Below are 108,805 nucleotides of genomic sequence, written 5' to 3'. Positions count from 1 at the left end.
GACCCACTTTCACATGGAGAGAAATTCAAGAGGCAAAGAGAAGAGTCAACTGTTAAATGTGATGCTTTCTGGTCTAATCTTAGATTTCATTTCAGCATTAAAGAGAAAAGTCTGTTGGTATGTCTCCACAAACAGACAAAAATATTATGAATCAACGTTGACATTAGCAGGAAATGACACATGTAATTAGTAAAGATTTTAAATTGAGAACAAGTGGGATCATAAACATACAGTACTCATTGTATTCATTAACATCTTAAAGGGGAAGTGCATTGCAAGTTAAGAAATGCTATAAATGTTCTAGTGTTTAGTATTTGCTTATATTTAACACTCGTCCACATTCAAATAAACAACAAAGACAGAAAAAAATATATCAGTAATTTGTATTCCTTAGAGCACATGTGTCAAACTCAGGGCCTGGGGGCCAAATCCGGCCCGCCATGGCTTTTAATGTATACAGCCATGTATACAGCCAGATCATCAATGTGGAAAGATGTTTGATATATTAATGTTAAGAAGCCTTTATCGAATCCTGAAACAGCTATTCATTCACATTTTGGCCGTTTGTGGTTTTATCAATACATTTGGGGACAACCAGCCCTTTGAGATTATTCATGATCATGATATGGCCTAAAATAAAAATGAGCTCGACATCCCTGCTTCAGAGGTCGTCTGTGGAGGACATGGGTCCTCTGAGATCTCATTGTCTAGCAGTCTGACCCTACTCGGGTTGAAGCATTTTATCAGCATTTTCTCATTCCTAATTACTCAATTAAACCGTGTTGAAGTAGAAACATCTCTCAAAGTTGCAGGATCTGGGCCCTTGAGAACCAGAGTTTACCACGTGTGACCTAGAATGAGCTGGTGAGAAATAAGTCAGTCAATGTGTTTATGAAGCACATTTAGGACCCCAGATGGAGCGAAGTGGATGGATGGATGGCAAACTGTAGAAATGACAGAGACTGACTCTTTTTCCACTGTAGTTTTTAACTTGTGTGCAGGTTAAGAACTGTAGTGGGAGGAGACACAGAATAGCCCTGAGTATCAGAAATAACCTAAGAATCAATGTTGCATAACTGCATTGAGTAGAAGCTGACAAATATGACACTTTGTTGTTTTAAGGCGTTGTATTAAATGCCTTGTTTTGTTGGCATTTAAAACAAGTGTTACATTGTACAATTTATTTAGACATTTCTTAAATGTAATTGGTAGGGGATCAGTATAATACAATATCATCTGCATACAAGTGAACAATAGCACAGAAAACATCATAATAGAAGAGGTACAAGGTCTGAACTTCCTCAGTCACACTAAGACAGTCAAAAGTTATCCATTCCACCTGGAGCATTGCCTGAGTTTTAAACGCATGGATGGTGCCATTCGGATAAATGAAAATGTGAAGCAAAAGTCAAGAAACAGTGTCCTTGTTAACACAACAAAATCAGTTTGATCACATACTTCTGAAGAGTTCATCAAAGGGCATTATGGTGGCAGCTTGGACTTGCTGACATGGTTTTAGTTTGGGCGGCGGTGGCACGTAATTGTGCAATAAGGAATCTATTTCCTTCCTGCCACAAACTGAGATCTCTGGAAAATGTGTCTCTTCTTTTTCCAAATTTTATAAATGCACTAATAGGTTCCACCAACATAGAAAGTGCTTGCATCCGCAGCCAAGAGGACCTTCTTTTTCATTTAACAAGATCCAGAATGTTTGTAGTTTAGTTTCAGTGTCGTGGTACACAAAATAATAGGGTGTTCCTTGGTGGGTACAAACCCATGAAATTGAACCACTTCTACTTGTCAACACTGTTCTTTTTTCATTGGGTCGTATTCAGGTTTCCATTTCAGACTTGCTGTATTTCAAAACTGCACCATCACTCTGTATGTATAATCAGCTCAGAATGGATGCACAGAGGCTATATTTGGTAGTCAAAACAAACTAAAAGAACCCTATTCAGCATTTCAGCTGAAAGCAAAACTGACCCCTCCCATTACAACTATATTCATAACAACAACCGCCTGCGTTTCAGCCTCCACAATCTCAACACACCCGTGCCCTCTTTTACTCAAATCGAGGGGGAAAAAGATGGATCTAATCCAGGCCGTCTTTAAGTGCTATGGGCGGCTTTGTTAAATTGGGTTTGGAGGCATTAACTGGTATCATCTGGGATCATAGGGACAGGGAGGGAAGCACATTCCCAGTGCTTTTTTAAGACTTGTGGGTGTAAAGACAAATCAAAGCATTCCAGGCCCATTGAGCTATAAATAGAGCCAGAGGAGGGTGTGTGTTCATGCTTTGCGATGCCTTTGTGAAGGGCTTGTCTGCTAAAATCCAGTGTTTACACAGAGCAATAAGACTGTGTAGTAAACAATTCGTTTGCAGCGGCTTGTTCGTTATTTGGTGTCATTCCACATCTCTCTTCAGCGGTTTCTGTTATGTCAAAACATCTTTCTGCGTCTATGCAGGCTGCGTTGAGGGGGCGTTTGGATCATAAATGTGTTCAAACACGTTCCTCTCATTTGGTCCTCCTACCAGGGCTTCCCTGACCCCAGCTGACCCCGTGTTTGATGGCAACCACCTTTTCAAAACTTTTGAGAATTGCATTTAAGATCAATAACTCCAGTGTCTTTCAGAAAGGAACACAAATGATTTTAATAAAGCAGTTGAATCTTGGAAGGATATTAAGTACCCAAATTGGATTTTATTCTCTTTTTTTCTTTAATTCACATAGTGTCATATTACACACACATCTGCCTCTAATATTTGGACAGACGTGTCTAACCCTTTGTAGGCATCAACAAGGTCCTGGCATAACACAGTCAGTGTTAAGTCACAATCAGTATATATAAATCAGTTTATATGTTTCCAATTTGTAGCTAAACAAACCCTCAGCAGGATCCACCGCCATGTCTTACAGCTGTTACCGTGTCTTGACCTCTTCAGTCATTGTTTTTTTCTCTTTCGGCAGGTTTAGAGGCAGACTTCAACAGTGTTGACTGTTTCCTTTATGTTAATTTACCTCCTTTACTCTGGTCAGGTCAAGATGAGCTGAGGATTAAAAATGTTTTAGGATTTTTTCAGTGAAAACGGTGGAAGCCTTTGTTTTTAGCAACGTTTCCAGGCCATAATGTGCACTGGCTGTTGTGACAGTGGGTGGTGCGATGTGAAGCAGCTTCACCATAATCTGCCTCTCTTTTTTACGCTGTTCTACTGAAAACCTGACGTATGATGTTTCCAAGCTGGAAAAATAGATTCCCCTCTTAAAGTGCTGGAGATAAAATGCACCAAGATTGCGATAATTAGACTAAATATGCTACAAAACAGTCGTAATCTGCTTTTATTTGAAGTTTGAAAACCATATGCATGTAAAAGAGAAAGTAAATTGCAGAAATCACTTTGACTTCAACCAGACTGAAGGCAATGAACCACCCAGGGCTGCATAGCTGTCCTCAATACGAGGAAAAAAACAACAACAAAAAAACTGAATTTTGATGTTAGAGGGCAGCTCTGTTGACCCTGGAGTGACATTCTTATTTTCATGGACTGATTTACTTCTGTAGCGTCTGTTATTGATAAAAACATGCATTTCATCAGTGGAAGAAAGGGAAGCAAAGAGGACAGTCTGTAGTACTAATAAAAACAGGACATATTTTGAGTGCATTGAAAAAAGAGGAGATTTTATGGCTGCAAATCAAACTGAACCTCAATCCTCTCCTGGCTAAAAAAGCAATGCAAGCATCAGCACTTTTCTTTCCAACCACTTCTTCCAACAAATCATAAGTTTAATAGAGAGACTTTCTATTAACATAAAGGAAAATAAGATATTAATCGTATTTTATAGTTCATAGTAAATTTAAAAAATGCACAGCCTAAGTGTAGAAGATGATTCAGACCAAGTCTCTTGGCACCGGTGCCTCCCTCCTCTGGTGAGAGAAAGCCAAACATCCAGCCTCCTTGTTCTGCTCCATCTGTAACTCACACCTCATCACAAAATGAAGTGGAATCAGATTAAAAGGAGCACAAGAACTGTTATTGACATGGTGTCAGCTCAAACTCGGCTGCGGGATGCAATCATTGTGGAGAAGTTCAGAAATGAAACATTTTCTAACATCCTTCACATAGCATGCTTCTGGCCTTATGATCTATGCCTTTGAAATATGCTGTTCTTTTTTCTAGACTCAACTGAATCTAAACTGAGGTGGAATGATTGCAACTGTAAAGGTTTTTAGAAAAAACTTTGAATTTATTGTGGATTTTCTTGAATCCACACATGTATCACAAATTTTTGGTGTAATGTTCCTTAGTAAGAAGAACCTCAAACAGCTTCAGTAGTTCTAGCTGGATGGTTGAAAGCTCAGCTCTCTTTTTCACCACAACCGTCATGCCAATCCACCTATGAAACCCCTGCTCCATTTTTCTCTCACTCGTGAGCAAGACCTCAACTAGTTAAAGTATGCTGTGAAGTTACCAGGTTTACTCATGGTTACCAATGGTAGGTAAATAGATCTCGGTGAGATAAAAAAACAAAAAACAAAACACATTCAAGCATCTTAAGCATTCGCTACAAGGTTCAGGTGAATGTAGAAATTTCTTACTAGAAATTCATTGTTTCAAATAAAGTGTCCAAAGTGCGGGCTGGGGGCCATTCTAGGCCCCTGGATTGGCATTTATTTTTGTGGCCTTGAACTGCAATTCAAGATTAGTACAGATTTGTTTTGCCAAGTTCACACGTGGTTTATGCAGATGGAGGCTTTTTTATTCTTAATGAGGATAAAATTATTGCAAATAAATTGAAATTAATTGCACAGACTGGCGACCTGTCCAGGGCGAACCCCGCCTCTCGCAGGGGTAACGGTAGCTGGAGATGGGCACTAGCACCCCTCCAGACCCCATTAGGGACAAGGGTGTTAGAAAATGGATGGATGGATGGAAATTGAAAATAATCAGGGTTTCTACTTTCTTCTTGAATTCATTGCAAAAGAGAATCTACTCAGAAGCAGATTCTGGAGCTCCCAAATCAGCCTGTAATGAATGAATGAACAAATACAGCAAGACACAGTTTCAAATAAAGACTAGAACAGATCCTGGTCTAACTGCTTAGAATAGACTAAATGTAGATTTTTTTTTGTTATTTTTCCATAATTGGCTTTCTTTTATTAATGTAATCAAGCCCAATCATTCTTAAGTTTGGGATGTACAACAATTTACATACCCCCTCCCTGTAAAACAATTGAAAGCTTTATTATATTTAACTTAAATAGTGCATGCTTAGTTTATTGCAAGTAAAAAAAAAATAAAAAAATCCGATAACTCCTACAATTTAGTGTTTTGAATTGTGAAAAGTATTACAGTTTTTAGGCTCATTTTTTAGTTCTTAGCGACTTGATGATTTTGGCTCAGGTGACAAAAAGTTTGGACACCCCAGAAATAAATCATTACAAAGCCTTAAAAATATATACAACTTTTGAAATAATTCATTTCCATCTGTCTCACAATGATGAGCTACTTCGACTTGGTTCATTACAAGTCGAATATTAACCTGAATAACGATATATCGTTTTACTTAAATATGATTTACATAAATAATTGAAAAATAAAAAAATAAAATATAAAAAGATAAAATTGTCCACAAAAACAGCAAGAAAAAACCCACATTTATTAGTGATCACAATAATGACATCAGCACATTTCAGTTTTTTTTGTTTTTGTTCCGTTCCCTTGAGTACAATCAACAAATTTAAATAAAACATAAGCTTTGCATGTACAAGCAAACCATTTTTAGCATCATTAATGCTTTAAACTTTAACATGAAAATATTCCAGAGAAGTTAAAAATATGCAAACAGATTAAAGAATTCATGTTTTAGTACAAATAATAAAAAAAATCCAGTCCTACATAGCAAAAAAAAAAGACTCAAGACGGCACAGTTTGTACAAAGTTTCATGCTTAGTTCCCCCTTTTTTTAAACACGCAAAATAAATACATGATAAACGATGTGTGGCCATGTTACTGATAGGTGGGAAATATTTACAGTTCATCACAACATAAGTGAAATGAATCTGAGGTGCTTCGCATCACATTAGTTTCTGTTAAAGTGCAGTATTAGTGATTTACTTTTTTTTTTACTTGATCCCTTTTGTTAATTCACAGATGTTAAAGTAGATGAACTGCAAAAACAAAATCCTACGAAGCATTTTTGTGCATTTTCTAGTGTAAAAACCTTGACACTTGAAATAAGACAAAACTAACTTAGAAGTAGATTTTCAGCAAAATATATGAGCCTGCCAAGTCAATAATTCCTTAATATTGATGAAATAATTACTAGTTCCACTGGAAGATTATTTCACCTATAACACCATGTTCTAAGTGAAATAATCTTCCAGTGGAACTAGTATTTTTCATCAATATTAAGGAATTGATGACGTAAAACATGCGCATATCTTGCTGAAAGGTTACTAGCAAGTTAGTTTTGTTTATTTCAAGTGTTCTAAAGTATTTGCACTAGAAACCAGAGAAAAAAAATGATTGGTGGGATTTTGTGTTTTTGCAGTGTGGGACCCCCAAGGACAGCAACTCAGTCACTGGGGTATATTTTCAGCTATGGCTTTGAGTCATCATGCAGGGCTGAGTGCGCGGCCGCAGTCGACCCGCCACATCAGAGGTTGTGTGGCCCTCCGCCAGGCTGCACGTCGGCGGAGAGGTTTGCCGGCGTTCGGACCACTCTCCACAAACACCAAGTCACGGTCCAAACAAAGACGGCGGGACGGATTTAACATCAGACTCCAGAGGTCGTGCTAAAAAAGGAGGCAATGCCACCCCCGTCGTGCTGAGCTGTAGCTTTGGGGGTGACGCATCAGGGAATACACAAATTTAATCACGTCTCAGTTTAGCAAAGCCCATGTTGTAAAACCATTTCACTTTTAGACGTTTAAACCTTGAATTACGAGTTGCTGTTTGAGGAGAACGTGAATCAACTCCTGAGAGAAATCTACGTCAATCTCACTTTTTCTCTAAATAAGTAGGTGTGTTGCTTAGGCAGGAATTCGGAGCCAGATGCCAACTTTTCTTGCTCCTTTCCTGGTCACATTATGAAATAGAATGGGTCCTGTTTAGCTTTCATTTGTCTTGTGGCGTGTGGATGTTTCTATTTTTGTCCTGAGGGCATTTTAAATGCAAAATTGATCACTGATAATAAATATGTTTCATAAAACTGGTTGAATCAGGTCAGTTTAATCTTACTGCAGGAGCTTACCACACAGCGAACCCCATCAATCAGCCATGCATCAAACACACAGAGCAATTAACACTGCTTTATCACTCTCAGTAAACTATTTGTCCCATCAAAGAGTTTTTCAGAATTTAAAAAGGAATTAATGTGTCTTTGGATCCCTGGTAGAGGTGAAGATTTGGGATTCCTCTTTTCAGGAAACGTGGCCAGAGAGTTTGTTCTATTTTTTTATTTTTTTAGGAGGTCAACTTGGAGTAACTGGGTGGAGAGAAGCGTCTGCGCAGGTACTTGAGGATGTACAGAGGCAGACAGCTGACCAGCGTGATGGCGGTCACCTTCCACAGGAACGACACCGTGGTGATGAAGTATACGTCTGTCACAGAGGAAGAGTCAAAGTTAAGTTGATGAAGAGCACAAGCCAGCAATTCTGAGTGGTAAAGATTTCATCAATCCTCATGAAACACTAAAAGTTTACATTACACCTTTTCTTTATGTTAAAACATAAAGGTAAGTATCGGGGTTTCTTCGACACTGTGTTCCAAATTATTATGCAAATTAGATTTAAGTGTCATAAAGGTTAAATTTTTTGTTGTGCTATTAAATTTATAGATGGTATTGTGTGTCAGGGCTCTTTGAATCACTATAATTAATTTCAGAGAGCTGGGTTGATTAGTTTGTCTGGTGAGCTCAACTAAAAGAAATCTACTTAAGAAGGATGTTCCACATTATTAAGCAGGCCACAGGTTTCAAGCAATATGGGAAAGAGAAAGGATCTCTCTGCTGATGAAAATCATCAGATAGTGTAGTGCCGTATGACAAGATATGAAAACATTAGATATTTAACGAAAACTGAAGCGTTATCGTACTGTGAAGAGATTTGTGGCTGATTCAGAACAAAGATGGGTTTGTACAGATAAAGGCAGAATGAGGAAGGTTTCTGTTAGACAAATTCATCGGATTTGTAAAATTATGTAAAAAATGTTCAGCTTTTTCACATAAAGCTGAAATTAAAAACCTGGAGAGCTGCTTAAGAAAGCAGCTGTTAAAATGCCCTTACAAAGCAGCAAACAGGTATTTGAAGCTGCTGGTGCCTCTGGAACCTCAAGGTGGAGGATCCTCCAGAGGCTTGCAGTGCATGAAGCTACTATTGGGTCCCTAACCAGAGCTCACAAGCAGAAACGGTCTCAGTGGGCCCAGCTGTACATGAAGATTCATTTTCAAACAGACTTGTTCACTGATGACTGCTGTGCAACCCTGGATGGTCCAGATGGACGCAGTAGTGGATTGGTGGTGGATGGCCACCACATCCCAACACAGCTGTGACGTCAGCAAGGAGCTGGTGGAGTCATGCTGTGGGCCGAAATCATGGAGAGAGAATCATTGGTCGGCCCCTTCAGAGTCCCTGAAGGTGTGAAAATGACCTCAGCAAAGTAAATGGACTTTCTGACTGATCACTTTCTTTCATGGTTCAAAAAGAAGAGCTGCACCTTCCATAGCAAAATCATCTTCATCATGACAATGCACCATCTCATGCTGCAAGGAATATACTGTGTCATTGGCTGCTATGGGCATAAAAGGGGAGAAACTCATGATGTGGTCACCATCCTCCTCTGACCTCTGACCTCAACCCTATTGAAAACCTATGGAGTTTCCTCAAGCAGAAGATCTGAGGGTGGAATGCAGTTCATATCAAAACAGCAGCTCTGGGAAGATATTCTGACATCCTGAAAAGGAATTCAAGCAGAAACTTTCCACAAACTCACAAGTTCAATGGATGCAAGAATTGTGCAGGTGATATCAAAGAAGGTCCTATGTTAACATGTAACTCGGTCTGTTAAGATGTTTTTGATTGAAATAGCTTTTGATTTTAGTTCATGTGACCACTTAATGCTGCACATTCACAGAATGACCGTTTGCAGTTCTTTATAATCCATAAAATGAAAATCTGCTGTGCATAATAATTTGGAACAGTGCATTTTGAGTTTTTTATTTTTGAAAAAAATACTGTTCTCATGGGGAGCTTTAAGTAAAATTTGATTTATACTGTAATAGTTCATGACTTGAAAATTATACTGACCATCATTTGCATTGACCATTTAAGAAAATCTGAGAAAATATCACTTGCGTAATAATTTGGAATACAGTGTAGTGTATTACAAGCCTGGCGGGTCACCAGGCTTTATTTGGCCCCCCACCCGGCTAAAATTGTTTGCTTATCAGGTAGGTTGAGGATGTTCCTTAACAGTGATAGAAAAACAAGGGCTTAAGAGTCTCTTTGGTAACACAGTTGGAAGCACAATGGAAACCATGGTATGATCAGTATGTGAACACGTAGGGAGGCCGAGGTTTTATTCACCTCTATTTATCGTTCTATACGCCAACAACTTCAGCAAATAAAGTGAAAGATGAAAATAGTTTGGACTATTTAATTAGGATGAAATTAAATAGAAAAAAATCAGAAAAAAGGCAACTCTAAACAAATAGGTTTTTAGCTTTGATTTAAAGGACTCAGCAATTTAGCATTTTCTCCATTATCACATTTTAGTAAAAGTTGTTCTTTGCACTCTGACCTCTCTGTCCCCATTTTCTGTCTGAACTGCTGTAAATAAAGACCACTAGTGCTTTAAAAAAATTCTGGAAAATATTAATAGCCCACTTTAAATAATAAGTTTCTCTGATTTTACTTTTTATAGGTATATGTTTGAGTAAAATGAACATTGCGCTTTTATTCTATGAACTACTGACAACAGGTTTCTGAAATTCCAAGCATAGATTTTGCACTTATTTGCAGGAAATGAGAAATGGTCAAAATAATGAAAAAGATGCAGTGCTTTCTCAAATAATGCAAGAGAACAAGGTCATTTTGATTTAGAAACAGCAATACTCTTCCTGAGTTCTAACTCAGAAAGTTTTCAGAAATATTTGGTGGAATAATCATGAGGTTTTCAATGGGTTTCAGTAGCATTTTCTGTAGAAAAACATCCCTTAAATGCATGACATATGTTTTGAACTGTGAATAATTAAGACCAATTAATAAAAAAGTAAAAATGAGTAGACAGACCCAGCATGTGTTGTACAGTAATTTACATTTACCACACGGTAAGGTTCACTTTACACAAGCTGATCACATTAAAAGGCCTAAAAGCAAACTAACAAAATGACGTCTGGTAACGTGTTTAGGTTACAAATAAGTAATGTAAGAATAGTTAGTCCACACTAAGCTCTGGTATGTTACGCATTTTGCCTCACTGACATTAACTAGGGCAATGAGGGTTTCAACACATAATTATCTCAAGACGTGCGCAACATTTACTGCTGAGCATGTTTATAATTAACTAACAATAACTTCTTGTCTTTATTATTTTTCCTTGGAATCTCCCAGAGTGGGAACGACATTGACCCAGACAGCTTAATATGCAGGGAAGGGAAAGAAATATTGGAAAAAGCTCAGTTAAAATGTATAAACTGCACATGCAACAAAACAGCATCTAAAGTCTATTTCAGTCTGACTTGAAGAGGGAAGAAAACAGAGAAGAAAAAAAGCCCAAAAAGGGTAAACTTGACCACATGCCAGTCATGCTCCTCAGTGGTCGAGATTGCAGGCTGAAAATGGAACTCCACGCCTCACATAAAGCTGAAAATAAAAACCTGGAGAGCTTTTGGTCAGGGCATTCACTATTACAGGACGCTTAATATGGGAAAAAAGCAAAACTGGATTATTTTGTCGTGGCCAGTGTAAATTGATGCTTAACAGTTTGGCAACAAAAAAGAAAATGGAGAGAGATTATTCCCAAAAATACATATATGTAAAGGGTCATTTTGCTTCTGCAAATATTTTTCTTTTAAACTGATCACGAATGCATTTATATAGCATTTATTTCAAAACACAGCTCAAAGGAAACCAACCAAACTGGTGGCATTTCCTCTTTGATGTTACAGAATGCCTGAGACACACCAGGTCATATTGTCAATACATTCACCTCTAGACCTGCTAATTCCACAGTTTACTGCACACAGGAGACACATTAAAAACCAAGCCCTCCCCCCTCATAACGCTGCATGCTGACGTCCTATTTCAAGGCCGGCCAAAGCAAAAAAACACAATTCAGTCTGCAGTGAAATTATATTAGGCTTTTGTTTTGTTTTCTGGAACACAACGATCCATCTGTAAAGTAGCTGAAATCAGGAGCGATGAGGACATTACTCACCTATGAATTCGTGCAGGAACACGAGTGAAGCAATGTAGCACGCCAAACTCAGGAGCTCGCCGACTATCATGAGCCAGTGCCACGTCTGAATGGTCAGGGCCACCATCAGCAACTCGGTCAGAATCAGGGAGGTGAAGGAAATGGCGACAATGTGGACAAACTCGGACTCGAAGAGCAGCATGGCTCCGTACATGATGATGCTCCCTGTGGACGAGAACAGTACAGTATAAATAAAATGATGCTTTTGCTTTCTACGTTCTGGGGATGCTGCTGCTTAATTTCCTACTCACTAAAAAGTAGGAAAAGGTGGGATGCATTAATACTAAAAATTTAAATATGGGCCGATTTACAAATCTATTACGGCTGATAACCGATATTTACCACTTAAACGTTTTATCACCTTTGGCAAAAAAACCCGGCAAGTACCAGATGGCAATGAGATCAAAATAAATATCAGTTGTTCATATCAACCCAGCTTTATTTATCTAACCAATACCAATATGTTAAAAAAAAACATGACTAATGTCAACTGATATCAATGTTAGTGCCAATATATTTTGCATTTTGCTTTTATAAAATTATGTTCCCGTCTATAGCAGAGCTTTCTGATTGGCAGACAGCAGTCCAGATCAAGCTGTACTGAATAATCTTCTGGAGCAAAAGCAGTTTTTAGGTTCCTGAACATTGATGTTAAAAAATATCCAACAGCAGAAAGTCAGATTTAGATAAAGTTTCTTAATTACATATGAGGTAGAGGTCAGCAGAAGGTCTGACATTTTTACCTAATATGCGTTATGTAATCAGATTTTATTTACATATAAAAACAATGTCTACATTAGCAAATTGGTTTTGTAAAAGCGCTAGTATGACATTTTAAAATATGTAAAACATGCCCAGCAGGAAAAGAATGGGGAAAACAAATATGCATTTATAATTTATTCTTTGCTGGTAGCCAACAAGCTACTTTAAAAATCAAAACACAAATGTGGCTGATTTTTTTTCTTCTGATATTCACTTTGTTCTATTCAAGCAATTGTAATATTTAATTCAAAATGCATAGCTCCAGTTCACTGAAAAAAAAGAAAAAGACAATTTCTTCCCTCATTTTCAAATATATGCTTGAGGGTATTCTGTACGTTGGAAAAACACAGGAGACAAAGTGAAAGCAACACACGCAGCAATGATTTGCAAACAAGATAAGCCCACTGCTAAAAAGGGAAACTCCTGTTTTGTTAGAAATGGATAAAAAGTTTCAGGGTGTAGCTCATTATGCGACGGTAAACAGCTTTTCATGGCCAACGGTGCGTGTCGGAAACTTCCCTCTGCTTTCAAAGTGTGTGGGCTGTTAAAGAGTGATGTGTGATTAAGGTAGAGCGATGCAGCCGTCTGGTAGGAACATCCTCAGCCTACCTGAACTTCAACATTTTCTACTATCTGATGTTTTTAAAACACCAAAAACCAACTGCATAAATATACAGGCACATACTCCAAGAAACCTTCCACATTTATATCATAAATTAAAATTATTCTCATCAAGATTCTGTTAGAGTAACAAAACTACAGAAAAAGGGATATTATATACGGCTTTCATTTCATAAAATTTAAAACCTGAAAACTGCTGCATGCCAATGTGTTCATCCCTGTTTACTCTGATAGCCCTAAATAAATTCACAGCAAACAACTTTATTGAGAAGTCACCTTATGGAGTCAAAGTGTGTACTTTTACTCTCCAAAGAGCCATTTTTGGCCTTAGTCCAGCTAAATAGAACTTGTTTTTAGTCACAAATGTTACCTGACCTATTGTATAAAAAAAAAAACCCAAAAAACTGATTCGGTTTTTTCTACGATAAGTTGATAGTAGTGGAAGATGTAAAGAAAAAATCTGTTTTCAAGAAAATCACAAAAAAGAGAAAAAAATATATTATTGGTACTTTTAGTGTTAGTCTTTTATGTAAATTAAATTAAATTACTAATTAAAAACAGCAAAAAACTGTATCATATCATTGGACTTTCCACAATGACTCCAAAGCAATTTGGTTAAAAATTGATAACCAGATGTTATCAATAACCAAATGTTTGAAACAAAGAGTCACTGCTTGCAAATATTAATATTAATATTTACTAAAATATCCTTATTTTATTTCAGTCTGTAGTCCCATGTTTCAATCATGTTAAGTTTTTCGGATTGTCTCATTGCCGAAACATGCACCAGAAATAGATGTCTCTTGCCCAGTGAGAAAGAAACCCCAAGAACAGAGAAAGTTGTAGAAAAGTTTAAAGCGACGTTAAATTCTAAAACAAAACTCTACTCTGAACATCTCACTCAGCTCTGTTTGAGCCGTCTATGAGAGTAGGGCACAACCGCAAACTAGGGAGGAGCATTTATTGCTTTGTTTATTGTCACTGAGAAAATAAAATTATTGTAATAAAACCCCCAATACTGACAGTTTGATTCGGATTATTACCTTTGTTGTTCAACTATTGCTTTTTCACTGTTGGTTCCATTAGGGAATGGATAAACATCATTTCCTTTTGAAAACATGCTTGTGTATTAATTTGTGCTACAATTATACACACTGATGTACTTAAGTTTATTAATGGGTAAGTTTCATTGCTGGACCAATATTGGTGTCTGTGTTGGCAGTGACAGATATGTTACCACAAAGACTGCAAGGATATTTTAATCACATCGTCACTTTTATTGTGGCAAAATTCTCATTTCATATATTGGAGATCTCTACAGGGAACCCAGTGGTGGAAAGTAACTAGTTACATTTACCCACGTTACTGTAGTTAAGTACAACTTGTCTGTACTTTGCCTTTTCTTCAAGTTGTTTATAAAACCTGAATTTTTACTTCAGTTTGATTGAAGTATTTCACTCAGTTACATCTGAAATCATATCAGTTAATGAATAAAAATACAAAAAAAAAAAAAAATCATTACTCATTTGGATTGGTTAGCATAAAGAAAAAAAAGGTGACTAAGTAAATTTTACTTTAATGAGGTATTTCTTACCTTTCTTTGAGTAACTTTCCTTGTATTTAAGTAAAATGCTTGTCAAAGGAACTGTACTTTTACTCGAGTACATTATTTTTATACTCTTTCCACATTTGAGCAAACCTACCAAGACAGAGCCAGCCTCCGCTAAACCATGAGTCAAACTCAAAGCACGTATTCATGTGTTAGAATGGTCCAGTCAAAGTACAGACTGAAATCAAATCAAGAATCAGTAGCAACGCTTAAATATTGATGTGCAACACTGGTAGAGATGCACTACAAAAGACAATGGATCTTGTAGTTGTAATTTGAGATGCACCAATCCGATATCAATATCAGTACCATATCGTATCAGTCCATCCTAAACTTCAGATATCTTTATTGTATCGTAAATTAAATAAAAAAAGTGGATCAGTGCATTGCTAGTAGTAGTGTGACAAAATGTAAAAAACTTCATTGAGGATTTTCATAGAAAATCAAGCCATCAAACTATTAAATCTTACCTTGATATATACTTATAAGGACCCAAATTAGAAAAGTCTTGAAAGACAGCGGTCGGCCCTGTGGAAGTAAAAAAAAGAAGAAAAAGCGTATTTCTCTTTTGTTTCTGTGTCACCAACAATACGAAGTTGCATAGCAACACTTGAAGTGTTATTCATCAATACCTTCAACAGATCTTTATACAACTCTGGGTAAAGCATGGCAACCTCTGACTTAACATCCTTATCCAAAACCAGGGAAAAGACGGGGAACATGGTGTAGATGGTGGAGTAACTGCAACAGAAGATTTACGAAACATGTATCATAATTTCACTTTTTCCTCTTCTCCAATTTCCTTTTGGGTTTAAAAAAGAGGAAATTCCTGGGAACAAAGTCAGTCAAATATTCTGTTAATAAGTCATCAGTACTCCGAGAGCTTGTGTCTCACCCAATAATCAGAAATCCCTGGTACAGCGGGACTGAAGCAAAGTAGAAAACAGAGGAGAAAACAGCCTGCAGAAACAGAGAAAAAGCAGAAAACAAATACTCAGTTGTATTCCTTTTTATTTTACTTAATGTTTGCTAAACGGCAGTGAGTTGGGAACAGGAATGTGAGAAAATTTCCTGAGTTATTTTTAACATACAAATGAAAAGAAATGTGTTTCATAACATTTAGACAGCTTTGTAAAAACTAAATCAGATGGGAGCAATGAGCATTCAGAAGCAGGTGTATACATTTTATACCTCACCCCACCACAGCTGCAGGGAACTAATAAACACTAACCGATTCAAGCCTCTCAGTTAAACTTGGGAGATGAATGATTCCAGTACCGAGCTGCCAACCAAACATTCAGCTTCCATCTGTGGTCATTTTTAATCTGAGGGAGGTGGAGAAAAGCCTCCTAAAAGCCATAAAGTGCATGGTCCAGTGAGTCATGGGATGTCCCTCCAGATTGGGGGCTGAGTTTGGACTGGGACATGGGAATGCTGTCTCAGAAGGGCACTACTGCCTGCGTCCTCTGAGTCATCATCCACCCCACCTTCCCATGACAAGCCCAGAGACATTTGCCTGTCTGTCTGTAGGTATGCAGATTTATTTTTGGACAGACAAGATTTCTATTTACACGTCTTGCAAAGGCCGACGCTCCATCTGAACAACCACAAACTTTATTGTCTTCTATTGAGATTATATGTGTCAAGGCCAAGCAGGCAATTTTGAATCAGAAGAAAAATCATACTTTGTTTTTTATATTTACAAACAGAAATCTAAAAAGTCTGGTATGCATTTGTATTCTTCTGCTGCCTCCAAACCAGGTTTACTTCCAGCATTGGAAATGGTCACTTGCTCAACTAGGTCGGTTACAAAACAAACACTTGCCATTACCAGCTCGGTGTGGGTGATATGGACTTACGGTTTTATCACGATATTTTGTGATACTACTGTGATAATGATAAAAATAACTTTAAGAACTATTTATATATTACTTTTTTAAAGGTATGTATGGCTGTTTCTGCATTGCATAACAATCATAACCCGTTTAGGACACCAGTCACATAAAATAGTGTGATTTGTATCACTGAAAAGTACACATTTAATCATATTTTCAAATGTATTTATATTTATTTATACACTTTTATTGAACAGTGGAGAAAATAGTAAAACTAACAGTCCCAAAAATACAATTTTAGGGTTTTTTATGCATTAATTGGAATTTATTGTGACAACAATAAACCAAAATTGTATTGTGAAAAGAAAATGATACAATAAATGCCCACCACTATATCAGCCTGTAAAAACTGTTACTCCACAAATAATTTTTCTGCATGGCAGTCTACTGGCACTTTTTAGGAATACTCGTCTGTTAAACATCTTCCTTTGCAATCACTGTTAAGTGTTTACTATTTTGTAAATTGTTGTGTCTGTATGTCTGCAGTGTATATTTATATGATGTGATGTTGGATATCTTTGTGTTTTTTCCATGTTCTGCAAATTGAGATCTGTTTTTTTTCATCTTTTCCTGTTTAAAAATGTAAAGAAATAAATAAATTGCACCATAGTAAGCTCTATCCATCTTCCTAAGAATTTCATCAGCTTTCCTGTACCTGCTGAGAAAATCAGTCCCCTCTCTGCCAATAATAAGTTTGACCATGTGGATGAAAAAGTCCAAAATGAAACACAATGTTTTCTCCCACTACAAAAGCACAAAATCTTACCAAGTACTTTTGGTCCACTTTCTAGTGCAAATATCTTAGCACACTTGAAATAAGACAAAACTAACTTTTAAGTAACTTCTCAGCAAGTTATAGGAGCTTGTTCTAAGTCAATCATTTCTTAATATTGGTTAAAAAAATAGTACTACTTCCACTTGTATATGTGAAATAATCTGCCAGTGAAACTAGAAGTTTTGTTTTTCTTAACCTATATTAAGGAATTGTTAACTTAAAACAAGCTCCTATATCTTGCTGAAAAGTTAGTTCTGAGTTATTTCAAGTGTATTAAGATATTTGCACTAGAAACTAAACCAAAAATACTCTGTAAGATTTTGTGTTTTTGCAGTGTATTGTTTCACATGTAGGGTAAACAGTTCAGTTTGGTCCCATTTGGCTGGAGCAGCTTCCTTCACATGTTAATGTACCCACTACATGGTCTGTAAAACTGTAAATGGGACCCATTATGACTTTATGGAGTGGTAAGTGGCTGTTTTTAAAATGGAGACCAGAAGAAACCTGTACTTTATTATTTCCATTTCACAAATAAGCACTTCTGTTCGTTAACCACAATAAATCAAATCCCAAAAAATAAATTAGAGTGAAATTTGTGGTTCTAAAGTAAAAAAATTCAAGGGATTGCATAATTTTTTCCAACCCATTGTATTCAGAGGTTAAAATGTTTTCTAGAATCCTCAGAAAAAGAACGAAAATGTTTCAATGTTTCAGCGCTACCTGCATGGTGCTGATGCACAAGCTTCTGTGGATGACAAACTGGCTGAGGGCAGCGGATCGCTTGTAGCTGTTCCGACCGTGGACCATGAGGAGTCGACCCAAATGTTTGAACTGAGTCACAGAGAAGTCGGCGGCCAGAGAGGCTTGCTTTCCTTCCTGCAGAGAACACGAAGAGTTAAACCCAGAGTTTAGATCGGGCCTAAAAAATCCAGCCTGATAGACACGGTGTCTGAGCCAATTCTGAACCGACCAATTAACTTTAATTACAGGCCCGAGCCTGAAGTAAACCTGATATAATTTAGTTACAACTTTACTGGTGTCATTTTCAGACCATAATTTGAGTAAGCAGTGTAACTTCTCTCATTTTTGGCTTTTGTTTAATGTCTTCCCGCTCGACCTTGTTGCTTGTTGTAACCGCAGGGTGAGTCAATTCCAAATCACCTGGGATGCAGTACGTTATGCTTGTTACAGTATCATTAACTTCTGTACCCTACTTACTTTCTTCTATTGATCTATTATACTCTTCCATTTAGACTATAACAAGTAAGCTGCAATATGTAACTTTCAGAAAAAACATTTTTCTTTTTCATATTTGTTCAAACTGTCTATGTCATGACAGTATACATAGTATTTGGATCCTTAACCTAACCACAGATAATCTGGTTGTTTCTAACTAGAAAAAAAACAATCAGAGCCAGTAGGAGGGTCTTGGCGCAGTCAATCACCCTTTGTGTGCTGCCTTGCTCTCTGCTGCACTGCATCTTCCTGATAGCAGAGACTCTCATGAATGCTAGGCTAGTTAGCAGGGGCACCAATGCACAAGGTTGAATGACAGCATTAAGACCCTCCTCCTGGCTTTGATTGGCTATTTTTGGTAGGAGCGGTACATTTCTTCAGACAGTAATAATAGACCAGGGACGAGATGGAGTAGTTTGATCTTTTCACAGGCTATCCATTTCATATTGCACTGTCACAACATGGACACAGTTTTAACAAATATGTAAAAAATAATTTTTTATAAAAGTTATATTCTGCTTCTTTAATCAAACTTTACATCATTCATTCTCGTTTGATTTTCTCTGTGCTGTATGAGCTGCAGGCTTATTAAACACACCACAAAAGCCTAACCCCAACCCAACCATCAGCAAGCAAAAAATTCTGGTTTGGGCCATAAAACTAATCTGTAACACAGCCAATATAACTGAACTTCAATATAGTCACAGCAGAAGTTAGGAAACACAATCATCAGGATTAAAATAAATAAAAAACGCCTTGAATATCACAACATCTAATTCTAATATCTGTAAACACTAAAACCTGATGCTTTGTTAAAAGCAGCATGTGCTTCTGTCATTTTGTAAGGATGCTGTTTGATTTTGCAATGATTATTCCTTAATGATCATTGCAATTAATTTTTGAACACAAGTTCTGCTTAGAGTTTCCATCCATAGCGGATGCAGGGTCACGATCAACGAAAACTCTGGAAGAGGCTGCCGAGAGACTCCCCATAACACTAAAACCTTCCTGTCATCTTCACTTCCTCTTCTTGGACAATAGATCCTCATAAAGGGAATAATCTGTGTGTAAGTTCGGCCTCAACTCTCTGGATGTGGGAGATATCTTTACAGGAAGCGCGATATCTGTCGGTGCGTCACGTCGATGCGAGGCGACGAGATGGACAGAGTCTTACTTTTCCCTCCACTCCCACGCCACAGTCGGCTTCCTGGATCATGCTGACATCATTTCCTCCGTCCCCTGGGAGCGAACAAAAGTCATGGATTCACATCACTCACCAGAACCAACCAAGACATGCCCTTAATCTCAATTTAGCTGGATTACAAGATGGCAGAAATAAAATAAATGCAAAAAAACTCCACAAATGCGGTTTTGCAATTGTTAGAAGTGATGTGAGCAGTTTGTGGTTGAGACATTTGAGGTCTTGAGGTTGACAGAGATAGACTGGATGGGATCGTTATTACTCACCCACTGCACAGGTGAGTTTGCCTGTTCGCTCTTGCAGCAGCCGGACTATCTGCGCCTTCTGAGTAGGGGTGCATCGGCAGCAAACCACAGCGGGACACTGACACGCAAGCTCCATGAACTCATACTCGTAATATTTCAGACAAACCTGCCAAAGGAAGAAAAAAAAAAAGCGGACAGGTGAGCACCTCAAGCCACCACATTTAACTGATCTGGGCTGTGGCTCTCGGATGCCTTTACCCAAGTTACAGTTAAACTCCAGCTGCGGTTTAGAAAGTGTCTATAACCACGGAGGCCACATCCAGAAAGGCTTCAGTGGATGTGATATTATCACGTATCACACTGAAAACATGTCACAGTTTCATAAAGGCAGATAAGACAGTGGGATGTGAATTAGACAGGCGAGAGCCAGCTTACTTCGAGCGAGTCCCCCGATATCACCAGAGCGCAGTCATGTTTTCTCCTGAAAGCGTTGAGCTCCAGGTGGGCTTCCCCTCTTGTCGTCACCTGTGGCAAGGCCAACCACATTTATAAATTAACGCATATGTATATGTCCTCACACACACAACGCACAGACAATGCGCAAAAGAGGAAACCTAACAGAGATGGCAATCTGTGAGCCTTTGTCTGCTCGGTGTTTATCAGGCAGAAGAACGGCAGCACCTGCAGTGTATGGAAATGCCGGAAAAACTTAATAACTGACTTAGAAATTCTGCAACAAAACCTGATAGATGCAACATAAAAAAATAATATATCAAAAAGTATCAAAATGTTAAACATAGCAGAATCCCTTGTCGTGAGCAGGAATGCCAGCTGAAACAAGCCATCATAACAGATCTACTTCTACCACACAGTCTGTCTACTTCAATCTTACCAAGCATTTTTTCTCTAGTTCCTAGTGCAAATATCTTAGTACACTTGAAATGTGACCTAGCTAACTTAAAAATAACTTTTCAGGAGATACAGTAACTTGTTTTAAGTAGATAATTCCTTATTATTGGTGGATAGGTACTGGTTCCACGTTCCATGAAATCATTTGTAGGTGAAACTAGTACTTTTTAAAATCAATATTAAGGAATTATTGACTTAAAACAAGTTTGTGTATCTTGCTGAAAAGTTACTTGTATGTTAGTTTTGTCTTATTTCAAGAATACCAAGATATTTGCTCTAGAAACTGCACAAAAATGCATGGCACGACATTGTTTTTGAAGTGAAAAGTACATTATTAAGGCACATATGTATAAGTTATAGATACAATTTCATAATTTATAAGCTTAGAAGCGATCCATGTCCAGAAGTGGGATGTATGTCTAGAATATATTAATGAGAGACAACATACCAGGGCCTGAAAACAAAGGTTTGCCATTTAATGTGTGCAACATTTGACTTCTGCTTTTAAAAGTAAGTAAAAAAATTGGGAAGAGAAAGTATGCTATATGATAAATTCCTAAACCAACTTTGAATATAAACTCCAAAAGTGCAGCAGAAACAAGGCATGGCATTAATCTGTCAGCAGGAGCCCTGCTCTGGCATGAACATCCTTCAACTGCTGACTATTCATACGTCAATCCAGATTGGGCCATTGGTGGCCACCAGGAAGCCAATCCAGATGCATGTGTTGCAGGCCCAGTCAGCACTCCCCCATCCACTGGGACTGAGGTTTTCAACTTGTGCCAGCCATTGTTATTCTCTTCCAGTAACCACAGTTGTACGCAAGCTGTAACCTTCCCACATGGCAGGCGCTCCTTCTACTCTGGCACTGCTCCAGAGGGGAAGGCAGAAAGGGGGTCTATCAAAGCTGCCCGAGAGCCTGAAATCTGCAAAACAAATTAGGAAGTGAACCCTTTGCATGTTCCCTCTGGGAGTGGTCCAGCTGGTTTCTCCTTTCTGCTTGAGGGAAGGCCTGTTTGTTCTCTGTGACAGTGGTTTTTGGATGCTTTCACTGGTGGGAGGTGATTTATTCAGCTGTGGATGCTGGCTCTAGCTCCATGCAGTGCTGCATGGGGCTCTTTGACCACTAGCTAAACTGTGTTGGTCAGAGGGAGTGGACAATGATTGGATGACGAGCGTTTAAAGAAGCTGTCAAAGCTGTCCTGACAGGAACCGCATCGCAATGTTGCTGCATATGCACTTAAGGCTGCGTCCTTGTCATGCACTTACTTGTCTGAAGATGTGGATGTCCTGGTTGCGGGTGATCAAGTGGGCATTCTTAGCGGTGCATGTGGCAGTTTCCAACTTGTCTCCTGTCAGCATCCAAACCTGATTAGAAACCAGAAGAAACCACATCTGAGGAAACCTGATGGTTGAACAGATCACATAATAATCACTGATACGATTAGATAAATACAAACTACAGAATAGGATCAAAATATATATATTATATAGCTTAAATTCATTATAGCTACAGCAAAAAGTGACAAAGTCAGAATTTTTTGTTATCTAAGTTAAGTGTGTTTCAAAAAATCCGACTACTGAAATTGAAGTCAGTTCCTCCAGTTTTTCGCCATTCCCTGATTGCAGAAGTTCATGCACAAATAAATAGATGCTCACATTTTTTCATGCTAATGCATAATTGTGCGTTTATCGCAAATTTGCCGCAAAATCTGTAAAAAATCTTGGCTTTAAGTGTGTTACACTGAGAGGTGTGGTGTGGAAGAAAAAACTCCTCAAAGTTGGCTGTAGCATAAACAAAGGTGGTTTATTAGGCCTCCTTTAGCACAGCATGGCTCACAGACAAGACAAAATGACATCTTCTCAAGCTTTCTTCCCCCCCTTTTGGCTCAGCCAACAGTCCTCTTATATACTGTTGTCCCCACCTTCTCAATTAACTGCCCAGCCAATCAAAGTCCGGCAAACATGGGCCTTTCTATAAAAGAGCTGGGTTTGAGGCGGGCCTCCTCTTTGGTAGGTTCCAAGATGGCCGCTACAAGGACACACCCAAAAGGTAACAAACATTTCACAAACAAAAGGATCACATACACATTCTAGAATTTAAATGTTACAGAAAAATATTATTGCTTCTTAACATTTACTCACTTCTTCCCCCTCTGGTTTACAAAACTCAGGTAAACGAGAAAGGTAGTCAGCAATAAGATTTTTCTTACCTGGACAATGCTGTATGGTGAACTGGTATGGCTGAAGGGCGAGGCACCAACGTAATATACGGGCATTCTGATGCTGCTTGGAATGCATCCACTTCAGAGGTCTGTGATCAGTTTGCAGAGTAAACTCCCTTCCTAGGAGATAATATTTTAAAGAGTCCAAAGCCCACTTTATTGCAAGTCCTTCCTTTTCTACTGTGGAGTACTTTTTCTCCCGGTCAAAAAGCTTTTTACTTAAGAAAAGGACAGGTTTCTCTTCACCAGCTTCTCCCTGAGCTAGCACTGCTCCAAGACCAACATTTGAAGCGTCCACTTGAACAATAAACGGCTTGGAAAAGTTAGGACTCTGTAAAACAGGAGCTTGACAAATCAGTTTCTTTAAAGATTGAAATGCATGTTCACAGTCCTCCTTCCACATAATTTTAGAAGTAGACTTTTTTGTCAACTCAGTCAGAGGGGCTGCCAAAGTTGAAAAATGGGGTATAAATCTTCTATACCACCCAACTAAGCCCAAAAATGATCTCACTTGCTTCTTTGTTTGAGGTCTGGGAATTGTTTGAATGGCTCTTATTTTTTCAAGTTGTGGCTTTATCTGTCCATGGCCAACAAGGTAGCCCAGATATTTTACTTCTTCTTGTGCCCATGCACACTTGTTCACATTCAGAGTGAGACCAGCATTCTGGATCCTTGCCATTACCACCTTTAGATGTTGTAGATGATTCTCCCAAGTTTCACTGTAGATCACAACATCATCCAGGTAGGCGGCAGCAAACGTGGAACAGTCACTAAGAATAATGTCCATCAACCTTTGAAAGGTAGCTGGTGCTCCATGAAGACCAAATGGTAGAACCGTGTAATGAAATAAACCCATTCCTGGAATCTGAAAGGCTGTGTATTCCTTACAGGATGGATCTAAAGGCACTTGCCAGTAACCCTTACATAAATCTAATGTTGTGATGTATTTGGCTTTCCCCAGTCTTTCCAGTAGCTCGTCAATGCGTGGCATGGGATAAGAATCAAAACAGGAAATGCTGTTTAACTTTCTTAAGTCAGAACAAAAACGTAGTTGATTTGAGTCTTTTTTAGGAACCAACACAATGGGATTTGACCACTCACTTCTTGATGGCTCTATAACTCCCATTTCCAGCATCATCTGGACCTCTTTTTTCAGTGGATCCATCATTCTTTCTGGAATCCGGTAAGGCTTAAGACGAACAGGTGTTGTATCTTTCAAAGTTATTTTGTGTGTTATAATTTCAGTCCGCCCAGGTACATCTGCAAACAGGGATGGAAAAGACTGTTTAATCTCACCCAGCTGTTGCCACTGATCAGGAGTCAGATGCTTAGGAGCCTTTTCAGATTTGGTCAATTCTCTGCATGGACTCATTTCAGCTTCCCCATCTTTCAACACAGCACTATCTTCTGGCTGAACATCTTGTACCATCAGGATCTGCTTCACATCCATTTCTGGAACATTTCTTTCATGATACTCCTTTAATAGATTTACATGAAGCAGTTGCTTTGACTTTTGTTTTTCTGGACAGATAATTTCATAAGTCACTGGTCCTGCTCTTCTAACCACAGTGTAGGGTCCTTGCCATTTAGCAAGCAACTTACTTGGCCCACTGGGCAAGAGTACTAAGACTTTCTGGCCCGTCTTCAGCTCTCTTTCACGGGCACGTCTGTCGTACCATACCTTTTGCTTATGTTGAGCCTTCTCCATATGATCTTTAACTTGTTCTCTGTACTTTTCCAGGTTGTCTCTCATCTGAAGTATGTAGGAGATGATGTTTGTTGGTGAAGCCGCTTCACTGGACCCTGATGCCACTCCAGCCACCCAGTTCTCCTTCAGCATATCCAAAGGGCCTCTAACCTGTCTTCCATAAAGCAACTCAAAAGGAGAAAAACCAGTTGAGGCTTGTGGTACTTCTCTGTAAGCAAACAAAAGGAAAGGCAACCATTTATCCCAGTTTTTGCCAGCATCATCAATAAACTTTCTCAACATTTGCTTTAATGTACCATTAAATCGTTCTACCAAACCATCAGTTTCTGGATGGTATGGAGTAGTACGAATACCTTTTACACCCAGTTGATCATAAAGAGTTTTCATCACTTGTGACATGAAATTGGTACCCTGATCTGTCAGAATCTCCTTTGGGATACCAACTCTGGAGAAAAGGTCCACTAAACACCGAACAATGTGTTTAACCTGCAGAGAACGTAATGGATAAACATCTGGATATCTGGTTGCATAATCACAGATGACTAATGCATATTTATAGCCATTACTGCTCTTAGGTAAAGGACCTATGATATCCATGGCGATTCTCTCGTAAGGAACACTCATTATAGGTAATGTCTGCAACTGGGCACGGTCTGAAACTTTAGTAGGGGCCACCAACTGACAGTCATGACATGTTTTGCAGTATTCAACTACATCTTTATATAATCCTGGCCAATAAAAACGTTGGGCAACACGATTATAAGTTTTTGCCTGTCCTAAGTGCCCTGACCATGGTATAGTGTGACCCAAATGCAGAATTACTGAACGGTATTCTTTTGGCACAACAAGTCTGGGTTCATCAATGTCTGCTAGATACAAAAGTTTATCCCTTATAATGAAAGGCTCTCCTGCTAAACTTTTAAACTCAGCAGCACTCTCTTTTCCACCATCTTTATGTGCTTTATTAAAGAGAGGTTTCAAAGATGGATCGTTTTCTTGTCTCTCTTTAAAGTTATTAGGAATTTTCCACTGGAAATCAATACATGGAGTTAATGGCAATGCAGGTTCAGGGTGTTTTGACCTGCTTTTGTTCCTATTTTTCTCCTGTCTACGCTGTCGTTTTGATTTCCTGATTTTATTTCCTACTTCATACAGATCATCATCTACATCTGGCAGAGGTTCTAAACCCTTTTTCATGGAACGTGTGGTGACAGCACAGGAATAAGCCACCGAGTTTTCTTGAACCAAACTGTCTAGGATTGGTAAATCTTCTCCTAGGATAACATCATATGCTAACTGATTCAAAACTCCAACAGTCAACATAAAAACATGTCCTTTAACATTAATAGTGACATCAGCAGTTGGATACTCTTTCTGACATCCATGAACACAAGTAATGTTTACCGGTTTGTTAAAGTTAGGCAGTACATTACTCAACAAAGATGATTTCACCAGAGTTTGTGAGCTACCTGTGTCTGCAAGAGCTTTTACAGCTTTGCCATTTATCACCACATCAACTACATGTTTATGTGGAATCACGTCATCAGAAAGTTCATAATTATGTTCTTTGGAAGGTACCACACATAACTCTACTGACTTACTTTTTCTTAATGGACATAAAGAAGCTTTGTGACCAGGCTGCTGACAATAGTAACAAATGAGACCATACTTTAGTCCAGACTGTGTATACTTCTTACCACCCCTCTTGTCCAAATTGTCAGCATTAGTTGCACCTGGAGGTTTTACCTCCATAGACCTTGGTCTCTCAGTCTCTCTTGACTTAAAAGGTTCTCTGTGAGCAGCCAGGTAACGTTCAGCCAGGTCTGCCGCTTCTTCTCCAGTCTTTGGATTGTTCTCCTTCACCCATGTGCGGACGTCTGGTTGAAGCACACGAAGATACTGCTCCAAAATGATTGTTTCCCCAATCTCTTCTTTACTCCGACTGTCAGGCCGCATCCATCGCCTGTAGAGTCCCTTTATCCGACCATAGGTTTCACGTACACTCTCTCCCACTGGAACACTGATGCTTCGAAACCGGAATCTGTAGGTCTCTTCTGTTACATTAAACTTAGACAACACAGCAGCTTTAATAGCGTCATAAGAGTCAGACTGGTCCTCATCCATTCCAGCATATGCCTCAAGGGCTTTTCCAGTCAATAATGTGACCACTCTAGCAGCCCAATCAGCTGGTTGCCATCCCCATGTTTTAGCAATGCGTTCAAAACGTATGAAAAAACTTTCAGGATCCTCACCCTCCTTAAAGTCAGGTATTCTCGGATCACCTCCACGGGTTGGTTCCACTCTTTGTGCTGGAGCTCCTTGTGCTATATGCCGCTGGGGCTGAGATGGAGAATGAGGTTCAGCTTGGTAATCAGAGGCTCCTTGGACTTCCTCTGTTGCAGACAGCTGAGACAGTGTCCTAGTCTCTCGCTTTGGGAAAGCTGCTTCTGTAGAAATGCCAGTCTCGATAGACAGCTCATGTTCAGCATAAACATCACTTCGCAGTTTTGGCATGTTACTGCGCAACTGTTTAATCTGATCAAACAGTATTGCTTCTGTACGTTTAGAACGTCGCATAAATTCTCTTATTTCATCAAAGATGTCAGATTCAGAATGTTCTTTACTCACAGCACCAACTGTAGTCTGCTTAGGCCGCACAACCGGTTCAAAAATGTCTTCACCAGCCATGGCTCCTTCAGGTAATGAATCCGGCTCTGCTGGTCCTCCGCTTTGTCCTTCTTCCATCTCAGAAAGGGGCTTTTCTTTGTCCCACGAGTTCTTCCACGTCCTACTCCTCTCATTTAGCCTGTCGTCTTCCTTCATTCACAGGCGTAAACCATCCCACTTCTGACACCACTGTTACACTGAGAGGTGTGGTGTGGAAGAAAAAACTCCTCAAAGTTGGCTGTAGCATAAACAAAGGTGGTTTATTAGGCCTCCTTTAGCACAGCATGGCTCACAGACAAGACAAAATGACATCTTCTCAAGCTTTCTTCCCCCCCTTTTGGCTCAGCCAACAGTCCTCTTATATACTGTTGTCCCCACCTTCTCAATTAACTGCCCAGCCAATCAAAGTCCGGCAAACATGGGCCTTTCTATAAAAGAGCTGGGTTTGAGGCGGGCCTCCTCTTTGGTAGGTTCCAAGATGGCCGCTACAAGGACACACCCAAAAGGTAACAAACATTTCACAAACAAAAGGATCACATACACATTCTAGAATTTAAATGTTACAGAAAAATATTATTGCTTCTTAACAAAGTGACTGTTAACTCCCATCTGCAGGTAGCGGTATTTCTTACTTCTATTATACTGCTGCCTCTGCCTTACTTGATGTCAAATTTATAATCTGTGACTGATATTATCTAAAGGACAAAAATGCTTTTGTGTCCAATCAGTCTTTTTATTCTTTTCATCTTTTTTCCTCTCTATGTAGAATTTGGAAGGGGTTTAAAGAAGAAAAAAGATTGCAAAATTCCTTGCAAATATTTCTAAAATAACCCCACAAATCAGTGAAAAAAAATTAAAAAATTTTAATTACAAAAAGATTGCAAAATCTTAAAGTGACTGATAAGAAAATAAGCATTAATTATGCTTTATTCATATGACAAAGAACTATTTAGATAATCCAGTTCAAGTATGCTGAACTTGTAATTTAGATGCTAGCGTAATATTTAAAATCAGAATTAAACCTGGATAAGCAACATTCAGTTTTTATACTCCTCTAATCTATTCTGGAACAAACTTCTATAAAACTGCAAAACTGCTGAAACCCTGAGTTTCTCAAGGAAAAAACTCCCTTTGTTTAGAGCTGCTTTTGTTCCATTTATAATATTAGTTGAAAGGATTTTAATTTTAGTCTGTAGTACGACTTTGCGTTCCTTTATTATGTCATTAATATTTTTATTTTCATCGTGTAAAGCACTGCGAATTGTCTTCTTGCTGTGTTTCAAAAATACATTTGCTTTGAATTCATTGAAATAATTAAAACTAATGGTAAAAACAATATAATTCAACTCACTGAAAATTTATGGAGGCAACCAGTTAAAATGCAAATCAAATGTCTGCTTCTCTACTTTTCATGGCGATGCTTTAATACCACTGTAAGCTGAAAAGCCCCACACACCCTGATGCCTGCGTTGCGGAGGATCTCCAGGGTGGGTCTGACGTCGGCCTGGAGCTGGTCCTCCACCCCGGTCAGACACAACAACTCCATCTCCATCTCCAGGCTCTCGATCACCGTGGCTACTTTCAGGGAGCGGTCATGAACACTGAGTTTGGCCTGGACGTACCGCGCCTGGGGAGAAGCACAAACAATGGAGCTATCACAAGTGGGTGGATCTAAAAACACAAACAAAAAAAAAAAAGTGTGATTCATTGCAAGCAGTGAGAAGAGCATAATATTGTTAAAGACAAAGAAAAGGAAGAGGAAATGTTAGTCTGCAACAAAAAGGGTTCAAAAGAATGAAGAGAAAAATAAACTATCACCATGACGACAGATAACTTAGTCAGGTGTTTTGACATTATACATATGTAGAGAATGCAAGATAATTGATGTCTTTACTTAGTCTATACAAAAAAATTATACTTTGAAGATTGAGCTATTTTGATTTTCCCACACTGACAAACAACTTTGCACAGCAAAGTTTCAGACACACACATACCCACACTTTGCCACCTCCCTCCCTTGCAGGGAACCACCTCAACAACCTTGGCTGAGAAACAAAACAGTAGCTGTTACTATAAGTTAAAAACACTACTATCATTGTAAGTGTGTTTGGAGAGGAGCCACTGGGACCCTCTTTAGTTTTGCCAATGAGGCGGAGAAACAGGAAAAGTCAGGAGATGTCGATAAGCTTTGATGCTATCAGCATCACAGACCAGCAGGAAAAAAAAGAACAAACCTGTATTTGATGTTTGAGAGAGAATTAAAAAGAAGAGTAATGCTCCTGTTTCTGTAAGAGCAAACATGCCAGATATACAAAGGGAAGGAAAAGGACGCATGGTTGGATGGGTGGACAAATAGACGGCCGAACGATTGAACAAAAAGATGATGGATGGATGGATGGACAGATAGACGGATGGACAAAAAAATTTGATGAATGGATAGATGGCTTGAATGGAGCGACAGACAGACAAAGGGAAGGCTGGATAGATGGACATAGGATGGACGGATGAGTAGATGGACAGACAAAGGAATGGATGGACAGATAAAGTGATGGATGATAAACAGACAAATGGATGATGAATGAAGAAAGGAATAGACAAATCCATGGATGGATGGAACAACAAAGTGATAGATGGTTGACTGAATGTAGTGCAAAGTGCTTTGGAGTCCTCTGACTTGATAAAATGCTTTACAAGTACAGGCTGTCTACCATTTAAATGTAGTAGGGAATTAATTCCATACATGAATCTGATCCAGATTTAGAGAATCCTTTAATAAAATGTCAAACTTTTCCAGACAGAACAGGAACCCCACTATTATGTGTGTGTGCAAACTGACTCTCTGGTGGGGAAGGAGCCGGAGCTAGTGCATGAGGTCGAGAGGTTCCGGCTAGAAATAGTCGGTCTCACCTCGACGCACGGCTCTGGTACCAGTCTCCTTGAGAGGGGCTGGACATACTTCCACTCTGGAGTTGCCCAAGGTGAGAGGCGTCGGGCAGGAGTGGGCATACTTGTTGCTCCCCATCTCGGCGCCTGTACGTTGGGGTTTACCCCGGTGAACGAGAGGGTGGCATCCCTCCGCCTACGGGTGGGGGGACGGGTTCTGACTGTCGTTTGTGCTTACGGGCCGAACGACAGTTCAGATTACCCACCCTTTTTGGAGTCCTTAGAGGGGGCACTGGAGAGTGCTCCTCCTGGGGACTCCCTTGTTCTGCTGGGGGACTTCAACGCTCACGTGGGCAATGACAGTGAGACCTGGAGGGGCGTGGTTGGGAGGAACGGCCCGCCCGACCTGAACTCGAGCGGTGTTCTGTTGCTGGACTTCTGTGCTCGCCATGGATTGTCCATAACGAACACCATGTTCAAGCATAAGGGTGTCCATATGTGCACTTGGCACCAGGACACCCTAGGCCGCAGTTCGATGATCGACTTTGTCATCGTTTCATCGGATCTGCGGCCGTATGTCTTGGACACTCGGGTGAAGAGAGGTGCGGAGCTGTCCACTGACCACTACCTGGTGGTGAGTTGGCCCCGGTGGTGGGGGAGGAAGCCGGTCAGACCTGGCAGGCCCAAACGTGTTGTGAGGGTCTGCTGGGAACGTCTGGCGGAATCCCCTGTGAGACGGAGCTTTAACTCCCATCTCCGGCAAAACTTCGAACACGTCCCGGGGGAGGTGGGGGACATGGAGTCTGAGTGGACCGTGTTCCGTGCCTCCATTGTCGAGGCGGCCGATCGGAGCTGTGGCCGCAAGGTTGTCGGTGCCTGTCGCGGCGGCAACCCTCGAACCCGCTGATGGACACCTTCGGTGAGGGATGCCGTCAGGCTGAAGAAGGAGTCCTATCGGGCCTTTTTGGCCTGTGGGACTCCGGAAGCAGCTGATGGGTACCGGCGGGCGAAGCGGCATGCGGCTCGGGCGGTTGCTGAGGCAAAAACTCGGGCGTGGGAGGAGTTTGGAGAGGCCATGGAGAAAGACTTCCGTACGGCTTCGAGGCGATTCTGGTCCACCATCCGGCGTCTCAGGGGGGGGAAACGGTGCAGCACCAACACTGTTTATAGTGGGGATGGTGTGCTGCTGACCTCTACTCGGGACGTTGTGGGCCGGTGGGCAGAGTACTTCGAAGACCTCCTCAATCCCACCAACATGCCTTCCACTGAGGAAGCGGAGCCTGGGGACTCTGGGTTGGGCTCTCCAATCTCTGGGGGCGAGGTCGCCGAGGTGGTTAAAAAGCTCCTCGGTGGCAAGGCCCCGGGGGTGGATGAGATCCGCCCGGAGTTCCTTAAGGCTCTGGATGTTGTAGGGTTGTGTTGGTTGACGCGACTCTGCAATGTCGCATGGACATCGGGGGCAGTTCCCCTGGATTGGCAGACTGGGGTGGTGGTCCCCCAGTTCAAAAAGGGGGACCGGAGGGTGTGCTCCAATTATAGAGGGGTCACACTCTTAAGCCTCCCTGGCAAGGTCTATTCAGGGGTCCTGGAGAGGAGGATCCGTCGGATAGTCGAACCTCGGATTCAGGAAGAGCAGTGTGGTTTTCGTCCTGGTCGTGGAACGCTGGACCAGCTCTACACCCTCGGCAGGGTCCTGGAGGGTGCATGGGAGTTCGCCCAACCAGTCTACATGTGTTTTGTGGACTTGGAGAAGGCGTTCGACCGTGTCCCTCGGGGAGCCCTGTGGGGGGTTCTCCGGGAGTATGGGGTACCGGGCCCTTTGATACGGGCTGTCAGGTCCCTGTATGACCGGTGTCAGAGTCTGGTCCGCATTGCCGGCAGTAAGTCGGGCTCGTTTCTGGTGAGAGTTGGACTCCGCCAGGGCTGCCGTTTGTCACCGATTCTGTTCATCACTTTCATGGACAGAATTTCTAGGCGCAGCCAAGGTGTTGAGGGGATCCGATTTGGTGGCCTTAGGATCTCATCTCTGCTTTTCGCAGACGATGTGGTCCTTCTGGCTTCATCAGATCGTGATCTGCAGCTCTCGCTGGAGCGGTTCGCAGCCGAGTGTGAAGCGGCCGGGATGGGGATCAGTGCCTCCAAATCCGAGGCCATGGTCTTGAGCCGGAAAAGGGTAGAGTGCCTTCTCCGGGTCAGGGGGGGTGTCCTGCCCCAAGTGGAGGAGTTTAAGTATCTCGGGATCTTGTTCACGAATGGGGGAAGAAGGGAGCGGGAGATCGACAGGCGGATTGGCGCAGCGTCTGCTGTCAAGCGGGCGCTGTACCGGTCCGTCGTGGTGAAGAGAGAGCTGAGCCAAAAAGCGAAGCTCTCGATTTACCGGTCGATCTACGTTCCCACCCTCATCTATGGTCATGAGCTTTGGGTCATGACCGAAAGAACGAGATCGCGGATACAAGCGGCCGAAATGGGTTTTCTCCGTAGGGTGGCTGGACTCTCCCTTAGAGATAGGGTGAGAAGCTCAGTCATCCGGGAGGGACTCAGAGTAGAGCCGCTGCTCCTTCACATCGAGAGGAGCCAGTTGAGGTGGCTCGGGCATCTGGTCAGGATGCCTCCTGGACGCCTCCCTGGTGAGGTGTTCCGGGCATGTCCCACCGGGAGGAGGCCCCGGGGAAGACCCAGGACACGCTGGAGGGACTATGTCTCTCGGCTGGCCTGGGAACGCCTCGGGATTCCCCCGGAGGAGCTAGAAGAAGTGGCTGGGGAGAGGGAAGTCTGGGCCTCCCTTCTGAAGCTGCTACCCCCGCGACCCGACCTCGGATAAGCGGAAGAAGATGGATGGATGGATGGATGGATGGCAAACTGACCCCCATTCATTAATGCTAATAGCAAACATATTTACAGCAGAAATGTACATTTTTTAACTTGCCGTCGCATAATTGTGAAAACTGCAGCACACCAAATCCATACACTCGAAGCAGACATGATCAATCGGTCAACGCCCATCTTTAACGCTCCAGCTTCAGGGCAAATTGCAAGTGAAATAAAGCAAAAACAATCTGGCCATGACTCATAGAGGAACACAAACTCTGTGTGTGACTCAGATGGTGACTCACTGCTGCCCACCAGCTCTGCTCACTCAATTATACTCTTCAGAAATGTGCCTGGGGCTAAGGACTGCAGGGGAGAAGGCCCGGCCCTGCCCTGCTGAAACAATGAGAGGAGCCCTGTGTATGTGTGTGTGTGCTTGTGTGGGAGGACGGAGTGGATGCGGCTCCAATAGGGGTCAGAGGTTAGTCTGATTACCAAATAACACACACTGACATTTAGAGGCTTTACTTGTCAGGGCAAAATATCAATCTGTATCTGTAGTGTCCGTCAGCTGATGTGCCTGAAGCACTTAAGTTTTCTGGAGCACTGACTTAAAGCTCTGCAGGCTTCCTTCGACTTGGGTCAAACAAATCCTTCGTCTTTCAGCAGAAAGTTCCTCTGAGACCCAACCCCCGGCTCTGCCTCGCTGTGGTTTAATCTTATAAGTGTATGCTTACCTCAAAATCCTGATACTGTTCCTCCGTCAGCGACTTCTTGGAGACCACAAGGACCCTCAGGCCTTCCCTCGCCATGTTTCCACACTAGGAAAAGCAGACGAGAACATTTGGGTTCAGCAACTTACAAAGCCTCTCTCAGTGTAAGAGGACTTTCTAGCAAAAATAACACCATGTCTGTCATGAATACTCAAAAAATAAAAAGGACATTTACCTCCTCTTCCAGCCAGTCGTTGTACTGCACAATGCCTGCCATCACCACATCAGCACCCTTCATGTAGAAAGTTATCTCTCCTGTCGATTCGTCCTGAAAACCAGTGGATAAAGACTTGATTTTTGCAGGACACGTTTTCCTGAGCAACGTGAGCTCTGGAAGTCTGTGCTGTTTGGAAATGCAGGATGTATTTGGTAATTGTGATGGATTCACTTTTATCAGGAAATCAAGTCAAGTTTAAAACGTTCAGGCTTCCTGAGTGAGATATCAGCCAACAAAAATGATGTTAGTCACCAGAGTGAGTCACAGGACAAAAGGTGAAAATTTTCTCAGACAAAACGCTTCTGTTATTCTGTTTTTATATTCTGGCCCTGTGTCAAGCAGCAATTAGTTTCAAAACAACAGCCAACAACCTACTATTTTGACATCAAAAATAATAATAAAAAAGCCAATAGACCTGTCATTTATTAGGTTTTTTATTTGCAGACAGAAGAAGAAATTGAATCCTTAGCCTGTAACAATATTTTTCTAAAGGGCAGGGTGTCCCAACTGCTTTGAAAATTAGGGGGAGGGCAAAGGGAAAACTAGAAGGTTTTGAAAGCAATCCCTTGGAAATATAGTTAGGATGTGGACTAGCAAAGAGACACTCACAAATTTACATATTTTTCAGTTTCTCATTTTTCATAGCCACAGTAATGTCTAGTGCAGACAGGGTCTGCAGTCTGTGGCTCTGAAAACTTGATTTAGAAATCTGTTTCTAATCATAAAAGTAAAATAAAGGTTCCTCTTAGCAATTTGTCTGTATATTTTGGCCAAATTAATTTTTACATGTTAACATGTGTGTCTGTTCCAGTAGCGTACAGGGGCCCTTAATGCACACACACACACACACACCCCCGCACGCACGCACACACACGTCATGTTGATATGTAACGACACAGGACAGGTCAGGACAGGTTACTGGACTCCAGCTCCAGTCAGTTTGATCACATATGCCAACGTTTCTTTTAAAAACAGGGCCAGGCTGATAGAAAGCTCTAGTATTCTAGCATGCTTTTTTTTCTAAAGATAAAAATTAGGGAACTTTGATTCTTTAAATTCCACAATGTTTTTCTTTCTATTTTTTTTCCAGGGACAAAAATGGTTTAGGCTACAGCTAATAACTTTTATTTAGCATAAAAGTAGGAAAGATATTTTTTGTTTCTGAATTTGAAATGCTTTCAAATTACAACAACCATTAGAGCTTTACGTTTAAAACACGTAAATGTCATTTATCAGGTTGAATACAACTCAATGCAAACACACATACATATAAGTATCTCCCTATGTAAAGTACATTGTCCCACATACAATGTGATTCAATATAATTCAATATACAGTACAGACCAAAAGTTTGGACACAACTGTGTGTCCAAACTTTTGGTCTGTACTCAATACAGACCAAAGGTTTGGACACACTTTCTCATTGAATTCAATGAGAAGGTGTGTCCAAACGTTTGGTCTGAACTGAGTACAGACCAAACGTTTGGACACACAGTTGTGTCCAAACTTTTGGTCTGTACTGTATGCCCAGAAATTTAGATATACTTAGACTAAACATCAAATGAAGTCTAGTTACTGTCTGCTATTTAGGAGCAATTATATTCCATATAATTCTCATTTGTATGTTGAAAATAAATACTGCAGATCAAAATGAAATTTAAAAACAATAAAAATGTAGGTAAATGTATACATTTCTTTCAAGGATGTTTGAAATATGTTCAGAAAAACAACTGTGGCGATGTTTGTCGTCTACAACTTTCAACTGCTTACCTTTACTTACAGGTACATCAAGTCATTCTTTATTACATATGAGGAATCAGTGAGACCCGCTAACAGTGCCAGTGAAATAGTGGCTGACTGTTGTAGCTTTCACTGACACCAGCACAGCATTTGTTTTACAAAAACAAACAAACAAACAAAAAAACAGCCAAAAGATGGACTCAGATGACCCTGTTTTCAAAGAGCTCACAGCTGATGGTACACAGAAGACGTATTATTTCCTCCTTCAGTATTACAACTTCCTGTTACATTTCAGGATGTGACAGTGGACTGTGTAGATAGTCCTGAGCTCATTTAGTGTTGACCAGATTGTGATTATGGTTTCCTAAGAAATGAATTAAATTGAACATGCCAAATGGAAAAAAAGTAAAATAATAACGTATTATGAATAAAACCCCAAATAAAATAAATTCACAAGAAGAGCCCTTCACTTTGTACAAATTTTTGTTTTGTTTTTGCTAGTCCCTATTCAGACTACAAGTAGTAGAAGTACAAGACTCTATATTTTTAACACTACTTACACATAAAAATTGTTACATTTTTTACTTATCGGTGAACTGATGGTTTTTCTATGATTGTTTCATTTCTTACTTGCGACTCTGCGAAGTTAAATTTTAACAGATTAAACAATAATTTTTTTTTGTCAAGTGAAAACACTTGACATCATCATTGTTGTTCTTGTTATTGTTTTAAATAAATAACAGATTTTAGTTTTCTCTGTTTAAGAACAAAATTTTACTTTGTTTTTCCTCTTTTAAATAACAACAAAATACATAACATTCTCCTACAGTAACATCATAAAGTAAAATTAACAGCAATATCAATATCATCTTCACACTCACTCGCACTATAATCCCCATTCTTTTGCTCTCGTAGGTGAAGGGAAATATCTGGAGGATGGTGAAGTTCAGAATTTGACCAGTAGGGGTCCGTAGTTGCATGGAGGATTGGTCTCTTCCCACCAGAGTCAGCCCAACACTCTCTGTCCACTGCACCAGCGACACCTACCAACACCACAGTGAAAAAGCTTTCAAATAATAGATTTAGTACATAACAGAAAGATGAATTTGCTGCATTTCTTATCCATCAGCTGATGATTTAGTTTATTATATTATAAATAAGACAAAATGGAGAGAAACTGTGATCATTAACCTATGCTCAGATTTTTAAACCTGAGCAGAAGTTTAAAAATCTGAGTTTATTATGTTGACATAATAAAGACCTTATGTCAACCTATATTCTATTTTTTTAAGTCTGATGAAAAGCAATTAAATTCATTTTTGGACAAAGAACTGTGAGCACTGAAAGAATCAATCAATAATGCAATCCTTTTCAGCACTTAAGGTTATTGACTGATGTCCATTTATGAAGAGAAAACATTAGTTTTGCTCAATTCTTTCTGAAGGACACGACATCATCCATTAATACAACGGCAGCATGAAAAGGGGGGATGAGGGGAAACACGTTTCACAATAACTATCAGGCCAGCCGCCAAATGGCACATCCAAGTCACCGTCAGTCCTCTGGCAGGAAAAATGGCCGACGATAGGCAGATACAGACGAGTGAAGAACAGGTGGTTTCTGGTTTTCATGTTATGACACTAAAAAACAAATTGTTTCAAGAGTATTTCTACTGCAAATGTGTGTCAGGAAGTCAAACGAGGCCTGGCCAGAGGGACTTTAACGTCAGCTCAGCTCTGACTAACACAAGACTGGTCGTCCAGGGAGTTATGAAGATATCTGCTTAGTCATAGTCCACAAATACTGGCCGTGGGAGTATTCTTGGATTTTGCATCCGCCACAAAGGCACCTCCAACATTGAGGTTAGCTGTTTGCTTCTAGCTGGACCGAAAAATCATTCAAACTAGTCAGCCTGACTCAAAAACCAGATGGCTGGGATTGTTTTTTTAATCAGTGGCAAAGGAAACTGCAATGCTGACTCCATGCTGACATGAATCACACACAACACATCTTGAATTATCAGTGCATATAAATCTGATTATTCTATAAATAACAAAAACTCCACAAATACTAACCGTCCTGGTAGCAACGTATAACAAGATAAATAATAAACAAATCTTTTATTATGGTGGCATAATCTCACATTGAAAAATTTATTTAAAAAGGAAAGAAATCCCATGTCAAGAAGTAAGTGGGAGTTATTATCTTTGGACCTAAAAAGGAATAATTCAGAGTCAACATGCGGATTCAATTATCAAAGATAGAAACTGGAGATCAGAATCTTTGTGTAGTGATGAACCTTAGAGCCTCATAAAGATAATTACAAAGTCGTCCTTCTATCACCTGAAGAACATTTCCAGGATTAAAGAAGATCTAGAGAAACTCATTCATGTGTTTATCCATAGTTACATTAATTACTGCAAATCAGACAGCTACAGCTGATCCAAAACACTGCTGCAGGCCTTCCGACTAAAACCAGAAAGATAAAGAGCATCAAGCAGTTCTAAGGTCCTTACACTACTGTAGCTCCCTGTAGCTCAGAGAATAGGCTTCATGTATCATCAACCTTCCAGACCACTCAGGTCTTCTGGTTCTGGTTTGCTCTGTATCCCCCAGAACCAAACAACAACATCCAGAAATCTGGAACAAACTTCCAGAAAACTGAAAAATGGTTGAAACACTGAGTTCCTTTAAATTAAGACTAAAAACCCATCTGTTTGTAACTGCCTTTGATTCATAATAACTGTTGACTGTTATTATGATTGATATAATTTCTTAATTTTGATCATGGCATTTGACAAAATGTAATGTTTATTGTTTGTTTCATGATTGGTTACTGTATTATTTTTTGTGGTGTAAAGCGCTTTGAACCGCCTTGTTGAAGAAATGTGCTATTCAAAAAGACTTGACTAACTTGACTAAAATAGCTGAAATCCAGAAATACTTGAGACCCTATAAAAAATTATCAGAACTGCCTATTTTAATGGTGAAAACAACAAATATGCCTTAATATGCGCAGCGGAAACTGTCATGAACCAAAGAACTACCAAAGAAGATAGCATTCACTGTGTCCCTTATCTCCGCTCTTGGAGGTATAGCCAGTTAGTGCAGAGGAAATTGAAATTGGAAATTTGCAAACACCAGCTAATACTGTGTAAAGCAAACCTGCTTTACACAGTATTGTGCATTTCCTTTCGAATATTTTAGATATGTGTTACAAAACAATACAGAAACAAATTTTCTTCAAAATTTTTTAAATTATATTCCACTGAAAATATTCATAAATACTGAACCGCGAAGGGGGCCCACTGTAAAGTGTTCTTCATGTATTGTGCAGAATAATTAGCAAAATATTTGTTGTAAGCGAATTGTGTTTTACACATTTTGGAAAAATTGCCTTAGATCTTTGCCTCAAGTTACAGTGTGTTACATTTTTTCTTTTAGAGCTATGATTTTATAGCGCTAAAAGCTTGATTTAACGGTAAAAAAAAAAAAAATTCCCCCTTCTTAATGAAGAGGGGGGGCAAAAACAGAATTTTCTCAGCGCAGCAGTAGGAAGTAGACTGTACCTCGTCTGGGCTGGACGCCTGGTACACCCTGCATGTGTCTTCGTAGTGCTGCTCTGCCTCAGCCTGGTCCGTCACACCGTTGGCTTCGTACACGGGCGTCACGTTGTGCACCAGGGCGATGGCTTTCACAGCCTCGTGAACTCTGCTGCTGATGGTCTTTCGGACCTTGGTGGCTGCAGGAGCCCTGGAGGCTGGAAGGTCATGGGTCGGCTGGGGACAAATGCAGAATGCACCTTATTAAAATAACAAAATAAGTCTGTTGTAAAATTAAAAGCAAGGTTTCCAGCTGTTTGATTGTGAAAATAAGTTGGAGTGCCAATGGGACTGTCATAGATGGTCAACACTGTTGCATTGGAAATTATCAAAAAGTCTTTATAGAAATTTCAAGATAAGGGCATGAAGTAAACAGTTTTCATAGAAGAGGATTAGAGTCACTCAAAAAAAATAATAATTCTGACTTTAATCTCAGAATTCTGATCTTTTTTTCCTCAGAGTTCTAACCTTTCTCAGATTTCTTAGTTTTATATCAGAATTCAGATTTTTTTTCTCAGAATTCAGATTTTCTCAGAAGATTAAAGCCAGAATTTTCACTTAAGTCTTACTAGATGTTTTAAAACAAGGGTATAAAGAAACTAGTTAAACCCTACAAAAGAGGATTTTTCCAGTGACCCTATACATTTTTGTATAAACCTTCTCTTGAAGATGGAGTCTTAATTTCCTGTCAAGGATTTTCTAAAAGAAGACCAAGAAGAGTAAGGATCTTTCAGTCGCTGCTTTGATAGCGATCCATAAACATAACCAGATGTGTAGAGTAAATATGAATGATTTGCTTTTGCACTGTGACGCTGCTATTTTTAGAAGACTGTGCGCTCCAAGGGTTAATGATGGTGTCATTAAAGAAGTCCTGTCAGCGCTACGCTTGTGGGCTGATCCTGTTTCCTGCTTCACTAACCTCTGGTGTCAAGAGGACAAAGAGTGTCATATGAGATTAGGAAGCATTCAACCAAACAATAATCCCAAACTCAAAAGTTCCTCTCCACAATGCTCCATGTTTTTTTTTTCCTCGTCCTTTCCCAACTTTTTTGTGACTTTTTATTTTCTAGTTTCTGTGTTTTCTTACCTGTGTGTAAGCGCTGAACACATGGCTCTGTACTTCATCCATCGAGTCCATCCCATAAGCCACGGTTCCAAGATGGAGACGCCTGAACACCATTTCATTTTGGGTAAGGGTGCCTGATAAAAAGAAAAGAACAGAGTTTGTACATGTTTTCTATTTTACATTTCCAGACCAAGAATTCTACATTTTATATTTACATTTTACAAAGTATGAACCTTAAACTGGGTTATTTTTGAGTTTTTTTTATCTGGTCATTTTAAAAATCATAAGAAAACACAACACTGAAGTCGGATTCTGATTCAACAATGTGTTAAAGGACTATATCACAGCTTTTTACAGCGCTTAATCTAATCTAGATAATTTCTGAATCAAAATATATGATGCTTGAACATCTCAAATTCAAGCATCATATTCTTTAAAATAAACTTTGTGAGCTCTGATACCTTTCTTGTCTTTCTTGTATTTGTAAAAATATAAATACTTGCTTTAATGCTTTGTCACCTGAGCAATCTAAAACTTAAAAAACAAAATTCTTTTGTCTGAAATGTTAAATTTAAACCCTAATGTGGCACAAGAAAGATAAATAATGCAACTTTTAGAAAATGGAACAGACATTGCTGTTGAAACCTAAACAATTTTCTATTCTTAACTGGTTTTTCATGCCTATCTCAACTGCGTGGGAACTCTAACAAAAAAAGCATTTCCACACCGGAAGCCAAGTCAAATTGATCCCTGGGATTTTGGCAAAAGAGCAAATACTTTTGATGGTTTTAGATTTACAAACAAGTTATCTGAAGCAGATTTTGCAGTTGACATGTGGTAACTGAAAGCCAGAAGCCCTTGACACGACACACAACCTCTGAATCCTCACGCTTACTTTAAAAGCATTTTCTGCCAGTATATCAAAAAGACTTGAGGGGCCATGCACATACATTAGCCTGACCCGTGGACCCTGCTGGCCTAATCGCGCTCTGGATGTGGAAATGGCCGATCATTTTATTGGCCATGAGGGCTGTAAATCTGACGTACAACACCTCACGCCTGAGGAAGTGCAGCGGTAAAGGCTGCTGGGCTGTAAATGTGTGTATGGATGAGAGACTTTGGGGTCTTGTTTTATGGTTTAAGGTTTCAATAGGTAGCAGAAACCCCACCACAGAGCATCGCCCCCAGGGAAGGAAAACACTAAACTCATTTACCATAAGCTCCCATTCTACAGCTCGACTTGTTGGCCCCAGTAAATCTTTTGCTGAGAGAACAAAGAGTATGCAGTGCAGTGGAACCTGTTTTGTCAGTAAGCAGGTAGGAGATGCGTCCGAGTTGTTCCGGTATGGTGCTGGCCCTCACCACCGTCCCAGGGATCTTGGAGTCTTTCTTGATCATCCAGCTGAAAACCATCTTTCCCATGTCCAGGTTAACGCGCAAACTGTATTAAATAAAAAAGAAAAAAGGGATGATAAGCTTATTATAAAACAACTAAATTACCCAAAGAATATTTCAGATAATATTATTTTGGACCTGATGGGCACAATGTGGGAGAAGAGGAGTAAGAAGCGGAAGATCTGGAGGTACCAACGGCCAGCGAAGTGCTGAAGGGCCACCATGACCAGTGACACAACGACCAGTGCCCCAAACAAGATCTTGGTCAAACAGTTCACCTCCAGGTCAAACAAACCCACCTGACAGGAGAAAAAGAAACAAACCTTACGGATCATAAAAAAATTTCGTGCATCTGCAAAGCAGTGTTTTGCAAAGGTATGCATAATCCTGAAACTTTGTTACCGTTTTGACACATTACAACCACAAACTTTATTTTACTTCATAGATTAAAGCAAGTTTAGCATTGTTGTGAAGTGAATGATAAGCATGATAAGTTTTAAGACTGTTTGTGGTTGCAATGTGAGGAAAAGCTCAAGGGGTGTGAATACTTCTGCAAAACCCTAAATGCAGTTCTAAATAAGTCCTAATTGACAGTCAGAATATCAGTAAGATTTATAAGTTGTTCTCAAGTCATACTCCACTTATGGCACCCTACTGTACCTTGTGTCGCGGGTTGGAGGTGTTCATGACGCTCCGCAGCTCCTTGCCTGTGTAAATCACAACCCCCACCACCGTGCCTGGGGTGAGGGGAGACAAAAAGGCCAAAAAGTGCCTCAGGTCAGTAGACTAAAGCTCCAGCATCAACCATAATATGTCAGAAAGATGTTTTCCAGACCCATAATCCTGACATGAATAGACTTTTCTAAAATGAAGAAAGTCAGATTTCCAATTGCATAATGGGTAACACATGTTAAAGCGGGTTAAGAAGGATTTACTCTCCTGCAGGAGAGAAAAAAAACACTTTTATTTAACAATTCTACTTAAGTTTCACTGAGCAATTTATAAATGAACAAAGCTGTCTCACTAATTTTTCACAAAATATCAGATCAACAGTCCCAGAAGTAGCAAGTTAATTTCCTGAAAAACAGTTTTATTGGTGTAATATGAGTCAGACATTTACCAGAAGCAACAACTGTGCTGGCCCACAGGGTGTTCTCAATGCTGAGGCTTTCGTTAACTGGGGGGTCGCCATCTTCCTGGAAAAGTTCAGCAAATAATGGTGAGGGAACACTCAAGTCATTCTAAAATAGAAAACACAGAGCTTAAAAAAACATCTTCAGTAATGTTCTTTTTTACTCTAATTTATGGCTCACAAAAGATAACAAAAATAGATAACAAATGGAATTAAAATAACAAATAAAATTCTATTTTACTTTTATAATCCAACTAAACTGTAACAAAGTTTTATTAAGATTTTTTTAAAACCCCAGACTCAACTCAATTCCCATAGATTCCTCTCTGAAAGTGTGTATTGACTGCTGCAGCTCCCTGTGTGTTTGTGTCATGTGACCAGACAGAAGCAGATATTTTTAAGTTTTATGAAGTAGGAAAATACCTTTATCTTTAAGTGTTGTCTGCACAAAATTAACTCCAACCAAATATATTTTGAGTAAAACTATTAATAACTCGTATCAAAACAAAGCATAACAAGTTAGAATTAGCATAGCACTTCAGCAGGCTGCTCAGGATAAAAAACATTATCAGTAGGAGCAAGATGTGAGTTTACCAGTACTGAGATCACTTCTGCTGACCTGCTAATGAACTAATATTGGAGCAAATTTTTCATTTAGCGCTGTAGAGTTTTTGCTAACTTTGAAAATGTTAAGCGCACTTCACTAAATTAATTTTAAAGAATTAATTTACAACGTCTGATCTGTTAAAAAAAATCACTTCCTAAAGCTCAAACTCTAAAGGTAAGGTGTGCAGTAATAAATTTAATCCTTATGAGTCTGATACACTCTGTTGTAACCCATATTGTGTCACTGACACAATGCTGGATATCAACATGGTTGAATTTACGCTTTAGCATTAGCTTCTGCTAAATACAGTGTTTGTACAAAAATTTTACATTAGCGGAACTAATGTTTGTGACTAGTGCTTTAAAGTTAGTTTAGCTAACAGTGCTCACCACTGGAGTTTACTAAAAGATGGGACTATGTCTGTCAAGTTACAAAATGTTTATTGATCCATTAGGTGAAAAGAGATTAAATTAAAATTGTTAGAGTGACTAATATAATTGCAATCAAGTAAACAAACACACAGCAGGTCATTAAGAACAGACTTACCCTGGTGAAAGTTCCAATAAAGTTATGAATATCAATGTTTGGTTCTTCTGCATATACATATGATCTGATCTGAAGAAGGTCCTGCGAGGAAACAAAGAAGGCTTAACATCTGAAGACAGATTGACGCGTGCCTGATTTTCAATTTTACACTGCTCCAAAACTTGCTTAATGACATGCAGACAAAAAAAATAGCAAAATGTCCACCGTATCTTTCTAAAGACTATGTACTGACTTGATCAAACAACAAAATGTCTTCAATTTCCAGCAACGCTAATTAGCCTTTTACAATATAATCAGAAGTGATCATTATCACTTTCAAGATATCATGATGTGAGTAAGCACCATCAGGCCAGAGCTGCCAGTTATATCTAAATGAAAATGTCTATAAAATCATCTGATTCTAGAATTACCTGCAACCCACCAAAACCAAGCTTGCCTCGACTATTTTCAGAAGAGAAAAATCTGGAGTCAAACACTGAAAACCTTCCTGTAAGTAAAGGCCTGAGGTGAGTCCGGTCTTTTAGTTATGGAGTCCTTTGAAGTGCCAGCCACCCTACTCTTTACCCAAATGACCACTCTTGTCGTAATGACAGACCCGCTGCTGCACTGAGAAAACAATCTGGATTCACAATCAGTCCTGTGTTCATCAGCTAGTAATGGACGAGACTAAACAAAGCCATAATCCTCGACTTTTTCTCCAGTGTTCTTCTCACTCACTGCGGCAGTTGGCAGCCTCTGCGTGCAGGCCACTGGGAGGCGCAGTTTCCAGTCTGTCTCTCCATCCAGCTGGTCAGTTCGCAGGAAGCAGGATCCTGGAAGAGATGCAACATTAAACAAACTCACCTCTAGAGGGCGACCATACATAGACATTTAGTTAAAGCACAAACCTCCCTGGCCTCACTTTACAAGAAAAACTACTCAAAAACTCCACACTGACCAAATCTCATATTGATTATTAACTTTTAAGATGCAAAATTATAAATAATATAACTCTTGCACCAGTTAAGTGTGACAGCTGCCCATTATTGCTGGCAGGGAAAGGAAAGGCATCCAGAGCCCATCCCCCTCCTCCAGCATGCATGCGTCATCCTGCCCAAAACTCTCAATCATGGCTGAGGCCCTTCATAATTGACCTAATGGCCTCCACATGGAAGAGAGATAACCAGGAACTATTTCCAGTAAAACAAAGTTTGTTTTTTCCTGGAACAGGAAGATGCAACAACAGACATGAAGTCCTTCAAACAGAGCCACAGTTAGCTTCATCAGAAGAAAAAGAATACAGATTGTGTGCCGCAAGAGTTTGTTTTTTTTAAAATAAAGAATGCATTGTCCTTCAGTACATTTGTCATCACTGACAGAGCTTGTTCTTATCCATATTTGATTATTCAGATGAGCCGGTGAGGCATCCTCCTCGCCTGTCTCTTGTTGTCTTTTTGCATTTCATCTTGTGCATCCCTTGATTTTCCTTTTCATTATCTCCTCATTTGAAAGACAAAAATTAAGTGGGGCAAGACATTGCAGATGGTACATGGTTTTGTCTACGTGGCCCATTACTTTATCAACCTACTAAAAAATCCAGTAAGAATTTAGCTCCATCTTTAGGCTTCCTGTCGTGCCTCCAGGTTAATCCTGGCACCTCTGCGCCTTTCTTTTTTTTTTAACACATCATTTCCCAGACCAGATAGCTAAATCAGGGTGTTGTGGCTATCTGGGAGAATGACCAGCAGATGTTTACCATTTCTCTCAGAAGTCCTCAGAAAGATCATGTCAGCGGGGACACGTTGGTTCTAGAAAGAAAAACAAGAATTCAATATCACTTCATGACTGTTTACTTTTCCTTCTTCATCCCTCCACTTCTCCCTATAACTAAAGACACACAAGACTTTAAGCTCTGCATGTGCCACATTAGCAACAGACAGTCGTAAGTCTTCCAGAAAAATCACCCTTCACTCAGCCTTTTATACCACACGCAATAGGTTCATCTGGACTGCTTTGTTAAACAATTCAGGACTTAGATTACAATTTTAAATGCTACATAAGCCAAAAAAAACAAACTACAAAATGTTTCATTATTCAATGTCAGACTTCTTAAGTCCATTATGATTAAAATTTAAAACCCTAAATTAATTAATTCTTGGTTGATCTTTGCTTCACAATCTTCTAAAGGTTGTCACTGTTGCTGGTACAACTTTTTCCTTCCACTTACCTTTACATCATAAAGCTTGGATACAACATTCTTTAGCAATAACCTCTTTCTGGAGGGGATCTCTCTGCTGGACAACTGTCTATTCATATCTATTGCTGGGTTTCCATTATAAATGTGCACAAAGCTTTGTCAATATTACACTTGTGTCAAAAAACAACAACATTTTCACAATAGAGGTGTTCCCATTAAATAAGAAACTTCAACTACTTCCTGTTGTCTTTTTCTTTATGGTTTGCGCCAGTCGCAACATCAGGTTGTTGATCATGTGACTCAAGTGATGCAAAAAGAGCGTTTCCATTAGAGTTTTGCAAAATAAGTTTTTTCAAAATTGCCGTGTTTCCATTGAGCAAATTTATTTTCAAAATGTTAGTACTCGAATGTCTGAGGATGAATTCCTTTCAACAATGCTTATTAATTTACTTTAATCTCAAGGTTTGCAGTTTTGTCACCATATTTACTTCCAAATCATAGGTGATGTTTCTCAATCTACAAATTGAAATAACTGAATTAAAAGACTTGGAATGGAAGCAAGTTGAGAGAACCCTTTTCTTATACTTCGGCAAAAAGTAAAGCAATCATAAATTATATCCGAAATTTAAAAAAACTAAGAAATTTACATCAATCTAACTAAATTGAATTTGTACTCGAACCTCATTAGAGCCATTTTAGGTTCACATCTCTTGTGTAAGTATTAAGATTTGACAGGCTGGGGCTCAGAATTGATCACAAGATTACAAAATCTTTACTAACTCCTTCCCCTTCAGTCACCAGTGGGGCGCAGATGATTAACAACCCGGCTCGTTATTGGCCGTCACATAAACGGTGACTCAACGGTCCTGAAGGGCCCCAACTATTCACAGATGTTCATCAAAACCTTCAACAAACAATCTCCAACAAACCTTCTCCACGATTATGAGGTCACCCACTTGAATGCCACTGCTTTTAACCTTCACTGTGCCTGAAAAGCAGAACAAAAGTAAAAGGAGGAAGTTTGTTATATATAGCAACACTTTGAAAGTCTGCAGATTGGTTTTACTTTATCAAGTATCATTCAGACATGAAAGTATCCTCTGGGTGAACTGGTGTCCTGCATGCCAAAGCAGCTCTCCATGCAGATTTGAAAGAATGTTGTGTGGGGGGGGGGGTTGAGCCTTTTTCTCTCATTCCACTTGGAATGAACAGGCAAAATTGTTTGGAGGAGATCACTGACCCTTGAACCGTGCTGTGACCTCTTGGCTTTGCATATGTAAGACATTAAAGTGCATTAATATTGTTATGCATTTGGGCTCACAGGACTTCACTTGAGTGCTTTGAACATTAGAAACAACAACAAAAAAAACTGATAAAAAAACCACTTCAATAAAATTTTACTTCTTTATATTTCTGGCATCTATTCATGTTCCTAAACTTTGGATTTAACGAAACTTGGAAAAACAATGTTTCTTCCTGTGTTAACAAAGTACTGACACCATAAAATTTCTATAAAACCACAAATTATGCGCAGGGGTTGCCATCATGGAGGCAACCAGTCATTGTGTTTATGGCTAAAACAAGCTGCCACATCAAAGGGGCAAAGTGATGGAAACCACAAGAGGTCCCCTGCTTTTTATTGCTGCTACCACTTTATTCCAAGGCCCCTTATGTACACTTTTAAATCTCTGCTTTGAATTACCCACCATTTCCCCTAGCCCCAATAAGTTTTAATAGGATCAACCTCCTACAGTTAGTGGAAGGCACTGATCCAGGGGAACAAATAACAGACAGATATCAGCACAGACAAACGTAAGCTGAGCTGTTTAGGCTTCCTTCTCACCTCTTTTAGAAAGCTTGCTGTAAACTTGAGAGTTTACTTCTTTGTCTCGAAGGTAGCACCTTATCTCTTCAATTGCCTCCCTCGTGATGGTGATAAACAAAACAAGACCCTGGACAGGAGAGGGAAATGCCACAATTAGATGGAGAATAAACATTTTTTTAAATTACAATGAAGAGCAGAGCAGCTTAAACAATATAAACTAACGAGAAAAATGTAGCAAACACAAATAATGTGTGAGGAAATGAAGTGGAGGGACTACAATGATTAACATTTGTTGGAATGCAACATACCAAAGGGACCCAGTAGGTGTGGAGGGCACCTAGGCGTAACTCCTCAACAAATTGAGAGCAGGCCAGTAGCAAAAAGTACAAGTTAAAGAAGTACTTAAACTGATTAAACAGCACCTGAGGACACAGAGCAGAGAGGAGGAACCGTGTGAAACACTTAACATCTACTAAATCACAGTCGCTTCTTTTGTCACTGCAGACGCTTGAATTTTTTCACAAGAATCTTAAAAACCTCAGCTTCAGAATCATAGTGAGAAATTCAACTTAGTTGAATATTTACTTGCATACTTGAAACATTACAAATTACAAACATTACTAGTCAAATTCTACGCCAAGACATTCTCTTATTAAAAAGTTACTTTTTTTCTTCCTTTTTGACCCTCCACAGCATGTTTTACAATCAGGCTTTTCCTGCCGATGCCAATTTAATTTGAGCTCTGACTTGTAGCAGAGAAAAGGCATGCTGTGGGTTCTTTGATAGAGGTAGTAGCTTTGAACACAACAGAAGATGTTGTGTGTCAACACTGTGCCAATAAAACAGAAGTATAATGGCAGCACAAACAGCATGAATAGCCAATAAATCACTTTTATGTATTTGTAAGAAGGTTGTTTTTTCTTGTCTGGATCCCTAAGTGAACTGAATTAGTTGAATATGACTTTATATCCAGACATAATAGCAGAAATCAAAACAAAAATATTAGTAACTTAGTAGCAATATGTATCTAAATGTGTTTAATTTTCCACGTTTTTCACAGATTTTGAACCAGATTGTGCTCTTTGTGGGTTGATAAGCATGTAGCAATCTGGAAATATCTGCTTTTCATCCCCCAGTGTGTGATCCTAAATTTAACACACAGACTCCAGCTTTGCCCACTTTCATTACCACCTCTGTGCAAGATTACAACTAGGAGAAAACTTGTGCCTTCATGCTGCTGCTTCATGGCATTTCCAGAGATGTTGCCTGGTGGAGCCGGCAGCGCAGCAACCAATCTGCAGAAGCATAAAGCTTGCCATATTTTCCGGAGGAAACAACATCTTGACACGAGCCAGAGTAAACAAAAAAGCATCCTGATTTGCAATGCAAAAACTTCTTGCTCTTGTCTTTTGCTTCCCAAACAAATCTGAGCTACTTTCAATTTCAGTCGGCATTAACACACACAAAAAAAATATCTTAAGACAACTTGATGCCCAGAAAGCAAATGAGAATATGCAAATCAGGAAAGGAAAATGCCATAATCCAAAACACAGCTCATAGACTTAGACATAGGAGTCCAAGTCCAGATGTCCAAATATGGTTAATGCAAACTAATAGGCCTCTCTATCAACGCCAGGTGTTTGTTAAAGGAGGATTTATTGAGCTTTCCTCTGAGAAAAGTACATGCAACACAAAACCTGTACTCAGTTTATTATTTAAATGGCAATTAATTAAAAACAGAACAAGAGAATAAAGGTTTAGTGCAGTCTTAATGAAAAATTCTTATTTTAGGTTTCATCTATCTGAACTGGAGCGTAAGCTTAGCCATGACTACAGAGTTAACTAGCAGCTGTACTAGGCGACATAAACATGTATTCTTTGCAGCATTACTAAAAAATGTACAGGTCCTAAAAAGGTTTAAGAGTTATCTTCAAAGGTATTTAAAAATCCTGAAACACTGAAAATACAAAATAATCCTACATCTGCTGCTCTGAGGTGACCAAAGTGAGCCTGAGTGACTGAAATGTCCAGCAAAATCTCCAAGAAAAGCTAAAAAAAAGATGGAGCACATTTAAGGACTACAAATTCTTTTAAAACATGTCCAACAAGTTGACAGTGAACTCATGTCTGCCTGAAGAAGGTGGGCGAGTTTAAACAGAGGAAAGGTGAAGAGGCGACCTTTGACTGACACTAACCCCAGGAAGGAAGGTGAAGAAGTTGTACTTCTGGTTGTTAATGACATTCTTCGGGTACCGCTGTTCCCTCTTCTCTGGGTGGCCGAGCCACACGGTGCGGGGACGGAAGTCCCCCATGCCACAGCAACTTGACCATGGGCAGCATCTGAAAGCAACAAGAGAGGGAGGAAAAACCATGATGCATTTAAAAAAAAACAATCTTCCACACTCATCACATTCTCTCCCTGAAAAAATAAGAAAAATACGATCTTTGATTTCCGGAAATTTACTCAGTGGAGGAAAAAATTCGGAAGAGAAACAATCATTGCCTGCTGTTCATAAAACCCTCGTCAACAAATAGGACAGCTCTTGGCCTTTTCCTATAACATTTCACAAGGTCACAGCATAAAGAAAGGGATCTTTGATCATTCCACTTTCCACAATCTCCTTAGAATATCCGGAGTCCTGCATTATTCTAATCAATTCAAAAATAATTCAAAAGGCAACTACTGATGGTTGTGGTCAAGAAGGATTTCCTGTAACAGTCTGTATTACAGTGAGTCTAGAGAAACCTCTGATTGAAGACACTGTTGTTGTTTAACAGTCTGATGAAGATGATGGTCACGGTTGTTCATGTTCCTTTTCATTTCATGAAGAATCCTTCTTTGCACAATCACCTCTAATAATATTACCTCTTATGCTAACTTAACTTAAAGGTTTGCTTTTGAATTTAGATATGTAGACTGAGATGGCTATGAAGATGGTTGATTAAGAGAATTTCTTTTATTTTTTTCACACGTTCCTCCCTTGTTTCACGTGAGACCTAACTGAAGTGTTTGTTGCAGAAAAGCTCATCTCATCTGACCAAACAAACGGTTCATGTTAAAGTCTCAGCAGCGTTTAGTCAACTCTACCTATTTACTTTGGTGACGGTAGGACAGAAAAGGTGTTTTCCTGTCCTGACTCAAAGAACCAGCTGTTATGTAAATAGTATCTAAAGGTTCCTTTGAAGACTGTGTTAAAGCGACTGAAAAGAGGAAACAAAATTTCAGTACAGCCACATTTTGTAATTATCTGAGAAATGTTAACACCCATCCCATTAAACTTATGAGTTCAGACTGATATGACTGAATTATGACACTGAAAGATTCAACCATGTCAAAACGCTCCTCGTTCTGGTTCCATAAAACTCTACTCAAGAGATGATTATAAATGAAAAGTAGGATTTTCTTACAACCGCCGTTTATAGGGTAAGTTTTTACTGCTTGTAATTTGTTTTGACCCTTGAAAACACAGCGGTTTTGTTAATAATAGCCCAACAAAATAACTCTGGTTCCAGGAAAAGGGTCCTGCAGTTGAAACACACCTATAAGCCCTTGTCCGGTCCTTGCGGTCAATATTTAGGAAAAACAAGCTTCTGTGCCACATCATATTTCTTCCCCAGGGGAAACAGAAAACCAGGGATTACTTCTCAGAAGTTTCTGAATGTTTCCCTGGGAGATTTGGTTAACTAATACAAAATTAATTTATTTTTAGGCTTTTTCTGAGCTATACCACCGGAACAAACTTGGAAGTGTTCACATCATCATTTACAATTCAGAGAAACTCTCACCATAAATGCTCCACTGTTTGTAATGTGTACCTTATTCCACCCGGACACATGGAGAAGGAGCAGCGCTGAACTGAGCTAAGAGCCATGTAAATAAATATTAACCTTATCTCAGAAATAAGGTCATTTCAAACACTATAAAGACAAAGATTATGACCCAAGCTTGCATGTCTTAGTAGAAGTAACACATCTTGTGAGATATCAGACTATAAAATATGAATGACTGTGATGCACTGCGATGTAGTTCTTAATCTTAAAGTACTGTCAAATTTTCTACCAAATGTTTAGCAAATAAAGGCTATGTGACTAGGCGTGAACCAATTCATGTATCAACCAATTTATCAGAGCAGATTTCCCTTATTTCTTATCTGCCTTGTCAAAGGTCTAAAAATCAATCATTGTCCTCTTTGGCTCTGCAGTGAGAGAAGTTTGACTGACAGACCTGCTCTCCAGGTCATGTCTGCACGTTTTCAGTTAACAATGGTCACTCCACTGTTGTCAATTCAGTGACTTTCTTGCTATATTTAGCAACATTTCAGACAAGAAAAAAACGTGGCATCAGTCAAAATTGGAATCTGCAGGTCAGGCTTTTTAAAGATCCGTAATAGACGATCAGCCAGAAAACTGCAATTAATGTTAGTGACTTATGCAATGCTAACATTCCAAAAGGAGAAACAGAACAAGTTGAGCATCACATCTAAAGAGGTTAAACATTCTCGTGAAATGCTTCTTTTTCAGGAAATTCTTGCCTAACTAACCTAAAGTTTAAGTCTTTTTCTCTTGAAGAAGTCTAGGTTTCTTCCTGTTAAAGGGGAATCTTTCCTCTCCACTGTCGCTACATGCATGCTCAGTATGAGGGATTGCAGCCAATGACAAAACACAATTGTCCCGTCGCTACAAATTCATCCAGGAGTGGATTCATGCGATCTGATGGGTTTCCTTAGAAAATGTTTAGTCCAGTCAGAATAAACTGAAATTAAATGCATCGTTTAATAACATTTATTTTTGTAAAGTCCCTTGAAAACTGAATTGAACTGTATAATAACCTACAATGCTGTATTGCCTCACCAACATTTTTGATAATAGTTACTCCATGTTTGTCAATGTGTCATAACAAAACAATGCCATAAACTCCCTGAAACTGAATTTACAGATAACAGTGTATAATAAATAAATTAAACATATACACAGAAAAACAAATAATTTAAAGCTTCATTTGAATGACAGTCAGTATTTAAGTGGAGAACTGGCTTCTTTATTGTGTACTTATCACCATGCAAGGACACATTTTATCATCTCAACAAAATTCTGCTGTTAAAGATAAACTCACAATCAGTTAGCAGGATTACTCACTGGCTAAACTCTTAACTGTCCCCTTCAAAACACTTACATGTCCATGAGGACCATGTGTGTCATCATGACAGTTAAGAGGTTAAAACAACGGCTTTACCAGGTGTAATGTGTAGTTTTTACAGATGTTACTGCAGATAGAGACAGATGGGCAGTTTCAAAATGGAGTCAACACGTTTGTCGAGCAGAGCAGCTCTGACTGCATTGTTTAGAATATGCTCAGGACTGCAGCCAGCACATGAATGAGGACAAATCACACATTACGGGACAAACGGCACTGGTAGTGAAAAATAAACTGTAAGAGAGAGTTGAAATGCTGATTTTTGGCAGTCATCAAACTGTTAGGCAAGAACAGAGTCTTTTATTAGAGGTTTACTTAGAATGGCTGTGAGACTGACCGTTACAGGAAGTCCTTTCTGTCCACCATCATCATCTACAACTGTTTGAAGAAACCTCAATAATATGAGTTACAATATATAATTTCATTTTGTATTTTTTAACTGAATTAAATAATCTTTATGTTTTAGATGACAGACACATCATATAGTGACTTCTACTAATTCACAGTCTTCAGATTTATGTCTATATTCTGTTGGGGTTTATATTATTTTACCATTTGTGTTTTTAAAGTATTTCATGGTACATGTCATGTATTTATGATGTAAGCACATAGGGGTGGCCAAGGCAAAAATCATAGTTTAAGGTTGTTTCTATGCTGAATGTCAACATCAAGAAATCAGGAAAGCCAAAAGCAGATATTCCATATATCAAATATGAAGTAAGGGCCAAATATGAAGTAAGGGCCTATCATTTAAGATTAAAATGATAGGCCCTATCATTCAGTCAAAAAGGACTGAATTTATTGAGTATTATTAGATTTGTCTCCTTTAAGAAATAGAAAATGTCAAGAAAGCTGAAAAATAAGAAACTCGCCATACATGTTTACAACTGGAAAATGATCAAATGCTTTTTTATGTTCAAAGCACCTCATTTCAGCTTTGCTCTACAAATAAAAGCTGATTGTGAAAAATATCAGCCTGACATATTAACACATCATTGTAAACCTCCCTGACATTGTTTGTGTGGGTAGCTAACCTGATGCACCAGGCTGAACAAGCCTTTTCATTTACTGATTTAATGCAAAGTCTTTGTTTTTTCAGATTAATTCACAGATATACATCACCATGACAGCCTCATCAGTCTGTGGGAAGCAAGTCAGCACTGCCTCCTGCTTCTCCATCATCAGTAATGGGGCCTGCCCTTTTCAGATGAGCTACAACAATGAATAATCTGATAAAGAATAGCTCTGATGAATTGTGAACTGACGACTATTTTTTAACGAATTATTCCTGCTTTTTGTTCTTCAGCAAGTCTGAAGTGATGTTAGCGGAGCAAATATTGACATGGGCGTCAAATGCACTTGCTACAAGCGCTGCACCCCGGAACAAGGATGTCTCTCATGGAGCTTAGCTAACGCTAGCTGTTAAAGTGCAACAATGAATAGCCACATGTTACATGTAAGCATGAATGACTCTTTTAGCCATTTTAAACCACTAAACACAAAAGAAACTAGCATTGGCTCAGATAGGTCTCGGACACAATGTCGACGCGGAGGTGTAAACAATTTACGGTACAACAGCAGAACCCGATAAGTAAAAAAAAGACAACATAACATTAACATTACGGCGCTGTCCAACGCCCTTACCCATTCCTGTTTTTACTGTCGTGTCTCTTCTGTCGCCGCACCGGTTGAAGGGGGATACTGTCGGTCATTCCTGCGGCTCCCCGGTAGCGGGTAGGCGCTGGAAGAAGTCAACCTGGTTGTAGCGGTTCTAGCCTGGGCGGAGGCAGCTAGCTGTCACTCAGGACAGCGCGTAGGGCGGCGGTGCTGGGGATAGAGACGGCCCGGATGTTTGGGGACAAACAACCGGGCGGACAGAGGACGTAACTATATTTATAATGCTCTTTTAACATGATTAGCTTATGAAAAAAGAACAAACATAAATTAGTAACTTATACTGGTTAATATTTTTCGTGTTGTTTTTCATTTTTGTTAAAAAAAAAAAGACTACATCACTTTGGACACATCTCTGTGAAACAAGGTAGTGGCAACATCAATGGTGGCCGGTCACTGATGTTTTTAAGCCTTTATTTCTGTTAATTATGATTTTCTGATTACGGTAATGAAAGCATGACATTTTAGAGTTGAATATTACGTCCTACCTATAAAAAAAGCATAAAACATGCTTAAATGTGGCCTTAATGTAAGAATAATATCTGCTTAAAAGTTACTATTTTCAAAAGGTACTTTTAATCTGACAAACAAACCTCACTGGAACACATATTCTAATTTATTGAAAAAGATTGTAAAGGCAGAGCTACAATTAAATAGTTTAGAAGACAGCTATTAAATTCCTACCTGGACCAGGATGGTCGCAGACGTTAATTCATTCAATAAAATAAATAAATGCAAGAAAAAACGTAATTGAAAGAAAGTCATAAAAAGTCTAGCTGACAATTTGCAGTGTAAAAATAGGTTTCAGAATCAAACTTTTTGCCAAACATAAACTTTTTTAACACTGTTGTCTCCCAAAGGTGAATAGTTGTGGCAACATCATGCTACAATGATGCTTTTCTTGAGACAGAAAAAAGATGGTCAGAATTAATAAGGTTATTAAAATGTGAAATAGTGCCCCTTGGAAGAAAACCTGTTACAGGCTAAAAAAAAAAGAAAAGAAAAGAAAACAAGACACGAGACTGTGGTCAGTGTTCACCTTCCAGTGATATGAAAACCCTAAAGATGGAGTCTGAGGTATCATGAAAGGATTTAGTTCAAAGTGTACACTAAATTCAAATAATGCTTTGGGATTTCTGTTCACACATTCTTTCTGAATGTGTGAACAGAAATTCTGAGCTTAAGATGTCATGCAGAGAAGAATGGGCAACATTCCCTGTTTGTGTGTAAACGTAATAGGGACATGCAGCTGTAAAAGTTAAATTCTTCTGACTCAGAGACCTTCAACTATGGATAATTTTCATTCTACTTCATAATTGTACACTGCTTTGTGTTAGTCCAACACATAAAATTACATTTGTGGGTGTAACATGACAAAATGTGAACAAAGTTAAAGGATGAGTATTCTGTAATTGAAAATTCCTAAAATATGTCAGTGGATTAATAGTAAGTGAAAAGTTACTATGGCAAAGTTTCAATATTCAGTGACCACAAGGCTTCCCATAGCTCACCTGGATCTGTGACCTGAAGGTGGCTGGGTGTGTTGAACGCTCTCAGCATTAATTATAAATCCACAAAGCAACAGGTGCAAACATTTATTAATGTAAATCAAACACTGAGTGATTGTACACTTTTGTTGCAAAATGCACCATTTGTATAATGAGTAATGCCTACAATAATTAAATTTGCATGCCACCACTTTGACCTCAGTGTTGAAACATTTGCAGAGGTGAACTAGTCTTTGTTATCATGATTTAGGAAGCCACCACTATGGAAATCAGCTTTGGCTTTCATGATTCCATTCTGTATAGTGTTTCAACTATGCATGACACCTGGTCATTCTTCATCTTATGTGTAGTTTTCTTTGCACATCATGGTTGATTTTTATTTTCTTTTAAACAAGGCTTTGCAATCTATATTGCCCATGTCAAAAACAGCAATCCATCTCTCAAAAACAAAAAATACAATAAACAGAAAATTTCTACAGCTCTCAACATCTGAACTGATTTGGTGTTTGTACAGACTACATCATTTCTAAAGTCTCCCTCCCTGTAGGCGCTCTCCACAAGAATTGTGTGGTTCCTTTAAGGTCAATTATGCAAATGATTGCCTCATTTAAAACTGCAGAGGAAGTGGCCAATGTACAGTTGACACAAAATGGACTGCATGCTTCGGTTGTGGATGCAAATGGGTTTTCGTTGAGAATGCAAAATGCCACTGGATTAATGATGGTGGGAAATGAGAATTAGGAGAAATAATTTCACTATAGAGTCCGCTGAAGGTGAATTGATGTAAATTAGGGATTTATGTGAATGATGGGCATTGTTGGAGTCAAAAATTAACCTAAAGCTCAGCTGAGTTCTTGTGCTTGCATGGCAAACTAGAGAAGTAACTACCACCCAGGTAGCCAACCAGGTTGGTTAGTTTTGGAAAAAAAGATGACAGGAAAAGTGTCAAAAAAAGTCACCCTGATTTTATTCTTCAAAAATCAGAAAACATTTAGACCAAAGAAACTGAAAGAAAAACACACATTTACACTGTAAACAGGACTAAATTGGCTCCACGTTGCTTGAACTGTGGAAGCAACTTGAGAACAGGTTTGACTTGGTTTACTTAAAGAAAGGCACAACTTGGCAAATGCATATCGATAAAGGAATGAACAGCAGGAGCCTACAAAGTACTCGGACCAGGCTGAGTTGTGTAAAGTGTCCAGTGATACATTCATTACTGTTCAACTCAGCAGGGTGAGAGTGAAGATTTCCATAGCATACACAGGAAGAAAATATACAGAACGTTGCATTGAGTGTGAGGGGCACTGAGGGACAACTAATATCGAAATGAGGTAGAAACTTACCCCTAAACTCAAGCATTTCGTATCATAAATAAATAAATTCTGCTACAAACTGATAAGACCAAGGAAGAAAAAAGGAAATCTTGACCGTTAGTTTGGATCATTGCGGAAATAAAGGTAAACAAAAATGACAATTTGTCACCTCTTCATTCAATTACAAGCGCAGTGAAATGTAAAAGCAGAACCTGAAATAAAGTGCAGGCATGACAACACTATGCGTAAGACGGCCTTCTGAGCTCAGCCTACTAAATGTGCCAATGTAACTTTCAGAGCCAAGTATGTGGGTGAAAACCAACTTGAGTAAACTATGAAAATATTATGAAATGTATGCCACACTACACAGGGAAACACCATTTCTTTCAGTCTAAGAGTATTTGTAACAATCCAACAGTGCCTTAAAATGCCGGTTTAGTTCAGATCAGGCACTTGGATATATGAATCAACATCGGTATCTTGGCACCAATACAATAAAAATGCATTTATAATCCACAATTTGAAACTGTAGAACTTTGACTTTTTTATATGAAAGCCAATCTGATCAAAGGCCCTTCACAATGAGAAAAAGTTAATGACAATTATCACTAGAAAAATGTACAATGTCATAAAACCTATGGCACACAACAGAAGGGAAAGTAGTCCTAAATGATACATATAGTTAGCCATAATATTAATTCTAAACACTGAGACCATGCCCTGCCCGGTCAGACTGGGGTCCTTAAAATTCATGTCCTTTAACTTTTCCTACAAAAGTCACAATCCTTCAAGAGGTTCTCAAGGAGACAGTCTGAGTTAAAGCAAGTTTCAAGTAAGTCATACATTCAAACATCTGGATAGACAGCAAAACAAATAAAAGTCACATGAGAAAATACCCGCATATGTGTTCATATAAAATAAAATAATCCTACAGTAGTAATAAATCAAGTTAAGCTTAACACTCGAGAATCATTGAGATAAGGAGGGGAGAGAATGTCTAAATTAAATGTAAAACAAAATAATCTCTCAGCCAATCCAGATGGAATTCTTCAAGGTTTTTTTTTTTTCTGAACATTGATTGTACCTCATTCAAATATAAAGGGACACATTTGCAAATTGAAGAGGGGTGGGAAGGGATTACCTGCCGATTAAAAAAAAAAAAATCTAATTAACTGCAATTTTGCCCTCCTCCATGAAATGTGGAAACTGTGACTTTGGCACACTTTCTGAACTGTTCTTTTCTATTTCAGCCATTGCACCGGGCAAGCCAGAGTGAGATCCATCCATCTTCAAGAGGCCTCCGGTAGAGCCAATCAGTGGCCCCCCGGCAGGGCTCCCAGGCAGCGGGATGCCGCCTCCTTGAATGACTGAAATTTCATTGGTCTTCATGGTCAAGCCACCAGTGAAGGCAGCAGCAGCGTACTGGTTCCAGATAGTCGGGTCAAAGCTCATCTGTGGCGCACCCAGCTCTTTGGGTGCCTGTAACATTTCTGGGAGAATCTTAGCCTCAGCGCCCATTGCCATTATTGCCATGGGATTGTCCAGGGAAAGACGCTGGCCACGGCGAGATGAATTGTTCCACATGTGGGTGCCAATATGTACCTTTAAAAAGAGAATAAATTACCTAGTCAAAAGCCGATACCCAAAATTGACCTCAGCAATTCCCAAAAACCCTCTGAAGACTTACTTTCAGGTTTCCCTTTGTGGTAAAAGCCCTACCGCAGATGTTGCAAGCAAATGGTTTCTCCCCTGTATGCGTGCGCTCGTGGATCTGCAAAGCACTGGCCGATGAGAAGTTCTTGCCACAGGCATTACATATATGCTGTTTGGTGGATCGCCGAGGTGCAGTGGAGATAGAGGAGGGTACAGCTGTTCCCTGAGGCATTTGGGAGCTGAATAATCCATGAGGGCCCAGAGAATTTTCGGGTGGAATCTTCATTTCTAGGCTGCCCAAACTTGGAGAAATCTTCATAAAAGGCAAGTTGCTGGGAGCTGTGAATGCAAAAGACAGAAAAAATTTGATCAATGCACTGTTATTTGACAGCTTCCAACATTTAAACATAGTTAAAACTCACCATAGTCCCCATTTGTAAACGGGACACCCGGTTCTTCTTTAATCACTTTGGTATTAAAGCTGCTAGAAGCGGTGAGGTCAAGGGCTCCACTTGACTCGCCTCCATCTTGTGGTCCATCATGTTCTTGTTTGGTCAGACTGCAAGTAAATTCATCACCTGCTGACTCAGGGGACTTGCTGCTGATGTTCATTGGGGAAGAGGAGTGAAACGACACAGCTGAGTCAGATATGGCTGGGCTTCGGCCGTTCTGATACTCCTGCTCTTTCTGAATTGGCGGAGAGCCTTTCGGTGTTCCCTCGCTTTCTGAGGCGGTGCTGCTCTGCCGTTTCAGGACGAGGGCAGAGGTGAGATTCTTCAGAACATCTAGGCTGGAGAACGGTAAAGGGGCTGCAAGCTTTTGCGGATGTTCTTCAGTGGCAGATGGGAGAGAGTTTAAGGAATCAGTCTGCTTCTGGGAGTGAAGCTCTGGTTCATGACCTTCCATGGTTCCTTCAACACCACTGTTGTCCACAGACTTCTCTTCTGGTAGGGATGGCTCCATTGCTTCTGTTGCTTCATACTGGCTTTCTGGCATGGGAGTGTTGGGGATCTGCCCGCCCATGTGCATACGAATGTGCTGCTGCAGAACTACAGCATTTGTGAACTTCTTCTGGCAGATGGGACACGAGTGTTGCACTTTGAGTGGAGTGTTGGCTCTATGCACTCCATAGTGAGCCTTGAGGTTACCCTTTGTTGAGAACGCACGGCCACAGATCTTGCACTTGTATGGCCTTTCACCAGTGTGTGTGCGGTAATGCATTTTGAGAGAGCTCTGACAACTGAGCACCCTGTGGCAGATCACACACTCATTGGGATCGTTGGTCCTCTTTTCCAGCCCATCCACCATTTGCTGAAGTTTTGCTGTTCCAGAGCTTGGTTCTCCTGGAAGGGCACCACCATTCATGTGATGGAATGCACCAAGCATTTCTTTAGCCTCCTTGTGATTTGGATCAAGTCCCGGATCTCGTCCAAACACTGTGGAAATGGATGGGGAACTATCACTCGTTGATGGGGAGGGCTTTTGAGAGAACGGGTCCCGCCCAAAGCCATCAAACATGGGTTTGAATCCTGGTATTGGCTGTGGATTGAACCCAGCAGCTGGATGACTTATGACAGGTTTAGTTTCTGTCAGATTTGACTCATCGATGGGCACAGACATACCAAAAGGAATGCCACTGCTGGTGGGGATACTGTCGAGATGCTCTGGTACAGGATGGGGATTCATACTGATGTTAGGATATTTATCTTTATGTCTCTGGAAATGCACTTTGAGGTTTCCTTTGGTTGTAAAGCGGTTTCCACAGATGTTACACTTGAAAGGCCTCTCTCCAGTGTGAGAACGGAGGTGAATCTGGAGGGCACTGTCGTTGCCAAAGGTTTTTCCACAGTATTTACACTTGTGCTTGAACAATAATTCCCCATTCTTTGATTCTGTTGGGAGGGTTAGCATCTTTGCTTTCAGCTTTTTAGAAGGGTCAATCCCTGGTTGGATACCATTAAAGTTGCTAGGAAAACTCATGACACCTGAAGACTGAGGCAGCAGTGGTTGTAAACGGCTCCCCAGATCCGGAACACCCTTCAAAATGTCTGTTTTAGAGGCCGACGGTCCCAAACCTGCACTCAGAGAGTTGGGAATTCCAGTGGGAAGAGGTAGTTTACCTTGCTTTACTGACTCCATGGAAAGGCTCTGACTGCCAGTCCTTTTGCCTATCAGAGCTGCTGCTGCAGACAGCTGTTGAGACAAGTGTGCACCCAGAGCTTTGAGGGGATCCATTGCTGCACCCACTGATGGCTGCAGACCCTGTGGGGTCATCATGGCAACCTGGATTCTAATCTGTTCAGTGAGCTGGATTTGCTGTAACTGCTGTTGCTGAAGGCACACTAGCTGCTCCAAGATGATGGGGATAGCTTGAAAGACATCCTGTGGCAAGGCTTGGGGTGCATTTGAAGAATGCTGGGAGACAGCCACTTTAGTATCAGGCAAGGTTTGAAGAGTGACATTTGAATTCTGGATTTTAGGTGAAGGCTGGAACGCTCTCTCAGGACTATTAGACATCTCTTCTTGATCCTGCTGTGCAGAGTCCTCTGCATTCATGCTCGACTCTTCCTCCACCCGTTCAAGTTGGTCTGCATTGGAATGATTGCTTGACTGACCATCATCATGGTCACTGTTCAGGCCTTCAGGAGACCCTTGTGAATATTCCTCAGTGTAATCTCCCTCTTTCATGATGACAACGTGCTGACTTTTAGTGCAATTTTTTTCATGCTCGAGAAACTCTGCTTCATTAAAGTATTCTGCACAACACTTTTTGCAGACTTTGATTCCGTCCATCCTTAGCCTTTTTACATCGTTTTCTGCATCTTCCGCTTGATCATCTCGAGGAATACCTTTAAGTAGAAAACATGAGATTTACATGAATGCACCTTATATAGCCTTGTTTGATAACTAAACAAATTTTCTTTTTAAAAATGGGCAATAATTACAGAAAACAAAAAAAATCTCAAAATTGAAGTTAAAATGTTATAACATCACAGCAGTTAAAGCATATTTGCCAAGAGTCCACAGGGCCAGCAGAGGGCAATCATCCACCTTTGATAAAACAAAGCCTAAAAGACAAAGAAGCAGGAGGTTGTTCTCACTTAGTTCCCTTCCCCATTTTTTAAATTAAAATTACCTAAAGCAAGAAAAAAATGTTTGGGCTCACTTCTAATGCCAAAAAATAAAACCACTTATTTTATGTTGTACAAAATATAAGTATCCAACAATGCAAGTATGTACTTACAACCTCATTAACTACTTCTTTACACACAAGGGCAGACTGATTGTTTCTTAAAGTGTGCATTTTAATTTATCTGTTGACTGAGAGGCCATTTCACAACTGGGTGCATTGTTAAATGCAAATGCTCCCAAAGAAAGAAGGCAAACCACCTGTTTGAATTTGCCCACTGAAACTTTTGGCCTTGTTAATTGCTCACCGGGAGGCACTGAAGCGGTGTCACAAAAAAAAAAAAAAAGAAAAAAACCCAAACTGGTCCATGAGGGAGTAGTGAGTGTGGTTTCCCACATTATACAGTTAGACCGCTTTTAACTTAAGCTGCGAAAACACCTGCGAATTGACAGTATGTACAAGCGTGTGTGGCAATCTTTGAATGAAACGAATACTTATCTATTATAAGCCACATTTACGAGAAAGAAGCAGCAGTACAGCAGTTGACGGCGCATGACCTGCATCTGATCACCTTTACTGGGATCTGACACGAGGTCAGACTCAAAATGAATGGGAACCAACGCACAAATCTTCCTGTAACGCGACATTATGTTGCAACAAACCTCATCTTATCCATCTTATCTTAACTTCAGTTTCACAAATCTGAATAAAGGCAAGTGTGATTGCAACGGCGATTGCTTATGGCAACACCGAAGGAAAAAAAAAAAAAAACGCACCCCCACCCAGTCTCCACAAAAAGGCGACTGCTGCTCCATCCCCCACCTCTCCGCATATGTACTAAAGGAAACAGTCATGCATTAAACTGGGGGATTTATTGCCTATAGGTCAGCTTACACCAGAGTCACATTTCATACAGTTTTTGGATACCTTTGTCTGAAATATGGGCATGAAACATATTTGGAAACAAGTAAAATTCAATAATAATTGTGTAAAATGCATGGCTACAGCTGAATAATAAGCTTACAAAACCACAACCGTGGGCAACTGTTAAAAGCAATGAGGAAGGGCGAAACTGCGCAGTAACCCCCTTAAAAAAGAAAATGACAGATTTTAGATTACTAAAACTGCACATATTCTTTTAAAAAGTCCGAATTTGCAACCTAATTGGATGAATAAAAAACATAAAACGAACGAAAAATAAGAGGATTAATATTTCACAAGCACACTAATCTGACCCAAATTAATGTTACAATTTTAACTTAAATGAGAGGCGGTTGCACTGAGCTACACAAAAAGTTACAAGCACGCGACTTAAGTTGGCCGCTTCAAAGAGTAAAAACTTACAATGTTGCATTTTGAAGTCGCGAGACACCTGTGTGCGTTCAAAATTATTTTCCAACGAGACTCTTCCCACGACCGCGGCTAAGTTTAGACCAAGTCAAAGGACCAGCAACAGGTCACAGTGCGACAGGGCAACGTTTTTTCCCTTTCTTTCTTTTTTTTTTGTTAAAGAAACAAATCCAACTCTTTGTGCTTGGAAAGAAAAAAAAAACAGTGGAACTCGTTCATAAAAGGAGCGAGTTTGGTGCCCCAGTTTCCTCCGCTTATCTCGCGTGTAAAACTCACCAGTTCCCACTGAGCCGGGCTCGTCAGAGTTGATGTGCTGCGGCTTGGCTTGCTTGCGCCTCGACATGGTGCAACCATCAGGGGCAAAGAGTCGCAGACAATTTTCCTCCGCTTCTTCTACAAATTCTTCGCCTTGGAAAAATTAACCCCCCTCCAGTAGAAATGCGCATGTCAACGTGATTATTATTATCAATAATGCATTGCGATTTATCGCAGGCCCCCGACAGCTGATTGGCTCCAGTCCAAGCGCTCACACATTATTCAAATCCGCTCCCTATTGATGAGCGGAGCTGTGTGGCCGAAGGGGGCGTGGGGAGGCACGCTAGTGGCCGGGCGGAGGGATGGAGGCAGGGTTAATAATATCCAACTTCTCGCCCTTGTTTTTCCTCCTTCATGAAATATGTAGGCTACTGTAACACAGGCCAGCCGAGTCTCTTCATTTTAAATGGTCTTCAACTTACAGCACTTAAAAGTGGACATTACTCCTTCCCCTAACGCAACTAAAATTATCACCCAATTTGTGGGGGCTCGCGGGGTTTGACCGCTGCTCCTCGTGTTAAAGGCTTTAACACGAGGAGCAGTTTCTCACTGAAACGTGACACAACAGTTGCATCATGAAGTCCTCATGCTAAACTCAGCTAATGATGGAAATGCACAATATATAATATGGTATGTGTATTAAATAAAATATGAAAAGATTGCTCAAATGCATCAGTGTGACAAAAAACGTCTCCTATCGATGCAAAGATATACAGAGGATGAATCTTTTTATTGATTGCATTAACACATCAAAGTTTAATTTACTGGGATTTTATTTGATAGACTAACACAGTTATATTTGCCAAAATCTAAAAACTGTGCTGCTAATTAGTATTGAGGGAATTTACTCAGAATTGAAATCTACGGCTCTCAGAAGTCACCAAATTAGTATTAAAAGTCCACCTGTTAGTAAAAATTCAGCAGTTCTATGAAGTAATAATACAAAGAACACACAATTTAAAACCTACCGATGTATGACCAAGGTGGCATGGTAATACTGAAGTAAAACATGCTAGAGAGTACAAAACACTTGAGATAGAGGTGAAGGTTCACCTTATAGCAGGACAATGACCCAGAACATTCATCCAGAGCTAAAATAAAATAGTCTAGATCAAAGTGTGTATTGATTTCTAAGAATCATCAGTTAAAGTCCAGTCTTTAATCCATATGATAATGTGACAAGATTTGAAAACAAATGGCAGATGACATCAATCTAATCTAACTGATGTTGAGCAATTTGGGAAAGAAGAATGGGCAGAATTTGCATTGATCATTTTCTTTCAAATGCTCAATTATGAATAGTTTCTCTAGGCATTACTACATATAGTTCCAATCATGTAGTCAAAGGAGGTTTATGAAAAAAATGTGCCAAAACTACATTTGCATAAACAAGATGTTTATCTATAAGACGTACGTATGTTAAAATCATTAGAACTCATAAGCAACTCATTTTTACTTTGTCGTTTTATTGTGCTTCTACCGTTGATTATATAGAAATTCATATGTAAATACAAACAAGCAAGTGCGCTGAAGCTCTGATTGTGTTTGGTGAGATATTTGTTCCTGTTAATTCAGTTTAAGTCTAACTTCATGCTGCTTTGTTCTACAGAAATGGAGGTTGGATAAATTCTGTTGGCCCTGCTTTACATCCACATTGTTGGCTCAGTTTGTGTGCCTAAAGCATTCCAGGAAGTTCACTGCAAAACACTAGGGAGAAACAACAAAGAGAGGGGTGCCATTATTAATGTAGCACCTCATGCATAGGACAGTAAGCAAGACAACCTACCAGCAGTCACATTTCAAGAACCATAAGCTAAAAATCCTGATGAGTTCAGTGCAAACAGAGTAAAAGGTGGTCATATGTCTTTTTGGTTTCTCAATGATAGTTTTTAAACAGAATTTATTTCTTTTTTGCTTTGGGATTTTCTCACCCAGCTTTTAAAACTGTGGAGACAGGAAGGCTCACTGAAGCGAAAAGAAAGGCAAAAAGGTAATAGGAGAGAAGGGGAGTGCTATTATGGAGCAGTATTTTCCAAAACATCGTTGAACCGGAAGGCTTTAAACCATTTTTGAATGCAGATCAGAAAGAATTGTGCAAAGACAATAGTTTATTTAGGGGTGGCTCATTATAAACCACAAACTTTAACTGTTAAGATCCTGTTGTTTTATACCTTTCAAAATTAAAAATTAGGTGTGCAACGACTGCAATTTTCTGTCTGATCTCCGATCATCAAGCTTTAGAAAGCCGGATAACCAATTTCTTTTGTCTGAAATGTCATTAAATATAGCAAGAAAGTTGCCGTGGGGCAACTATTGTTAACTTCAAAAGTGCAGACATGATCTGGTGGGCCAGTCTGTCAGTCAAACCTCTCTCACAGCAGAGCAAAAGGGGATAGTGGTTTATTTTTCGACCTTTGCCAAGGTTGGTAAGATTGGCCAATAAGATTTCCCGATCACTGATCTCCCAAAATTAAGGAAATCGGTGCTGATAAATCCGTCCATCCCTGTTAAAACTCTTTAAGTTGTTGTGACTATCTGGAGAATATAAGACACTGCCTCTGGATTTGGTATGTGACGTTTGATTTGGATATTTGGATTTTGCATTTAAACACAAGACAATTATGAAGCTGGATTGACCAAGTCGGAGAGAAATGTGCCATTCAGGGGAATGTAAAACATGGTGGCCAAGAGTATAAACTGAAATGAACTTCTGTCTGTACAGTTCAGGTAACCTCACATATATGTGAGATTGGCCTTTTTCAAAGCATGTAATACCTAAGCACGTGTTACATGAAACCACAGCTGATAAGCAGGAGACAAAGACACGCCAATATATTCAGATAAACAAATGTTCTTTGAGGGTCTGGCTGAAGGTGAAAAAGAGGGGAGTGCTGTCTAGACAGTTTATTGCCCCAATAAGAAGCTACACTTGAATAAAGCGTTTCTTCTGTGTTCAGCCCAAACATGTCAAACTGTGCACAGTCGTAAAGCTGCAGTTGTGGGAACCAGACGGGATGTCAGCTGTGAGAGCAGCTACCACTTTTGGAAATTGGGTAATTACACATAAAATAATAATAATGAACTCAATATAGTGACGATAAAAAAAAATAAAGTTACAACTTTTTACTATGACACTGAGATCAACTTGGAAACGATTGACTTCCAGAACCACTTTTTGGAAGTTTTTTACCTGTCAAAAAACTTTGACAGGTAAGTATATATATTTATATATATTTTTTGTTGTTGACGCTGTCATTCTTTTAACAATTAAAGTTTTACTTGAAAGCCACCTAGTAACAATAACTCCCATCCTTTATATTCCTTGTTTGCTGTGACATTTGGACCTTCTCTTGTGTGTCATGTGTGTCTGACTTTACGAGCAGGACCTCTCAGCGGACCAACAATGGGACCCCGGCACTTGCTGAGGAATTGGGGAATTGAACATGTGTCTCTTTAGGACTCAATAAAAGATGAAAGGCATAAGGAAGGATGAGCAATTTAACATCAGTGTGAAAATCAGTGCAGATGCCAAAACAAGCAGGATTTCTGGGAATAGTTTTGGTTTTAGTCACCCTTATTGTTTCTTTGATGTCACTGACTCTTCTAAATCTTTATATAGACCTTAACAAATGAGTTCTTTAAGCTGAGATTTAAACATTCATGAGTAATAAGCAATGAGCCACTTTGGAAGTAGTAATGCAATATGGAGGTTTGAATCCGTTGAGTAAGAAATGGATTCTTCTGCAAAGAAGACTTTCTTCTTCTTTGCAGAGGAAACTCTAGCCTATCCTCTGAAAAGGAAAGTCTAACCTTCGCAGAGGAAGCTGCAAAGTCTAACCTGACATGTAATAAAGGTGCATCAATCTGATGCAAAATCAAATATGTGATCCACATGATGAGGTTCTCATGTTATAAAATGTCAAGAGCTGAAACATTTATCTCTCTAAGACATTTATTAATTAAGACAAAACTTATAGTCTCTTTGGTGACAAAAAATACGATTCACTTTTATTCTTTATAGATGTTAGAGAGATAAGAAAAGCATCAAAGAAATTATTTTATATCTTTTTCTAATGTTTTATACAATATTATATATGATTAGGATTTAGTTCATGCTTTTATTATGGCCTTACAATATCAGATTACAGTATACTTTATGGTTTTTGCGATTACTGGGAATTTCTAAGAACATTTGGGAACTGACTTCTGTTGTAATGTGATTCTACCTAAGTATCAAAATATGCTGAAAAAACACCAGATGGCCTATTTAAAATTACTTTTGTTGATTTTCCTTCTGCTTTTTGCCTTTTTAATGAAAATGGCAAAGACCATGAATCAAAAAGTGTTGGTGTGTCAGTAAATTATTATTGATTGTCCTACAAGCTCTCTGTATTCTGCACAATATATGAATAAATCTGACTGAGTGATTTCACCTGACAGTGCTTGGAAATAGTTTTTTTTTCACAACAGTCGATTTCTTAATACGAGTTTTTCTGAATTCCTCATCTTATAAATAATTTTTCTCTCGCTGTGCACTTTAGAAGTTGGTTCAGTTGTGTCAAAGATTTCAAGATGTATACTTCACTACATTTTAAATAATCGCCATCTGAGTCCCTTTCTATACTAAACTTTGGTTTTCTACTGCACTTCAACTGTCTGTAATGTTTACAGTCACAGCCTCACTATGAGATACTCCTGCAGATTTTGAAAAACAAAAATCACACCTATTTTTGTTTTTATAGCTTGCAAAACTGAATTATAGGCTGTGCAAATTATTCTATAGATCTACCAACTCCAAACAAAGAGCAGCTGAAACATCAGTTATTAAAATATATGACAATCAAAGGAAAAGCACTATGTTTATGAAACCAGAAAGCATTTTTATGGGTTCCGTCTTCATAGAAAAAATTGGAATTGTATTGTAAAATATCAGATACCAAAAAAAGGAATGAATCATCTCCCATACCCTCCAAAAAAGATTTGACTTATCAATTTAGTAAACTGCTCCACATAAAAACATTGTCAGCTGAACCAGAGCAAGAGTTTGTTGAAGACAGAAGACAGCTATAATTAATAAATTAGAATATTATTGAACACTTCATTTATTTCAGTAATTCACAAACTGAAACTCATTATATGGATTATTTACACACAAACTGATGTTTAAAGACTTTATTTCTTTTAATTATAATAGATTTTCTATTGCAGTTGATGACAACATGATATTTAAGATTAGACCAATAAAAAACTTTTTCAATACAGAAATATGGAACAGAAACAGAAAGTAAGTTTCATACCTTCTTAGAACAATGACACCAGAAATACGCTATTTCTATTTGGTGTGCTTCTTGTTTTATTATTTTATGCCCCAATCACATTCTTCAAGAGTCCTTCAGGACATTTCACATTGTACCCATGAATAACATAATCAAATTTACACAAAGTACAAATGAAAAGGCTTTTTTCATGGTAGGTCTTTATTCCTGTACAAAGGGTAAGCAGCGCTGAAGATAGACAAACACAAATGGAAACATCTGAGCTGACCTTTCTTGTTTCTTGAACTGACTGCGTTTTTTTTTTCCATTCATATTTGTCATTTCACCAGAGGTTTTGATAGTTTGCAATCAATGTGCTTATTTCTACGACTGCACTCTCAAGATTATACAGTAATTTTCTACACCACCCCTTTGGTTTCAATCATCTAAACATGACATTACCTAGAAAATACAAGTACGCCAGCTGGCTGCAATTACGACAGTGTCAGACTGTTTTTATTATTGATCAGAACACACCCTTCCCAGTATGCTTCTTTTCAGCAACATTCATATTGTTCTTTTGTTTGGTGGCGTCAAAGGTGAAAGGTATTAGATGTGCTTCTGCTGTGTCAATATTGTTCATTAGATATATGCATCCTGAACCATATAGCAACAGTTCAGACAGACTGTAAGTAATATATGACATTAAATGTTGCGCGAAGAGCTCTAACAAAAACAATTGCTTGCATATTGTTAGGTTTGCACAGAATTAGTGTAAATTTTACATAATGGGAAGAAAGATTTTTCCCCTTGCATTCAATACTGTGGATAAAGTTGAATTACTTACAGAGAGGAAAAGAATAATCAAGAGGTTTAAAAAGTGTACAGTGGATCCTGCCTGTTCGGGTATAGCTTTAAAGCATTTTTCTGATTTTACATTTTTACTTTATTGAAATTAGTTTGTTTTGAGGCAAACTAAAAAAATCTGATGTTTGTAGTGTTTGAGTTGCAGGTTCTGAATGCCTTCCTGGCTTTACATACATATAAAGTTATTGTGGATCATTACCTGCTATCCGTCCATTCATTAATTTCTTTTTTTGTTTTCATCAGTGAATGGGATATTTTCTCAAAACTCCTGTTTTCTTTTGTTTTAGCAAAATTGAGATGTGTTTTTGTTTGCCTAGTCTCTTTCCTCCTGGACTCCTGGATGAGTTGTCCATGTGCCTCCCCATCCCCCCCATCGTTCAGACCCTCACCCCTCCACAGCCCACAGGATAAGTTGGTACAGACAGTGAATTGTTAAAACTGATGTGTTGCTTTTTCAATATTTGAACCTACTTCATGTTGTCAGACAGGTTCTGATCTCTTGATTCTATGGCCAAATCAATTAAGTCACCTTTTCAAACTGCTGTTTGTATTTACGTAGGTGATAATTGTCTGTCTTTATATTTCTTTAATCACATAAAGAAATACAAAAAACCCAAAAGTGGGCAAATACTGTATGCCTACCGGCTTTAATCCAGAAGTACACAATGGAAACATTAAAATAAATCTTCTATTTTCAGCTTGAGGCAAAAGTGAATATCTGGCTTATCTGAAGTCCATCATCTGATATGCAAAAATATTATATCCAGCAAAAATGTACATATTCATTATATCCTACGTGCACAAAAGAGAATTAAAGGAAATCCTTTAATCCTTTATGAGTATATAGCCAACCAACTCAATAAGTGTTCACATCCTGACTGTTGTTTGGACAGTTTCACTCATTCTAAACAAGATTTCTGCTTTTATTTACACATCTTTGTTGTTTGCACAGAGCACATTATGTAAATAATAAAAACAAAAGTTCCTACTCAGTTACACATTCCTTTGATCGGACTATGCTATTTCTGACAACTTTGCAATATTTTTATGTTCTATTCTTATTCTTATTATATTATGTTTTTGGTTTTTTGATCGTTTTAATACATTTTTGTTACTTTTTTATCTGTGTGTGAACCTGCATGTCTTGATGCTGCTGTTACATCTGAATTTTTCCATGATGGGATAGTGAAGAACATTTTTATTCTATTTCAAGGTGCATTGATTAGCTGTTATGCTCAATTAGAATGACTAAAAAGTTCAAGCAAACACAATTAAGACTTTTTCCTAATAGTGATGTTACAAAATTAAGCTATACTTAAAAATGTGAAGGAACTGGTCAGAAATAATATAGACATCCTATTATATTTACGTCAAAAAATTTCCAAATTACAGATTTGGGAAAGAGTTGCACTGCATTATCTTAAAAAAAAAAGTCCTCCCCCAAAAAATGTCAGTGAGCATAAATTTCACAGCACAAATTTTAAGTTATGCCAAGGATGAAATTTAACAGAATCATTTGCATTTAAAGAGATCAGCTGGAAATGGTCGTAACACCTGGTTGAAGCAGGAAGTATAATGGACTCTGCCTGTGATAGAAAGATGGGTGCTTATTTGCCTCACACCAGCGGCTGTGGGGATGGGGGTTGGTGCTTGAGGAATTTATGTGCCAAAGTATTCCACAAACAACTTCTACTCTGGTCATGAAACCCTCACATTTAGTTTCAGGGGCTAATCACTGTCACATTGTTGCATTTCCTTCTCTTTTTTTTGGTCATTTTCCTTGCAGATGAAGGGCCTGACAAAGAAAGTTACTGATTAGTCCTGTTTTCTTTTTAGGTCTAGGTTTATGGCCATGGCAACAGTGTAATGTCCCTCCTGCACTCTGAGTGTGTGACAAGCATGATTGTGTGTGTCTCTGGTGTGGTGGCAGGCGGGTGAGGGGAGAGATCACCGGCCCACACATGGCTGTAATTTAATGGAGAATTGCCCAGTAGTTCCTGTGCAGAGGTAAACACACCAATAGTCGGGCTTTTGTTATTGCACGACTATGACAACTACCTCCATCAATAAACAATAGAGTGTTGGGGGAAACAAGGACTCACTGTATGAAGAGAACCCCACTGTGTCTACTTCTCACTCTCACTTGTAATCAGCCACGCACTCAAGAAGCGTATGATGATCCTGGGCAATAACGAAGCTGGAGAGTTAAAGTCACACATTAGAGAGAAAAGAAATCCCAGTAAGAAATGTGTTTTCAGACACCATTTAGTGCAAAAATTTCAATTTTTATTAATTTGCAATTCTCTGTGATAAGAAGCAGATACGTTTTTTTTTCTTTTTAAGGTGGGGGTTGCAGCGGAGGTCAAACTGGAAGAATTTGAGACACAATAAACAAAGAGATAGAGAGAGCTTGGTAGTCCCCATCAAGCTGTGAGTCAACAGGGGGCCAATCCCTCAAATCTGAGATGCAATCTGGGTCAGGGCCATAAACATTTACAGGGTGGGAAGTGCTGAGCAGAGGGGGCTGCAGGATATCAGGCCTCCTCTCCCACTTCTAATTAGCTTATGAGAATGTAACACTTATACAACAGCAAACTGCCAACTCCAGCGTTTTGTTGTTGGCCAGTGAAAGCTAAACAGATGCTTAGGTTTGATTCATGAACCATTTTCTGAACATCTGTGAGTAATAGCATTTGTTATATATGAGAGATTCCAGGAACACCTGGAGAATTACATATGACTTTTGATTTCAACTACGGTAAGTTAACTTGTAATTCATGAGAATATACTGGCACCTTCTTAAAATAATGACCTAAGTCATTTTTTGCCAAAAGTGTTTTTGTTACAAGAATCACCAACCTTTTTGCGCCAATAGATGATTTAGGCAAACAACAACAATAATAATAATAATAATAATAATAAATAACTTTTGGCTAAAAGTTAGTTAGGCTATTATTTTAGGAAGGTAGCCATTTGTAAGAATCATCATCAAATGATGATGGATTATTGATATCAGAAAACAACCAGCTGGGATTATAATCAAGAATGGAAACAGGATTAAAATTAAACAATCAGACTAAGATGTGTTTATCAGGGCTGGTTCAGGTTTTTATGGTGTTCTAACTACCATAAAACCCATTAAATCATTATGCTATTTTTATCATGTATGCGTAATCATTTGAGTGACATGCATCATATATTATCGTTATTATAGTTTGAAAGTGGAATATAATAATAATAATTAAAAAAAAACAACACAGTCCCCAATATGTTAGGAGTTTGCTTTACAACTTTAATCTAAGTCTTGTGTGAGACTTAGAGAACAAAAACCTTCTATGTATGTTTGATGTTTTATTGCTTGTTTATTGTAAGGCACTATAGGGAATCAGAGTGTGTTTGTGTGTGGTGAAGGTGTGACAGAGCAGTTTCATTGTATGTGACACAAAATGACAGTAAAGGCATTTAATTCAATCAAGTTTAATTTCAGTTAGTACAAAAGATAAGAAAATATTTTTAACATACTGAAACATTATATTGGTCAAATACTTTTAAAAGCAACTTCACAGCAACGTCACAAGTTAAAGCTACCAGACTTGTATAATTTGTCACCTAAAAGCTTAGTATACTATTTTGTTGTATGATTATCAGCATCATTATTTAACCTTCCTCCCAAAAAACAAACTTCTCAGTCAGTTTGTTTGTGACTTGTCACATACGGATGTGACTGGCGACATTACATAACCGATTAAAGTTATTTTGTGCTTGTGTGTTTGTATTTTTCTGGTTGTTTATCCTCTTCATTCCTTCATTCCTCCACCTAAAGTGTTTGTATTTTTTATTGTATGACTGTAGGACAATGTTTGAGCCATTGTCAGTTAGCATTGCCTCTAAAAATTTTAGCTTCACTAGCTGCAGTTTCTTTTGAATATTTTAGATATGCTCCAGCACCAAAAACATCCACAAATGGGCGAATTTATTTGAATGATTTGGAGAAATGTTCCACAGAAAAATACAGGAATAGGTGAAACCACTGAATATGAAATTTATGTATTATTAATATTATGGAAAAAAAAATTTTGTTTGAGTAACTCAAATTACCAAGTGGCACACATATAGATTAATTATGTTTGAAGATTTTATTTTTACTATGATACATTTTCACATACAGCAAATGAAAAATAATAATGAGAAAAATATCATAATATAAAGAAATAAATAATACAGAAATGTGTGCTTGATGGCAGCTACCACCAAGTCATGCAGTTTAAAATACTTTTATCCCTGACACCACCAAAAGTACGTAAACTGTTCAATTCAATGAAACTTACAAAAAAAAATCACAAAAAAAATTCTCTGTAATTTTTCTGGCATTTAGCAAAAAGAAATAATTTAGATAATTCAAACTCAGCCATTCGGTGTATGTTAATATGTATTTTCAACTGGATATATTTATATACAGTATATGTTTACCAAAAGGAAGGAGCAGAGATGTGTCTGTAATGACGGTGTGCCAAAATGTGTAAATGCTTTGTAATATTTTACTACATCCCCTAAATCTTTTTATTAACATGACCATAAAGCCTTGAATGGTGCCCTTTGGTGTTAAAGGAGACAGCTTTTCTGAACACAAAAGGAACCATGCAGAATATGACACTTGATGGTAAATGCTGTGGTTCATGTGGGGCTCGTGACAAAAAGACACCTGGAGGGTTTTCAGGCTCTTTAATGTAGGTTTACAGCAGGCACTAACAGCAACAGCAGTGAGACATGGAGGTATTGACGAGTGTCTGATTATACAGGAGGAAATTCTTAAATCACTCCGTCTAGACGTGATGAAGATTTGGAAATATTTCTTGCAGTGTTATCTGGTTTCTAGTTAATTCAGCTTAAAGAGTAAGTATTTCTGTAAGTACTGGCATGGGTAAGAGTGTATTGTGGTTGTTATAGTAACAACCTAGGCTGCTCTACTGAACAATAGTCAAGCCTTTTTAGGGGGGAACAAGTGGCTACCCTCTCCACGACCACATCTGCTGACTTAACATTTAGACTTATGGGATGTTCTGCTGGTTGTTTTCTGACCTGGTTGCCTTTCATTAAAGCTAACAGGATGAGAGACTGAATGAGAATGAAAGTCAGCATCTGCCCTGGTTCTGGGATATTAAATGCCGAATAAAACGACACATGATTTTTAAAAAATTGGACAAAATTTCTGCATGGATGCCTAGGTTTATAATAGCAGAGATTGAGATATTTTAAGGCTTGAAAATTATAAAAAACTTAGAAGTTCATTCATCTTGAGTATGTCTGTCTTATTAATTTTGGGTTTTAACTGAAGCATTTGAACAATTTTCTTTCCAGCGTGGAAAGTTATGCAATATACCTCTTCACAATACAATATTTCCACAATCTATATCAGTTCAAATTAGACAAACAAGCTCAAAAATATGCATATACTCAATGACATTTGGTTCAATGTTCCTGAAAAAACTGGATTTTTTCAGGAAAAAATATTTTCCTGAATATTTTGTATCAATCGACAAGATTTTGGCATAATTTAATCTTCTCCTTGGCTTAATTTCTTTTTTAAATTGGTTGCTTTTCTGACATAAACCTGACCTGTAAACCTAATCCATAAAGTTTTAATTGGGTTGAAGTTTGGGTCAAGCTTCATCCAATCAAAACCAGTTTGGATCCTTGTTTGGGTAAGTTATCCTGATGGGGCATCCAGCAATGATGGTTTAAACTATCTTACCCAAACTGTCAACTACAAAAGAAACTTAATTGGACGGGATTTTGAAGAACCATCCAGGAACCAAGTTTATGATGAGCTGGAAGATACTGGAACTCCAGTGTCACAGTCAACAGTAAAGTCAGTAAAACATTGCTTTTAAAACACAGGTGCCCACTAAGAAAGCAGTGTTTGTTTCCAAAATCAACACTAAACTCAACTGGAATTTGCAGCTACTCACATGGAAAACCTTCTAGAATTTTTTTTTATCATGGTCAAGAAAAAGACTGAGCTCCTTGGACAGAATGACAGGAAGAATAATTCAAATAATCTTCACTCCTTGAGACTTTCAAACCTATTGTCATTCAAACTGCCAACTACAGTGTGGGTGGTATCATGATGAGATTTGTCACACTGCCAATTGTACTGGTTCACAGAACAAGGTTGAAGGAATAAAGAAAAAGGAGGAAAATGTCTAAATTCTCAAACTTTAGTTAATAAAAAACAATAAATTGATTGACACGTTGACACAACCACGTGCTACAAAGGAGCAGTCATCCCAAATGAACATATGAACTGGTTTTGCAATGGATAAAGTAAGCTAATATTAAGCTTCTGGAACTTAAATCATATTGTCACCTTCCTAAAGTCATTTTTTTTCTTTTCTTTTTTTTATATACCAAAAGATGATTTTGGTTAAAAAAAAAATCCCTTTTGGCAAAAAAATTACGTAGGTCATTATTTTAGGAAGGTGACAATATTGAAAACTGAGGGATTATGCTAATTTAAATTAACTCAACCAATTCTGATAAGAGTTAATAAATATACAATCAGACATAAAACAGATAGAATTGTATAGAATAGAATAGAATAGAATAAAATAGAATTACTTTATTCATCCCAGCAGGGAAATTATTTCGCAGTTACAGCAGCATAGAGACAAGAGACACACAACCACCCCTGAGTAGCAATTGTAGACAAGACAAAATAAAAATAAGATATAAGATGTCAATTGATGTCAAAAAGCACCACTTGGTAAAGAGACATTTAGCTAACTTTTAGTGATTATGTATGCAAATATTCAAGGTTGCATGTATTATTTTGTTACTGCATGGGCACAATTCCATTCAAAATTTAAAAAACCATTCAAATGTTATCTTGCTTAATCATTGTATCCTGGAATCAATTAAAAATGGCATTTCTAACCTTGAATAAAAACCAGAGTTATGTCTGTTCTGAGGAAACAGACTGATATGAAGATTCCTTAGCTGTTTTTTTTAGTGATTGTCAGGGTGTAGGCAAACCATATGTTTTTGTGTCAGTAAGGTTGTGGGAAATGTCCATATTCCAGCATTCCAGCCACCTTTGAAGTGGTAATGTGGAGCTTCAAAATGACGTCACGCCCAAACTGACCACGTTCCAGCTGTGGGTTGGAAAACTGGTGGGTTTTGCTCATTTCCACTGACCAGGCTGGCTATAATTAGCATTGGATTATGACACAGAGGCAAAACGTTGATTGATTAAATTTTGACTGTAGCATATGTGACTGATTTAATGAGACACAAACTAACTTTTTTTTTTTTTTTAATTATCTGTCATTTACAATGAATAAAGTTTACAAGTTAGGTTTCAGGATCGGTATTTTTGATACAGTCAGCTCTCTGAGGATTGATTCAACCATTTTGCTCCAGTTTATTTCTCCAAGAAGCTCAGAAATTCAGATTTCAAAGCTCCAACTTCACTAGTACTGCTGCATTTCAGAAATATATCTTAAAATAATCATTAGAATGAATACGAAGAGCACTTCAGTCCTCTTTTTCTCTAGTTTGTGCAAAAGTTTAGGTTTGTGTGTGTGTGTTTGGTAGTAAATAGGGATGGGTGAGGGGCTGGGGGTGGCACTGTAAATCATAGGCTGGACTAAAAAAAGAACCCTATGGTTCCTTTGTCTTTTGATTCCCTGTGGGCAGTAGCCTCTTAAGAATTGAACTGCAGCCACCTGTGTGTCTGCAAAGCCTCTTTTACACAGGACACAGTCCTTTTCTTTGTCTTAACAACATAAAATATATATTTTTTTGCAAGATACAAGGTCTTGTAAATGTCACGTCTACTCTTAAGCCACTTTATTTAGCTTTACAGTGTATGCAGAAAACACTTCTTATCTACACTCCTTTCAGTCAGATAAAAATAGTTAAGCAACTGCAGCAGAAGTCAGCGGCTCCTTCGCACTAGAAATTCAATAAACATTTTAGGCAGCAACTCTTTGCTGTGCAGTGACCAAACCTGTATTACTTGCTTGCTCTTCACAAAACCCAGACCGGATCAATAAGTTTCTTTCTCTCTCATACTCAGCACTGTACTCGCACAGTTTAACACACACACACACACACACGCCCACAAAAAAATGTGGTCCCAGAATCTTGTGACCGCTGATGCATTTCGAAGCAAAAAAAGGTAAGGGAGAAAAGAAAGACTTCAAACTTCAAGGCATCCAAAGCCCAACATCCATATTGATTAAACAAATTTGCCACAAATCATTTTACAAATGCCCAGTGGGGGGCTATAGAGGCCAGTGGAAATACCCCATTCATGCTCTGTCCTCCCCCGCAGGGCTGAAGCCTCGACTCTTGGCTCGTTTAAGCGTGCTGACAACCTCTGATCCCCTGGCCATCTGCAGGGTGGGCCGGCCTGCACTCAGGGCCCTTTGTGCTTGAGACTTCAGATTTAAAGGGAAAACTGCAGGACAGAGCAAAGGAAAATCTTCCTCATTTACTCTTGGTTCCTCACCATTTGCAAGGCACACAAGTCACAGGGAGAAACTGGAAAACGGAAATTGTTCTGAGAGATTTTGTTTGGGTTGTGTCACTCTCTGCAGCCCACAGCAGCTGCCTGGTGTGTTCATGCAGTGACTCACACAAGTTTGGGTGAACTTCAGCTCCGCCTTCTCCCCCTCACCACGCTGCTCTTTATGAATGAAAGTGGGTGGAGGCAGCTATGCGGATCAGTATTTCTGAATGCGGGTGTGTGTGTGTGTGTGTGACGGGGTGTCCACGTGCTGAGCGGTTGCCTTGCGAGGGAAAGCAAACATGACGCTGACTTTGCACATGCACAGCAACCAAGTTTAAGTTTCTGCTTCTTTCAGCCTATTTCAACCTACCCTGCTTTTAATATTTTGTATTTGTTCTAAGCGCCTCTGGTCAGTTTCAAATGAACAGATATTTATCCACAGGTGTGCTGCATGTTGCTATTTAAAGTTACAATCCATTTTTCTGTAAAATTTGTCTCACATAAGATATAATTTTCCATCTGCAGAAAATTGTTAGTTGTCCTATTGGTAATGCTACTTTCTTGTAAAATATTATGAAATCAATATGAAATCTACCCTCCTAAAAACAAGCTTTAATATGGATCTTACATCTTTAACGTAATATGAACATTACACAAGGTGTAAAGCAGCTGATTGGATTATTTTCATTTTTATTTATCTTAAGTTTTTAATTGGCATATGTTTTTTTTTGCTAAATTTATTCTTTTAGGTCTTTATATGTAAAGGTTTGAGAACCCTTGTTGGATCTCAGAAAAAATTGTCACAGAAAAAAAACTTGGCAGACTGGAATGAAACCTGACTATGTAAAGGCAGGGATTCTCACTTCGTATCTAAAGAGTCCATGTTTGATATCTAGATAAGACATGTAACAAATAAAAATGAGCAAATTCCTCATATTACATTTGCTTACGATGTCCAAGCAAATAATTTTGCAAATTTTACAGTGCAGTCGTTTCTGATCCTAATCTAAGATCATTTTTAACGGCTAGCGGTGTAATTCTATGCAAAATGTCAACTTAGCTTGGCAAAATTTCATGCCTGAACAAATAAATTGCTTCTCTTTCTATGGAAGAATAAATAAAATTAAAAAACTCAATGCAAATTGCAAAAAGACTCATCAAACAAACTGAGAAAAACGTTCCAGACACCCAAAGATAGAAGCAGGTGAAGGACAAGTTCCTCAATCTGAGTATATGACCGTATGAATTTAGTTTAATTTTCAACAAAAAACATAATATGATATGATTAAGATGTAAGATTTCAGCATTTTAGCTGAAAAATAACCCAAATATGTTGATATTACTTTAATGTCTTTGTAAAGGTCTAGAAATGTATCAGTCAGTTATCTCTAAATGCTTCATAAGAAATAAGGAAACATGTTATTAAGTAAAAAATCTTTTATGAGATGAATCAAATTTACCTACCAATAATTAAGGATGTTTCTATTTGCTTTTTTCTTTTATTATTATTATTTTTTTTTATTCTTTCTTGTTACATGAAATCATTTATTTATAAAGACTATGTAAAGTAGAAAATATAGATTCAAAGGGATTCAGTAAACATCTTACTCTGCTGAGGATCTTTACATGGAGACATGGAGCTAGGCTAATATTAGCTTGCTTTTTCTTTTTGATTAAAGTTGTTGATAATTCGGCTTATGATATAATTTTTTGTGGTTTTAGGTAATTAATGTTTAAAACCCTTATGTAAAGCTTGTTCTTTTGCTTCATAAATGAAGTGTTTTGCTTTGAATATTGTATATAATAATAACTTGTGTTATAGAAGCGGACTGCGTTGTGTGGGTTTTCTCCAACATGGCTATCACTGGGTGACCATCCAATGGAGATAAGGTGCGGACTGGTTTCGGACTGACTTACAGTCCGCTCCGGATCAGAGATCAAACTCTGAGAATTCCTGCAGAATCTATGTTGTAATCTGTAAAATGAATCTCATTTCCCATATGATTTACCACCAACAACTGTTTTCCTATTCCTATTCATGTGCCTCTTGTGATGTCATTAACCCAAAGAACCAACAAAGCAGAATTAGCTTTCTTTCACAAGTACAAATAAAAAGACACAATTATTTATAAATTATGCAATTAAAATCAGTACTTTATATTCTTTTGATTCCTCTTAAAAATACACATAAATTTGTGATAAGAAAAACAGGGCACTGGATAGCATCTTTAAGTTGTCCTTATCATCTCCAAAACTTAACCAGTCATATTTTAGTCTCATCAAATAATCGCCAATGAAATTGTTCCCAAATTATTAAAGATAAAATCTTCCACTACTCTCCATTTCATCTTTTCTATTAACCCCAAACACATCCTAGGCCCCTTTTATTTTAACTGCTTCCAGTTACTTTAGATCTTCCTCAACTTCTGAGTACAATCAGGAGAAGGAATGGCCACCTTAAAAACAACCCCACCAGTGACAGCTCGTGTTACCCAAGTTACGAAGGATTAGATGTTGCTTCAAAAGCTACAAATCCTCAGAAATAATTGATCACTGTCTCTTTTTTTGGCTTTGGGGACAGTTCTCGATGGTTATACCATTTTACATGCTTGCATATAATTTATCTTGTGCCACAGTCACTTTAAACTTTAGTGCATCTCCTTTCCATTCATGCAGAACGTCCGCCTGGAAATTATTTTGCTCCTGTTTATGCGGAAGTCGCATGATGAGTGGGCTCACAGGGAGCAGCTGAGCTGAGGAGAACAACAAAACAAGTAATGCTTCCAACAGCTGTGTTACTCTTCGTGTTAGTACGGGACAAAAACTGCTGACTGGGGTAAAACACAAGCTCACAAGTTTAACTCTTAAGAGTTATGTGATTTTTGTTTGTTAATTCATGCAGAAACACACACAGGTCTGCATCAAGCATTCTTTTATTGGTTCTCTCTGTCTTGTAAGGGTCTGTAGAGAGGCCTTAAATGTTTCTGCAGAAACAATTCAACAACACCCATCACTCATAAATATGTCACCTGACTGATGTGAGCCCAGCAAGTTATAGCGACCCTGGGACACACAACTCTTCTCTTTCCCAAACACGAACATTTCCACTGATTTGTGTCCAATCCGTGATCTCAATCAACCATCAGGCCAGGTACAGTTTGGCGCTTCGGCGTCTATTCACTCAATGGTTGTACATTACCGTAAAAGAGCCAGCTGTTCTTAAGACAGAAGAGCAGCGGTAGATCGTCCATTTCATTTGGCTGTCGAGTTACGCACAACTGCTTTTGAGTTGCCGAGACATAAAATCAATATTGTTCTTTTTTTCTTGTTTGCTGATGCTGGTGGAGGATGGAGGACTGAGTCAATAGAAAGCTGCTGATAATGTAGAGACAACAAGAATTTTTATTTTGGCCAGACAGCTGAGTCAAAGCACTCTGGGAAAAATCCAATCAGATCACATCGTAAGTTTTACGCTTCGATGTCAAATCTGATATTATTTATAAGAAATAATATTAGAATTTGACACAAATTAGTGATTTTTTTGGTTTATTTATTTTTAATGGACTCCCTTCTGTACATCTATTCTTTCTCCATCCACCCATAGTCGGAAGTTGGAGAGGCTGGGTCCGGCACACAATGAGATAAATATACTGCTCTGTTCTTGCCTGCAGATTTTTCTCATAAAAAAACCCCTTTGATAGTTCAGCCATCTGGCTGGAGCCCAAAAAAAGTCCTCATAAAAGAGGCCCAAATAAGGTCAGGGGTCACTCCCTCCCTAGGTCAGGGGCCCTGAAAGGTTGTTATAGTGGACTTTACTAAAGTTGTCAGCTCAGATCTCTTTGACAAATTAAAGCACATTCTTCTGGCTTAACAAGTATTCCCTTACAGTCAAACTTCCTCCAAATGATACGCTGCACAGAAAGAGGAAACGCTGAGTATACATAATATCAGCACTTTGAATGTGGCGTACGTTGGAAGATATATGAGATTATCTTTTGATTGTCAAACAATATTGTCATCCTTCTTTGGGTAGGTCTGCAGCAGCTTTCCCCTTCAGTTTAAAACCATTTTCCATATGTGGCTACGTAAACACTCTTTACTCAACACATAGTACATTAAAGGTGCAATGACACCCTGTCATTAACCCTGACCTGTCTGCGTCTCCGTCCAAATGTCCAGAGGATGAAAGGCTCGGCCTGGACTTATCTCACAGAAGCATTCAGCTGACAGCCGTCTGCATGACAGCGCAGAGAATCTGCCTGCTAACACGACACAGATCCACACAGTTTGAGATGATAAATCTGGGACTGGCTTTGACATGTAGACTTAAAAAAATACTGGTTCAGGAGATTAGTGAAGAATATTTGTTGGAGTCATTTACGTACATCAAATAACAGACACACAGTAACTGCTCATCAGCTGAGATACATAGCTTACTGTTTATGCCAGCACAGAGCAAACAACACTCTGTTAGCCATCTTAAAAATATCAGGGGAGATTGAAAAAAATAGCTGATAACTATACTGCTAAGAGAGATAGCTAAGTAAAAAAAAAAGTAAAATTCAGACACTGGGAGTAAGAGAATATATACAACATTTGTTTTGGTACAGTAAACAGGAGGCTAATGCTAACTGTCTCAGGATGCTAAGCTAACTACATCAGCTGAGGCATGCAGATGCTTTTAGAGAAGAGCAAGCACTGAACATTAGCTGTTAGCTTAACGGTTGCTATCAAGGAGGAGTCTTTGAGACCTCTCTTAAATTTTTGAAGATAGTTAAACATAAGTAAAGCATTTACTTACTTTTTGGTAGCACTCTCATTTTTTCTCTTCCATCCTTTATTTAAAGTAATGCTGTAAAAATACATTCTGCAAACACTGAAGCATGGCAGAAGTCTGAGTTTGGGATCAGGACAGACCTGTCTGGAATCCTGACCTACACTCAACAACAGACAAATAACATCCCAAAAGCATGACTCTCTTTCAAGAGATAGGAAAAGAAATTGAAAAATTATTAAGGGTTAAAGTCTTTACTAGCTAAGATATGAACACGCTGCAGGCACGAAAGCAGGAACTGATCTTTTTGTAACATAATATTGACGTTGATAAGGTGAAGCATGAAATATTTTGGGGCTTTCACCGCAGCCAAAAAAGTTATTATGACAACTGAAAGCAGACTTGAGAGTTATTATTGTAAACTGATAATAAAAGGCGCCCTATAAAAGGAAAAAAACACTAGAGATTTATTTGTCTTCCAGAGTTGGTGGAGGTGAAAGAGAACATGCATCTATCTTTACACAGATTTGAGAATGTGTTTGGTTTCACCGCCCGAGCACTCTCAATCCCATCTTAAAAAGTTAAACAAATGACCATGACAGCTCCTATGAGTGTGGGAAAACCTTATCCACCACACAGATACTCGGCTGGAGATTTGTCTTATGCTCATTGTGTCCCCATTTAAAAGACGTGTCAAAGCTCTCGCTGCATGCTCCAGTCACTTCCTAAAAAAGGTGTTGCTGGATGATACGTGGTGGCAGTGTCCAGTTTCAGAGGAAATGGTGAAAGAATTAGTAGTAGGGGAGGGGGGATAAGCTCCATTTAATGCCACTTTTAAAAGAAACAAGGCTTACATCGCTCCCAGGAGCTATCATCACTGCACAATCTTCACATGGGGTTTGGAATAGTCAAAGGAAATGTACAGGAGTGAGTTGTTCCCTCATAACCAGTCGCGCATCATCCACATGCTGGCTGTGTAAAAAAACAAAAAACAAGAAGCAGATATGAGCAGCCAGCCTCCTTTTTTTATTTACAGAGATTTGAAGATAAAAGGTAACAAATGGGGGGTTTGGACTCCTCAAATTACATTCAGATGAGAATACTAAGACTCCTGCATTTCTTACAATCAGGCTAACTATGAAAGGTGAAAACAAACAAACAGTGTTTTTCTCACAGAACTTTTGCCTGAGGGAGCCACCACCAATAGGGGCTTCATCACAGCACGCTGTTATTAATCTTACTTAATTGTAGGCTATTCTGTTCAAATGTCTGCAGCTGTATTTTTCATCATTAAGCGTCTGTTTATAGTGGCAGGAAACTGCCCTAAAAAGTAAGTGATAGATATTCTTGTTCTCAGACTGAGAAAACAGGATTAAGTGTCTTTTTGAACTTTGATTGGCTCTTTTTTTCTGTTTATTTGTGGACTGAAAATGGAAGAAACGATGAATTTAGCTCAAGAAACACGAGGAGTTCATAAAGCCCCATTTGGGTTTTGGATCTGTGCTCTATTTTCCAGAAAATACATGTAGCATTAGCCTGACTTATGAACTTCATCAACTCTTTATTTTCAGAGAAATACAGTGCCTTGAAAAACATTCATACCCCTTAAAAAAAGCTCAGTTTCAGTTAGAGTGAATGGACACTAAGTCTTTGACTAGGCCATTCTGACACGTAAATAAGTTCTCATGTCTCACATCTTGTAAAACCTGCAGCAGTTTTAATCTTCTAGTCATCTGCTTTCCTGAAGAAAAGCATTCCTCAAGCATAATGCTGCCACCGCCATGTTTTGTGGAACTTTGCAGCTCCTCCAAAGATACATCGAGTCTTCTGGCTACTTCTCTGATCTTTGCTCATCATGCTTCCCTGTGCTATTTCTATTTTCAGTTGTGGATTACACAATGCTCTATAAGATGTCCAAAGTGTGGGACGTTATGCTATAAGCTAATCTGGTTTTAACCGTCTCCACACTGGTGTTCATGATGCTGTGTTGACTGATGTTCTCTAAAACAACCTCTGAGGCTGGCCTCCAGGGTGAGATGAAATTACACACAGGTAGGCTCCATTTCATAACGAGGTGATCTGGTATCACGTGATTTTATTTTAAGGTATTAGAGAAAAGGGGGACGGAACATAATTCAGATTTTTATTAGTAAATTAAATGTGAAAACCATCACATTAACAATAACATGATAATATTAGATAATTTGTCTCCTATTGGGAGAAATGTGTCAAGGCTGCAGAACAACAAAGACAGAACAATAGTTCAAACAAATTCAATAACAATAAAACTACCACAAGTAATTAAATAAACATAACACAATAACGCAATAATGTTCCACTTTGGGTTGGTGTGTCACATAAAATAACGTTAAATCTGTTGAAACAAAGTATTAAAAGTCTTACATACTGCATATGCTTCCTTTCCTTCTTTTGTTTACTTTTATAGTCACACTTTGACTTAAGTTTAAAAAAATTATTTATACTCCCTGCAGCTGTTAATGACTGCTCTATCTTGCATAATAAACATGTTCAAATCAGTTTATTTTCTAGATGATTTAACTCTAACATGAACATCTCCTTGGATTAGACTAATTTTGATTATTTTTTAAGATATATTATTACATACAGCAATAGAGCTTACATTACATTAGGAAACACCTGTTTGGGTATTTTTCTGATGTACAGAACTTGTTTTTCTTTTGTAATCAAAGTGAAGATGCTTCTAATGCCTCATAGCCCGGGTCGCATTCCAGTGACGCTGAAAAGGAATGAACCATGGTGGAATAATTGCTCTTACTCTTCCCTGACCACTTAGTTAAAAAGGGATTCAGATGGTTGGGATCTCTTCCTCTCTCTCCTCTACCCCTCCTCCCATGGGACGAAGAGAGGAGAGGAGCAGAGCATGGGGGGATGGGTGTTTGACTTGGGAGAGCAGAATTTGGAAGGGGGTGTGAGTATTTACATAAATAGCCAATGCAAGTTTTCCCTACTTCCCCCCACTCTGTAAATTCGGTTGTGCTCTCCAATAATCATTTGCTCTCCTCATTAAACAAATTGAGCCACAAATATTCTGATTGTCCAAAGTGAGTCAGACAACAGAACTGGATTCTAGCTGTATTTTAGAGATCACATGATTCCCCGGGATCTCGGATCAAGTCAGGGATTTGACGCTTTTGCCACCAGGGCTGTGTGGTGGGACAGCAGTTACATATGCTTGTTAACACACACTCGAACACGCCTACGTTCAACTTTTTTAGATAGCAGGCCAAACAGGTTTTAGGGTTTTGTGAAAATTCTCTGCAAGTGACATTTGAGGAAAATTTGTCTCGGGGGGGGCTTTGTGTTTTATAACCTTTTTGGCAGCTTATATGTCAAAACTATTCATTTCCACTAACAGCCAAAGTAAACCACCGACATTTTATGTGATATTATTCCTGGCAAAATTTAGATTTAATACTATCGCTTCATTTATGTCATAAATTAATTTCTAAAGATGTTGGTTTAAGTTGTAAGATAAACCAAAACTTTGTATTTGTAATAGATTTATTGAAAAATAATCAATGTTATGCCAAAACTTTTGAAAAATGTTTAACGAGAGGAAGAGAAAAACATTCATAAATAGCCCACATTCAGCAGAGGACTAAGTGACACAAAGCAGTTTATTATATCTGTGTTTGCACAATAAAATATGATTTTATCATTTTTACAAGAACCACCATGTTATTTTGTAGTAGATAGTGGGAATGGTAAACATTTGTCATTGTTGTGCATCAGCTGCCTTTGTGCGCAAATTAATTCCCATGTACTAATCTTACAATGAACATATAAAATGAATTCAACCTTTAATCTAAATATATCTTATTACAGCAAAAACATAGAGAAATAATTGTTTTAAGTAAATTTAGTGACGGCACAATTATCAGCATGTCTAATATTATTAGTTTTTACTGCCTCCATTTTTCATGTTCACATAATTAGAGGATAATCATGTGATCAATTAACATGGTTGATTTTGTTTCTGCCAAATTATCTTTGTTGATTTGTCATTAAAAACCCCAATGACGGCTGATTTTCAATTAACTTTTTTTATTTCAAATGTCCAGATATTTAGAATAGGCCATTTGCCATAAATTCTTGTCAGGTTACCATAAAAACAGGTCCACACCAGGTAATATCACATAGCTCCACAAACAGGGTGGTATGTGCAGCAGATGGTGTTTATTTACTGTTATGGAAACTTAGTGACTCCATTTTTTAAAAATAAGGTATTTTTTACATTTATTTTGAAGAGATAATCAAGATTATACTACTGAAATAAATGTTGTGTTTATCTTAAGGCTTTTTACACTTATTTGCCAGAGAGAAAAACACATTTGTCTGTAATTGGATATCAGGGGTTAGCATGTTTTCCAATAGGAGTCAGAGTTTTTTCAACAGTTAACTGCCAACTGTGATTTCTCCCAACTTTAATCAATGATGTCACAGATCTGTGACATCCTAAGCCCGTCATTTAAATGGTGTTGGAGGAGATGAAAAATATGGCTCCCACTTTTGGACAAGTGGGAAAAGTCTGCCAAATAAGCAGCTCTAACACATCATGAATGGTTCGCACCACTGCTACAGAATCAGTGTAATTGTCACACTAATTATCCACTAATGGCATTACTTAATCTGTCACTATGCTATGCAGACGCTTCACTCGTCTCAGGATCCTGGATGCTTAAAACTAAAAGTGAAGCTTCCACTATTCCTTCCTGTCTGATTAATTTGGCTAACAGAACATTGGAATTGAATTGCTAAATGATCCTCAAATAGAAAAATAAAAAGATTAAACAGGACAGTGACAGCAAAGAAAAGTAACATACCCAGCCGTTGTGTAGCAGAACATTATGTACAGCAGAGAAATAAAGCAACATACGCGCAAATGCCTTAAGGGAATTACATAATTTGATGCTACACAAAATCTCCTTTGTTTCCTCATTTTTAGACCCCGGGATCCACGGCAACATAACAACTTAGGAAACAGTATCACAGCAGAATCAGGAAACATAAGAAAAACTCTTATTTCAGCAGTGCAATAAAATCAATATGCATAAATATATAATAATATATAGAATAAATTTGATTATGTCTGTCAGAAGTTTTAAATTCTGTTAAAGGGACATTCGAGCTGATGGAGCATTTTTAGAAAACTTTCCAACCACTTTGGAAGTAGAGTAATTAATTCCCAAAACCGACTTCCTGAAACTGATGATTGTCTAACTCCAACAATCATCAGTTAGACAAACTGATGATTGTCTAACTCCAACACACTGTGACGTAAACCCCCGAATTTATCACATATCTGTTACTTTAACCAGTTTTATTCTTCGAACGTATCTGTCATCTTCATGCCTGTGCTATCATGCCCATGTGAGCCTGTCAATCCTACTGAGTCAGTCTAATGTTTGCTGTCCCCAGCCCCCATCTGTGAGGCTAATTAAAACAATTTCAAGGACAAAGCAGGGGAGTCCATTGTATCAAACAACCAGCAGTGCAACGGATATGGTGTCACAGGGGCGCAGTTGTCAAGGATTAGCGCCATTCTGCCGGCGCAGATGGATTTATCGGCCTCTCATCACCAGTGATGTCACCAATAAAACAACACGTCCATCAGAGCATGTGTGAGCCGGCCACAGAGAAAAGGGTCAGTTTCTGATTTACCTGTTGCTCGGCACATTGCTGACAGAACCTGTTGTTCAAGACGTACATAATGCATAGTTTTCTGCAAACGAGTTTTGTCAGACATGATGTCAGTTTTCAGTCAAAAGGGATGATTTGCACTACAGTTCCAGTGGAATATTACAAAGGAAGAGGAGGAAAAAAACGGGGATCACATGATCACCCTGAGAATCAAGCAAGACAGAAATTGTGATCGAATGTATTTTTACCCGATCTTTTACACACACAGTCTCGTGACTGTTCTTATATGTGGAAGGAGGGGGGGCATTTCGACAACTCGCATTCCTTTGCCGTGCAGAGTCCACCCCCTCTTTCTGAAACACAGAGATCTGATGGTGACAAATCTTGAAACCAGCTTCCTCTTCTTTCTTTCAACTCGACTAATGGCCCAGGGAGCTGGACTCTGCCTGTCCTGACTCACATCCTCTGAGCCATAATATTTATGTGGCCCATTCAGGAGCTGTCCTCATTAGACTGCTGCTAATAAAAACACCACAGGCACCGGTTCATCTCATCATATCCAGACAAATCATCTAAATCATAACCTGGGATATTAGAGAAAAAGATTCAGAAAACTTTTATTTATGATGGAAATCATTGCGACTTTTGCAGGTGCTCATCTGAACTGAGCTTTCAGATACGGTGACATGGAAAAGATTTTCACCCCTTAAACTTAATTCGATTTTTATCACATTACAGGCACAAACTTCAGTGCATTTATTGGGATTTCATGAGATCATGAGACATGATTTTGTTTTTTTTCACAAACAACAAGGTGTTCAACCTTTCTGACTGAAACTATTGTTGCTGCATAAACAGCTGCATGCTCCTCCTGCGTTAAACATCAGAAGACTAAAACTTTAGTCAAATTTGACAAAATATTTTAATTAAGGTCAAACTGAATAAGTCTCTAAAGTTAAAACAGGTCCCGTACTTTGTAGGTTTGTATAATGTTTCATAACCTTGTGTAATATTTTAAGTTCTCTATAACTTGATCCCTGACCTGTTAAGAACGGCTTCATTTATTCTGAGATTAATTCAATTTGTTGCAAAAGGGGGACGAATATCATTATATGCATCACTTTCTGGGAACTTATTTGTACAAAGTGAATAACCCATGTATCATTTCTCTTTTATTTAACAATGGCGAACTATTCTGCCAGATAAAACCCTAATAAAACTAATTTGTTGTTGCAACACAACAAAATAGGACAGGAATGCTTTTCAAGGTGCTGTAAATCTGGGTGGGAATCCCACAAATGGAGGTGTTGACACTGAAGGTTTCATCCACGCTTTCAAGGCATTGTTCTTATCATCATGTCCAGGCCATACTTATCTCAGAGAGGACTGTATGTGAGCAGAAACAATAGGCCTGATTGAGTGCATTCCCTTAAAGGTGTTAGGTTACATGAGCCTGGTGCATTTAATAGAGGATATCTGTCTACAGGGGACTTTGCCATGTGATCTTTATCTGTCGGCTTGTGAGAAATGGTGCATCATTCGTAGAATCATTTGTTTTGTTTCGATTGTTGTGTTGCAGGTTGACACCAAAACAGATTTTGAAATACATTTTACTGTCAAGAAAGCTTAAACTTCATAATTTAAGACAGGTGGAGGGTCCAGTCTGGTTTCATGAAGGCCTTCTTCTTTATTTTTTATTTTTATCTTCCTCTTTCTATTTTACCTTTTTACTTCACCTCTCTTTCTATCTTTTTTCTATTTTTCCTTCTCTTTTCCGTCTCTGTGTCCAATGCATTTGAAATAAGCCCAGCTATTTCAGGGGAAATGATGCTATATATACAGTATTTATAACATAATATATGGATATTTTATGCATTTATATATCAAGTGGAGCATTAGAGTGAAAGTCGTAATGCTCCACTTGTGAAGGAAATCTGCTTGACGTCTCCTTGGCGGTCCAAAAAAACTTTTCAGGTAAGCAAAATAAAGCTATTTTATTGTAAATTTTCTGACCTTCTTCACAACAAATGAACACAAAACAGTTTATTAAAATAAACCAAGTGGTCACATTTATAGAATGTTAACATTTATAAAACGTATAAAAGTTTTTCTCAATTTATGATTTTTTTAAATAGATCTCATTCATAAGTGACTGTACATCCATCCATAGGCTTACATCCCCCCTGCTTGATTTTTTTTTGTAAAAGGAGACACAATAATGCAATTATCCTAACAAAGGAAATGGTAATCCATGAGCCAGTATGAGTGCATGGGTGGGATGCATCTGAAATGACCCGAGAATGAGTGTGAGAATGCTTCTGAGGTATTTTCACACCAATAAGCTCCAGGAGAGCGCGGCTAAAAACAGCCACTTATCATCTCTGGTGAGTGCAACTGAAAAAACAAAACATGTTGCATTCAAAGACATGCATTTCCCCCAAGCGCGCTTCCTGTGCTGAGGTCACACAGTTAACATAAAGAGGTAATACATTAACTGGATGGTGCAAAAAAAAAAAAAAGAAAAAAATGTGCAAACTGGTCATTCAACTTGCTGCCCTTGCAGATATCAGTGACAGTATGACACCAATATCAGACCACCAGCAGATTCATAGCTGGGGGTGCATTCACATATGCTAATAAAGCAGATGTCCACAGTCCTCGACGCATTCCAGGCAGCCTGTAAAAACAAAGCGTCTTTCTTCCCCCCAAGGAGCAGTGGCCCATCTCTGACTGTCTCCAACAGTCACAAAGCTTCATAGAAACATTTTAGTGTTATAACCGGATGATCCCTGCACCTCCCGCCCCTCTGCCTCTTCCTCCTCCCTGCCACTGCCTCTAAAACAACCATGGCAATTTGATCTCTCATTTTCGGAGCACTCGGCATTGTTTGGCCAAGGTGTGGGTCGCCCATCTGTAAAACTTTCCATGACACTGGAAGTTTCGGGATACGACTCTGTCCAGTGTGCCCGACTCCCACTGAAAATCATCAGCCATTGTTGTCTCTGCGCAGGCATTTATGATGTCACTGCAAACATAAGCTTTGTCCTCAGATGAAGGATCAGCCAGGGTTCATGCCCTTATGGGGTCAAACAAACAGCAAATATGGACAGGCTATGACTTGGATCATGAGGCTGAGTGGACATTATGGTGGCAGGAAGGGAGCCTACTTTAAAGAAAACTCAAGAGGGATGAAGGCCCCGTTTTTTTTTCTTTTCTTTTAGTCATGCCGTGTTTTATTAATTATGCTCAATTAATTATGCTTATCTTTTGTCTCTGAACCCCATTCTGCTCCATTCTCGAGAAAACACGACTTTGTATCAAAATGAAAACAAGAGCCTTTCCTGTGACAAAACAAAGACTGATAGCCTTATTGAAGTGAATCATCAACAATAATAAAAATCCTATATGGGCAAAAAAAAAAAAAAACTGCTGGAGGAAACTCTTGGAAAGCTAGAAGAAAAAGTTCAAAAGTCCACAAAAGGAAGCAAAAAGAGGAAGAAAATTTTAAGCAACCAAAGAAAAAAAAATACATCAATCATTACAAACCCCACATTCCTCAAAGTGCTTTCAGACAGCTTCAAATCCTCTTTATCTCCTCACCAAGAATTAATGTGGCAGCAGTATCTCTGTGCATTAAAGCACTTTGGAAGAAGCAAGGTAAACACAGACTTAAGAATGCACGCATGCATGCATGTGCGTGCACGCGCTCCCCCATACACACCTGCTGAACAATGGCTTGTATGTGTAAAGATCAGATTTCCATCATGTTTGTTTTTTTAGGATAAGGCATGTGCGAACAAAGAAAACAGTTTGCTTGCTTGTAGCCATCTGTCGAAACTTGTGGAATCTGCAAAATTGTGCACAGCTCAGAGCGCTTGTGAAGCCACTTTAATTTAGACACAGAAGTTTGGTTTAGCATTGACCGATTTATAATGTGAAGTAAAAAGAAACTCCTGTCTTGATCAATTTTAGAATCAATTTCAATATTTGTCACATGTATCATACATATTTGTAATATTTGGTCAGATAAAACATTTCCAAAGGCCCTTGGAAATGTGTTAAAATGTAGGGAAAATTGGATTCCTTAAAATATCAGTACTTGAAAAATAAATATTCTGGCCTGGATTATTGTCGGTTTTTCAACTGTAATTCTATAGAAAACTTGTGTATAAGAGTGAACCTGGAGTCTTGATTATCTAAGTTATAACAAAACATATGTAGTAAATCTAAAGATCATTAAAAATTTGATTATTTCCCTTTAAATGTCTTCCCTGTTGTAACAACTGCTTGCATGTTACAAGCAGAGCTGAGTGTGTGGGTTGTACCCATTACTACTTGCCAAATCTTCTCTGCCAATTCCAAAGATTTTCTGGTGGAGGCAGTGTGGTGATGCGGGCGGTGGCTCCATCCCAGGAGAAACAAAAGTTGTTGTTACTGGGAGGAAAGTTCAGTGCAAATAGATATCAAAATGGGATTCTGATACCAATTTAACAACTCTACGTTTATGGACAGAGTGCTGTTTATCAGAGACTTCCTCTAGAGTTGGAAAAGGAGGAACTGGTATGCCTGCAGCCGTGACTTTAACCCCTCAGAAAACTTCTGGCTGCAGACGTCGCCTCTAAAGAAATCACAAAGTAATATCAGGTTTTATGAATCCAGACCCACAATAAGAGCCTTTATCTTTAAATGAAGAAAACATAGAGCTTCTCAGAGCTGACCAAGAGAATTAATCCAGAAGTTTATCAGCAATTTATCCAGAAGGTTACAAAGGAATCAAAAACACTGTAGGCTTTTTATAATTTAACAATAAGAAAGAGACCAAGGGCCAAACCATTGTTGACCAAATAGAACAAAATAGACCATCAACATTCACCATCAAAACATCTTGATGATCCCAATCTTTCTTCAGACGTTTGGGAAGAAACTTCCCAAAGACATTTGAAAAAATCTTTGAGAAAAGATTCACAAATGTGTTTCTTTTTAAAGGTGCCTGTCACATTACATTTACTACATATAACCTTTTAAGGCCCACAGTGGCATTATTACATCAGAATTTCAAACAATGTTGACTTTTCTTTTTTAGTCAAACTTAGACATTGAAATCTATTTAGTCTTGGAATCCTTTTGGATAGAACATTCGCATAAACATTTCCCTCACATGATCACAAACCAGCACAACTAGAAAAACCTCTGCTGAGTACCAAATGTATTAAGAAGAAAACTCGTGAAATGTCTTTTCAAATTTATGGGGTGTCCATTACAATCTCTAGAATATTTGTCCATACACTGTGCCATTTTTATGCAAAATCATTTTATATTATATTTAATATTACATTTCCATAAAACCTTTCAAAAACCAAAGAAATGTGAAAGCATATTTTCATCTCCAAAGTTACAAAACCTACTACAAGGTTGAACGTTTTTTTTTTTTTTTTCCCAGTCGTTCTGTGTTTGGGTTTTCTGTGGTTTAAAAAAACACAACTTCATACTGACAGTGAAGCATGGTGGTGGTAGTATGATGGTCTGGGCTACTTTCCTGTCTCAGTACTAAAAGATCAATGGAAAATACGTGACCATCACTTTGTGACCTTAAGTACATTTTGGTTATCTAAAACACCATCATAAATAATAACTAAGTAACAAGTTTTTCCTCAAGTTTCCTGAAAAATTTTACATTTTTAGATTTCACTTTTAATCTTCTTTATCTGAATTATGTTTTGGTTTTAAATCATGTCAGTTCTCTTTTTAGTGGCTGGGTCAATAAGAAAAAAGCCAAACCATGCAAAAAATGACAGGCCTGCTCTGCAAACTGTGAGAATGCGTTCGGAGGACACACAAAGCAATATGCTGACGTGTGGGAACGATCAAAAGCCGTCACAAAACTGAGCATGAAAAGAAGAAAAAAAAAAAACAACCACTCATCACTACAGAGCCAAAGGTGATGGCCTAAGACTCACACTTAGCAGGAGTTCCCAACATAACTTGCATCCTACTAAATATGGAATAAGTGAAAACAATTGAGCAATTGTTCTCCCTTCAATACATGGCACCGTGTGCACGGCCAAAACCATGCAAACACGCATTTGTTTAGAGTTGGTGGCACAGAAACAAGACAAGGAAAACAATGGCCAAAAAATCTTTGTTACCGAATCACAAAAGCTGATAGCTGCTTATTTGCATTCAGAGGATCACACTCGCTGCTAAACTGTGAAACCCACATTGTCATAAAGGGAATAAAGGCTGTTATTATACGAGCTGTGGCTTCAGTTACTGTAGCATTCCTACATCCAGCACAGAAATCCTGTGTATTTTTCTGCTCCCTGAAGGATGAACTTTTAATATTTAAGAAAACAGCAGTGAACTACTTCCTGACATCTAACATCTAATTAGAGACATAAAAACAGACATGGAAGAATTTCACGAGAGGCCTTTTTAGTTTGTATCATTTCTAAAAAATTAAAAACAATGAAAACTTTAAAATCCATGTCCACTGAAGGTAAAATAAAGAGGTGGGCAGATCAATGCAAAATATCAATAATATCAATAGCAGGTATCAGATTAAAATTAGCATGCTGAGATCAATCATTTAGTTTCAGATTCCATCTAGAAATGTTATTCTATTTTTGTGTTGAACTTTGTAACTACCTGTTCTTGTTTGCTCTTAAATTATAGTATTTTGCACTTTATTTTGTAAAAATGCACATAAATCATGTTAATATGTTCTTAAAGTATTTTGTAGAATGCTGTTCCAGGTTTGAACAAAATAATTCAAAGTAAAAACCACAAGAACACCAAAAGGTCAAACTTAAATAAGAAGCATTGGTATCGGCGATACAGGTCTTGTATTTACTTGGTATAGATAGATAGATAGATAAATCTTTATTGTCATTGTCACAAGAACAACGAAATTTAAAAAGTGCAGATCAATACAAAAATAAAACATGCAGTGTCGCACACCTTCAGTAAAATGTTCACATATGTAGCTCAAACTATTTACAGAAAGGTCCCCAGTTGTCAGAATTTCCCAGTCTCTTGAACTTTTTCACATCTTAAATACATATTTTGATGATCAAAGAACAAAAACATGTAAGTGAAAAGATAAAACCATCCACAAAAGCAGTGCTATCTTCAAGTTGGAGTTTGCCCCACTGTGATTCAATGGATTCCACATGTAGACTAATAATGTCTCAGCAAATAATCACATTGCATTCAGAAAGGCAAATTACATAGGTTTTCTTTTTGTCAGCTGGCCGCAAACTGCTGATCAAATAGCCCTATCATCTTGAATTTCTATCACACAGACAAAAAGAATTGACCAGAGACAAGATAAAAGCCTGCAGTGCCCTGACAAATCTAAACTCACTTAAGACGTCAATAGTGTCACGCCGAAAAGATGCCTGCATTGAAAAAAAACACCCAGAAATCCATATCAATACTCTGCCAATCAGGTAATTTCATTAAGGCATTCAATGCCATTTGCTGATGGGATAGCAAATTGTGTGCAAACAAAGCAAAGGTCAGTAAAGTATTGTTGAAGTAAGTGACAGATTGCACCTGGAGGAGTGCAGAGGGGCAGAAAAATGCGCCAAGTCGCTAATTAGACGCCTATGGTAAAAGGAGGCAACTTTCTAATTCCACCGGCCTGTTTTGATACAAATCAAGGCTTTTCCGTTGGAGTCGGTGTTTCTCTCCTGAACAAACTCCTCTCTGGATCTGCTTAAAAGGAGCGCTCCACAACTTACGATTTCTTTAAGCAGCTGTGAGTGGCTGTGAGTTTTTTTTTTTGGGGTGGAGGGACGTTTATGGCTCCATTCAAAGGCTGACATCTCAAACACAGGAAGGAAGGAACTGAAGAAGTGCCATACAGTATAAAGAGGTTTGTTTTTAAACTCCTGCTGCCTTCCGCAAGACAGGTCCTTTAACTGAGGCATAATTTAGGATTATCTGATATAGCAAAGGAGGCTTTTGCTGTATAAAAACAATCAATATGACAGAACACTCCCATCATTATCCAGCCATGCTCCTCCTGCAGCCATACAGTGAGGTTTAAAGACTCTACAGGGGTCCCACCCCCACAGAAAGAGAACTGACTTCAGCCCTGATGTCACATGTGGAAGAGGGAAACGAGTGGATTGGGTGTGTGTGCGTGTGTGTGTGTGTGTGTGTGTTGGTGGGACGAGCTCTCAGGATTATGGCCTGGAAGCATGTTAGATAATAGATCAAAGAGATACGCCGGAGAGAGCCCTTCATGCGTTTTCTACCAAACACTCATCGTTATGAGGAGTGGCAAATTCTTTTATTCCTCAAAATGATGCAAAACCCTTGAAAAAGGAAATCAAATAGATAAAAATTATTGACCAAAGTAACTACTTGTTTCATCTTTTGCAGCTAAGTGCTACACAAGATTATTCCACTTATTTTATGTTTCACCTGTATTGTTTTGCATGCTGGACATAACATAAATCCGCACATTTGTCAGAGTTTGTGATGTCAAAAAAACCCCTGACATTTAATGAATAATTTCAGAGCTTTTTACATCACTAATATTACCTGCAACCTGTGCAAAATTTCAAAAATATATTTAAATCAATGGTAAGAGGAGTCAGTATGTCGTATAAGTTCCACTGACGCTGTTAAGGTTTATCCTTTCAGAACCTGTTGTACTTCATTTTATTTAGCTTTTTGTTTCTGTTATAGCAAATAAACCAAAATTAAAAACATCTGGATATCTAGGTTGGTTTTCAGATCACATTTAGAAAATCAACTAAGTTTCCAAGATGGACAAGTCAAATCAAGAAATAACATACAGTAACTGCCTTGTAGTGGGTGTCACCCATGTTTGAGCAAATATTAGTTTTCAAATGTATACAGATGACTCAGTGGCTTTTCCATAAGCAAATAAAAAAACTATGCTCACACTTTTAGCCTATAGGATTGGCCTTTTAAGCATTCATCACTGAATTCCAAAAAACTGTAGAATTTTAAAAAATAGATTTCAGTCAGAAGAAAGGAACAAATCTACTTTCAAGGCATTAAATGTCATCAAGTGGTTTAACACAGAGACATATTGATGGAGCAGCAGAAATTTCACAACAATCTGCTGTACTCATGAAAAACGGAAGATTGTTCTTACAATAACAAACCTCCCAAACCTCGATAAAATTGGCAAAGTTACATTTGAAGAGTCCCAATGGTGGGAAAACAGTGTTACGATATAATGAAAGCAAGGCTGCCCTTTCAGACATCACCAAAATGGCCACCATACCCACAGTGAAGCAAGGTGGTGGCTCCATCATGCCTTAGAGCTGCGTTCTTCAGCTGCAATTGAGGATTTAAGTGGAAGGAATCATGAAGAGTTCCACATATGAGTAAATGTCGAAACCAAACCAAACCTTTGGGCTTCTGCTAGAACTTTGAAGATGACGAGGAAGGAACTCCATCTTTCACTACAACACAAAGAATACATCCAGATCATTAGAACACTGGTTTCTGTGCACATTATATGGCCTCGCAACCTGGCAGATTTTGAGTGTTCTTGCAGAGAGGAATGGGAAAATATTGCCAATTCAAAATGAACAATGCTAGTAAGAGTCATTACCCAAAATGAAAAAGTGTTGTGCAAATTCATCTTGTTCTCAGTTCTTCACAGAACTAAAACCTGGGCTTTTTAGTTCCAGGTTTTTTGATTTTTTTTTAGCAATTTTCACACCTTTCTACCGATAATGCCCTACATACTAACAAATGTGCATCACATGAGACAAAAGCATAGGTGATGCATCACCTAATTTAAACCTAACATGCAGTTTTAATGAACTATTTTCACTGTTTGTAGTTTCATCAGTATTGTTGTTTGAAACTTTACATGCAATGCAGAACGGTTGTCTCTAACCTCCACAGGCTTTTACCAACATGCACTTCAAGGAATCCTGAAAAACCCTTCATAATTATTCCACAGAAAAGATAAAAGGACTCCCAATTAAATCAGAAACTACTAAAGGGGCACAATCATGTTTCCATTTGTCAAAGGCAAACTAACTCTGATGTGAACCCTTGGTGTTGACAGACATCTCCATCAGGAAGTAACTTTGCTTGAGTTTGTGCTCATGCTGAGCTTGTAAATGCAGCAGCGTGCTTCAGTGGATCCATTAGTGCCAGAATGCGAGAGACGAAGAAATCAATTCACAGGAGCCTCCTATTCAGGTGAAGCATCTTCTGCTTACGAATACAGAGGGCTGACATCTGTGTGTAAAAATGGCCAGAATAATAGATGGCAACAAGCAAAACACCCACTTTATTGAAAAATCTATTGCTGGAGCAGCTTGGCTTTTAGAATCAAAGACCTTGATGGTTGAACTAATGTTATTTACAATTGACATCAGTTGATTCAGACAGACGACTGGGAAGTATTCAAAAATGCACATAGAGTATGTAAGTAAACAACGCATTATATCAAAGTTAACCTCAACCTTTACTCTTGACACTCTGCTGCCCCCTTATGGACAAACTAAAAAATGCATGAGCCCGACATTTTTGATTTCAGGTTCCAGTCATTGCTCCTTAGCACTTTGCAGGATATTACTCAGTTAAAACGAATCTCAAATAAATAAAAGCAAAATAAATTCAAATGAATACAAATTTATTGAAATTGGCATTCATCAGTGAGCAGGAAAACACTGTGTAAACAAATGCTGTAGTTTGTCATCACTCCTGTCAGTGTATGTCATTCACTTTGCCTGTAAACGCAACTTTCAACTGTAATTTATCTGCCTATAGGAAATGTAACACTTTATCTGCTAGTTACACACTACAAAAACACAAAATCATAACCAGTATTTTTAGTTTCTAGTGCAAATATATTAGAACACTTGAAATAAGACAAATCTAAGTCATATGTAACTTTTCCAAAACATGTTGGAGCTTGTTTTAGGTCAATTTAGGTTTAATATTGATCAAAACTACTAGCTCCACTGTAAGATATTTCTCACTTATAATATGGAAAGAACATCTTGTGATAGGTAAAGAAATCTGCCAGTGGAACTAATAGTTTTAATCAATAGTCAAGAGTTATTGACCTGAAAGGTTCTACATCTTGCAGAAAAGTTGCTTGTAAGTTAGAACACTTGAAATAGGAGAAAACTAAAATATTAGCACCAGAAACTAGAACAAAAATACTTGGTAACATTTGTTGTTTTTACACTGCAGCTACATCCATGTTTTCAGCTTGGCATGATGTCATTCATATGTCAGACTTCTCAGGCAAATCAACAGCAGCTTAAGTCAACAGTATTGATATTGTTGAAGTTTTCCCCAATTCTTCCAGACAATTAGAAGAGCTTATGTATAGTTTCACTTAAATATGCAATTCCTGTGACAAGTTAACTTACACTCATCATGGTCAAGTTGTTATATTAATTTTATTTGAACCATTTTTTCCCTCCACTTTCCAATTAAGATTTTAGATTGCTCTTCAAACAGAGTTGGTAGTTTTAGGTTTCAATTTTAAGGAGTTAATACCAATTTAGTTGTGGAAAAAGTTTTGAAAGGAGAGTTGGACTCCGAGGTTTCCCTTTGTCACCTTTCTGGACAGCATTTCTAGGCAATGCCAAGATGTTGAGGGAATCTGTTTTGGAGGCATCAGGCAGAATGTGAAGCAGCCGGGATGCGGATCAGCACCTTGACCGTAGTCCTGATCTGGAAAAGGATAGAGTGTTTCACGAGGTTGGGGGCGAGGTCCTACCCAAAGTAGTGCCGTTTAACTTGGGTTCTTGTTCACAAAAAAGGGAACAATGGAGTGGGAGATCGACAGGAAAATTAGTGTGGTATCTGAAGTGAAGTCAATACGTATCGGTCTGTTGGGGTGAAGAGAGCTGAACCGAAAGGTAAAGCTCTCGATTTACTAGTTGATCTACATTCCTGCCCTCATCTATTGTCTCAAGCTTTAGGTAATGACAAAAAGAATGAGAAAGTGGATACAAGCGTCTGAAATGAGTTTCCTCCGCTAGGTGTCTGCGGTTTCCCTTAGAAACAGGGTGAGACACTCCTTCATCCAAGAGGGACTCAGAGTAGAGACGAGCCATTGAGGTGGCTTGGGCATCTGGTTAGGAAGCCTCCCGGACTCCTCCCTGGCGAGGTTAGGGAATTCCCATTGGAAGCAGACCCAGAGGTAGACCCAGATCACCCTGGAGGGACTATATTTCTTGGATTGGGAACATCTTTGGCTATTCTACACTTTTATATCCCAAAAAACCTGCCATATAACAGCAGCATGCACAGTTTTGAGAGCAACAATAAAGACTAGGACTGGCTGTGTTTACGTAGATATGATGGGTGACCAATTCCAATTGGCTCACCCATTGAACCTTTTAAAAATGTATTGACAATGGTTAAAAGCAGTAAACAAACTGAAAGAGTGGTCAAATATTCAATAAAAAGGCTTGTTGATGTTAACTAAAAGCATTTGGTTAAGGGGAAACTTGCTAAGAAACATTTAATCCACTCTTCCTGGAGGTGTATAATGTGAATAATTCATAATGCATTAAAACTTAAATTTGTGCACCCGATGCTTGTTTTTAAAAAGTATTGCAGTGTATGTTGTATGAAAGGTTCAAATAAATAATAAAAAGCTCCAAAATAACATAGAACTTGAGTCCTATGATGAGTTTATGTGAACTTCTCATTGGAAATGTAAAGTACATTTCATTTCACTCATTGCGGCATGCTTCCAGGTGTGTGTGAATCTGCATAGAGTGTGTGTGGAGAGAGCTGTTCCACCGCGCCCTGCTGTGGCTGAGTGCACATTATCAGTGGAACGCCCTGGATGACCACGTTCTGGCTACCAATGCCAATGTTTGGAACCACCAGTCCAGCTTCTTGACAAGGCTCAGCAGGCTTGGAGCCAACCATGTCCGGTGAAGTTGCTACTGTCACCAATGGTGAGCTCTTTTTTGTCACGACTCTTAGTTCTGTGCCCCCATCAGGAATGAAGGTGCTGAGGCCCTCCAGATCAGAGCTGTAGGTGATCAAAGTCTGCGTGCTGGTGGAGTCCTGAGGGGTGTTATTGTCTGAGCTCAGCTTTGTCAGCAGGACAGTCTGGGGTTCGGCCCTGACGGTACTGCAAGACGACCCGAGAGGTTGCACAGCTGCCAGCAGGTTGACTTGTTGGATCATAGATTGATTGACAACGACGTCTTGGTTATCTGGCTCCAGTAAAACCAGTTTGGTCTTGCTTGTTCCATCCCCACCAGCAGGGATTAAGGTGCTTTGCTGACCCAAAGGCTGTGGGACGATGATTTTAATCTGTGCGTTATTGTACGAAACCATTGAACTAGATGGGAAGGGAACTTCAATCTGAGCATTGCTTTGCGGCATTGTAACGGGAACCAGGTTGACCGTGTCTGCTGAGCTGGAAAGCTGGAGCTGCACCGTGTCCTGGGCGTCTCTGTGCTGCTTCTTGTGGCTGCGAAGCGAGTCCTCCCTCACAAACGATGCATCGCACAAGTCACAGTGGAAGGCCCGGGCTGCATCCAGTTTGGCCCGATAGCGAGAACTGACGGGTTTAGGAGAGTTTTGTCCACCTCTGCCGGCATTCCTGACTCTTCCTCTCTCTGCTTTATCCGAGTGACACTGCTCTCTGTGAGTGACCAGACAGCTGAGTCGCTTGGAGGTAAAACTGCACAAGTCACATCTGAAGGGGCGCTCCTCTGAGTGGATCCGCTCATGGACTTTGAGCGCCCCCTTGCTGGAGCATGAGTAAGTGCATTTGGAGCACTGAAAGGGCTGAGCGGGCAGGTGTTGCTTCGCGTGTTGCCGCAGAGCAGACCTGCTGGCGGACTTGTAGTCGCACTGTTCACACTGAAACAAGTTCTCAGTGCCGTGCTTGATGCGAGTGTGAGACTTCAGGTTTCCTTTCATAGCACAGCGGTACTCACAGAAGTCACATTTGTAGGGCTTTTCCCCGGAGTGAATGCGGAGGTGCCTCTTCAGGTCGGAGTTGATTTTGAACTTTGCGTCGCACTGCTGGCACTGGAAAGGTGCATCACCTTGAAAGAGAAAGAGAGAATAAATGAGAGGCTTGTGTCACCAGGTCAGCCAGGTAAACATTGAATTAGCATTTGAAGGAAGCTACCGGTGTGAGAGCGTAGGTGCACAGTGAGTTGGCTAGAGTTGCGGCTGGCGTAAGGGCAGATCTGGCATTTGAACGGCCGCTCGTCGTAGTGGATCCGAAGGTGCTTCTTCAAACTGCTGCTGTCCGCTGCTGCGTACGAGCAGTGCTTGCACTTGTGAGGCCTCTCGCCCGTGTGGGAGCGGCTGTGCATGTTCAGTTTGTCACGCCGGCTGAAGCGCTTGTGGCAGAGCTCGCATTCAAACGGCTTCTCGCCTGCTCATTGAGGGAAGAACAAAGTGGGCTGACTCTTTGGGCTTTTCTGCAGCTCATCTCAAAAACGTACAGTATTAAAAGGGATTATCCTACCGGTGTGAGTCTTGAGATGTCGCTCCATGTCTTTTTGGCCATACTGTGTCTTAAAAGTGCAACCTGTAAATGTGGAAGAAAAGCCAAACTCTCAAATTATTTAGAAGATTTTAGTCCTTTTAGTCCTTTTTTATTGTTTGCACATTGTGCAAACAATAAAATAGATGTTCTCTCTGACCTAACAATTGGTGTGAACAAATTTTGGCTCACATCTTTTTCCCCAACTTTGCTTTAATTTAGTAATAGTTGCAAATATTTGTTTCTACGCAGCTCTATTAAAACAGAGGGGTTCTACACACCAATAAATGTGGCAATAATGTTCTTTCTGGCAGTGCATACCAACTCATGCGATGAAGGAACCTTTACCACTGTAGAATAGCAAACTTTATGAGTTTAGCATTTACCCTGTCTCTCAAAGAAAGCTATTGGCTGAGCTTTTAAAGCACTGAACTGTGAATCTGCTCTTTTTATCTGCTTAGATGCATTTCTCTCTTAGATGAAACCACTATAGAAGTAATTACTGTTACTTATGTAACTACATATTTATTTATTAATTTACATATAAAGCAATCCCATATCCGTGCAATCACGGCAGAGTCTCTTGAGCCAGGTTCAAGAGATGCTCATCCGAAGACACTACATAAATTAACTGAATTTAACTTTCCTAATCTGAATATAACTTTAAACCTTCCCTACATTCACAAATAGTAACAATTAATTTGTTAAAAGGTCATTGCTGATGTATTCCCTTCTCTTCATTGAACTAAAAACACCTGTTTGGTTCAGATCGGTATTTATGGCTTGAGGATCAGTAACTTTACAGAACCAACCTGAGAAACAGCAGGAGTGTCTTTTGGAAGTCAGGGCAGGTTTTAGTTTCTTGGATGGAGTTTTCTGTGCTTTGGTCAAGGACTTCTTGACACCCCTCACCACGCAGACCTGGTAAGCATCCTCAAGAACAAACTCTGTGCTGGAACCTGAGGTTTGAGGAAACCATGTCAGACGTGCATGAAACGGCTGCTTTTAAGTGAGTTTCCATTAAAATATAAAACCGGAACCTGTAAGAGAGGTTGATACAGAGCTGACCGCGGTATGAGAGGAAGGAAGGGAGCATCCGTTTTGCTTATGGGCGAGAAAGACCTCATAATTATTGTACTGCTGTTTGCAGAAGCCGCAGATGTGGATGTCTGGGTTCACCTCCACCGCAGAACAGGATCCTGCATTTACTAGATAACGAAAATAGGAAATAATGACTTCACCACAGAATTTATACATTTAGATTTGTTATGCTGACACCCAACAACAATTCTGTGCTGATTAGGAGTTGCTTTGTCTTACCTTCGCTGTTGCATGTTGCCATTTTCGATTTTGTTTTGCTAAAGCTCAACTTATTTTTCGGCTGCTGTGTTCGAGCGAACGCTTCATTTTGGCGTAAAACAAAAGCGACTCAAATGAAAACACGGCCATCAATAAAACCGCATATTTTCAACTGTGAGCTCCATGAAGATTAGTTTCCACCGATAAAATTAACAGTTCACTCTTTCAAAAACACCGACACTTTGAGGTTTTACGACACTATCGCTACAGTTTGCGGCATGCGTATCTGAGTTACATACCATGTTGCATTGAATGCTGTGGGAAAAAGGAGTTTCTTTCTTTCTTTCTTAGAACAGATGTAAATCATGTTATTATGTATGTGTACGCATAATACACACACACATGCAAACCCACACATATGTGTGTGTATTATGCTTAAACATACATAATAATATGTATGTTTAATACATATTTGTCATTGAATTCAATGAGAAAGTGTGTCCAAACTTTTGGTCTGTACTGTATATAGCTTTATATATATATACCTGTAAATGCTGATAGCTGTGGCCCGGAAGAATCTCCTGTAGCAATCTGTATTACTGCGATTCTAAAGAACCCTCTGACTGTTGCATAGCAATGTCATGAAGAAGATGCTCTAGGTTATTCGTAATGTTTTTCATTTCATGAAAAATCCTTTTTTGCACAATTATTTCCAGAGGTAGCAGAGAAGTCCCCAGAACACAACCAGCTTTTTTACCAGCTTTTTTATTCGCTTGTTTAGTCTAATGCTGCTACCCAAACTAATAATGGAAGAAGATATCATATTCTCTATAGCAAAATTATAGAAAATCTGCAGCATCTTGCTGCAAACACTGAAAGACCTAAGCCTCCTCTAGAAGTAAGGTCTCCTCTGTCCCTTCTTGTAGACCTCTTTATTGTTGCATCACCAGTCCATTCTGTTTTCTAGGTAAACACCGAGATGAATATTTGACAAAGACAAAGGAAAATCAGATATAAAGATGCATTATTCACACACAATCCTAATGCATAATATATCAAAGATATGGGGCAAAAATCGTTTCAGCTGCCATAGAAAGATTTGGAAATAGCTCCATTTACTCATTTACTGTTACCACTGATAATCCACTGCAATATATTTAACCCACAAAATGACATGTTTTCTGACTTAGTTTTAAAATTATCTCATGTCTGGACTGAATATTGAAGATTCTTGCTGATTCATATGGCAAAGAAAAAATGTTTACTTCACTTCAGTGGTGGGAAGTAACGAAGTACAAGTACTTCGTTACTGTACTTAAGTACAATTTTCATGTATCTGTACTTTACTTAAGTAGATTTAATAATGGGTACTTTCTACTTTTACTCCACTACATTTTACAGTAAGTATCTGTACTTTCTACTTCACTACATTTCTACAAAAGTGTCGCGTTACTCGTTACATCCAAGTCGCACTGCTCTCTTTTTGTCCGTTAAAATATGAAGTTCAGGAACTTTAAGGTGGCGCCGTAAAATCCAAGCAATAACATGACTTAGTGTCTGTTGTCACCCATCGCCTCCCCCTTTACTAGCACGCGGAGCTCCAGACATGCGCAGTGGTTTCCTCTGAGCGGGAGAAGACGTCTAACTAATCGATAATAGCTGCATAAATCATAAGATATGACGACATGTAAAACCAGCAGCGCTTCGCTTTCACAGACGGTGGGACTTTGTCCAACTTTTAGCGTCACTTGGAAGGAAAGCTTAAAGAAAGGTAAGATCTGTGGACGTGATGCTAGCAAAGCTAGCTGTACTGAGACACATGTTGCATCTGCGATGAAAAAAAGTTGTCACTCGCGCTGAATTATTGTGTGGATTCAGGAACGATCCGATTCTTCTGGACGGATCTTTACTAAGGTTGATGGGACTGAAGCCTCACTGAGAGCCGTTCTTTGTTCTTGTATACACTGCAATAGCTATATATAGCTATATATATATATATATATATATATATATATATATATATATATATATATATACACACACACACACACATTTATTTAATTGCCGAATAAGTAAAAGTTGAACGTATGAACACAGAGCATGCTCATTGATTGATTTTGTCTCCTGTCATGGTGGCAAACGTGCAGTGGGAGGGAGGATGAGAACAGTCATGGTGCTCCTTCTGCTTGTTGCGCCGTTGGACAGTGTTCATAGTGTTGTTGTAATGTTACAATTACAACTGTAATTGTAACATAGCAATTACAGTTAATTGCTATGTTTCATGGTTTAATGGTGCAGACAGTTGTGGTTTCTGACATGGGCAATATGGGCAACCGCCCAGGGCGTTATTTTTATAGGGATGGCAGGCGACCTCTGCGGATTGTAGCACAGCGATGAAAGCAAAACAGAATGAAATGAGTTGTAATTGATACTGGTTAAATATATTTCAGCTCTAAGTATTTATATCTAGGTGTTTTTATGGAAATGTGGATCTTTCAGATCAATCTGAGAACCAATTTTGATAGGTGCACTTCATTTTATTGTGTCATGTAGCGCAGGGCGCTGGTCTTGGTCTCGTGTTCAGTGGTCTTGACTACAACTCTGCTACGTGGCTCCTCGATTGCATGTCTTCCCCCCCACACCTTCGTTCCATCCCCTTTCAGTTGGATTTCTTTCTAAATAAATGTCACTAATGAAGTTCATGCTACGTTAGGACAGGAAATAAGATGTTTCCATCCCTGAAATTATGATGCATAGAATCACATATCTAAGTCTAAACTCTTACAGAGAATAAACACAATAAGAACATGTTTAATCTGTGACATTGTTTATTAAAATGGCACATTTATGATATATTCAAATTAAATACTATCGGCACACTTAATGATATTAGCGATTAGGTTATGTATTCAGCAAGTACTTTTACTTTTAATACTTAAGTATTTTTAAAAGCCAGTACTTTTTTACTTTTACTTAAGTAAAATGTTAATGTGGTACTTTGACTTTTACTTGAGTACATTTTTGCCTGTGTATTTGTACTTTTACTTAAGTACATTTTTTGAGTACTTTCTCCACCACTGCTTCACTTAGCCGCCATGTTAGCATTTCCAAGGACCTGATGTGTTATGTTTAAAAAATATCTAGTTCAACTTTTTAAAAGAAGTTATTTCTAATGTGAAATTTTGATATACCCTTTATAAAGTTTGTCATGCTTAAGAATGTGAGCTAGCAGGTTAGCTACGTCTTCAAGTTTTCTTCAAAGTAGTTATCTTCTTTAGCTGACTACCTAAAGCCGGCCTCAAAGACATACGTCAAAACTATTTTAACCTAAGTTACAACATTGTCTTATTATATACTATGTGGTGTATTAAATTTTAACAGTTGGCTCGAAAGTAAACTTGAATTAGCTAAATATAGCTTTAGCACTTGTTACAGGAATGTAAAGGTAGTTCTTGTGTGAGCTTTCAGACACAGCAGCTGTTGTTGGGCTCCTTGCTGAACAAACAGCCATTTTCAACTAAGGACAATTTACTGGGATCGTTGGGGTGAGGGAATGAGAAGGCCTCTATTTATGCCAGAGCAGTTGTGCTGGTGTGAATAAGCCATGAAAGTGAGTGACACACAGCTCCATTTTCAGTGGCAGCTCCTTAACTGCCTGATTGCCACTGTGAAGCTGAGGAATTTCCTTA

The 108,805-nt window shown here is 38.8% G+C and overlaps 3 protein-coding genes across 3 annotated transcripts; all 3 read right to left on the bottom strand.

Moving 5' to 3' along the window:
• Positions 1–7,419: 7,419 nt before the first annotated feature.
• Positions 7,420–55,110, bottom strand: atp9a (ATPase phospholipid transporting 9A). The gene is made up of 28 exons (XM_032558702.1): positions 54,938–55,110; positions 50,295–50,439; positions 48,408–48,521; positions 48,118–48,226; positions 47,204–47,262; positions 45,834–45,885; positions 44,816–44,910; positions 44,099–44,179; positions 42,934–43,009; positions 42,474–42,550; positions 41,952–42,112; positions 41,717–41,859; positions 40,440–40,552; positions 39,320–39,529; positions 36,632–36,793; positions 33,969–34,061; positions 33,758–33,841; positions 28,786–28,956; positions 21,999–22,097; positions 20,256–20,345; positions 19,842–19,986; positions 19,549–19,613; positions 17,859–18,014; positions 15,364–15,428; positions 15,101–15,209; positions 14,939–14,996; positions 11,438–11,641; positions 7,420–7,602 (listed from the first exon to the last, which is right to left on the bottom strand). The coding sequence occupies exons 1-28, from the start codon at positions 55,003–55,005 to the stop codon at positions 7,466–7,468; spliced, it is 3,141 nt and encodes a 1,046-aa protein (XP_032414593.1). The 5' UTR covers positions 55,006–55,110; the 3' UTR covers positions 7,420–7,465.
• A 2,308-nt stretch (positions 55,111–57,418) lies between these two features.
• sall4 (spalt-like transcription factor 4) lies at positions 57,419–64,454 on the bottom strand. Its single transcript, XM_032560128.1, has 4 exons — positions 64,201–64,454; positions 59,867–62,293; positions 59,479–59,783; positions 57,419–59,393 (listed from the first exon to the last, which is right to left on the bottom strand). Exons 1-4 carry the CDS (start codon positions 64,265–64,267, stop codon positions 58,956–58,958), a joined length of 3,237 nt encoding a protein of 1,078 aa, XP_032416019.1. The 5' UTR covers positions 64,268–64,454; the 3' UTR covers positions 57,419–58,955.
• Positions 64,455–96,164: 31,710 nt separating this feature from the next.
• zfp64 (zinc finger protein 64 homolog (mouse)) lies at positions 96,165–105,389 on the bottom strand. Its single transcript, XM_032558688.1, has 6 exons — positions 105,138–105,389; positions 104,858–105,025; positions 104,630–104,776; positions 103,800–103,862; positions 103,455–103,706; positions 96,165–103,368 (listed from the first exon to the last, which is right to left on the bottom strand). Exons 1-6 carry the CDS (start codon positions 105,157–105,159, stop codon positions 102,035–102,037), a joined length of 1,986 nt encoding a protein of 661 aa, XP_032414579.1. The 5' UTR covers positions 105,160–105,389; the 3' UTR covers positions 96,165–102,034.
• Positions 105,390–108,805: the final 3,416 nt, after the last annotated feature.

This window comes from Xiphophorus hellerii, chromosome 1 (assembly GCF_003331165.1).
Source record: "Xiphophorus hellerii strain 12219 chromosome 1, Xiphophorus_hellerii-4.1, whole genome shotgun sequence".
NCBI classification, from domain to species: domain Eukaryota; kingdom Metazoa; phylum Chordata; class Actinopteri; order Cyprinodontiformes; family Poeciliidae; genus Xiphophorus; species Xiphophorus hellerii.
This window is presented reverse-complemented; position numbering and strand designations above follow the sequence as displayed.

Excerpts from the sequence above, each read along its gene's own strand:
- atp9a (XM_032558702.1), bottom strand. The coding sequence starts at position 55,005 with ATGACCGACAGTATCCCCCTTCAACCGGTGCGGCGACAGAAGAGACAC. Across the intron at positions 50,440-54,937 it reads GACAGTAAAAACAGGAATGG|ATGCTGCCCATGGTCAAGTT; the intron begins GTAAGGGCGTTG and ends TGTTGCTTTCAG. Across the intron at positions 33,842-33,968 it reads ACGACTGGCTGGAAGAGGAG|TGTGGAAACATGGCGAGGGA; the intron begins GTAAATGTCCTT and ends TGCTTTTCCTAG.
- sall4 (XM_032560128.1), bottom strand. The coding sequence starts at position 64,267 with ATGTCGAGGCGCAAGCAAGCCAAGCCGCAGCACATCAACTCTGACGAG. Across the intron at positions 59,784-59,866 it reads GTTTACAAATGGGGACTATG|CTCCCAGCAACTTGCCTTTT; the intron begins GTGAGTTTTAAC and ends TTGCATTCACAG. Across the intron at positions 59,394-59,478 it reads CCACAAAGGGAAACCTGAAA|GTACATATTGGCACCCACAT; the intron begins GTAAGTCTTCAG and ends CTCTTTTTAAAG.
- zfp64 (XM_032558688.1), bottom strand. The coding sequence starts at position 105,159 with ATGGCAACATGCAACAGCGAAG. Across the intron at positions 103,863-104,629 it reads ACACTCCTGCTGTTTCTCAG|GTTGCACTTTTAAGACACAG; the intron begins GTTGGTTCTGTA and ends CCACATTTACAG. Across the intron at positions 103,369-103,454 it reads GCACCTACGCTCTCACACCG|GTGATGCACCTTTCCAGTGC; the intron begins GTAGCTTCCTTC and ends TTCTCTTTCAAG.